This window comes from Felis catus, chromosome E3 (genome assembly GCF_018350175.1).
Source record: "Felis catus isolate Fca126 chromosome E3, F.catus_Fca126_mat1.0, whole genome shotgun sequence".
NCBI lineage: Eukaryota > Metazoa > Chordata > Mammalia > Carnivora > Felidae > Felis > Felis catus.
Window position 1 is genome coordinate 5555008 of NC_058383.1, and position 115988 is coordinate 5670995.

At 50.8% G+C, this 115988-nt stretch overlaps 3 protein-coding genes across 7 annotated transcripts; 2 read left to right on the forward strand and 1 right to left on the reverse strand.

The window, feature by feature from the left end:
- Positions 1 to 1139: 1139 nt before the first annotated feature.
- Positions 1140 to 82964, forward strand: LMTK2 (lemur tyrosine kinase 2). 2 transcript variants are annotated; one of them, XM_006941919.5, is made up of 14 exons: positions 1140 to 1533; positions 22511 to 22635; positions 25946 to 26090; positions 34597 to 34670; positions 38715 to 38833; positions 39015 to 39102; positions 51001 to 51134; positions 62326 to 62410; positions 63684 to 63805; positions 68881 to 69030; positions 70986 to 73968; positions 77491 to 77629; positions 77883 to 78125; positions 79123 to 82964. In XM_006941919.5, the coding sequence occupies exons 1-14, from the start codon at positions 1452 to 1454 to the stop codon at positions 79149 to 79151; spliced, it is 4518 nt and encodes a 1505-aa protein (XP_006941981.2). In that variant the 5' UTR covers positions 1140 to 1451; the 3' UTR covers positions 79152 to 82964. The 2 variants fall into 2 exon arrangements, with proteins under 2 accessions (XP_006941981.2, XP_006941980.2); XM_006941918.5 differs by having other exon boundaries at positions 1141 to 1539.
- Positions 82965 to 84295: 1331 nt separating this feature from the next.
- Positions 84296 to 88129, forward strand: BHLHA15 (basic helix-loop-helix family member a15). Its single transcript, XM_023246320.2, has 2 exons — positions 84296 to 84375; positions 85052 to 88129. Exon 2 carries the CDS (start codon positions 85105 to 85107, stop codon positions 85666 to 85668), a length of 564 nt encoding a protein of 187 aa, XP_023102088.1. The 5' UTR covers positions 84296 to 84375; positions 85052 to 85104; the 3' UTR covers positions 85669 to 88129.
- On the reverse strand, positions 88124 to 113667 carry TECPR1 (tectonin beta-propeller repeat containing 1). Of its 4 annotated transcripts, none has more exons than XM_003998453.6 (25): positions 113542 to 113667; positions 109166 to 109413; positions 108482 to 108664; positions 108103 to 108225; positions 107008 to 107133; positions 104986 to 105160; positions 104778 to 104878; positions 103301 to 103402; positions 101623 to 101768; positions 99045 to 99535; positions 98534 to 98679; positions 98080 to 98235; positions 97401 to 97550; positions 97127 to 97284; positions 96171 to 96292; positions 95077 to 95179; positions 94002 to 94098; positions 93843 to 93922; positions 92867 to 92923; positions 92240 to 92420; positions 91801 to 91936; positions 90845 to 90937; positions 90048 to 90154; positions 89791 to 89910; positions 88124 to 89628 (listed from the first exon to the last, which is right to left on the reverse strand). In XM_003998453.6, the coding sequence occupies exons 2-25, from the start codon at positions 109388 to 109390 to the stop codon at positions 89467 to 89469; spliced, it is 3540 nt and encodes a 1179-aa protein (XP_003998502.1). In that variant the 5' UTR covers positions 109391 to 109413; positions 113542 to 113667; the 3' UTR covers positions 88124 to 89466. The 4 variants fall into 4 exon arrangements, with proteins under 4 accessions (XP_003998502.1, XP_006941982.1, XP_019675980.1 ...); XM_006941920.5 differs by having other exon boundaries at positions 109166 to 109493; positions 113542 to 113665; XM_019820421.3 differs by having other exon boundaries at positions 109166 to 109490; positions 113542 to 113652.
- Positions 113668 to 115988: the final 2321 nt, after the last annotated feature.

Here is a 115988-nt window from a genome sequence, read left to right on the forward strand (position 1 = left end):
AGCTCTGTGTTTACCTAGGTGTTTATTGGCTTGCTTTAATCATTGAACAAATATTCCCTGGGGCATCGCCTGTAGGTCCAATGCTGGGCTAGCACCGCAAAAGCTGACATTTAGGATGGACATTTGAGGAGTTTGGAGAACTGGGCTCCCCTGCTGGCAGTCCACAGAGCTCCATCTGATAAGATTCAAATAAGTCCCTCTCATGCACAAACCGGTGCGAGTGCCAGAAAGGCCTGGCCTTTTCCCAACCTTCAGGTCTCTCACTACTATGTTACTTCTGCCTGGAAGGTGCTTTCTCTACCCTTTCTGCAGGACTATGGTCTCTCCTCCCCTGTTGGCTGGACCTTGTCTCTTGGTGGGAAGAGGCCGGCCCCTGGGAGTGCCCAGCACCAGGACAGGGCGCCGTTCCATAGGACACAACTACTCAGGGCCAGGCCCTGTGCCAGCCCCCGGGGGGGGGGGGACTCCCATTGACACAGGCGCAGTGCCTGTCCTCAGGGAGCTTACAGTCACAGGAACAATAAAATATGGCAGCTGGGATAGCAGTCTGTCCAGGGCCAGGGCGAGGCACTAGGAGATGCTAGTCATTTCTCCCGGGGCTGGGAGGGGTTTTCTTAGATGACGTCATCCTTTAGGTGACTCTTGACAGATGACAGAGAGTGTGCCAGGTGGCCAAGAGAGGACAGGAAGGGCACTCTTGGTAAAGGGAACATCTTGAGCTCAGGAGCTGAGTCAGTGAGTGTGAAGGGAGAGCCATCCTATTCTTGTTGGACTGAAATAAAAGCCCAAGTATTCTTGATGGCTGCTAAGATGTATAGGTCAACCTAAGGAGAGAAGAGCCTAAAACGGCTATGCCAAGTAAAAAAGGCAGAAGACAAAACAGGCCTAGTTTTGCTCGTTTTAAAATACTGAAAAAAAATCAGATGGATTCTGAATGCTTTTTATTGTCTTCTTTATACTTCCCTGTATTTTAAAATTTAAAATAATTGTCGGCATTACCTGCTGCCCACGCACTCCTCGGTCTGCAGGGGGCGCACCGGCGGCCACCCTCCCTCTTTCAGGGTGGTGGGCGGGGCCTCTGGGGCCGGTGTGGAACGGACGATTGGCTGGCTGGGCTGTTTGTCACGGCATCCCGCCCCCACCCTACGTCACATGACGCAGCCCATCATGGCGGCAGGAGCGCGGCTGCCCTGGCCCGCGGCTCCGCAGGGCTGCTGCCGTTGCTGCTGTTGAGAGGCGGCGGCGGCGGCACAGACGGGCGGGCGGCAAGGATGGTGTTTCTGTGGCCGGGGCGGCGGGTGCGGACTAGGAGCCGGGCTGAGTTTTGGCCGAAGCGACGTGTGCTCAGGAGCAGCTGGCGCGGGTGCCGCTGAGGCAGGCAGGACCGACTGACGGACGGACCGACGGAAGGAGACCCGAAAGCCGGCCCCGGGGGCCGTGCAGTGGGCGAGATGCCGGGGCCGCCGGCGTTGCTGCTACTGCCGCTGCTCCTGGCCGCCGGCAGTGCCGGGGCCGCGCCACTTCCGCAAACAGGTGCAGGTGAGCGGGCCCGCTGCGGGGACGCGGCTGCGGGAACCCAGGCTGCGGGGCCGCTGCGACGGCGGTGGCAGGGGAGGAGGCGGCGGGCCCCGTCCGGCGACGCCGAGGAATCGGAGGGCCTGCCAGGGCGGGAGGCCCGGGGAAGCAAGCGATTAGGGAGGTTTCTGCCGCAGGGGCGTGGGGTGGGGGAGCGGGCAGCCTCTCCAGGGCCGAAGCGGGGGCGAGGCGATGCGGTTGGGCCCGGGGAGGGCGGCGAGCCGGGCGGCAGCGATCGACCCCTCCCGGCGTAGGCTGCGGTACCTGCTCTGAACCTGTTGCCCGGAGGTCCTCAGCCTACATCCCTTTCTGGCAGTTCTGCTTCCCTTTCAGATGTCACCTGCCTTCTGTGCGTTTCTCACATCTTATATTAAGAACCGTTTCTTAGCCCTAATTTTACTTGAATGCAAATGACTTAATGAACTGTGCGGAGTTTCATTCGCTCCCTGCAACTTGTTCTGAAGTTGTAAATTGATTTTAGACGCTGTGCTTTTTTTCGGATTGAATCTCAAGGAATGAAAAGGAAACAACTCTGTAAATATTTCTATTTTAGGAAGCCAGTGATTAGAGTAGCAGTCTTTGAATAACTATTGACAGAATGGCCCAAGGGTGATTGAAGTTTCTATTTTAGCTACGTCAGTGTGTGGTTTTCTTTTCTTTTTCTTTTTTTCCTCCCCATTTTCTCGACATCCTCTTCAGTTTTGGTTTATTTTCCCAGATAAAACTTTACCCGAGGAAAGCATCCCAAGTTGAGTCATTTTTTTTTTAAAGAAAAAAAAAATCTGGGTTAAGATCTAGTGCTTGTCTTTGAAGTAAGGAGAGACTGAAATTTCATAGATTCATGAAATTTTGGAATTGAAAGAGTCCTTAAAGAAAATTTAGCCTGATATCTTTGTTTCGCAGTTGGAGATACTGAGGCCCTGGGGGGGTCAAATGACCTACCCAAGGTGACACAGCTAAATTGTAGGCGGAGCCACATCTAAAACCCATGTCTGAGATTTCCCTAGTTGTGTGATTTTTCCACTTCCCCACCTTAGGTCTTGTAAGTGTTTCGGAATACTCTTGAGGTTAAGAGTTATTTTAATACGATGTTAACGGGGTACACAATGTGGAAGTTCCCTTCCCCAGTAAAGACAAACACATCCACTATGCAAGTTATAAATAATGTTTCCAGAGCTACACCAAGTTGTCATTGAGTGCCCTTTAGTTGGGTATTAACTGTTATCAGTGTACCACGTAATGTATCGCTAAATTTTTGCCACTGCCTTAGATCAAATATTTGTTAGGTGAATTCTGTTTTCTGATCTGATAGACAAGAAAAGTGAGTGTTATGAGAAGTGTATGCAGCCCAGGTATGAGTCACAGAAAGTGACAAAGTTGTAAAAGACAATACAGAAGAACGTGGATGGTGATATTGAAACTGATGGTGAAATTGAAAATTAGCACCAGAGTAGGATAGTGTGTAAAGAGTATTTATGTGAAAGGGATTCAAGAAGTTTCCAGATGACTTTGCACTTAAATTTTTATATATTTTGAAAAACAGACTCTATGTGGGAACCTATGGGAATGTGTCTCCTTATAAACCTCTTTTAAAAAAAAATTTTTTTTTAAACGTTTATTAATTGAGAGACAGAGAAAGACAGAGCATAAGCATGGGAGGGGCAAAGAGAGAGGGAGACACAGAATCCGAAGCAAGCTCCAGGCTCCGAGCTGTCAGCACAGAGCCCGATGCAGGACTCAAACCCACAAACCACCAGATCATGACCTGAGCTGAAGTCGATGCTTAACCAACTGAGCCACCCAGGTGCCCCTCCTTATAAACCTCTTAACATGATTTTTATTCCGTTCTTTCACTTTCACCTCCATTTTTATGGAGGTACAGATCAGAATATTGGAGGTTTTGGGGGGAGCATTATAAAACAAGACAATCAGGAAAAGTCATCCATAAATAGAAATACCAAATTTTGGCATGAATAAAGCATAAAGAAATATGTGGTGACTTACAGCAGCTTTTGCAGGTTTTCCCTTCGTATTCTGTTGCTCAGAAGGAATACAATTAGACATGTGGCATATGAGTGACAGGTGCCTGGGGTTAAATTCTGTGGAAGAGGTGCTCAGTCACACATAGATTTGTGGGTTTGTGTTTCCATCCAAAAGAGATTATTAATCCTGGTAATGGAGCTGGATTCTTGATGAAGCTGTGTGTGACCAAGAAGAATAAAGAAACCTTTGAGCTGATCCTGATTAAGTGAGCTCACTGGTTAAGAGAGAGGAGCCCGTCTTGAACATATATGTGAGCTAAAAGAGCAGTTAAATGTTGGAAGCGTTGTAACCCTCAGGCCTCTGATTCTGTGGGGACTGCGCTCCACACAGAAGTAGGGCTGGCCATTTCCAAATCCAGGATACATACCTCGCATGTAGTCTTTTGCCTCCTCGGCTTTGTTCTTTCCACTTAAATTCCAAACTGCTTGATAGTGCCTTGGAGAAAGCGTGGCTTATCAAAAATAGGTTGGAAAAAATACTTGAATGTTTTCCTTTGCCAGCCCATTTGCATGGGGGGGAAAGAAATGAGGCAGTTAACTAAAATTCAGCCAAAATGCATCCAAAATTCATTTCTAGGTTTCGGAAGTTGAAAAGGGTATTTACCCATTCAGTCATAATTAAGCTTTGTAAATACGTGGATTGCCTTTGCCTACCAGGCAAGAAGGCTCTTTCTTTCTTTTTTTAAATATATTTAAAAAATTTTTTAATTATTTTTTTTTTATTTTTGAGAAGCAGAGAGAGAGACAGAGAGACAGAGCACAAGTGGGGGAGGGGCAGAGAGAGAGGGAGACACAGAATCCGAAGCAGGCTCCAGGCTCAGAGCTGTCAGCACAGAGCCCGACGTGGGGCTCGAACTCACGAACCGTGTGATCATGACCTGAGCCGAAGTTGGACACTCAACCGACTGAGCCACCCAGGCACCCCTCTTTCTTTCTTTCTTTCTTTCTTTCTTTCTTTCTTTCTTTCTTTTTCTTTCTTTCTTTCTTTCTTTCTTTCTTTCTTTCTTTCTTTCTTTCTTTCTTTCAGTTGGTTGATGTACAGTGTTATATTAGTTTCAGGTGTACAAGAAAAGCATTTTTTGCTTGAACTTTATTTTGGGCCTGTCTTTATTGCTCTGGGAGTCGCTCCTGCCCTCTTTGGGAGCCTTTTCCTGAGAATGTGTATTTCTGCAAGGGCCCTTGCTGGCTGTGTAGACGGAGATCGTGTCCGTCCTCACTGGAAAGCTTACATAAAGGGAGAAAGTCCACTGTTTTCACACACCGTTAAACGACCAGACTAAGGTTACAGTTGAGAAATTCTTTTCTCCGTTCCTAGTGATGAGGTCATTCTTGTCTTAGAAAACACTTATGTACCTTTTGTGAGATTCTCAGTCACATCATAGAAAGAGATAGTATATTTGTATGCATTCCCCTAAGTCCCCTGTTTGTTATTAATACCAGCATAGTGGTTAGACCGGGAAGCCCACTTCTGTTGTCCTGTGGCATTTTAGGTCACAGAGTACAGAGGAAGCTGTTAGCAGTTCCAGATAAAGGAGCTCACGCAAGTCTGTGAAGCCAGTGGGACTCAGCTACTTATTAAACAGCAGCTTGTGAAACCGGGGCTCTCATTCTAGATTAAACAAACAGCCTTGGATCTTGAGAAAGATTCTGCAGTAAAGGAAGTGCTTTCTAAAGTGAATTCTAAGTGTGAGTTTTTGTGTTTATTTCAATGGCACCTGAGAAATAAAAATTAATTTCAACAGGCTTTTCGTGCTGATTATCTCAGGATTTATGGCTGTGAGGCTCGAGATTTCATTTAGGTTGGGAGTGTTGGTATTTGCTCTCAGTTGGTGGTATTTTTGGGGTAACTAAGGATGTTCATTTGCACAGTAATAGGAAGTCTGTCCAACAATTTTGTAGCTGATGAGCATTGAAGTTATCAAATCTCTACAGTTTTGCTGATATCAATGTGCTGACTGTTCATGCAATTGTCTTGAAATTTAGAGAGTCGTTGGGTCTGCTGTGTCAGATAACAGCTGTACATGTAATAAAAAAGATTTGTAACATAAATGAAATGTAATGTAAGGGGTGGCCAGGGTTCTGAAGCAAACAAGTGAGTCCTCAAAAAAGTCCTTATAGATGGACGTATAAAAAGAATCCAACCTTTCAGTCCTGTTGAGAGTGTAAGTCGTGAACCAGTCACAGGAGGAGTGGGTGTTGCGGACAGAACTTGGACTTTGGAGTTAGTCTGGATGGGAGGCCTTCCTTTGCTGCTTCAATAGCATTGAGACCTTGGGCCAGTTACTTGACCTCTCCAAGCTTCTCAAAACTCAACTCAAAAAAAAACTGATGAGGGGCACCTGGGTGCCTCAGTTGGTTGAGCGTCCGACTCTTGATTTTGGCTCAGGTCATGATTGATCCCAGAGTCATGGGATTGAGCCCTGCATCAGGCTTTGCACTGAGTGTGGAGCCTGCTTGAGATTTTTTTCTCTCTCTTTCCATTTCCCTCTGCCCCTTTCCCCAAGTCACGCGTGCGCGCTCTCTGTAAAATAAAATTAAGGGGTGCCTGGGTGGCTCAGTTGGTTAAGCGCCTGACTCCTGATTTCGGCTCAGGTCATGGTCTCATGGTTTGTGAGATTGAGCCCTGTGTTGGGCTCTGTGCTGACAGTGCGGAGCCTGCTTGGGATTCTCTCTCTCTCTCTCTCTCTCTCTCTCTCTCTCTCTCTCTCTCTCTCTCTCCCTCCCCCCCCAAATAAATAAATAAACATTTTTTAAAAATTAAAAAATAAAGGGGCGCCTGGGTGGCGCAGTCGGTTAAGTGTCCGACTTCAGCCAGGTCACGATCTCGCGGTCTGTGAGTTCGAGCCCCGCGTCGGGCTCTGGGCTGATGGCTCAGAGCCTGGAGCCTGTTTCTGATTCTGTGTCTCCCTCTCTCTCTGCCCCTCCCCCGTTCATGCTCTGTCTCTCTCTGTCCCAAAAATAAATAAACGTTGAAAAAAAAAATTAAAAAAATTAAAAAATAAAGGGATGATGATATTTACCTAAAGGGTTTGGGGAGGGTGAGGTCGCATCATGCTGGTGCGCCATGTCGGCCACGTTAGGCGTCTTCATTGCTTCAGATTTCCTTGTAAAATTGGTGGGTTACCGTGGCATCAGCTAATGGTGAGTGGTACGGTTCCAAGAAGGAACTCACAGTGGTAGCTGCTTATGGCATGCCCAGAATTTACTGAATTTAAAAACCTTTGTTACTTAAAATAATTTGCTGTGTGATGGGTGAGGAAGAGATCCTTTACAGAGAAGTCTGACTTATTTAAGATGATCTGGATTAGCCCACTTTTATGTAATAAACCCGTTTTTAAATGTCAAGATAATTAAAGCTCTTGCACGTGAACAGTTTCTGGTTTTAATGTACTTAAAGGAACTGCAGGCAGTGGAGGTTGAGTTGGTCCCAAACAAAATGTATACTCCCACAAAGCGTCCCTGAAGACAGCCCGTGAAGCTGGGCTGTGGTAGAACCACCACAGGGCTGGGACCTTCCCTTAGAAAATGTCATTTGGAGAGATGACTGTGACTGAGTTGCTTCCTCTCTGTCTTTTAAAATCATGTATTTTTGTAGCCTTTTTTTTTTAAGCTTATGTATTTCAAGAGAGAGATAAGACGAGAGAGAGAGAGAGAGAGAGAAGAGAGAGAGAGAGAGAGAGAGAGAGAGAGAGAGAGAGAGAGAGAGAGAGAATCCCAAGCAGGCTCTGCACAGTCAGCATGATTTGAGGCTTGAACTCACAAACCGGGAGATCACAACCTGAGCTGAAGTCAGGTGCTTACCTGACTGAGCCATCCAGGCACCCTGTATTTTTGTAGCCTTCTAGCTGTGTTTTACTCTTCTTAAAAAAGTTTATTTTATTTTTTTAAAGTTTATTAAAGGAATCCGCACCTAACGTGGGGCTCAAGCCCATGACCCTGAGACCCAGAGCTTCACACTCCCTCAACTGAGCCAGCCAAGGTGCCCCTTAAAAGGTTTATTTATTACTCAGGGACGAGGAAGGAAAGATTAGAGGAAAAGTTGTACAAACACTCCTGGTCTAAAACAGATTGCTACATCTAGGGTCTTTTTTAGATTAGATTCTCAACTTTTCTGTAAATCTTCATATGAAGACGCTGTAAGAGAAAGCTGAGGAAATATGGTAAAATCAGTGTGTCACAGCAAAATATTGGAGTGAAGTATTTTTAAATTGTTAACAAGTGACTAATTTGGAACCATGCCTCGGCATTACAGTTATTTGCCACAAAGAACAGGCCTATCAGAAAAATAACCTCAGTATTTTTTTAAAAAGGTGTTTTTTCCCCCAATGGTTAGTATAAGGCAGAGATTCCAAATTTCATTTGACTTTATTGTGATTCAAATGGGAGAAATTAGAATTGTTAACACCAAATGCGCCAGGTGCCCAAAACCACAACATGGGGAGTGCCTCACCTCTCAAGGTCTCCCTGGGCTCATCCTCATCCAGACCAGTGCTCTGTCTGCAGTCCCCCCGACTGCAAAGAGTGACTTTGTACACTTCCACCCTCCTGGGGCTTGGGGCATGGTGGTGACACCTTTTGCTTTTGACAATTTGGCGGATTTTGCATTTTACTGTGTAGTATATGTTTGTGGAAAAGGCTTAAATTACCATCGATTTCAGGTATGCTGAAACCCTGTGCTGTGGTGTGGCTAGGGTAGCCCCTGGCCTGCAGCATCTGACCCCAGTTTGGGAGGCATCCGTCAGGCAAGGTCATGCGCCTGGAGGGGCATCGGCGGTCCCTGCCTGCCCCCACGCTCTGGCTTTCGTAGCACTTTAAGAGCTAAGTTAGTCTGCAAGTTTGCAGTTTGCAAGTTATTCTGTGCAGATTCCTCTCTCCCAGCTCACCATATATATTCTGTCTGCGGTAGGCTGGCTCTTCCTAGCACCTCTGTGTGCTGTCGTCTTTTTCTTTCAGTTCTTTTCACCTCTTGGCAGCCCCAGCGCCCTACCAAGACCTCGCCCAGACCCCAGAGCTTTCTTCCACCAGTGACCTCCCACTAGAAGTGTTTACTTGTGGGACGTGATGTTCCATGGGATGCGGGACGGAAACTTTGGAGCTTCAGCCTTTAGTTTTCGTTTCATGCCTTAAAAATGTTGGCTTACGTGACTTTTAAAGGTACAGAGTATATTGGTACACTAACACGTTTTGTGGTTTGTGAATCAATGCACACGAAGTGGAAGGAATGTGAAGAAACTTCACCGACGGGCTCTGTGATCGGAAAAGGTTTGGGTTGCCTGTGCCGGTCTCCCGTTTGCGTTTAGCAGCTGCCACCTGTTTCTTCAAGTCCCGTCTCTTTACCAGGACCGCAAGGACTGTGTCCTGCATCCTCGGTGTTTCTAGTATCTGCATGATCACAGGCCGTGGACACTCAAAGGTTGTGTGTGAGGTTGGTGAAGGCGGCGCTGGGGAACGAAGCTTGCAGACCAGTACTCCAGAGAGTGTGGGAGCCAGAAGGAGAGCATGTCCGCCTAGAGCCTCTCACGCTCCCGCAAACTTTGCTCTTCATCCGGCCACAGCCCACAGCCCGTTGCCTGGAACGAGGCCATTTATAGTGGCCTTATTTTTAATAATAAACCTTATCTTTTAGAACAATTTTATTTTTTTAGTATATTTTAAGACTTTTTTAAATTTATTTTTGAGAGAGCGCAAGTGGGGGAGGCACAGAGAGAGAGGGAGAAAGGGTCCCAGGGGGCTCTGTGCTGACAGCAGCAAGCCTGATGTGGGGCTCGAACTCCCGAGCCACGGGATCATGATCTCAGCCGAAGTTGGATGCTCAACACACTGAGCCACCCAGGCGCCCCTAGAACAATTTTAGGTTTACAGAAAAGTTGCAAAGATAGTACAAAGAGTTCCTGCATAGGCAGGGTTTTCCCTCTTGGTAACGTCTTACGTCAGTGTGGTACACTTGTCACAGCTAAGGAGCCACTACTAATAATTCATTAGTATCAACTGAAGTCCATACTTTGCTCATGTTTCTGTAGCGTTTCCCTGATGTCCCTTTTCGGTTCGGGATACCACATTCCATTTAATGTCCTGTCTCCTCGGGCTTCTTTGGTATGTTCCCCTGTTTCAGTGATCTTGACAGTTCTTGAGGAGTTTGATGTTTTTCTCGTTGGTTAGACTGGGGTCAGCTGTTTTTGGGAGGAAGACCACAGAGATAAAGTGCCGTTCTAATCACGTCCTGTCAAGGGTACATGCTTTCAGCATGACCGGTCACTTCACCACCTGACTGTGATCACCTGTTGTCAACTTTCTCCACTTTGAAGTTCCTTTTTCTTCCAGTCTCCACATGAGCAGGGGAGAGGCTGGGGCCGGGGAAGAGAGAATCCCAAATAGGCTCTGCGCTATCAGCATGGAGCCTGATGTGGGGCTCAGTCCCATGAACCTCGAGATCACAACCCGAGCCAAAATCAAGAGTTGGACGCTCAACCCGCCGAGCCGATCACTTATTTGATAGAAATCTGTTGGCTTGGGTGACTAGTAAGACTCAAGGAAGGAAGAACAATTTAAATTTTAAAAATTAATGTCAACACCCGAATTCTGAAGAGACTTCTGCTCCTGACCACAGCACACGAATATTGTTCTGAAGAAGCTTCCTGTGAAAAGTAGGTATGCGATAACCACAAAGGAATTTAAACACTGCAGGGCAGAACACAGTCACAGCTCTAAATGGCTTTTTTTTTTTTTTTTTAAATTTCAGTCCCTCTCTGGAAGTCAGTATAAATAATAGCCTCTTTACATTTTATAAATATCTTGTATAAATAATGAGTAAAAACTGCGAGCTGGAAGCCTGACAGTCAGATGCCAGTGTTGTGAGCCGAGAGCCTCGTGGTGTAAACATGCCAGCCCTGGACTGCCCAGGGTTCCTCCCGCCCGAGCTCAGATTAGCAAGGAAATGAAGCGAGAGCAGGCGTAACGCAGGGACATTCCTGATTCCCCAGGTGAGACGTGCACACGGCAGTGTGAGCGCCCCGGATTCATGACCTATTCAGTAACTCACAGGGCCGTTTCTTTCCAGGATAATGTCATGTCATTAACGTCTTGCTTTCAAAAAGTTTATTTTTCTAAGCTGGCTTATTTTAGAATAGCCTGGGATTTGTAGCCTATTTCATATCTTCCCACAAGTACTTTTTTTTAAGCCCGTTGATATATTTTTGTATGTTTGCTGTGGATGTATTGGCATGTACAGAATAGTCTTATGATGAGCTAAAGAAAGTACACTGTTTAATCTCTGAAACTGCTACATTGTAATGATTGTATAATGGGTGCAGTTTGATTAAGAACATACTAGGCTCACATACTAGTACGGATAATTCAGGACTTGTTTTTGGCAACATGTATATGCCTTGGATGGGAGAAAAGAATTCAGTTACAGACATCTACCATAGTGATTTTTTTTTTTTTAAGTTTATTTATTTTGAGAGAGAGCAGGGTAGGGCAGAGGGAGAGAGAGAATCCCAAGCAGGCTCCATGCTCAGCCTGGAGCCCAACATGGGGCTCGATCTCATGAACTGTGAGATAGTGACCTGAGCTGAAATCAAGAGCCGGATGCTTAACCGACTGGGCCGCCCAGGCGCCCCCGCCATAGTGATTTTTGGGAGGGAAGCTGCTGTTATCCCATAGTGAAAACACTATTCTTTAATTTTTTAAAGTCTCATGGTTTTTTTCCTTCTTGAGGCCCATGTTTAAAGTCCATCCCGAAAACGGCCTTTTCTCTTGCTTGCTCTAGTGCATGGGAGACTTGGGTTTGACATGATAACATTGCAACCTTTAATTATAGGAAGTAAATCTCTAAGGCATCTTGGACTTAGAAGGTAGAGGAGGATGAGTTGTGCAATCATTTTGCACATTTACAATTGCTACTTTAACCAGTGAGCAATTGTAAAAGTTTGTAGTTTCAGCTTTTTATTGCAAAACCAGTCTTGTGGTCTATTGGTTGCCTCTCAGATAAGCCACTAAGTTTGAAGTATTTTTCATGTTGCAGTTTCTTCCCCAAATCCCCGGTAAATTCAGCCTGTGTTCCTTTCACAAGGAAAAAAAAAAATGCCTCTTCCTGGTTCCACCTGGCAGTGTGCCTATGTAGGATGGTTCTGTGTCAGCAGCAACGGTTACTTTCCAAGGATGCAGCCTGCCCGTCACAGCGCAGAACCCCACTTGACTCTGACTTCAGACTATTATTAAAACGCAACACCAGGACACTGATTGCTAGTGAGACACTGAAAAACAACAAACTTAACCAAAATAGTCCCCCGGGACTGCTGCATCAGAAGCCTGCTGCCTGGGTACGGTCCCGAAACCTGTAATTGAACTTCATTTTCTTTAAGAAAAGTACAGTTAACTTTAATAAAAGATCTGATTTCCAGTATTAACCATACAGGCACTTGGTAGACTCATACAATTTTAGAATGATCAATCCTCATACAGAGAATTTTAAAGCTGACCAGCCACTTTACAGGTGAAGGCGCTGAGGCTCAGGGCTATTCGTGTGGTGACTTCAGTCCCAGCAGCCACTCAGTGACAGACCTAATCCTGATGAGGGACCCTACCCGCCAGACCACCCTGTTCACCAAGTGCTCTGCTTTGTACCCTTGGAACACTGCTTTGTGTGGTGTGCACGCAGAGACTATTTCCGATCGTTTCTCCTCTGGATGTCCGTTTCTGTTCGCTGTCTGAAAATGCGGAGATGAAACTTAACCATAGTTGTCATATAGAAGATCCTTGAACTACTGAAGATAATTCCTTATTGAAAATTAGGAAACTCAAGTTCTGACTTGTATATAATGAGGCTCAGTATCCACATTCATATTTAACTTTTTAAAAAACAATTTGTAAGAATAACAATTTAGTTTCCACCTATGAAATGAAGTTGTACTGTTTAATTAAAGGTGATAAAAATATTTTTGGCTTAAAAAGATTTTTGTTTAAAAAATTTTTTTTAACGTTTATTTATTTTTGAGACAGAGAATGAATGGGGAGGGTCAGAGAGAGTGGGAGACACAGAATCCAAACCAGGCTCCAGGCTCTGAGCTGTCAGCACAGACCCCGATGTGGGGCTCGAACTCATGGACCATGAGATCATGACCTGAGCCGAAGTCGGACGCTTAACCGACTGAGCCACCCGGGTGCCCCTAAGTTTATTTAAATTCATTCTCCCTCTGTCCCTCTCCCCCACTTGTGGTCTCTAAATACATACATACATACAGAAGGAAAGAGAGAAAGTAAGAGAAAGAAAGACACATTGCCTAAGTAAGAATACAATTCAATCATATTAGCAAGAATTTCACTGAGACCATAGATAGGAAGCTAGAAAGTTTCTGAGACCATAGACTCTATATCAGAGTCCTATAGGAAAACTTAAAGAAAAAGGTAGACGTGTTTTTCTAGGGTGTTTAGGGTTCTCTCCTGTCCGTAGATTTCTATCGTGCAGAAATTGTATTGGCTGAGTGCTGTGAATCCAGTATTGCCATTGACTACCTGTGCATTTCTACAGATTTCAGAGGGAAGGCCTATGGAAAGACACAATGTTCTTTCCCCTGGATATTAGTGGTACGCTGAAGTGACCACTTATGGGGGAAGAAGCCCTGGGCAGCTGGCCTTGAGTTTCTACTTGTGGAACCAGATGCTGCCTGTTCCTGAGCTGCCTTCCTGGACTGCAGAAAGATCCTGATTCAGTGCTGTTACAGACATCTGAGCACTGTGGATTGCTCCACGACCAAACTGTGCCATCAACTTAGTTAAGATTGTAGTTCATAAAATATCATCCCTGCCATTTTTTCCCTGGGGATAGGAGCACTGTCGTCTGACAGAGTTCTGTAAACCTGACATTGCTTTGGCCGGGCTGTTACCATGTTAGATTAGCTCTTCTGTGGTAGTCTCCGTCCTAGTTAGTGTTTTTAAAATTGGAATGGAATTGGGGCACCTGGGTGGCTCAGTCGGTTGGGCGACCGACTTCGGCTCAGGTCACGATCTCGCGGTCCGTGAGTTCGAGCCCCGCGTCGGGCTCTGTGCTGACAGCTCAGAGCCTGGAGCCTGTTTCAGATTCTGTGTCTTCCTCTCTCTCTGACCTTCCCCCATTCATGCTCTGTCTCTCTCTGTCTCTAAAATGAATAAACGTTAAAAAAAAAAATTAAAAAAAAAATTGGAATGGAATGAATCTTTGATAACCATCTGATGGAATAGGCAAAGAGAAACAGCAATGTCACATAAAATGATCATGTTCACAGGTATTCAGTCAGCACTTAAATTATGTAACCTTTCTGCAAGTACGAGAGAACGGTTGGGTTGGCTGACCTTGAAAATCATCTTCGAACAAAAAGAACACTTCACTGTCTGTGATTAGGACACAGCACGATATGTTTTTCTAGGCTGTTGATATTCTGGCTTCAGGGTCTTTGTGGAATTTCTGATTCATCAACTAGATCAATGCAGTCTTTACTGTTCTGTGTGATTGAGTGTATTTAGCGCTATGCTTTGTTTTCTCCTTTTAGTATTAGATTACATTAGGGAGGTTCTAGATTATTTAATGTTATTATAAATAGACGTAGTGTTATACTAGGAGGCAAGGAAAATATTTAGTGACTCAAGATTCTGTGCAAGGAAACCTTTATGATAGATGGGTTTGTCATTTTGAGGTGTTAAGCAGAAATACGTGATCTGCGGTGATCGTCTGAATTTTTCCCCCCAAGTGGTATGATGATGATTCGTTTTCCTAGGTCTCCAGGATGTGAAGCTACTTGTCAGAATACTGGAAAAGGTCCATTTATTGGTCCTACCCTTACAGAAAAAAGGGGGAAAAAAAAAAAGCCAAAACTATATGTTTAGAAGTGGACTTTGTGTCAGGACCAGTTTGGAAGATGGCTGGTCCTTAGCTTCCCTGAGTTGTACTGAGCTCCCTGTGTCTAGTCAGCCCAGTGGCCAGCGGTTTTCATTGTTAAGTAGCCGCTAAAATCTCTCCTGTGAATTTCCAGAGGCCAGAGGGTAGAGAAAAGAGAAAACAGCACAGTGACATACACATGTGGCACTTGCTTCCCGGTCCTGGGACCCAGGGAGGAAGGCAGCATGTGCTGCCCAAGATGGGTCCCCTGCCAGTGGGGATGCTGTTCCTAAATTAGTAAACGTACAGTGTTATGGGCCACGTTGAGCCCTGGTTCAAACCCAGCCCACCTCCAGTCCCTCGGAAGGTGATGGTGTTTGGAGGTAAAGTCTTTAAAGAAGTGAATAGGTTAAAACGAGGCCATTAGCTCCTTAGTTGCTAATCCAGGACAACTGGTGTCCTCATAAGAGGAGGAAATTTGAACACAGGCAGAGGTACCAAGGGTGCACAAACAGACCACGTGAAGGCACAGAGAAGGCAGCTGTCATCTGCAGGCCAAGGAGAAGGGCCTCAAAAGAGACCAACCCTGCCACATCTTGATCTTCGACTTGCAGCCTCCAGAACCGTGAGACCGTGGATTTCTGTTGTTTAAATCGCCGGGGGTGCGGTGGCTTGTAATGGTGGCCTGGGCACATGAATACACAGTGTTGAGACTAAAGCAAATTTTTTAAAAATATTTTTATTTATTTTTGAAGGGGAGAGAGAGAGAGAGAGAGAGAGAGCGCGCGCGCGAGAGCATGAGCGGGGGAGGGGCAGAGAGAGAGGGAGACACAGAATCCAAAGCAGGCTCCAGGCTCAGAGCTGTCAGCACAGAGCCCGACGTGGGGCTCGAACTCACGGACTGTGAGATTGTGACCTGAGCCAAAGTCTGACGCTCAACTGACTGACCCACCCAGGCGCCCCAAAAGCAAATTTAGTGTCCTATCTTAGAAGGCATCTGTCAGGATTCCTTTTTTTTTTTTTTTTTTTCCTTTTCCTCCTTCTCTCACCAGTTTGGGAGTGGAGCCCTGCTCATGCACTGGGCTCCCCCCCCCCACCCCCCCCACCGCCAGGCCAGCACCTCCCGGGGGCTCCTGTGGAGGGAGGAGAGGGCACCTTTCAATTCCTGTCTTGCTGGCAGAGTGACTCTGCTCGGACAGCTTCCAGCAAAATGAACTGTGTGGAGGGCACAGGTGTGAATAAATACTCGTTATCACAGGAGAATGTAAGTAGGGGGAAATCCACTTTTTGAGAAAACTTACTCCTTAAAGAAAATAGTTATATACTCCTAAACATGAGTTGCAAAACGGGTAAATAAAGCATGTGGGAGTTCTCTTTGACCTGGGCAGTAAGTGGTAAACTATTAATAGTGGGAAGGGTCAGAACCACCCCAACACGGTGTCGGTGTCAGTTGGAGTGTGACTAGTAATGGGAGGAAAATCTTTGCCAGATAAGAGCATAAAATTATCGAAGGAATGCTGCTTTTATAATCTTCCTTGTTTGACCCTGAAAGCATGTTTCTTCTGGTAACCAGTAGATGAATTGTGGATTTCTCTCTCCGTCTTCCCTCCTTTTCTCCGGCCCCTCAGTTGCCATCTTGCTGACTCCACCCCCTCCCCCTTCTGACTGAGTGCCAGGCTCTCTGTCCTGGGCCCTGGAGTCCTTGCTGGAGTGTCCAGTCCTGGTCACTGACCCCGTTTAGCTTGCAGTCTCGCGGGGAGGACGTTTGGGCATTTAAAATACACAGTGTGATAAACCCTGCGGTGGACCGAACAGCGTGCTGGGGGGTCCAGAGGCGGGCACTCTAACCCGTGGGGCCTTGGGGCGGTTTCCAAGTTGAGATCTGAGTGGTGATGATGAACCAGTGGAGGGAGGCTGTCCGTGCTGTCAGTGCGGGAGCTTCCTGGTCCGGGAGAATGTGAATTTGCAGACTCCAAAGGGGCAGAGGGCCTGCCTGGAAGGACTGGGAGAGGCTCATGGCAGATGAAACAAGGTGCAGGGAGGGAGTTAGAGGTGATGAGAGCCCAGTGTGGAGGGCAGGTGGTCGCCGACCATGAGTGATATTGGGGTCTGTTAAGGAGTTTGGACGGCAGGCTAAAGAAAACTGGGAAAACCCAGTACAAAATTCAAGAATGTAAAGGGATATAAGGGCGCCTCCTCGTCCCCCAGCCACCCGGTTTCCTTCCCTGTTGGTGACCACTGTTCCCCAGGGGTAGCATTGTGTACACACTGTTCTGAGCTGTTGGTTTTTGTTTTTTTCTTGTTTTCATTCAAACGTGCATCATAGAATTGGTTTTGAATTGTATTCCCCCCTCCCCACCCCGACTCAAATTCATATGTTGACATCCTAACCCCCGTTACCTCAGTGTGACCCTGTTTGGGGATCGGGCTTTTACAGAGGTAATCGAGTTAAAATTAGGTTATTAGGCCCTAATCCCACATGACCGCGTCTTTATAAAGAGGGAAATTTGGACACGGGGACGGATCCAGAGGGAAGACCATGGGAGGAGATGCAGGGGGAAGACGGCCGTCTCCCAGAAGGCAGGAGAGTGGCCGGAGCGCATCCTTCCACACAGCCCACAGGAGGGACCAGACCTGCTGGCACCTTGATGTTGCACTTGTAGCCTCCAGGATTGGTTAAGCCCCCTAGTTTGTGATACTTTGTTATAGCAGCTCTAGCAAGCTGATACACAGGAGTACAGATTGCGCGCTGTTGTATCTAGTTCGCCCCTCTGCTTAAACTTCATATTTTAGTGGATGTGAAGAAATTGCTTCATAAATGGAAGACTTCAGACATACAGATCTGTGCAAGACTAGACAGACGTTGCCATACTGACTTCCCCAGGGCTTTCACTCAGGCTCCTGGCTGTCTTTTCCATGCCACCCCCATCGCTTTCATTCCCCTCGTGCTGTTCCTGTTTGGAAGCAAGTTCCGGACATCTTTAACTAGGTCACTATCTGTAAAAGGTAAGGACTCCTTTTAAAAACATAATCACATTATTATTATCACTCCTAGGAGAAATGAGTCATACTTCCTTAATATGGTCAATTACCAGTGTTCACATTTCCAGTTGTCTCAAGTGTCATGATTTTTTTGAGTGTGAATCATGATTCAGATGTCACCCATACAGTGCGGTTGGTTGCTACGTCTTTTCAAATCTCTTTCGGTCTCTTCGCCGTCTCTCTCAACACAGTTCTTCCTCTTTAGCGTTTCTTGTACCCTTGCTTCGCTGATTAAATTCTGGTGGTGGTATTGTGTGTATATTCCATGATTCTCTTTATTTCCTATAAATTGGTATTTAGGTCTAGAGGGTTGGTCGGATATAGGCTGGTATTTTCCCATCAGAAGGCACATAATATCTGGTTGTTGTCTCTCTTTGCATTTAGCTATTAGTGTAAAATGTCACATTCATGAAATATTCTTTTTTTTTTTCTTTAACAACTATTTAAAAATGTAAACACCATTCTTACATAGCCTCAGAGTGGGGAGTGGTGGCCAAAGGAACCAGTCCTGGGATTAGAGGGTTTGAATTTACCTCTGGATAAGCAAACTAGTAAATAACGAGGAAATTTTTCTCTGTAAAAGTGTGTCAGCTAGTGCCTGAAGAAGGCATAACAAAATTAAAATATCAGCATTTTCAGTCCCTAATGGATTTGCACGTATCATCACTTGTTTTTATCCGTGGACCTTAAACATTTTTTTATTTAATCCAAAAATGGATTCACAAGTAACTCTTCCGTTAATTACATGTGTGTTCAAGTTCTGATCGAGGTTCTGGGCAGGGATTTATAATAGTTGAATTAATAATCATGTAATCCTCCTTATTTACCTCGTAGTCATTGCCGAGAAATTGCATTCTCCAAATTACCTGTCTATAAATAAAACAGATAATGTGTACCCACTTCTTAGAGTTTCTCAGGTTTTCTGCTTTATTAAATCAAGGACCAGATATCTATTAAAATGGTCTAAAAACTGTACAAGGATAACTCACAGAACGTGCTTTAGAGATGCCAATTATTTTTTTAATCAGTGTCTTGGGGAAGCATACTACTCCAAACCTCTAATTATCCTTGTTCTCGGTTTGTGATTGGGAAAGCAGCCTAAAAGTGGGGAGACACTCCTGTGGTTATCGATTTGCTGTATAGTAGGATATCGGTTTGCTTTATGCATTTCTGAACGCTGCAGGCCCGGACTATTGAAGGAAAGCCATCTTTCTTCGTAGTTTCCTAACACAGCAGTTGCAATCAGGAACCTTCCGGGGCTCAGTTTGTAGTTTGAACCGCTGGGGCTCGGGGATTTTAGTCGTAGTTCCCCACAACCAGAATTTACTTCCTCTCTGTGGTTTGTGCAAACCCACCTCACCTTCCAGCCTGTCACAGGTTGGTTTGATTTCTTCATTTTATGGAAGTGTTTCCTTCGTTGGTATGTAGAGGTTTTTTTTGTTTTGTTTTTTTTTTGTTGTTGTTTTGTTTTTTTTTTAGCACAATTCTTTGGACTAATTAAAAATTCAGTAAATAAAGTACTTTTTATTTATTTATTTATTTATTTTTCAACGTTTTTTATTTATTTTGGGGACAGAGAGAGACAGAGCATGAATGGGGGAGGGGCAGAGAGAGAGGGAGACACAGAATCGGAAACAGGCTCCAGGCTCTGAGCCATCAGCCCAGAGCCCGACGCGGGGCTCGAACTCACGGACCGCGAGATCGTGACCTGGCTGAAGTCGGACGCTTAACCGACTGCGCCACCCAGGCGCCCCAATAAAGTACTTTTTAAAAGTGGTACAGCTGCAAACATTTCCTCTTGAGCAGTAATTTGTAGAGGCCTTTCCGTGGCTCTGGTGGACACTGCGGTTGAATAGACCTCACGTAAATGGGAGAAATCTGAGTACTGGGGAGCAGACACCCCTGCAGTGTCTTAGCAGAAATAAGTACGTTATCGTTATCGAGGTAGGGCAAAACTCGTAACTAGCTATTTTTAGCAGGAGTCTGGCTTTTCATGCCTACCTGGTGACTCACAGAAGACAGTTTTGTGAATCAGATAATTGAGCTGGCCTTCAGGCAGTTCTGATCAAATTGTACAATAAATAGACGGTTTGTGATCGTAAAAAATTGTGGGTGAAAAAAGAGGAAAAAACTAATATCCACTTGGGGAGTTTGGAGGAGAGTCCCAGAAGTATGAACTTTTAATCAGCAACGATGGACTTTGGTTCACAGTGCTTAGGTTAGGCTGTTTTCAAGAATTAAAAGTCAGCCTCCTTGAGGCAAAACAATGTGGTAGCCAGGCAAGCAAGGGGGACTTATTCTCAGCACCCCTGAGCCGAGTGTGGCCCTGCCGCTTTCCCACTGAGGGTTTGGCCTTGTCATTGTCCTCGTGTACGATGTGGAACTGATGGAATTCCCTCAGAGATGTTGTGACGATTGAGTGGAATTGTGTTATATGTCATCAAATCTCAGATAACGTTGGGTTATGACACACCCTTATTTTTATGCCATTAAGAAGCAAGAAATGCCAGTGTAAACCAGCTTGCTTTCCTGTGCAAGATGCCCCATGTTAAGATGTGGTTGGACAAAAACTGCATCTTAAAAAAAAAAAATCAATAAGATGCAGTGTATATGAAAGTGCTTTGCTGTATAAGCCTCAGGAGTCATATTTAATCGCTACTATATGAGTCAGGGGAGTGCAACAAGGTTGTAAGAATAAATACCAGTGGGAAGCCGAGGCCCGGCGGGATGAGAGAGCAGGTAGCTGCCAGGAGAGAGAGGAAGTCGCCTCCTTCCAGGTCGCCGTTCACAGAGAGCCGGCTCTCGGGGTCCGCCCCGCCCTTAGCTGTCCACACGCGCACAGGTGTCTGCTTAGGGAGTTCTTGCCCTCCGTGACACTGGACTTCGAGAGGAATCTCCAATTTACTTTCCGTGTCTGAAGTGTGGATTTTCCTCTTTTAGATTTTTATTGGTTTAGAACTTGCAGATCCTTAGCAACCTTTGGTTAACTGTTATTTTTAAGTGCAGACTTGAGCAAGGCTTCAGCCAGCCTGAGCCCCACGTGGAACAATGTGGGTTTCAGCCTTGTCCCTTCACAGAGGGACCTCTTGTCATGGGCAAGGCATTGGGTGCTGTTTGCAGTTGATTTCAGACTCCTCTGCTCTTCGCCGAGGTCATTTTTGTATTCAAGAACGTGTTTTGCTCACATAGGAGTTTGGGTTAGTTTTTGTTTTCTTCAGGTGCTCCAGGTTCACTTCAGGAAAATGGTGACATTGTTCCTTAACTTGTGTCCCTGCTTTCCCCTCGGTGCACTGGGACATTGAACTTACGTGTTGTATGTCAGTTATAGCTCCAAAAAGTGGGCGGAGCGGGGGTAGTTTATTTCTTATTCAAACACCACTGGGCAAAAGAAGAGCTTCAGAATAGCTCTGGTTGAATAGGATGTTTTCCAGATAATTCTTGGCTGAAAGTAAAGTTGCATTTTGTTTTGTTTTGAAAAACACTCCTTTAAAGATGTAAAAGTCATTCTACGCTGGATTCCCCCCCCCCCCCCCATGCAAAAAACAGGCCCCAGGCTGTAGTTTGCAGACCTCTGCTCTAGTAGAAAGCTCTTATTATGACCAAGGCTCCTTGGAGAAGTGGCTGATTCTAAAGCTGGAGAGTAGGGAAAATAGAAGAAAAGCCTGGAGCTTTCCATGAGGAGGTGTTGGAGAAAAGATGGGGCATGTCCAGAAGACCCAGTAGTCAACTTGAAAAAGCTGCCAGGGGCCAAAGCTGCGATGTTTCAAGCTATAAAATAATGTTAATGATGGATTATAACCCGAAGAATAGAAAACAAATATCTGTGAGTCCGTAACTAAATAAAGGACCAGACAAATAATTAAGGGAGAAGAGACAGATCTTCCTTATGGAAGAATCCCACGTAGTAAATGTAGAAGAAATGAGGGCCATAGACGATCACCCATTAGAACATTGTAGTGGTGATTGCTGCAGGTTAAGACGCAATGGCAAATGTGAAAATGAGTGTGTAAAACTTCAGGGAGACACGGGATATTTGCACAGCCTCAAAGTGTCTCCCAAATATTAATTACCTTAGTAGTGGTGACATATGTCTGTAGATTCTATAGTGTTCCTCCCTTCAAGGAGCACAGCTTAAATCCTCTTCTCTGTGAGTGTGCCGTGGGCTTTGTGGTCCACTTTTAAGGAATATGTAAAGGGGGAAAGTGGTAACTTCTCAGTGGTGACACCTGGCAGAAGCCACCTGGGCCAAGTGGCTTGATGAGGGTTCATGTCACTGGGAGTAAGTTGTGCCGGTGCTGTGTGCTCGTGACGTGATGTGACGAGAAGGGCGGTTTGCCCTGTGATATTCTAGATTCTTCCCACGTATCCGTGACCTCAGTCTAGTCAGTCAGGCAGAAGGGATCAGGCCACCCGGACTGAGGAACATTGTACAAAATGCTGACCGACGCTCTTCCCTGGTGTCCAGGCTATGACACCCGGGGGAAGACTGAGGAACCACGGAGGGGGTGAGATGAGTAAGCACAGCCCTGGGAGCCTGGGCTGGAGCCTAGAAAAAAAGAGGAAACGGCAGAAGCTGTGAAACCCGCCGTGAAACCCGGATGAAGCTGAAAGTTCAGTTAGTAGTATGGCCCCAGGTTACCGGCTTCGCTTTGGTGACTGCTGTGGGGCACAAGGTGTTGATGTCCGAGGAAGCTGGGTGAAGGGTGTGTGGTGGGGCTCAGAGGGTCTCTGCAGCTCTTCCGTAAATCTAAGGTTATTTCCATATTCAGTTTTTTTTTTTTTTTTTTTAAACCCTGACTCCTTATCCTGGATTGATCATCCGCCTTATCTTGAGCATCTAGGCATTATTTTATTAACTCTTGGTCCCATTTATATTGGGTGGAAAATATGTAAAGTAAAGTTGATTTGCAAAGTAAAGTTGCCAAGTAAAGTAAAGTTTGCAAAGTAAAGTTGATCTTGGAATGTCCGTCTTGTTAATATTAGTTATTTCTCTTTCCAGGGGAGGCACCTGCTGCAGAAGTTTCCTCCTCTTTTGTGATCCTGTCTGTGTGCAGTTTAATGATATTAATAGTGTTAATTGCAAACTGTGTATCCTGCTGTAAGGACCCGGAAATAGACTTCAAGGTGAGCACAGATGGTGGGGACATTTAAAAATCATCCTCTGATACCTCGATCATTGGAGTCCCTTGGGAGCAGGGCTGGCCAATTTTTTCTGTAAGGGCTGTATAGTAAATATATCCTGCCATTGTAAATAGTAAATACTGTGGACCATACGGCCTCTGTCAAGGCTCCTCCGCTCTCAGCTCTGCCATTGTAGCGCTACATTGATACAGATATGAAAGGTGAAACCAAACGGTTGTGGCTGTGTGCCAGTAAAACTTCATTTACAAAAATAAGTGGTTTGGATTTGGTCCAGCAGCTGTAGTTTGCTGACCCTGCTTTAGAGCATCATTGACAATAACCACTTGCCTGTTTAATTTTTGCTAGGTGAGGAATAAAGTATGATTGAATTCACTAGCTATAAAGCCTATAAGGAAGAGCAGGCTGATTTTTTTTTTCCCCCTGAACTTTAGCATGCTGGTGAGTTTGTGGTGGTTAAGATTATTGAGGCCAAAGGACGCCCCAGTGTGTTTTGTGTATGAGAAACCGCATCTTTCATTTTACCTGAACCCTCGAGTTCTTTGAGGGGAAGAAAGAAGAATCCTACCTATTAGAAATTCTGGTGGGGGGTGTGTGTGTGTGGCGGGGGGTGGGGAGACACTATAGAAGGGCTGGTGTTGTAGCTGCAGATGGGTGGAATCTGCCAGAAACCAGCTGGGATATCCTGCTCTGGAACTTACCACGTGCCTGCTGGTGTCCATTAGGGCCCGGGGAATACTTGATAAAGAGGAGGACTTGAGAAACAAAAGGAATGCATGAGAGAAAATGATCTTTCTGTGGAGCCCTGCTGGTTGTCCTGGAACTGTCCCCAGGGGCCCTGAGGGCCACTGGTTCAAATTGGGGGCGGAGGGGGGGGGCTGTCTTCTAGCTAAAACCTTCCTGCTAGTGGACACATCAGCCTTATTTCTAGAGCCTCACCCCTGTTTCTGTGTTTTCTTTACCTTGAGTCTGGTGGCAGCCCCGAGAGAGGAGGAGACGTGTTATCCTTTTGGCTTGATGCTAACATTAGACACCGGGAAGGCTGCAGGAAAAGACTAGCACGGGCCATTTTTCTTAGAAGATTCTACCCCAAACGTGTGGGCTTAAGTAGTCCACAGCTTTAGCCCCCAGGTCCTGGAATCACTCTAGACACCTCCGTGGGAACTTGCCGACTACCACATGGTTGGGGGAGGGGGTGCACAGTGGTGGGCAGAGAACCTGTCCCTTGACCATCATTCTTGCCGAGGGACTGTGTACAGACGCCTTGTCTTTTGGGGACAAAGATAAAGTCTGATCAGTGTTGCTGAAACTAAAATCCAGTCACTCTCATGTGTCACAATGCCTCATTCTTGCCTTAGATTTTTCTGACCCAACTGGGTCTCGGTATTGACCCAGGGAGTTCATTATGATGTAGATTCTGCAAAGCAGTGTCTTTATCCGCTTCCCCAGGTGGTTCTGGTACAGGCGGCCCTGGACCACAGTGTGTACAGGATCCTCTCCAGCTGTGTAAGCCACGACTGAAGACAAGTGTCCACGCCTTTAGATTTAGAACTGCAGCGTTAGAGACCTTCGACCCTTGGAAGTCACGCTACAGACCAGGAGGCTACTGCCTGATAAAGGAAGCGACTTCCTGAGTGCATCTGGGCAGCTGCTGGCATAACTAGAAAAGCGACCCAGTCTTCTCACCAGCCCCATTTTTGTTATTATGCTGTTTTACCTCTCTGCGTCTCTAGAATCATCGGCTGCCTAATGGTCTATCATGCTGCTGCCAGACTTTTGAGTGGCATTGTTTTTAAGTAGAGGCGATGGATAAAAAGTCTTTTTTAATGAGAGAAGCTTTAGGAATGTCCAGAGGGGAAATTGAGCAAAGCTCTTCCATTGAGAGGTGCCTCAGAGATTGAAGTGTCAGCACCTCGCTGGTCCTACACCCTCCCGTTAAAAACAGCAGTAACGTCCTAATGCATTTGACAGCATAGGTGACATATGTGAGAATAGTGTCCTCCCACACGCGTGTGAGATCATACATGTCCCATCAGACAGATCGACCCTTATAACTTCCCGGGGCTTAGTGGGGGTAGCAAGGGGAGGTGGCAGAAAAAGAAAAGGAAAAGAAGGATATTCTCTAGAGGAAAGGACAACGGTCTTGTTCGCAGATTATTCTCAGCTTCTGTTACGGTGCTTGGTGGGGTGATATTCATTAATTATCTGAGTGAGTGAATGACCTTGATTGTCATCTGTATGAACGTGGAATTAACATGGACACCAGGGTGGACTGAGCTCACTGGAACGATAACAGCAAGAGTCAGGACAGCTCTCTGCTGACTGAGTCACTGAGAAGATTTTCACACCTGCATGGGCGCAGCCTCGGTTTTAAAGTTGCCATCTTCAGAAAACCAGACGTTCTTAGTGTGTCGAAGGTACTTATGTGCTACACAGTGTCATACTGACCGTCGTTCACGTCCTGATGGTTTTTCTACACAGCTTAGTAACTTTCCCATCGTTACTCTTTGCAGAGAAACAGGACTTCCTCGAAAATACCGTTTTTGGGTCTTTAACTGTCCCTATTTTGATTGAAATCATAGCAGAATACAATTCTAATGCAATTAGAAATGAGCATGTAGTTTTATAATAAAACGAATCTGTTTTGATTCCGTGTGCAAAGGGATCTGTGAAAATGAATAATAAAGAAAAAAGAACAGCCTAAGCTCTGGTAACTTGAAAGCAAAATTTCAGACCAGAAGAGTGTTTCCACTTGAAGTTCCGTGGTCATTTTAGACAATTTTGCATTTAGCTTCAAGCTTTCAGTTGAAAAAGTTTAATACAAAGTATGTATAACTTATTAAACCTTACTTATTCTGCTGTTTGGTGTTGGAGAGCACGATTACATATGCTTTTTACTCAAGTAGGTGCAAATTGGGGGGAAAAAACCCAAGGCGGCATGTTTCAAATGAGTGAGTGAGTCAGTGTTCTCATGTCAGATGTTAGCATATGCATTTTTTTTTTTTAATTTTTTTTTTCAACGTTTTATTTATTTTTGGGACAGAGAGAGACAGAGCATGAACGGGGGAGGGGCAGAGAGAGAGGGAGACACAGAATCGGAAACAGGCTCCAGGCTCCGAGCTGTCAGCACAGAACCCGACGCGGGGCTCGAACTCACGGACCGCGAGATCGTGACCTGGCTGAAGTCGGACGCTTCACCGACTGCGCCACCCAGGCGCCCCTAGCATATGCATTCTTAATATTTGTTCTCACGTTGGTTTATATAAGATATAACATTGATCGTCTCTTATTTTAGGAATTTGAAGATAATTTTGATGATGAGATAGATTTCACACCACCAGCAGAAGACACTCCGTCTGTCCAGTCCCCAGCGGAAGTTTTCACACTTTCAGTACCAAATATCTCACTACCAGCTCCGTCGCGGCTCCAGCCTTCCGTAGGTAAGGCCTTGCATCCGGCGTCATGTTCTCCAGCTACTTGGGTCGCCTGTCTCGTCTGCTTGCTTCTTTCTTTTTCTGCCCTCTGGGGAAGCCGAATTGTATGTAGTGGTCGGGCCCACTGCATGCCTGCACAAGCTGAGTCCTTTCCTTCTGGACCCTAGATCTGGTGTAGGAATGAACTGGTCGCCTCCGATCACTGAAGTGGAACTCTCCCACGGAGCTCCTGGCCTTCCCTTGGGGCGAGAGGCTTCTCTGCTAGTTCTGGACGCAGCTGGCCTTGCTGAGTAGAATGCTGCCGTCTTTCCGGGGATGTCCCGTGTTTGGGGAGGAGGGGTTTATTTGGATATGCTAATTGGATTGATTTTTCATCCTAAGATAGCGGTTTGGTTAGAGATCGATTGGCTTCTTGTTCTAGAACAGAAATACTAGCAATTCAAGAGTCAGGGATTTCTGAGACCCCTCGGGAGAGGCTCTTCTCTCTGTGAGGGGCCGTTCCTGCCCCTCGTGGTGCTGCGCCCAGTGGTGTGGGCGTGGGGCCGGGCGCACCCCGCAGTGGATTGTGCTGCTGGAGGCGTGCGTGACTGAAGGGAAAAGTCAGGTGAAACATGACACAGCTGGTGCATTTCATGTGAAACACTTGTAAAGTTGGTAAAATTTTAGTATTGGTGGTTTTTGCAACACTAAACAGCTAACATGTAGTATCTACCTTCAATTTTTGTAAATAGTAATACCCTTGCTTTGACCAAAATAGTGAAATTTAAAAGTAAAATAGTAAAATTTATTATTTTTTTTTTAATTTTTTTTTCAACGTTTATTTATTTATTTGGGACAGAGAGAGACAGAGCATGAACGGGGGAGGGGCAGAGAGGGAGGGAGACACAGAATCGGAAACAGGCTCCAGGCTCTGAGCCATCAGCCCAGAGCCCGACGCAGGGCTCGAACTCACGGACCGCGAGATTGTGACCTGGCTGAAGTCGGACGCTTAACCGACTGCGCCACCCAGGCGCCCCAAAATAGTAAAATTTAAAAGGATGGGGATATCCTAGGGATAACCTAAGTAACCTAAGGGCACGTATCCGTAAATGGAAAGATTTTCTCCTATCTTTGCTTACTCGATAATAGGCTTTCCTTTACACTTAAGGGAAGCCCTGAGAGAATTCTCTAGGGCCTCTACCATCCTGGAGTCTTAACACCCATGAATCGATTTCAAGTAATAGAATCTTAACTCAGATCAGTGTACATAGAAAGGGGATTCTTCGGACACTTGGAACCAGGCGATGGGGAAGGGTAGGGGTGAGGCTGACCGTGGAGACAACTGGCGCTGGGAACTTGGACGCCTTTCATTTCTCTCCTCTGTGTGTGTCGGCTTAGATCCCACACACCGGCTTCTTTCGCTAGCTCGGAGCGTGGCTGCTGCCACTGCCGGGTTCGTGTCCTTGTAGCTTTACTACCAGAAGAAAGGAGCTACCCTCTCCTCGGAAAACCCTCCGGAGAGGCATCCCGGTTGGGTTCCCCCAAGTCTGATGATGATGACCCCTCACTGTGGGCAAGAAGGCGCGGCAGAGAAGAGCCTCATGACTTCTGTCCGAGGCATAGTGGGGATGGACCAGAGCCCTGTAGCGAACACAGCGGAAATGGTAGTGACCCGTACAGCCATCCCCATTATGTTCATACGCCTTTCTAGTTTCTGAAGCCCTCTATTCTAAATTTCTTCTTTTTTTTTTTTTTTTTTAAGTTTATTTATTTTGAGAGAGCGAGAGAGACTGTGCAGACGGGGGAGGGGCAGAGAGAGACGGAGACCTAGAATCCCAAGCAGGCTCCACACTGTCAGCAGGAGCCTGATGTGGGGCTCGAACTCATGAACCGCGAGATCATGACCTGAGCCGAAATTAAGAGTTGACTGTTTTAATTGACTGAGTCGCCCAGGCGCCCCTAAATTCCTTCTTAATAGGAAGAAATTACTTTTGATTTCTCTGCATAGAGACTATTCTGCGTAGAATAGTCACGGAATATTTTTATGATCTTGGGATATAAGAGGCCTAGCCAAGCTTGGCACTAAATGCAGAAACCATAAAGGAAAATATTGACAAATTTGATGCATAAAATGGAATATTCTGTATGGTAAAAGACACCATAAACAAATTTGACAAAGTAGCCAGAATATTTGTAAGCTACAAAAAATGTCTAGAAAAACCCTATTATATATTAATATATATTAAGATTACAAACAAACGTATAAGACGACTAACAGTTCAATAGGCAAAAATAAGTCAAGGATGTAAAAGAAGAAGTTCATGAAAAGAAATTTAAGTGGCCAATAAAAAAGGAACTTCACTATTAATTAAAGAAATACAAACTTAAAGTAGGATGATAACAGATTGGGGCGCCTGGGTGGCTCAGTTGGTTAAGCGTCCGACTCTGCCTCAGGTCATGATCTCTCATTTCGTGGGTTCCAGCCCGGCGTCAGGAGGCTCTGTGCCAACAGCTTGGAGCCTGGAGCCTGCTTCGGATTCTGTGTCTCCCTGCCTTTCTGCCCCTCCCCTGCTCCTGTTCGTGTGTTCTCTCTCTCTCTCTCTCTCTCTCTGTCTCAAATAAATAAACATTAAAAAAAAAAAAAGATAACAGTTCAACAAAGAGAAGAAAGGACACTGGGTGGTGACAGGGGAGGGATATGTGTGGGAAACAGGCACTTGGACACTCACTGCTAGCCGGACTGTAAATTGATAGAGACGTTCTTTCCGTAGGGTAGTCTGACAGTATGTATCCAAGTGTAGAATGTGTTTACACTTGATCCCGCAGTTCCACTCTTAGTAGCTTTTTGAGGTCAGTAGGCAAGTAAGTATCTGCAAAGGAGTTTATTGCAGCATTGTTTGGCAGTGTAAGAGTGGAAACATTAAATGTTGGTATGGAACTCATTAAATGATGGTAAGTCCATACGATGGGGTATTATGTAGTCCTATAAAAGGATGAAAGGTACTGGTGATGTATTAAGTGAAAAAAGTACACCGCATATTCAAAAGTAAGTCTATTAGAAACTCTACCCTTTTTCCTTTTAAAATTTATTTTATTTTTTGAATAGATAATATAGTGATACATTTGGTTCAAAAACCAAAATGTAAAAAGGTATATATAGTGAAAAGCCTCTAATCTTTGAACCTGACCTCAGCTTCTACCCCCAACTTCTGTACATAACCATTCTTCTTGGTTTCTTATACCTCTTTCCGGACTTTCTTGATGTAAATATTCCCATTTACCTGCTGCCCCTCCCCCCCCCCCCACTTTTTTTTTTATTCATAGGTGGCATCATAAAATATGCTTCTTGCTTTTTTTCCACTTAGATAAACCTTAGAGATATTTCCATTTGCATAAAAAGAGCTTATTTATTCCTGCTTACAAGTTTATACTATTGAGGGGTGCCTGGGAGGCTCAGTCCGTTAAGTGCCTGACTTCAGTTCAGGTCATTGATCTCATGGTTTGTGAGTTTGAGCCCCGCAACAGGTTCTTTGCTGTCAGCACAGAGCCCCCTTCGGTTTCTCTCTCCTCCTCTCTCTCTGCCCTTCCCCTGCTCGTTCTCTCTCTCTCAAAATAAATAAACTTAAAAAAAAGTCTGTACTATTGAAATTGTATGGACCATACAATAAATTGTACGGACAGTTTATTTAACCAGTCTCCTAGTGATGGATATTTCGGTTGTTTCTAATCTTACGCCATTAAAAACAAAGGTTTCACCTATGTTGGTCTGCACACTGATGTTGGGCTAGTGTATTTGTAGAATAAATTTTCAAAAGTGGCCGAAGAGTGCATGTGTTTGTAATTTTGAGGGCTGTTGCCAGCTCCCCCTCCACAAGGAGTTGTGCTCATTTATGTTCCTGCTTGTGGGTTTCACTTGGTCTATGCTGTTGCCGAAGCTCAGGTGGTATCAGTTCAAGTTAGATTGTTGTAAATTTAGGGTGAGAACTGTAATCTCCCTGGTAACCACTAAGAAAATAACTAGTAAATATGGAAACAGAAAATAAAAAAATCAAAATGTATACCAAAAATTAAATATACACAAAAAAGAATTTTCTGATGTTTCCTGATTTTAATATAGCCAAATTTAACAGCCTTTTAAGCTGGAAATTTTGCAGTCTCTTTCTTTTTTTAACTTCTAAATTTTTTTTTTTTTTTTTTTTGAGTTAGAGCTTTTTATGTCTTAAGAAATCTTTTTCCATGCTGTGGTCAAAACGATACTTAACCACTTTTTTTTCTACAATGTTTTAAGGTTTTGCTTTGACAGTTAATTTAAATCCATAGCCCATCCTGAATTGATTTTTGGGTATGGTGTTAGGGAATCCATGAGGCGGTTTGTTTGTTTGTTTGTTTGTTTGTTTGTTTGTTTGTTTTTACAGATGACTGTGTTTTTCTCAGCTTCATTCCCTGAGTGGCTGTCCCGGCTCTCCCGTTCCTCCCTGCTTTTTAGTTCCATATGTGTATGGGTCTGTTGTGGGCTTTCTGTTCTATTTCACTAATGTGTCAACTCCTTGTTCTAGTACCACACTGTTGTAATTATAATAGCTTCATAATAAATGATGTGATTTGCACATTTTGCTCCCTGTAGGTTTTTCACTCTTTCAATAGTGTCCTTTGATGCACAGAAGGTTTTAATTTTGATGAAGTCCAGTTGATCTTTTTTTTTCTTTTGTTGCTTGTGCTTTTAGTGTCATCCTTAAGAAATCTTTGTCAAACTCAAGATCATGAAGATTTACACCAGTGTTATTTTCTATGACTTCCATAGTTTTAGCTTTGGAATTTGCATTGATATTTGCATATGGTGTGAGGTGAGTGAGGGTCCAGGTTCATTCTTTTGCAGGCGGACAGCTAGTTGCCCCAGCAGTAATTTTTGAAGAGACTTTTCTTCCCCCATTGAACTGTCTTGGGACCTTGTTGAAAGTCAGTTTATCACATTTGTGTGGGTTTATCTGGGGACTCTTGATTAATCCCATCGGTCTATGGTCTAGTCTAGCCTTATGTCTAGCCTTATGTAGGTACCACACTGCTTTGATTATTGTAGCTTTGCGGTGAGTTTTGGAATGGAGAAGTTGGTGAGTCTTCCAACTTTATTTTTGTTTTTCGGGATTGTTTTGGCTATTCAGAGTCCCTTGCAATTCCATATGAATTTTAGGATCAGTTCTTCCATTTCTGCAAAACAGACCATTGGGATTTGTATGTGCATGTGCGTACCATTTCGATTCCCTTCTCATTCCCTTTTCTTTATATTTTGTAGATATTTTCTTGGGGATTACAGTTATCCTAAATGTATAACAATTGTATTTCATCTGATACCAGCTTAACTTCGATACCATATAAAAACTCTGCAACGCAGTCCTGTCATTTTATGTTACCACAAATTACGTCTGCATACATTGTGTGTCCGCTAACATAGATTTATAATTTTTTATGTGTTCATCTTTTAAATCATGTAGGAAATATAAAGAGGATATATACACGAAAAATACAATAATGCTGGCTTTTATATTTACCAGTGATATTTATTTGTTCTTATGTCTTCCAGTTACACTTAGCGTCTTTTTGTTTTAGCCTGAAGGACTCCCTTTAACCTTCTTGTTAGGTATAGTGGCAGCAGTCTCCCTAAACTTGTGTTTATCTGGAGATGTCTCAATTTCTCCTTCATTTTTTTTTTTTAATTTTTTTTTCAACATTTATTTATTTTTGGGACAGAGAGAGACAGAGCATGAACGGGGGAGGGGCAGAGAGAGGGAGACACAGAATCGGAAACAGGCTCCAGGCTCCGAGCCATCAGCCCAGAGCCTGACACGGGGCTTGAACTCACGGACCGTGAGATCGTGACCTGGCTGAAGTCGGACGCTTAACCGACTGCGCCACCCAGGCGCCCCTCTCCTTCATTTTGAAAGACCACTTTTCCAGGTGTAGAACTCTTGGTTAATGGTTTTTCTCCTTTGGCTCTTTATATGCGACGTCCCGCTGCCTTCTGGCCTCCATGGTTTCTGATGAGAAATCCGTTGTTAATCGTATTGAAGATCATTTGTATGTGATGAGTTGGTCCCTTTTGCTGCTTTCAAGGTTCTCCATCTTTGCATTTCACAGTTTGATTATGATGCATCTCAGTGTGGGTTTCCTTGAGTTTGTCTTAGTTGGACTTTGTTGAACTTGTTGGATGTGTAGATTCATGCCTTTTATCAGATTGGGACATTTTTAACCACCGCATCTTCAAATATCCTTTCTGACCCCTTTCCCCTCTTTTCCTGGGACTCTCATTATGTGTGTGGATTGGTCCACTTGGTGGTGTCCCATAAATCCCCTTAGCCTTTGTTCATCGATATTTTTTTTCATTCTTTTTTCTTTCCACCTCTCAGCCTGGATAGTTTTATTTGAACTCTCTCTAAGTTCACTGATTCTTCTGTCTGCTAACATCTGTCGTGGAACCCCTCTAGTGAATTTTTTTGTTTCAGTTATTACACTTTTCAGCTCCAGATTTGTATTTGGCTCCTTTTACTAATTTGTATCTCTGTTGATCTTCACTTACCAGAACATCGTTCTCCTGGTTTCCTTTAGTTCTTTGTCCATGATTTCCTTTAGCTCTTTGAGCATGTTTAAGACAATTGATTTAAAGTCTTGTCTAGTAAGGCCACCATCTGTTTTCTCAGGGGCACTTTCTTTTACATTTCCTTTGTACGTGTGGGTGGGCTATACTTTGTTTCTTTGCATGTTTTGTACTTTTCTTGTTGAAAATTGGACATGTTGAATGATATGAATGTGCACAGAAGAAGAAAGAAAAGAAAGGAAAAAAGTATCCTGTGGGTCTTTGCCGATTAGCTCTGCGTTGGGACACTCCTTACCCAGGCCACTTATAGCTCTGCTGGAGTCCTCACCTCCTGCCTTTGCAGGGCAGAGAGCCTAGCCAGAGGTGAAAGTTATATTCTTGTCAAGTCTTTTGTGGGCGTGCCCTTCCCTGACCGTGAAGGTGGCTCTCAAGCTTTCTTCGTATGTTGCAGTAGCTTTTCAGAGACCTCCCCCTCCCACCCCCGGCAAATCTCACTCCCCAGCTTTTCTGCTAAAGCTTTCAGTGTGTCTGTTGTTTGCCGCAGTTGTTACTTACTTACTTACTTACTTACTTACTTACTTACTTATTTATTTATTTATTTATTTATTTATTTGCCCCAGGTGGAAGTGTCTTGTCCACTTGGCTTTCACTGTTTTTGAGGAACACTCCATCCTGATAGAGTTCTGAGTTTGTGAAACCAAGGGAAGCCGCTTGAGGCAGTCCTTGAGGGAAACCTCTGGTGAAAAGAAACACAGTGCCTGGGGAATGATAAGGGCCACTGTGCTCTCACTGGAACGTGTGTTGTCATTAAGACCGCTGTTGGGTGGGGTTCTGATAAATTAAAAGACACAAAGAAATTCTGCCCTGTTTCAGTGGCCTTTCTCCTGGTTTGATGTGGTTGCTATAAATCTTTGTCTTCCAGAATTCTGATAAAGTTGACATTTATGTTTTTTTTTTCTTCTATTTAATTTTTTAATTTCCATCCAAGTTAGTTAGCATATAGTGCAACAATGATCTCAGGAGTAGATTCCTTAATGCCCCTTCCCCATTTAGCCCATCCCCCCTCCCACAACCCCTCCAGTAACTCTCAGTTTGTTCTCCATATTTATGAGTCTCTTCTGTTTTGTCCCCCTCCCCCCGTTTTTATATTATTTTTGTTTCCCTTCCCTTATGTTCATCCGTTTTGTCTCTTCAAGTCCTCATATGAGTGAAGTCATACGATTTTTGTCTTTCTCTGACTGATTTCACTTAGCATAATATCCTCTAGTTCCATGCACGGACACTGACGGTTTTTGACAAGAGACTCATTTCTACCCTGGAACTAAGGACTAAGTAAAAGCCAGTGGAATGGTGATCAGTAGTTAGAGTAGAGTAGGTTAGATCAGAAAACACAGTGTCTGGGTGTGTGGGTGGCTCCATCGGTTAAGCATCCACTCTTGATTGCAGCTGAGGTCACGATCTTGTGGTTCGTGAGTTCAAGGCCCACGTTGGGCTCTGCACTGACAGTGTGGAGCCTGCTTGGGATTCTCCCTCTCTCTGCCCCTCCTCTGCTCACGTGGATGTTCTCTCTCTCTCCCTCTTTCAAACAAACAAAAAAACAGTGCAAAGCATTTAAGAATCAGTAGGAAACTCATTCAAAAAAATATTGTCAGTCTTAAAACTTGAAACCATTTTGGCAGTATTGGTTTGAAAGTGATCATATATATATATATATATATATATATATATATATATATACATATACATATACATATACATATACATATACGTATACGTATACATATACATATATATATGTTTGAATTTATATCTACCTTTATTTTCTACCTTTGTGCTGACAAGCTATAACTTTATGTTCATGTTTATACTTTAGATTTTGTATCTAATATTTATTGTATGTCAGTTAAATGTCCATATTTAGTTTTTATGTTCTTTTTCCTACAGAAGGTTTGAAGTCCCAAGTTGCCCGCCACAGTCTGAACTATATACAGGAAATTGGAAATGGCTGGTTTGGAAAGGTAAGATGTTCACATTTACTTTTTTTCCTTCCTAGTGCTAGTGTTTAGAATTTGAAGCTAATTAAGAATTGTTGTGTGTGACATTCCACATTCTCTTTGGATGCTGTGGTACGGATTGATTTTCCTCATTATGCCTGACCCCCCCCCCCCCCAGAAAGAGGGGTTTCGGCGTTTCCAGGTGGATACGTTTTTCCAAGAAGGCCTTTTATTTATATAGCAGATGCTTTTCTAATTGTTGGTGCAAGAACAGTAAGCAGGGAAAAGAGACTGGAATTTTGGAAGCTTTTTATCCTCCTCAAGTTAAATTATTATTTTATCTATTTATCTATTTATTATTTATTTTTATATTTTTATTATTCTTTTCATTCTTCTCCCCTTCTCCCTCCCTCCCTCCCTCCCTCCCTTGTGATACTGAAACCACTTTAGAATTCTTGATGCATCGTAGCATTGTAATGAAAACCACGACAAAGAACTGTTCTCTCTTTCTCCTGGCCTGTCAAGGGACGAATGGTAACAGTGCCTTGTCGATCCTTTTACCACGGGGTGTTCAGAAGGAATCATTTTATTACAACAGCTAGTTCCGTGATGTAGCTAGCAGTCATTCTCGGTAAAAGGTTCCTAACTGAGCAGCGATTGCATCATAAGCAGGGTGGTCAAGACAAGATGTATGTGCTCGGTGGTCAGCCGTGTTATGCACCTTGCTTTCCATTCAGAGTCGTTTGTCAGTCCTGTATCTTTGATGTCATGCAGCCTTTATTAGTCACTGAATCTTCTAAGCCATACAGCAAAACCTGTTACGTATCACATTGTTCTCAACGTGGAGGGTATAGCGTGGGGGACGATGGGTGAAGTCCTGACCTGCGTGGAGTCTACGAATGTAGCAGCAAACGAGAGAACCCCTTGCCCCGACAAAGGCTAAATCTCTAGCTGCGGAGAGAGTGTGTGTGTGGGAAGATCAGACAGTAAACATTCAGGGGGAGGAGACGGGCCCAGAGGGGTGTGGGGGAGCCAGGTGACGGGAGACAACATATGCATCCAGAGACTTTTACTCAGAGTGAGGTGGGAGAGGACTCGGGCGTCTGAGCCCCGAGGGATGCAGTCTGGCTTCCCTTCACAAGGACCAGGTGGGCAATTATGTTGTGGAAGGCCAAGGGGAAAGCTGGGAGATTGCTTAGAAGGCTACTGCAGTCATACGGGCGAGGTGCAGGCAGGCTTGGATGATAGCACAGAGTGGTGACAAGTGGTGCGAGTCGAGATGGAGTTTGCGATAAGAGCGTGCGGGACTGGGGACGGGTCAGATGTGGAGTCCGGAAGAGGGGGGTCAAGGATGGCTGCTGTGGCCCGGTTGGTGGGAAGCAGAGAATTACTGTCAAGCGAAACGGAAAGATTAAGGAGAAGCAGGCGTGGAGGAGGAGGAGGAGGAGGTCGGGAGTTCGCTTTTGGGTAGGTTAGGTGTGCTATGGCTCGTGGGCATCCAGATGGAGAGAGGAGTAGGCAGTTGGAAATACACACCTAGAGTTCAAGGGCGAGGGTCCAGGCCAAAGATAGACATTTGGGAGAACTCAGTGTATAGCTGGAAGTCAAAGGTAAGAGGCCAGATGGAATCACCGAGACCCTGAATGTGGAGGGGAAGTGGAGGCAGGGGGACTGAGCCCCGAGGGTCTGGTTGGGAGGGGTCAGCGCAGTCAGGGAGAGCTGGTGACGGAGACTGAGGCAATTGGCCACTGAGAAGGAGGGGGCGCAGGATAGCGGGGTGTTCTAAGGGTCGGCGAAGAAGGAGACCCAAGAAGATAAATGGTAGTGACTGCTGCTGGCAGACTAAGAGAAGACTGGGAAAAGTGGGACTCGGCCACATGAGGTCCGTGGTATTGTCAAAAGAGGCTGTTCGGGGGTCACGTCCTCACATGTAGGCGCAAGGGAGAAAGTGGAGACGGCTCGTGTAGACGACCCCGTTGAGGAGTTTTACCGTAAAGGGAGCAGAGACGTGGAGTACGAGCCGTTCGGGGCCGTCCCAGGGCCAAGGGAAGGTTGTTTTGGTTTGCTTTGCTTTTTATAGGCTGTGTAGCTATTTTAGCCGCTTTATGCAGTAGGGGAGGAAGTGATAGTGCAGGAGAGAGCAAGGGGGGATGCTGTCAGAGTTCTCTTGAAACGGGAATAAAAGCAGCGTGTGGGTACAGGTGCTGGTATAAAATGGGGAAGTCCACTTCTGGTTACTTTATTCAATGAACAGAGGCCAGTTTGAAAGGGAGGAGTCAAAAGACACGTTGAATCTTCTAAGCCATACAGGAGGAGAGGGTGTGAAAGAGTCCTCCTGGGAAATCCATCCGGTAGGGAACACAGCGGGAGGATGGGAATGCTGAGGACCCTCACAGATTTGAAACGAGGCCGGTCGCCGTGGTCGTGTGCGCGTGTTTTGTCTACATTCGGTGTTACTGTAGGCAGGTAGTTGAGTGTTAGCGCCACCGGGGTTTGGCTGAGCTCCTAGGCCTCAGCAAGAGTGGTGAAGGGGGTGGCGGTAGTGGAGGATCATGGGCCCTAAGCTGCCAGGGAGGGGAGGGGGCCCTGTGGTAGGGCAGGTGGTAGAGGGCTGCTGTCGTGAATGGATCTGGAGGCCAGGTTGTGCGCTTCTTGGGTTAGACGGTTGAAGTGAGCTGGAAATCAGAGGACTGGTAGAGAAGGAGAAGTTAAAATTCAAGGTTAGGGGGGCATCTGGGTGGCTTAGTCAATTGTGTCTGCCTTCAGCTCAGGTCATGATCTCACGGATCATGAGTTCAAGCCCCATGTTGGGCTCTGTGCTTACAGCATGGAGCCTGCTTTGGATCCTATGTCCCTCTCCCTCTCTGCCCCTCCCTCACTTGTGTTCGTTCTCTCGCTGTCCCTCTCTCTTTCTCTTTCTCTGTCTCTGTCTCTCTCTCAAAAATAAAAACATTTAAAATTCAGGGTTTGGGACATGATCCAACTATTAGCTAGGTCTAGACCTGTGGGAGTTTTTTGCCAAGATTGGGTCATAGAAAAGAGTATTGGAAGTGAGGTAGAAAACCTAAGAGGTCAAGATGTTGACTGAATTGTCCCTGCTGACATTGAAGACCAAGGATGATGGCAGCGGTGGTAGAGAGAGTGAGATTATACTGATCTTTTCTGGAATTGATATCTGATCAGTGTTAGGCTTATGGTAGATGTGCAGGCTAGTTATTTGAAACCAGGAATATGACTTGGTTAATTATCAGAATTTCTTGTCTGTTTCTTTTTCTGCCCTTACATTCTTTAATAAACACAATACATGCTGTTCACTTATTCTCAATTTCCAGGGCATTAAAGTTAACCTACTCGATAAAATATTAAAAACTATTTTAAAAAGAAGGCTTTTAGTTTTGGCCATTCTTGAATTAAATGAAAACTTTCACTTCATCGTCATTTACATCTTAAATATTGTATTTTTGGAACACCTCTGTATTGCCCAATGTTGTATTTGGTATTTTGCTCGTCGTGTGCTCGTTTGCTCGTTTTCATTCATTTTGTATTCTGTTGCTTTCGGTGGCATATTTTTTCCTTGTGTTTTAACTGAGGTTTCGGTATAAGATAAAGGTCTGGAATAATTGCGATGCCGTAGATTTTTAAAGTCACAATGCTGTGATAATATGTTTGTACGCTGCTGTTTGTCCCTTTACTTTCTCTTATGTGAAGGAGACAAAATAACAAAACCCAGCTGAAGTGTTTTGAGAAACATTTGAGTTCTGTTTGAACTGAACTTGTAAATAACTCTTCTGTGATGTCACCGGTAATATTTGTGAAAGTATAGTACATTTTTAAAATAAATAGAAAAGAAACACGGATACATCGATGAATGCTGTCCATATCCAGTAAACAGTTTAAAACAAGGAAAACATTTTCATTTCACAAGCTTTTTCTGAGGTAGTATTTTCATGATAGAGGACCTTCCGATTGTTCCTTAATTTATTTTCCTGGATTCCATTTCCTGATGAATGAGACCTGCTTCTTTACCATTTCGATGGAAGTGAGATGAAAACCTGTTCTTTGTTTTAGGTCCTCCTTGGAGAGATTTACACAGGCACTAGTGTAGCGAGAGTAATAGTGAAGGAGTTAAAAGCGAGCGCGAGCCCAAAGGAACAAGATACTTTTTTGAAAAATGGCGAGCCTTACTAGTAAGTACCTTAAGATGTGTTTTGTAAACATAGTCCGGGGTCTGTTGAGGACCAGGTGTTTAAAATGACTTTGCAATGTATCGTATTTAAATTGTGATGAATGTTAAAATTTAGATTACTGTCTGAACAGGTGTGCTCGTGTGCTCCCTGATGAATGACACGTGACTTTTCTTTTCCCCAGTGTTCTTCAGCATCCAAATATTCTTCAGTGTGTTGGACAATGTGTAGAAGCAATTCCCTATCTCCTGGTGTTTGAGTTCTGTGACCTGGTAAGTTTTTAGTGGAAATTCAAGGTCAAGCGTTCAAAACGTGACACCCAAGTGTTTTTGACAGATAGAAATGCCGGATGAGGGACTGCTTTCACTTCTGTCCCCCGTTTTAAAAACTTTACAATGTGCTAAGTCATTACCTTTTGAAAACAGTCCTGACGGACACTTACGTCAGTGTTGTTTTTACACTCCATCCCTATGCTGAGCTGTTCACATGCATTTCATCTAATCATATTTGTCCACACTTTCTATATGATTAAAGTAAGGCTCACGGAGATTGAGAAAATGTTATTCATCAAGGATATGCCAGAGCCAGAGTTTGGATCTCCAGCATCCCCTTCCCGAGAGCTTGAGGTCTTGACCTCAGCTAGGCAGTTTGAAACACTTTTCCCCAGTGAGGTAATCATCGTACCTGTAGAGTACCCGTGACCTGCCAGGCTTTTAAAATAGTGAATGTATGTGCCGTTTAGATTTTTAAATAGATGATTTTTTTAACCCAAAATTAATAGCCTCACTTCTTCGCATGGCAGCATTACTGAGATTTATAAGTTGGAAAAACTGTGTTTGTGCAGTTTGTGCATAAAAGCCGCACAAACACGGTTTTTATGAATACTAATTTTTATGTGAAAAGTTCCTGTAAACATGTTTTTTTAAAAAACTGGGTTTTGATTGATTTCTTTGCATCGCCTCAGTTTTCAGAACGTGAAAACATTAAGATCGGGCACGGAAAGGTGGGAGTACATCGAGATAAACCCCCAGTTCGTTCAGACAGTATTTTCAGCCGGCAAAATTAAAACGGGCAGTAACCATTGTGGATTTTTGTTCTAATTCCAAAGTGTGATTTGAATATTCCTCTTGTTGGCAGTGGTAGTTAATTACAAAGAAAAATTAATAAACTTGATATATTAGCTTTCATTGGATTATATCAGAGTAGCCCCCAGTCTCAGCGACTGCTGAGAGCAGAGTGGTTCTCACTGATCTTGTACGTCAGCTCTGTTCCAGGCTGTGTTCAGCTTCACTCTAGGATCGGTGTATTTTATATTCTCTGTAGGTGCTGGGAGGGGGAGGATGTATATTCTGGTACATTCTGTGCAAGTGTATCTGTATAGGTCTTCTGGGTCAAGCATATGAGGTGGTTCAAATCTCCTGCATCCTTCTGATTTGGGGGGACATTGATAGAGGAGTCTGAGTCTGTTTTCTATCGGTTATTAAGAGGCACAGTAGAATCTGCTCTGATTACAGATTTTCCTTATAATTCTAGTTGTATTTGCTTTGAATGTTGTGTCAAGGATACAAATTTAGAATTGATGCAATGTCTTGTAATTTTAAGCTTTCATTATTATGAAGGGACTCTTCATAAGATTAAAAGCATTACTGAGGATTAAGTCTGTGCTTTACTGATATTAATATAGTTATCCCAGCCTTTTTTGGTTAGAATTTGCCTGGTTTGTCTAAGTCCTTTGGTTTACATCACCTGAAAATAGCTTATCGTTAAAATTTTGTTAATCTGTCAGTCTTGATCACTTACCATGGAACATGTGGTCCGTTTATGTTTATTGCATTTATGAGATAGTTGGAATTTTTATGTACCTATTTTGTATTATTTTTCCTACCTACTTGTTTCAATTTTTCTGTTTTGCTTTTCTGCTAACCTTCTTCTGGATTCTTGGTGGGTTTTTTTGGGGGGGTGGGGGTGGTGGTTGGTTCAGTTTTTCGCACCTACTAGTTTGGATTTTAGATACTGTTCTTAGTTTTTGGTACGATGACACTGGAAGTTACAATATGCATATGTAATTTGACTAAGTCTAAAATTAATATTTTAACCCTCCCCCAAAGAAGCTGGGACCTCATAGAGCTTTCCCTCCAGGTGAGGAAAACTGAAATCCCATTTGCTTTTTTGTCCCAAGGCCACATTTTCTCCGAACATCAAAGGTGCTTCTTTGTTGAACACCTGCTATTGGAAGACGAATTCCCACATGGATCCATGGATCCGGAGGGAGAGTTCGGTCACTGTCCTCTAGGCCTCCTTGGTAGTGAGAGCAGACATGTGATCGTGGTTATTTAGCCCGATAAACCTTTGAATGGAGGCATGAGAACTAAGAAGATGAAGTACTCGATGACATTCCTGATTATTTTATTGCATTTACGTTTTGTTTTATCTCAACGTTATCAGTCATAATGTTTATGACCCTCGGTTATTACAACATGAGAACTGCTCCTTTTAGTCTGGCTCAGGCTAACTGATGTGACGGGTGATTCTTGTGCGGACAGCGTTTGAGAAGCTCTATGGTCTAGTGTCTCTGTGTGAGGAGACAAGTCTGCAGTCAGAGTTGTAGTTTTCTGAGACACTCTATGGTGGTTCTTTTGGGTCCCTAAGCTCTTGGTATTTTTTCTTTTTTTTTTTTTTTATTTATTTTTTATTTTTTATTTATTTTTCAACGTTTATTTATTTTTGGGACAGAGAGAGACAGAGCATGAACGGGGGAGGGGCAGAGAGAGAGGGAGACACAGAATCGGAAACCGGCTCCAGGCTCTGAGCCATCAGCCCAGAGCCCGACGCGGGGCTCGAACTCACGGACCGCGAGATCGTGACCTGGCTGAAGTCGGACGCTTAACCGACTGCGCCACCCAGGCGCCCCGGTATTTTTTCTAAATAGCAATCAAAACACTCTTCCTGATCAAACACAACAAAAATGTGGCAGGGAGCATATCTACTTGAAATACCACAATTCTCGTAATTATAAAACTATCTCAGGGCGCCTGGGTGGCTCAGTCGATTAAGTGTCTGTCCCTTGGTTTCTGGCCCAGGTCATGATCTCGCGGATTGTGGGTTCGAGCCCCCCGTCAGGCTCTGTGCTGACAGTGTGGAGCCTGCTTGGGGTTTTCTCTCTCTCCCTCTCTGCCCCGTCTATTCCTGGAAGTTTTATTAGACATTATTGTTTTTCCTGGAATGGTAAAAGCTTCTGGATGCTCACCTTTTGTTGTCTTCTAAACGGTTCAGGCGATGGGTTTAGTTTTAGTGCTATTCTAATTCATTTTTTCACCAAGCTGCTTGTTCTTTTTGGGAGTAGTAGCTTAACCTACTTTATAAAGAAACTGAAACATTACAAAGCACACAAACAGCTCCTTTACAATTACTATAAAAAAGTCAGAGTTGACAAGATTCAAGAGTATTCTTTGTATCTTTGTCATTATACATTTTTTAAAATGTTTATTTTTGAGAGAAAGAGAGAGCGTGAGTGAGCATGAGCAGGGGAGGGAAAGAGAGAGAGAGGAGACACAGAATCTGAAGCAGGCTCCAGGCTCCAAGCTGTCAGCACAGAGCCTGACGCGGGGCTCAAACCCATGAACTGTGAGATCATGGCCTGAGCCAAAGTCGGACGCTGAATCGACTGAGCCACCCAGGTGCCCCTTATGTAAATATAATAAATACATGCTTTTTGTTAACATTCTTTTTGTATGGTTTTTACCCAGGACATTTAGGTCTCACATTTAAATGCATATTCTCCACGTACTTATTAGACTGAGTATGTAGAGAATATTAACTTACCTAAAGTTGTACTGGTTTCCGTATTTTGGGGTGAGGATTATGCATATAGCCCTCCACAATTAACAAATAAAACTTTTTTTTTTTTAATTGTGTACACCCATTCAACAAATACGACTCCTTGAAACATTTTATGTGAACCTCCTAAGTCGTCATGGGAGAATGTTCACTCCTGTAGCTAGATGTTTGGAAAGAGCTCCTCACCCCCACCAACAGCTTTCATTGGTGGTGCAGAGCTAATAGCTATTTTTAATTTAAGTGCACTGCCCAGCGGTACATTGATCAACAACAAAGCCTTAAAAGCAATCATTGTTTCTCAAAAAATTACAAGAGTTACCATACGACCCAGCAGTTTCACTTGGAGGGACATATATCCAAAATCATGGAAAGCAGCATCTCAAAGAGATGTTCACACGCCCCTGTTTATAGCGGCATGATTCGCAGTAGCCAAAAGGTAGAAGCAGTTCCAGAGTCCATTGGTGGATGAGTAAGTAAACAAAATCGAGTCTATACCGTGGAGTATTACTGAGTCTTAAAAAGGAAGGAAATGCTAACACCTCCAACATGGATGAACCTTGAGGGCATGATCAGTGAGATAAGCCAAACCACTGGAGGAGGATCCTGCGTGGCCCCACCTATGAAGCATCTACAGCAGTCAGACTCACAGGGACCGAGAGTGGGATGGTGGTTGCCGGGGACTGAGTTGGGAGAGATGGGGAGTGTGCTTAATGGGGACACAGTCTCAGGTTGGGAAGATGAAGAGTTCTGGAGAAGGACGGTGGTGACGGTGGCACCGCAGCGTGAATGCTCTTAATGCCCCTGAACTGTGCACTTACCAGAGGTTAACATGGTAGTGTTACGTTACCAGTTTTTACCACACACGTGCAAATCGATGACTACTTACTGTTATCTAAGGTGCCATCCCAGCTGGTCCCTGTGCTAGCAGGATGCTAGGAAGTGCTCTGAGTGCCCAGTCTCCTGTCCCAGTAGAGGCTGTTGACCCAGGGAACCCTCCACCCTGCCTAGCGGCGAGGGTCGCGTTTGTGTCATTGGACAGTTTCGGGCTCATCACCTCTGGGCCCTGCTAAGCTTCAGAGGGAGCGGGGTCACCAGCTCTGAAGTCCGCCTGCCCAGGCTCAGTGTGTGCAGTGGCTCCGTGGCAGGAATGGTCAGGTAGCATCATCCCGGTGAACCAGAGAGGGCACCCACCTGCGGGGATGTCCCCCCGACACACCAAAGCCTCGCTTCAGTACTGAGCCCTGCTCCCGGCCTGGATGCCCCACAGCCCTCCCAGAAATAGGCCATCCAGAGCAGAGGGGCGTCACCTGAAGCAAAACCGCCCACTGGCAAGGATCCAGAGGACAGAGGGTAATAGCTTGGGCTTGGTCATAAGCAGCTGCGGCCACAGTGAAAGGAGCCACTATCTTCGCATGTTCTTAGTAGGTCAAGAGCTATTGAATGAACATTGGCCTTTCAGTCGTCATCGGGCGGTGATCATACGCAACGATAACATCTTTTAAATAGAAAGGAGAGGATATTTTTGCACTTAAGTCATTCTGGTGATGTGGAATTACCGGTCTGTTGTTGAAAAAGCACTTTATCTTAGACTTTTTATGAAAGAAAACGAAGAGAGAGCAGGTCTGGTAGCTGGACTGTAGCCACCAGTTTGGAACGCTCATGGTGCCGTGCTCAGGGAAGGAGCGATGATTGCGGGGTGCCGTCTCCGGCTTTCTGCCGTGGAAGGTGCACACCGCTCGCTCGTGAGTGTCCAGGCATGGAGATTGCTTTTGGATAGGGACCGCTCACTCAACAGAAGCGTACCAGGCACCAGCTGGGTACGAGGAGCTGTGCCCGGCGCCCTGGGGAACACAGGCGGGTCACCCGGGTCCCTGTGTTTCCTACCTGGAGAGCCAGGCTGGCCCGCCTTCGGGTGCTCATCCTGCCACTCGTGTGTCACTCTGGAAAGTTACCTGACCTCTTTAAGTCCCAGTTTAGGCCTCTGTAAAATGGGGATAATGCCACCTACCCTGCCACCTACCCTGACCGTTAATAAGCTGGTAAAGTAAGTTTTGGAGCACATGGTAAGTACTCAAGACATAGGAGCTCTTTCTATTCATATTTAGTTACTTAAATGGATCGCAGTTAGTGATTGAGTAAAGGTCTGAGTAGTGTGTATTGGAGTATGGCAGTTCTGGGCACCTGGCTGGCTCAGTCGGGAGAGCATGCAACTCCTGATCTCAGGGCCATGAGTTCAAACCCCACATTGGGTGTAGAGATTACTTTTACAAAAAAAAAAAAAAAAAAAGGAGAAGTATAGCAGTTCTAACTGGGATCATTGGAGAAGGCTGACTTTGGAGAAGGAGTTTGCTCAGCACGCAAGAGCAGTTGGATAGACCTCCTAGCGGGAACAGCCCCTCAGTCGTTGTCCCCCTCGGGAGCCGGGGGGGGGGGGGGGAAGGGGGGACACGCACGTCCTGGTGAGAGAGGCAGGCTGACCTCTGCTGGAAAAGATGAGCTGAAAGGGTGAAAAGCAGAGACAGGCCACTCTGGAGCCCAGACCGAGGGCCGAGGTGGCAGAGAGAGGAGTGCAGGTTACACGTTGCTCTGTCTTAATCTTTCTGAAGATTCATCCGTTTCTTTGACTCTTGTCACCTGACTCCGAAGCAAGAGACAGTATTTTCTTTGCGAGGGAGCGTTCTTTTTGGCTTTCTGATCGCCGATAAAGCAGAGGACGAGTTTCTGAAAGGAATTAGCAGTAGCCACATGAGAATGGGAAAGAAGTCCGTTTGGGGTTCTCGATGCGCTGCATGTTCCTCTGTGGGGCTTGCTTTAGTCCGCCTCTTGTCAGGAGTCAGGGCCGCTTAGAATCATGGGCTCTCAGAGCCGAAGGAACCTTGGCCATGCCCACCAAGAGGCCTAAGGAAGGGATAGCTCTAGCCGTTCTGTGCCGGACCTTGTGCTGGGGACGGGGTATCCGTTACTCACTTCGTGGGTGTTGAGAGTCCTTGTGAGGTGGGTTGGCAGGAGCTCCATTTTACAGATAGGGAAACCGAGGCTGAGGGAGATGAAGGTGCTCATTGAAGCGCCAAACCCAGGCTTCAGCACCAGGCTTTCTGTTCTTCTTTATTTGGTTAATTGGCTTGCCTCAGGTCACATGATTACCAGTGGCAAAGTAGGGATTTTAATTTATGGCTTAACGTTATTCTGTGTGTTTCTATACCACGTGGTTTAACGGCTGTACATGTTTTTTCCACCAGAGGGGAACCTGCACTTTAGAACTGTCCTTTCGTACAGAAGATGCCTAGTTAATGGGCTTAGTCTAATGTCTTAGTTACAAATGTGTTCATCAAGTAAGCCCATGCACGGGGAGCCTTCTAGGTGCTGGGCAGACAAAGATGAATGACATGTCCCTGCTCCCACAGAGCTCATGAAGAAGAGAGGGTGTGGGGTAACAGTGGAACAGAGGCGTGTGTGACAGGGCCCCTGGCCAGAGGCAGCAGAGAGGACGACGATGCAGCATGATCAGGCTTGACAGCGAGGGTGTCCCCGGGCCCTGCTGGTGGCCTTTCCCTTCCTCACGCCTGGCTGCCGCCCTGGGCTTTGGTGAAAGTAGGCCTTGCCCGGGACTTGGCGATGGGTTGGACGTCTAGAGACAGAGCGGACTCGAGGACGAGGCCTTCGGTTTTGGTCTCACCCACCGGGAGGATGGCGATGCCATTTCCCGAGACGGAGCAGGTTGTCCGAGGTCTGCATCAGACCAGCTCGACTCGAGGTGCCTCGGAAGGCATCCAGGAGAGGGCGTCAAGTCAGCAGTTGGGAAGATGAGTCTGGGGCTTGGGAGGAAAGCCTCAGGAGGGCTTTGAGCCTGAGAAGTGCATTAGAGATGATTTTTAAAGCCTTGGGGTGGGTAGAGTCGCCCGAGAATGAGTGTCCGCAGTGGCAGGATGGATGGAGCCCTGGGCTGTGCCAACACTTGCTGATGAGCAAGGGGAGGAGGGGCCAGCACAGGGGCCTGGAAAAGTCATGCCAGTGAGCTAGGAGGAGACCGGGAGGCGGGGGGGAGGGGGGAGGGATGGCTCTACCCTGGCAGTGCTGGTGAGGGGCGGGGGGGGGGGGCGGGCGGGCAGCAGCGGTGGAGCGTGGGGGAGGCGTGGGGACGTGGGGACGGGGTCATGAGGGAGTGGGATCCCGGGAGGTGGGCCAGCCGGTGCAGGCCAGGCTTCAGAGTGCACGTGTGCGAAGGGGGAAGGGGAGAAGGGGGAATGGGACGGCCGGGGCAGGAGGAGTGTGGAGGCAGAGGGAGGCTCGTTTGGTTCCTGGTTGGACCGACCTGAGGGGTGTCTGAGCGTGTGAGCACAGGGGTGAGTAATCCGTAACAACGGCACTTGGTGCGTCAGGGGATGGACGCTGGCACGTGAGGGCTCGGGGCCGAGGAAGCAGCCTCCGGCGGGCGGGGACACGGCCGGACGGGTACTGGGGCGTTGGCTTCATGTGGACATTTCCTTCTGTCAGCGGGGGCCGAGTATGTGGCTGTTTATGCCGGTCTTGTACCCTTTCATTCCAGTTTCGTTTAAAAATCATAAATTCTCCCCCACAGTCCTCCTGTTAAAAGTATAAGAGACTGTAATTTTCCACTCCTAGAACTCCTCGCTGGTTGCGTTTTCACATTGTGATGAAATGAATTCATCGTTCCCGGTGCCCCGAAGAAAGCTGCGTATGCCCTCCTGGTGGCCCGGGCTGGAATTTAAGAGGACACTAGTGCGCCTCTGTCTGAAGGTCTGCGGGCCGCTCGGTGCGGTGCGTGAAGTCCTTCCCGGCCCCGGCTCCGCGCAGTCCTGAGTGCGGCGCTTTGCTGCCACCTAGTGTCACACGTCCTTCTTTTCCAGGCTTTCTGGGAGGGTTTGGGGGAGGATCTGAGAAATTTTTAAGACTTGGATAAAGGGAACGATTTTAATTCAGAATATATTGCTGTTCTTGGTGGGTTTTTCTTTAAATAAGGGACCAAAGTAATAATCCCTGTCTGCTCACCAAGTACCACGCAAACATAAATAAAGTAAACCTGGCGCCTCAATACGGTTTTGTCTGTTTTGGATAGAATGAATCCAGTTTTGGTATTTATTTAATAGAAACATTTTTACCGTAATTAAAGATTTTACGCTGATTTTTCTTCTCAATGGTGGCACCAGGAGAGCCGACGGTCTTTCTAGAACATAGAACCAACCCTGGGTCCTGCACAAACCACCGCGAGTCCCATCGGGCTCCTCCGTAATCATTGGTGTCAGCTCCTCACCCAGCTTAGAGGTGTGTTTGCCAGCGTTTTGCTAACTGCTGACTTTGTCCCCCGGGCTGGGGGTTGGGGGCTGGGGGTTGGGGTCGGGAGAGGCCAAGCTGGAAACATTAGGGGTGGTAACATTCTTAAGCAAAATCCCCTTGTGCTTGTTATGCATCTTCTGGTGAGATTTGGGGAGTGAATTACTGCGGAGAGAAGACACCTTGAGCACAGTGGATGGTGATGAATATCCAGCTGCCGCTTGAACAACATGGGTTTGAGCCGGGCGGGTCCCACACGTAGAGTTTTCCCGACAAATACAGGCCAGTGCTGTAAATATATTTTCTCTTCCTTATCATTTTCTCCACACTTTCTTTTTTCTGGCCTACTTTATTATAAGCACATAGTCTATAATATATGCCACATAAAAATATGTGTTAAGCAACTCTTTGTTATCAGTAAGGCTTCTGGTCAACCACATGGTTGCTAGTGGTTGAGTTTTTGGAAAGTCTGAAGTTCTGTGTGGATTTTCCACCGCTCGGGGGTCGGTGCCCCAACCCCGTCATTGTTCAGGGCTGAACTGCACTTTAGATAACCTTGAAAAATAACTCCACCCACTCTGCCATTCTCCCTTCGTGGCCAGAGTCACTTGTGAAGTGTTCACTGTTTGCCAGCAGCTTCTGTTTGTTTTGAGAATTGGCCAGATACAGCACAGCATAATGCTACTTTTGTGTGAGGGTGGTTTTTTCTTAGATGGATATTGCAGGAAAGGGGTTGGACAAATGGATTTAAGTTGCCATTTCACTGGTAATGTAAATAAAAAGCTGTTCATTTTCATATTTAGTTTCCATGTGGGCCACCTTATGAAAATCTCATTAGCCTGTAGGCCTGGAGCTTTTTGCTGGTCTTAGTCTGGATTAATGTATTTGTCATGAGACTCTGTCTTTATTCCCACCCACTCCAACACCGGGTAGAGCCTAGCCTGGGGGAAGGTGGGGTGGGGGTGGGAAGGGGCATGTATTTTTATTTTTGAGAGAGAGCATGCACAAATGGAGGAGGGACAGAGAGAGAGGGAGACAGAATCTGAAGCAGGCTCCATGCTGTCAGTGCAAAGCCCGACGCGGGCCTCAAACGAGATCATGACCTCAGCCGAAGTCGAATCCTTAACCCATCTAGTCTCCCAGGCTCTCTGGGACATGTGTTATTCAAAGGCAAGAAGGGTCTCTTCCTCTCCTAGAGCGGCTTGTGATTCCAGCATCACGTCTGGGAGGAAATAAGAGGTAGGACATACGGGTCCTGAGGGCACGAAACTGCTTCCCTGGCAGAGCAGTCCCATTAAGTTTGGGGGGATCCGACAAATGCATGTGGCTGACATGAAGTTATTTTACATTCATTCTTATAAAGTAAATTGATTTGATCTGCAACCCTAAGTGGATTTTCTTGACAGGTTGGTAAAACTAAACAGTAGAGCTACAGCCCCACCGTTTATTGGCTGTGGCCTCGTGGAGATTTCTTAACCTCCTTGAGCCTCAGTTCCACAGCCAGGAAATGTTTCAAATTGCAGGAATTATTCGAGGCAGCAGGTGTAGACACTCCCAGCACAGTGCTTGGCACACTGCTCAGAAGTTCCGATGGCAGTAATTATTAATTTCAACATTATCATTCACATAAAAACCACTGAGACCGGGAACGAAAGCCTTTAGATGTTGCAGCGGGCCTAGAATTTACATTGCGGTGTGCAGTTAAAGGTAGGCAAACGTTTGTCATGGAATATTGTGTTCTAAGGTTTTATTCTGGGTAGAATTGGATAAATTTGCTCTTTCCTGACAGTTGCAAGAAATGCATTCTGTTCTTTAGTTGGTTACCTTCCTCAGGAGTCGTTACTTGACCCAGGTATAATGACAATCGAAAGCTATTGGCTTGCTTTCTAAATTTTGTTAACTGTTTATATAAAGCTTTAGTTGGGAATTAAGTCCGATCAATAAATATTTACTCGTGATGATAAGGAGAATGTGGAAGATTTTATTTCCTTAAACGTGTATTCCCCAAAACATACAGTCCTAAATTTAAGTCCTGAAAGAGGGATGCCTGCCTGGGGGCTCAGTCTGTTAAGTGTCTGATTTTGGCTCAGGTCATGATCTGGCAGTTTGTGAGTTCGAGCCCCACGTCAGGCTCTGTGCTGACACCTCAGAGCCTGGAGCCTGTTTCAGATTCTCTGTGCGTCTCTCTGCCCCTCCCTTGGTCATACTCTTGTCTCTCTCTGTCTGTCTCTCTCAAAAATAAACATTAAAAATTTTTTTTTAATAATAAAGTCCTGAAAAAGAGGCAGAGTAACACGGGGCAGTCCGGCAGGGATACCTGGAGGGCCTGGCGTTGCGGTTGGATGTGCCTCAGGAGGCGTCCGGTGTGAGTTTGTTCATTTTCCTGTCCACGCTGCCAGACTCTGAATAGGCTTAGTAACTTTATGCATTTTTCTGGAGGGAACATTTTCCGGAATGTTCTTTCTCCGAGCGGTCTCGGGGCCACACCGGGCCCTGGGGGAGCTGGCAGAGACTTGGCCAGCACTCAGAATGCTTTCCCCCCCTCCGCCAGCCGGTCTTCTTTCGTTCTCTCCCTCTCCGTCGCTCTCGAGTGCTCTGGCAGTAGCCTTCATGACCTGTTGTCTGGCCGTGTGTGTCGTAGAATCCTTATAGGCAGTGCACATGTGGCACCATTTATTCTACTCTCCGTATCGTCTCAGTTACGTGGAAATTTCTGTACCTCTGCACATAGTTTAGGTTGTGCATCACTGAGAAATTATCTAAGTTTTACTGTTTGGTTTTACGTGTGTTCATCTAAACTGATAGTTTATTTAAAGATAAACTAACGTTTGGTTAGAACGATCCTAAAAGATGATAGTGTTTTCTATACTTTTAAAATATTTGGGTGGAATTACTCTTTGTAACTTGGAACTTGCTCTTTAGTAAGGTCCAATCTTAGTGAGTTCTAATAAATAATAGTGGACACGGGCAGAGGCATGTGTGTGGTCGCCAGCGTGTTCGCCTCGTCCCCTCTGGAAACTGACCTGCGCTGCCTTTTGCAGGGTGACCTAAAAGCTTACCTGCGCAACGAGCAAGAGCACGTGAGGGGGGACTCGCAGACCATGCTGCTGCAGCGGATGGCCTGCGAGATCGCGGCGGGCCTGGCCGCCATGCACAAGCTGCACTTCCTGCACAGGTGGGTCCGTCCGTCGGCGCCCCGCTCACCGCCCGGGCTGCGCCGTCCGCGTGACGGTTCCGGAGAGTACTTGGAGGGTGTGTAAGCAGAAGCTGTCCGGGACGCCCCGGGTCAGAGCGAGGGTAGAGCTGGGCTTCGGTCAGACCGGAACCGGGGAACAGGATGTCTGCATACAGCCTGAGGTCCGGAGACCATTTCCAGAATTTCAGAGAATGTAAAAAATTGCACATTGCTCAGCCGGGGGCAGACGGCGTCCGTCTCCCCGCTGACGTCTCTCTGTGCTCCCCTGTCACGTCAGCTTCAGGCTGTGGTCCTGATTGTGCGATTTCAGGGTGGGTCCCGCTGCCCATCCCTGGGGGGGGAGGGGAGGGTCTGCTAGGCCAGCATCGTCTGTTTGTAGAGGGTCACAACAGGGGTGCCAGTGCTCTGAGAGGCCTGCCCTCCCACCTCAGCCCCCCGCCCCGGGCTGGGTTATAGGTGGTCAGGGGGTGTGCGTGAGCAGCAGTCAGTATAATGTATCTGTGCCGAAACCTTCCTGGTCCCACTTGAATAGCCGCAGCTCTTTGGAGCGCATTGTGTTTGGCTCAGACCATTGATGTAATTTTTGTAATTAATGTTTTGTAAAAAAGCGCTTTGAGTCCTATCGGAGATGATGGTTCTGTGAACCCAAAAGGAGATTGCTGCTTATTCTTCTCTAGCCTTCTGAGCTCTGATTTACGTTTAAAATATGTTTGAGGGGCACCTGAGTGGCCCAGTTGGTTGAGTGTCCAGCTCTTTTTTTCTTCTTTTAACTTTTTTTGAAAAGTGTTTACGTATTTATGAAAGAGAGACAGAGCATAACAGGGGAGGGGCAAAAAGAAAGACACAGAATCCGAAGCAGGCTCCAGGCTCTGAGCTGTCAGCACAGAGCCCCATGTGGGGCTCGAGCTCATGAACGGTGAGATCATGACCTGAGCCGAAGTTGGTCGCGTAACCGACTGAGCCACCCAGGCACCCCTGGTGTCCGACTCTTGATTGCGGCTCAGGTCACGATCTCGAGGTTCGTGAGTTCAAGTCCCACATTGGGCTCCACGCTGATAGTGTGGAGCCTGCTTGGGATTCTCTGTCCCTCTCTCTTTCTCTCTCTGCCTTTCCCTGGCTCGCTCTCAAAATAAATAAACTTTGAATATATAAATAAAAAATAAAAATATGTTTGAAATTATTTCTCAGGTCTCCAGGGAAACCAGCTTCTCTTTAGTTTAGTTTTTTTTTTTTTTTTACATTTTATTTATTTTTGAGAGAGAGAGAGACAGAGCACGAATCGGGGAGAGTCAGGGAGAGAGAGGGAGACATAGAATCCGAAGCAGGCTCCAGTCTCTGAGCTGTCAGCACAGACCCTGATGTGGGGCTCGAACTCACAAACCGTGAGATCATGACTTGAGCCGACGTCGGACGCTTAACCAACTGAGCCACCCAGGCGCCGCTCTTCAGTTGACTTTAATTAGATAATGTAACACTTAACAATCCAAAGCCCTGAAAAGGCACACCTGTGTGTTTTGACGTTAAGGTCTATGAGGTATTCTATTTTTTAAGAGGTAGGTTTCATAGGAATATATTTATAGTATGATGCCATTTTTTTTTTAAATAAGAAAACACCTGCTTGTATGTTTAGAGCTGTGTATGCGTGCGTGCGTGAGAACAGACATGGAAAAGTACCCTGTCACATTCTCAACATTATTCAGGGTAGGAAAGAAAGAAAATTATTAACATTTTTCTCATACATCTATATCTTATTTGGCATGCATAGTGGGTGAATCATTCTGATAAAGGGCTTTATAAAAGACCCCAGAGATTATGGGTTTCTTCAAGCCCAAGGCAGAATCCCTTATACAAAACTTCGAAATGTAAATGGTCTATTTGCTTCATGACAGAGAAATCTTATATTTCGTATCTTTAATATCTTATAGCAGGTTAATACCCAGCATATTTGTATTGTTAATCTTTTGTAAGTCACAGCAGATTAATCCCTAAAAGCTGGTTTAGGAATTTTTAGATTTTGGAAGATGGAGCGTTTGGAGAGAGTATCATGTCAGAGTCAGCAGCACAAAGGTCTCAGAGGCAGCTAGAAATGGCATTAAAGTCCAAGTACGTTCCTACTGCTGTATATTAAAAATTGGCAAAGACCTCAAAACATTGGCAACCCATGAGTTGAGGTTTTTTTTTAATGTTTATTTATTTTGAGAGAACATGCACACGTATGAGAAGGGGAAGGCAAAGAGAAGGAGAGAGAATCCCAAACAGGCTCCACACTCTGCATGGAGCTCAACTTGGGCCTCATCTCACAACTGTGAGCTCGTGACCTGAGCCGAAATCCAGAGTTGGATGCTTAACCCACTGGGCCACCCAGGTGCCCCTTCCTGTGATACCCTATAGGTTGAAGTCCTACTTGATTTAGGCTTTTGTGAACTTCAGAACAAATACAGGTGACGAATTAAATCACATTTATGTTTGGATGTCATCCAGGCACAAAAACTCAAGGTGAAGAATATTTAAATTGTTAGCACCCCCCTCTCTCTCTCTCTCTCTCTCTCTCTCTCTCTCTCTTTTTAAGTAGCCATATTTTAATTAATTTATTTATTATTATGTTTTTGGTGGTAGCAAACTGTATAGCATATTTTTAAATTGGAATTCAGAATATTCATTGGCTGACTTAAAGTCAGGTTTCTGTGTTGGTTGAAAATAGAATAGCCCACATGTCCAACTAAAAGCTGTCAGCTATGTTTGGAAACTGATCTAGTAAAGCATCCGCAATTAAATTTTATTTTTGCTTATTGTTTAAGAGGAGACTTATGCCTGGGTCTTAGGTAGCCTCCATCTCCGAAGCTTACATGTGACATCCGTGAAGGCCATGTCAACAGCAGAAGCTGCCAGCGGGTTACGTTCCACACCATTCCGCCACTCTGGCCGAGAGCCTGGGACTTCCCGTCCCCTGCCCGTCAGGCTTCCTGAGCCGCTCCAGTGAGATGCCACAGGTCACCACCATGAGCTAAGTGCACAGAGGTTCTAGTGAGTAGCCTGGGCCTCATGGTGCCTCAGGTAGCTGAGGGATGGAGTACCTGGATCGTTCGTGAGCCTCCTTAGGATTTTCCTGGTTTATTTATATTTTTTGAAGTTTATTTATTTATTTATTTATTTTGAGAGAGAGAGAGAGAGAGAGAGAGAGAGAGCGAGAATCTCAAACAGGGATAGTGCTGATAGGGCAATGGGGTTCAAACTCCCGAGTGTGAGATCACGACCTGAGCCGAAACCAAGAGTCGGACGCTTAACTGACTGAGCCCCCCAGACACCCCAGGATTTTCCCTGTTTTAAAGTTAAGGTTACCTTCTGCTGAGAAACACGGAGGTTCTCCGGCTCTCAGAGTGTGGGTATCCAGGGTTGCAGGAGCATGATAGATAAACACTAGGGTTAGGTTCTGTTTTACATTAGTTTTTCTTAAATTGTACTGTGGGTGTTCACACTGGTAAAGATTAGAAAGTCTGGTTACTAATCGGCTTGTGCTCTACAGCTGGCATGAGCAGATCTTTCAGCTGGTGTGTTATTAGGAGATTTCATTAATTTGTGTGCATGTAAATCTTCAAATTTTATCTTTTCAAATTCCTTCTAATGTTTCGTATTCTAAAGATTAGTCTTTAAGGAAAAAAATTTCGTGTGGCAATAAATATGATTGCTGTAATTCTTTTGATTATTTTATTTTACTTTTGAAGATCTAACTGGCTTTATTAAATTATTCATGAATTGGGCAGCCCCCATCCAGCAAGTCAAGGGGGGGCTCTCCCTAATTGATAATCTTCTATCAAAGCCACCTGTAGCGTCTGGCCCTTAGTGGTGTTAAATGAAAAGAAGACACGATTGTACTGTCACTTTGCTTTTATGATGCAAATCTAAGGATTTTCCTTATACAGGCTGTGGAATCTGGCTTGAGCTACAAGTCTGCAGACACTTGACCAGTAATGAGGGCCCCAGGCACAGGGCCTCACCTCTTCTAGCCTCGTGTTCTTCACTCGTAAGATCCTGGTCATAGAGCAGAGCTGGGGTTCAAAACCAGAGCTGGGGGCTCCGAGGCCCACACTCTGAGCCAGTGAACTACCCTAAGCACTCACTAGGCACCCTTTTTTACTGGTGGCATGATACTGTATATCGAGAGACAGCAAGATACTAGTTTCTTTAAAAAACAAAATCAATGAGAATTTACTGTAGCTTGCTTATAGATACACTAAAGTATACCTGGATGTGAGGCCAGAAAACCCATCCCATTTTTACCAGTGCCACAAAATTATTTGTTATCATTCATTATAAATTACTTGGGAATAATTTATGTGAGAAAGACACAGGACTGCGTGGAGACAGCTATGCAGTCTTACTGAAGGACGTAAAATACGCGAGCAGATGGAGAGATGTGCCCCATTTTATGGTGGGAAGGCAGGCAGCACAAAGATGTCCGTTAACTCAAAATTGAGAAGTAAGCTTCACAAACAATGCCAGTAAGAATCCTCACACGATTTTGGAGGGGGAGTGAAATTATCTTCAGCTTTATATGGAAAAATAAACGTCTAGAAGAGCCAGTGAAGTATGAAAAAGGGGTGAATTGGGGCAGCAAGGGAGGCTTGCTTTACGAGGTATCAGAACTCAAAGTCAGCTACTGAGATAGAGATCAGGACGGTTTTGATGGAGAAACAGGTAAGTGGCCAGTGGCCAGTATGAGGAGCAAGTTCATGTATGGCAAAGTGATGTTCCTGTCACTGGGGAAAAGGTGGCTTCCCTATCCAATGTGGGCATAGTTCGTTACCCATCGGTGAAAGTACTGGACCTCTGCACCACCCTGTATATAAAAATAAAGACGTAAGAAATAAAGGTGATTCCGGCAAAATTCCAGAAGGCTGTGTGTATGCGTTACCGAGGGATGAGCAAGACCTCCTGTCTGGGAAGGTCTTCCTTTCCTGAGGTAGGAAGCCTGGGAGTTGTAAAATAAAGGATAGATACTACATCAGAGGCTGACTGTTCTCTGCAAATGAAATATTTTGTGTGGCAACAGACACCGCGACAAAGTCCGTGGACGACACACCTGCGAAGATGTAGCTGCCAACGCAAGGAGCGGCCCGGGGGGCGAACGTTCACGATACACAGCGGGCCTCAGAATTGGCGAGAGAACATCGACCCCTAGAAAGACGGGCAGAGACAGGGCCGGGCCAGCGGACGGGAGGATGATCACATTCAGTAGCTAGGGACACGCAGGTCAAAGTCACAGAACCTCAGAACTAAAGGAGCCCCTGCGTCTGTTGCTGGTAGGGATGTGGGGGGAGTTTCCTGAATTTCGTGTAAATCATTACAAATTTTGAAGAGCTTTCAGGGCGGGAGCTGTATAATTAGAAATCCACGTTCCCTTTACCCCCTGCTAGACTCACTTCCCTAGGACATGGAAGCCCTGGAACTTAAGGACATGGATGAGAACGATCCGTTACTGCACCGTGTCGTCTGAAGGGGCGGCAAAACAAAACAAAAAAAAACCACAACAAAGCAAGCTTCATTGTGGGGAGTGAGAACCCATCTCAGTCCGTCCGGCACTGTGGAAGTACCACGCGGCTACCGGAGGGACAGCTGCTGTGCTGGTGACTCCGAGGGCTTTCCGCATTGTGTGATGTTGTTGAGTAAAAAAATGAAAAAAAGCGAGGATGTAGAGAGGCGGGCGTAATGTCGCATAGAGCAAATGCCTTCTTGTGTGTATACTGTGTGTATGGGAAAAGTACAAAAAGATTATAGCTACCAGTCTGTTGAAACATGTTACCTGGAGGGTGGAGCTGGGGGAGGAACATTTTTTAACATTTATTTATTTTTAAGAGTGCGGGAGAGGGCCAGAGAGAGAGAGAGGGGGAGACACAGAATCTGAAGCAGGCTCCAGGCTCTGAGCTGGCAGCACAGAGCCTGATGCGGGGCTCGAACTCACAAACGGTGAGATCAGACCTGAGCCGAAGTTGGATGCTTAACCGACCAAGCCACCCAAGTGCCCCCCCTCCAAAAAAATTTTTTTAATTAAAAAAAATTAAAAAACTGTGCTTCAGGAAGCCTTAGAAAAAGCCTAGTATTCCAATAACCCAGTTAATGCAAAATGCAGGTATGCTGTGCAGAGAGGATTAGGGAGGACAGAGCTGGAGGTGGGGGCCGGCCACGCCAGGGAAGCGATGCGCACCGCAGGAGGAGCGTGTGCGAGAAGCAGAGGGAAGGTGAAAGTGGGTGTCTTCGAGGGGAGGGCCACTTTGCCTTGGGACCCTAGGTGTCAGTTTAAAACCATCGGTGCTAAGTAATGTATTGGATGTTGCATTTTTCTAGATGGTCCTGGGCCTTTTGGGAAAGTCAGTGTTCTGGGACCCATGGTGTAGTGCTGTGTTCTTAAGCCCGCTGGTTTGTCACTTGCTAAAACGTGCACACCTGAAACACGCCGGCCTTCTCTGACCCTGATCCGATGTGGCCTTTTAGCCCCGGCTTGGATTCTGAGAGTTGTGTGATGGGGAGTACCGGCCCCACCGCAGGCCTACTGCGTTTTCACTCACCTTCTCCGTGATCCCGACGCACGCCGAGTGTGATGCGGTTGTGTCCGGAAGGCAGTTCGTTGGCAGCTTGGCCCCGCCCTGGTTTGGACATCTTCAGGACGGGCCCAGAGGATCCCCTGCCTTATGTCAGAGTCCCCTCTTTCTTAAGGACTTTGAGGGGCGTCACCAGGGTGTTGAGGGCAGTCGCTCCACGCTGACCGTCTAGCTGGCTCTGGGGAGTGTCCTCTGTCAGCCCCTCGTTCTCTTCCAGGGCACCGCAGCTCAGGAGGTGGCCGCAGACAAGACTCAGAGGGGCCCTCGCGTGCTCTCTCCACTTACCCCTCCTCTCCTTACACCTTGCCCTACAGTTCAGCCTCCCCGGCAGCCTCTGCTTCCGCCGTCCAAGGAGGCTGTTGCTCTCTGGGCTCTGCATCTGTGCCATGCTTTGCAAAGGACCCTCAACGGAAAGCTGGAGCGCATGTGGAGCTCACCTCTGGTATTTGGTTTCTCTTCAGGGTCGGAGCCCTGGGCTGTCCGCTGTGCGGTACCTGAAAACCGCTTCCTTATGTATTTTGTGCAGTCTGGTCATTGTTTCCAGTGAGGAGATGAGCCATAACCAGGGGTGGAGACCCTTAGCAGCCTGACCATCCACCTCAGTGTCAGCTGTGGCCCAGCCCTGGGGAGAGCGGAGAACTGAAGGCTTGGTATGATCCCCGGGCCTCAAAGCCCAGGCCGTCGGTGGTGGACAGCATCCTGGCCAAACCTTTTCCTCAGGGCCCACCCAGCGCTTCACGGTGCAGGTGTTCTGTGTACACGCAGAGCCTGGCGGGTGCCTGGCATGCAGCGGGCGCTCACTAAATGCAGCGTGGTTTAGCTAGCAAGGACTTACCTAGTAAACAGGAGCAAAAGCGGTCAAGACCGTGTCCTGGGTGCCGTTTCAGAACCCGTTTGCTTTCGTCTTGTGCTCGCACCTTTCTGAGCCACATCCTGCAGTTTCTTCAGAACCACGGAATGATTATTTTAACACTTTCACGGCTGCCAGAGGCAGAGCGCTGTGAGCAAAGCAGGGGGTTGGGGCTCAAGTTGTTAATTCAGCGCTTGTCAGAAGATACGCCCCGACCTTTAATACTTCCGACCCTGTCGCTTCTGTGAAGGGATAATCTTTTTCCTGAAGTGCTTTGTCAAGATGACTTAAGATAATGTACGTCACGCCCTAGGAGAATATTCAGTGCGAAGTTTCAGTAACTTTGCTTCCCGTCTGTTGCTCTTTTTGTCAGGAGTTGGGCCGTCTCAGGAGAGTGTGGGTAACATAAATAGAGCCATTTTGAAAGTGGCTCCGGCCCCGCCGAGCTGTTTCCAGTCGAGCAGTCCTTCTGGAGATGGGTTAACACTAGCTCTGGTGTGAGCTGAGAGCAAGCAGCGATGCTTCCTGGTGAACCCGGGTGGGGAACTCCTCAGATCTGTGGGTTCCCGCCTCCCGTGTCGGCCTGCTCCACTCACACAGCGGAGGCGACGGCCGTGGGGACTGAGCCAGACAGAGCCTGTCGGGGCCGGATCGTCTGGCACCCTCACCACCAGACCTGTTTTTCAACTCGAAGGAGAATACGCTGCGTATGTTTGTATTCCCCGACCCAAAGCAGCCATTGACGTCAAGAATTACCTGTGCCGTTAAGTTACAGCTTTGTGTTTTTCTGGTCTTTTGCTTTGCGTACTGTTGGGCTTCAGAGAAAGTTTGTAGCGATTTTGCGTCAAATTAGAGACCTTTCGTATATAGCTTTATTTTACCCCTGCGAAAGCTTGTGAGTGTGCGTCCCTGTTTGTTCCTGCGGAAACCGAGGCTCTGATGTGTTAGGTGACCTGCCCCGGGTCGCCTTTGTCTGCCGCTTTTCCCTCTGGGACGTGTGTGGCTCTGGGTCTGTGTGGGGTGGAGGCAGGGGGCAGGTGTGCAAGCCCCCCCAGCCGCACCCCCGTTTTTGGCCTCATCGCTTCGGTTTCCAGGCGACGAGGAGCGTTTCCCTGAGAACACCGGCCGGGTCGTATTCGAGTGTTAGGATGCCTTTTACAGTGAGAGCCGCGGCCTTTCGCTTCTGTAACTTTTCGTCTTTTCTGTAGCCCTCGCGTCCGATGTGTGTCAGGACCTGCACTGAGCAGGCGTGAGGAGCGGGGACGCGGAGCGGCCCAGGAGCCGCTCGGACGGATGGCCCGCGGGGAAGGCGCCGAGGCCTCTGCAGGTGCCCCCGCCAGCGTCAGGCGGCCCGCGCGGGCCTTGGTGGAATGAGGCACCCAGCTTTTAACTCCGGCCCGAGGAGGGGGACGTGGGGAAGGTTAAGAAGGATCTGTCAACGGAGACTGCGGAAATGCCCGTCAGGGGTGCTCGACACCGAACCTCTGCTGGCGGAACCCGCGGCCCTGTCCTGTTGCGGCTGCCGGTCCCGCGCACGGTGCTACCTGCCTGGAAGTGTGTCCGCTTCCCTGCTCTCAAATGGTGTATTGATTCTTCCTCCCTCCTGCCTCCTTCGTTCCAAACAAGGAGACTAATTTTCTTCTTAAGATTGGAAGTTTTGGGGCACCTGGGTGGCTCGGTTGGATGCCCAACTTCAGCTCAGGTCGTGATCTCTCGATCTTTGTGAGTTCAAGCCCCATGTCAGGTTCTCTGCTGTCAGCTCATAGCCCACTTCAGACCCTCAGTCTCCCTCTCTCTGTGCCCCTCCCTCCCTCTCTCTCTCTCTCTCTCTCTCTCTCTCTCTCTCTCTCTCTCAAAAACAAATGAACGTTGAAAAACAAGATGGGAAGTTTCTTGTAGCACCTGGGTAGCTCAGTCGGTTAAATGTCCACCTTTTGATTTTGGCTCAGGTCATGATCTCACAGTTCATGGGATCAAGCCCTGCGTCAGATTGTGTGCTGACAACACAGAGCCCACTTGGGATTCTCTATCTCCTCTCTCTCTCTGCCCCTCACCCACGCATGTGCGCGCGCTCTCTCACCTTCAAAATAAATAAATACTGGGGCGCCTGGGTGGCGCAGTCGGTTAAGCGTCCGACTTCAGCCAGGTCACGATCTCGCGGTCCGGGAGTTCGAGCCCCGCGTCAGGCTCTGGGCTGATGTCTCAGAGCCTGGAGCCTGTTTCTGATTTTGTGTCTCCCTCTCTCTCTGCCCCTCCCCCGTTCATGCTCTGTCTCTCTCTGTCCAAAAAATAAATAAAAACGTTGAAAAAAAAATTAAAAAAAAAAAAATAAATACTAAAAAAAAAGATTGGGAGTGTCTCCTTTGCTCCCAGACACCACAGGCCCGAAAGCTTCTGAATGGACACTGAAAATTACCACTAGCAAACATAGCGTAGAGAAGAGTTGAACATAACCCGTTGGAAGTCTCAGTCCGCACCTGTTCGTCGAGGACCAGCCGTACGCATGAAACAGCCCTCTGCTTGCTGGCCTGACGTGTTGTTGCTGGCAGTTACTGGTGGGGACGGCCTCTCGCTGGCTCTGCCACCCTAGGGGAGTTCCTTTGCTCCTAGGCCTGCTTCCTCATCTGTAAATAAGGAGCATGATAGCATCCGCCTCCAAGGTTCGTCGTGAAGAGTGTATGTGTTAATACGTGGCTGGAGCTCAGAGAAGTGCCCGTGTAGAGTGAGTGCTTTGCAAATAACAGCCACTGATGTGTGCCTCAATCAGTGCTGCCGTCACCAGCCTCCTTAGCGTCCTGTTCCCCATGTGGAAGCTTTGAAGATAAGAATGGAATCACTATAGGATTGTCTCCTACGATCAGAGGAAGACAGACATGTGGAGTTTTGGACCACAGAAAGCCAGTTTTTATGATTTGAAACTAAATTCAGTATGCTTTTCTGTCTTGACTTAGTGGACTTTTTAATTCCTGTGCCGAATGACGATTAAAAAGATAAAAAAGATTAAAAGATGATCAAGGGCTTATACCAAAATCCGAAGTGTTGACTCTGTTGTCTGTATGGAAAGTTCCTTCTGAAAAAGCAGTTTTTACTTTTCACTGGGTATGTTTTTGAGAATTAACATGTTGTTAAATCAACGATACAAACGAACTGTTTTAAGCAAGTCCTGAAAATGTGTTCTTTACCTACCTGTGGAGAGGTGAGGTTTGCAAGAAGTAATTTGGAAAGGGCCTCCTTAGAATGCTCACATGTCTTTGAGAAAAAAAAGTTAAAAAGCAAACATTTTTAATAATGTAGATTAACTTTAGGTGCTTGAGGCTGTAACTTTATTCATATATACTCCTAATAAACAGACTACCGCTAGACTGTTACTCAAGTAATACAAGTTACTGTAAAAAACTATTCAGACAACTTAGTATTTTAGAATTCTTGGTCACTCTTAAAACATTGGGAAATGAGCCGTTGATCTGGTATTGACACAGCACAAGGTAAAGACGTGGTCAGCGTTTAACCTTAGCAGTTGTTTGTAAAACCATCTGATCGTCACCAGGGACTTAAGTAACAAAGAACGTGACATATAATCCCTTTCCCGTTAAAAAAGAATCTAAAACGTTATGGAGCCAGGGAGCCCAGCACACCACTCTGCTTTGTAGCAAATCTGAGGTCACATTGTGCTGTTTGCGGGTTCCCGTTGTCCTCATGCTCACATCCCTCTTTCTGTTTTCAGTGATTTAGCCCTGCGGAATTGTTTCCTTACCTCGGATCTAAATGTGAAAGTGGGAGATTATGGGATAGGACTCAGCAGGTACAAGGTAAGCCAAGGTTTAAAGATTCTCTCCTGAAGCTGATTTGATTTCATAGTCCCGAGGTGGTCATATCACAAATGCCACCTTGTTCGCCAAAGGAGGGTAAGATCTTGGCCACGTTGCCTTTCTGGAGAGCGGTTTGTTCATTTTAACGGTAGTGTTGGCTTCTGACGAGCAGTTTGTCGAGATGAGTGGCTCTGTGCTGAGGTTTTGTGACCGCTTTCCAAAGGCTTTGCGTAAAAAGACTTTTACACTGTGTAATTGATGTAATTTGATGGTGCAGAATAAATTTTAGCATGAACCAATGGGCAATGATTCATGACCACCTGTATCAAAAAATAATACCATGCATGTCATATCAATATTTCTCCAGTAGAGTTTTGGCCCAAATTGAGTAAGCTTAGAAGTTTAGATTTTTAAACTCTGCCATAACTATATCCCCAAAGAAGATAAGAGGTAGTTGAGGTTTTCACTTGTTTTTGTGTAGCCCAACTGCATGAGGTAGTGTGACGTGGGGCACAGAATGTGACTGACCTGGCTCCACGCCAGCAGCAGGGACACGAGGGTCGTGTCTGTTCTGTCTTACGGGGTTCTTGTGAGGACCCCGGGGTCATATTTTCATAGTATTTTGTAACTGAAGTACATTATGCAAATATAAGTTGGTTATTTGTCTACACGGTACCTCTAGTGTCTTGAGCCCTTGCTGTCTACCAGGCACCTGAAGTAATCGCGGGCATTATCTCATTTAATCCTCACCATAAAGGGAGGTGGGAATTGTATGATCCCCATTGAACAGATGAAGAAAAAGGCTTATTAGCGTATTTGTTGGCTGCCCAGGGTCAGATAGCCAGCAGGTGAACGGTTGAGCCTGGACTCACAACCCAGTCTGTGTCATTCTCAAGTCTGTGCTTTTATTCAGTAACGTAGGCACTGCTGTCCTACTTGGGGCATAAGGCCCAGCATGTTTTAAAAGATGTTTTGCTCAGAGTCTGTGTTCTGTGCATCCGACGTGGCGTACCTTCCTTTTCCAGGAAGGAAGGTTCATGGCTGGGCGAGCGTTCATGGCTCAGAAAGCAGCTCATGGAGCCCAGGAGGCTTCAGAGAAAAACCTCACCCACCTCCTGCCCAGAAAATCTCTCTTGACGCCCACTTCTTTGTCTGATGTGTCTTTTGGGTTGAGTATTTGTTTTCTGAGAATGACCTGGTATTAAATCATTGACTTCGCTAAAAAAAAAAACATAATAGAATTAAAAATTCTGTATGTTTTCTAATAAAACAGGAGGATTATATTGAAGCAGATGATAAAAAAATTTTCCCTCTGCGATGGACTGCTCCAGAACTAGTAACCAGCTTTCAAGACAGACTACTAACTGCGGATCAAACGAAATATAGTAATATCTGGTACGTCCTGATTTGCCATTCTGTCCGACTTTTGTGTAGCCAAGACTTACCTTCTTTCTCCTTGAGTGCTTAAGGAGAAGTAGTTGAATAAGATGTAGGAACACGGGAGTGCCCGATGGTGTGAAAAAGACAGTTTATTGACATCCTAGCAATTATCACAACTGTGATATCATTAACTTTTCTCTTACCTGTTCAACAGTAATAAGGTCCATACATGTAGGAACCGGGTCTGTTTTCTGTGTCGACTGTAGGGCCTACAGTATAATGGACGTTTTAAATATTGACTGCAGTGAACGAAAAAAACAGAAGTTTGGACCATTATGTAATACTGTGATTTGTAGGAGATCAGTTTAATGGAAGTTGAAAAAGAAATGCGTTTACGTCCTTGACTAACAGTTTCTGTTACAGCTTTCTTAATTTGTGTACGCATTTTTTTGTACTATTATCCTGCCTTTTCTATTTTCTTTTCCTCTTCCTGCCTTCATCTGGATTGATTTTTTTTTTAACTTCTTTTTCCTGTTAGTTTGGGAGCTGTATACTCTAGTCCTGTACTTTTATTAAAAGTTACCCTAGAAGTTATAACGTGTATTCCACTTACTGTAGTCTAATATATCAGTTCATGTCTTGGCCCTCTCTCTCTGAACATTGCAAGGCCCTCAGGATACTTTAACAGACTTTAACTTGGTTTGATTATACACCTCCCCCCACACACGTGTATGCACACGCACGCACACAATACGTAATTGCTGGGTTTTTTTTTTTTTTTTCTTTTACCCTCACAAGACATTGTTCTTATTATTATTTTTTTGTTTTTTTGGTTTTTGGATTTTGGGTTTTTTTTGTTTTGTTTTGTTTTGTTTTTTAGCGGTTTTTTGTTTAGGTTGATCCACGTAATCAAATCCCTTTGCTCTAAGTTCTCTTTTCTTTTCTTTTTTGCTTTTAAATCTCAGACATTCCATCTGGGATCATTCGCCCTTTGTCTGAAGTACGTCCTTCAGAATTTCCCGTAGTGAGGGCCCGCTTGCTGGTAACAGACCCTCGGGTTTTTGTGCGTCTGAACATACCTTTATTTTGTCCTCGTTTTTGAAATATATTTTTACTTGATGACAGTTACTTTCTCTCAGCATATTGAAGAGATCATTCTACTGTCTTCTGGCTTCCATTGTTGCTATTGAGAAGTCAGCTGTAAGTCTCCCTAAGCCCTTTGAAGGTAATGTGACTTCTGTTGTCTGGCTGCTGTTAAACTCTTCTCTCTGTCTTCTGTTTTTGTAGTTTCACTCTGATGTGTATGGGTGTGGATTTCTTATGTTTTTCTGCTTGGAATTTATTTGGCTTTTTCAAATCTGTAGTTTGATGGTGTTCTCAGCCCTTACCCTTCAAGTACTGCCTCTGCTCCATTTCTGTCCTTTGGGAAGTCTAATTAGATGTGTGTTTTTTGCCTTCCTGCTCGGCCTTCTGTCTCTTAATCTCTTCCTTTTTACACTCTGCCTCTCTGACTCTCTGTGCCATACTCTAGATAATTTTCGAGACCTGTGTTCCAGCCACTAATTCTGTCTCTCTTTAAAACTCTCTCTTCAGGTGTGTCTGTTCTTCTGTTAAATCTGTCTACTAAGTTCTATGGTTCAGCTATTGACTTTTCAGTTGGAGGAAGTCGACTGGATTTTTTAAAACCTGTCCCAGTGTTCTTAACAATTGGGTTGTGATCTGTGTCAGGTGATTCCAGTATCTGAAGTCTTTGTGGATTTGATCTTGCTGGTTCTTGATGCTGCCTCGTTTCCTTGGGGTGAGGATCTCGGAAACCGAGAATTGAGGAGCATTCCTCCCGAGAGGATCTACACTTACTTACGTGTGTCGGATACCGGGGTTGTCCTGCCGTGTAAGGGGACTGTGCTTTAGATATTCAGCTTGAGGGTTTTTTTGACCACTCAGGTGATGTGAATTTGGGCTGCAGATCCAATCAAGGGGCAGCTCTGTGGTTACAGCTTGTTAGGGGCCAACCCCCCTTACACACACACACACACACACACACACACACACACACACACACACACATACACACAGTCTCTCTCTCTCTCTCTCTCTCCCACACACACACACACACACACACACACACAGTCTCTCTCTCTCTCTCTCTCTCTCTCTCACACACACACACACACAGTCTCTCTCTCTGTCTCTCTGTCTCTCTGTCTCTCTCTCTGTCTCTCTCTCTCTCTCACACACACACACACACACACACACACACACACACACACACACGCAAACACTCAGAGCCCCTCAGTGCCAAGTCAGCTTGCCTTTCAGGCTCCTGGAGGGGGTGGGGGCAGGCTTATTTTTATGGTGAGGAGGTCTCTCTGTGATTCCCCTTACTTTGGACAGGCCCAGGGCTTTGGCCTGTTCACCACCCCCACCATCCCCATTGAGCTTTGTAAACCAAGACCACAAAAGCCCAATTCTGTGATTCAGCAAATGCACCAGCTCAAAGGTGGTTCCATTGTTTTTGAAATGTTTGTTTATTTTTGAGAGAGACAGAGACAGAGACAGAGCACGAGCAAGGGAGGAACAGAGAGAGAGGGAGACACAGAATCCGAAGCAGGCTCCAGGCTCCGAGCTGTCAGCACCGAGTCCAATGCAGGGCTCAAACTCACGAACCGTGAGATCATGACCTGAGCCGAAGTCAGACAGTTAACAGACTGAGCCACCCAAGTGCCCCTCTATTTTTTTTTCAAGTTTATTTATTTATTTTGGTGGGGGGAGGGACAGCGAGAGAGGGAGAGAATACCAAGTGCTGACAGCTTGGAGCCTGGCGTGTGGGGCTCAATCCCACAAACCATGAGATCATGACCTGAGCCAGAATCAAGGGTCAGGCGCTCAACTGACTGATCCACCCAGCGGCCCCTCAGAGGTGGTTTTAGTATTCTCCTTAGCTCTTCAAGTTCTAGGGTTTTTCCTGGTAATTCTATGCTATCTTATCTCATCTGTGATGCCTTTAAAAAGATAATTTTAATGTTTTGTCCAAATTTTTACTATTCCTAGCAGGGTGTTTAACCTGAGAGCTTAGCCTGTGCTCCTGGACACAGAGCCCATCCCTGGTTTCTGACACCGTGACAAGTCTAGCGGTAGGGCGGGCAGCATTGCCGACGTCAGCCTGCGGCAGGGGCCGCGCTGCCCTGTGCCAGGGGGGACGGGAGGGACCTCTCTCAGAGAGTTTTGCTGGAAGAGTGGGTAAGACCCCCCAGGACATTTTTCTGCCCAGAAGGAGGAGGCCAGTGGTATTTGAGGAGGCAAGGGCCAGTTCAAGGTAAAGAATTCCGCAGCTAGGGGTGAGGGGCCGTGACTGACGGCGGCTGTCCTGCAGGAGACTGCACAGCGTAGCACAGAGAGCCCCGGGGCAGGGACGGACCTTGATGAGGGGACACGGCTCTTCTCTGTGGCCTGTGTGAGGAGATGAGAAAGGGAGACCGAAGACGTTAGAGGTGGGGAGTCGAGAAAGCCCACGCTTCATGCTTCCTGAACAACAGGGTGAGCCGGGGGCCGGCGAGGGCTTTGGTTTGGGAACGGGCCTTCTCGGGAGAGGGAGTTTTAGAGCAGGCATTTGGAGAGTTGCGACGGGTAGGGTCATGTGCCCAAGCTCACACCAGCTGTGGCAGCGAATTTCTTATTTTCCTCACTTAGATTGTAGACTCCCTAAAGTCATCGATAGCGTCTTAAACTTGTTTTGTATCCAGAACGACCCTCTGCCTCTGGCAGGTCTGTGCCGGCGAGAAGGTGTGTTCTCCTTCTTGAGTTGAGTTGGGAGATTTGGGTCTATTTTGTTTCCTCTTGACAGAAGGGATCTCTCAACTTAGATTCTGAATGTGCTTTCTTTCACTGATTTGTGAAGTTAACGTAAATTAACTCATAAGTTACGTTGTACTGTACAGTATCAGATAATAAACGTATTTATTTAATGCGGTTTATTATTCAAACAAACACCTGGAGGCCTCGATCCCAGGTCACGTAAACCATCCACACCCAAACCTGGCTGGATGTCAGAATCACTAGGGAACTTTTTTTTTTTTTTTTTAAGTTTATTTTTTTATTTTGAGAGAAAGAGAAATCGTGAGTGGGGGAAAGGACAGAGAGAGAGGGAGAGAGAGAGAAAGAGAGAGGATCCCAAGCAGGCTCTGCACTGTCAGTGCCGAGCCCGATGTGGGGCTCGAACTGACGAACCACGAGATCGTGACCTGAGCCGGTCAGACACTTAACTGCTTAACCGACCGAGCCACCCAGGCGCCCCTTTAAATGCAGTTTCCTAGGCCACACCTACATTATCACGTGAGAGTCCTTGGGGTGGGGGGTTCCCAGATGACACAGATAGTCAGCCAGGCTTGGGAGCCATTGCAGTGGCCAGGAGATGCCGTAAGACCCGGGTGGAGACACAGAGACTGCTTAGAGGAGGTGGAGAGTAAGTGTCCCTCTGGCTGAGCCGCAGAGGCTGTGTCCGTGGCGACAGAGGACTTGGTGTGAGGGAGGGGGATGGGTCCCAGGAGGGGGCATTCCCTTCTGCCTGTGGTAACAGCCGTGGGCCTGGAGGCACAGAGAGGCTCCGGCAGGTGGCCTCTTCTGGCCCACGGGTAGCTGGCGGGATGACGGGAAGAAGCCCCTCCGAAACAGCAGCCAAACCCAACTGTTTACGACTGTCGCGAGCGGGATTTCTTTGTCTGCCTCAGGATGTTCCTCTCGTATCTCACCATTTTACTGAACTCTTACATCGTTCTAAAGATGTGCCAAAAAATTTCTTGAGTTTCAAAGTGGACAGTTACACTAGCTGTTATCTATAATTATGCCCGTTCCTTGTTTAAGTTTTTCTTTCTGCGTTGGCCAAAGCTTCTAGAGTACTCTGTAGCAAATATGAGGAGGCATACTTGACCTCATTGTATTGAAGGTGACTTTTTTAAAAAATCACGTTAAAGAGCTATCTTTAATAAACTTTTCAGTACACACTTTATTCTTAAAGTCACTAATAAAAATGTGGGTGTTAAAAATTCGACATCTAAAGGGAGGAGGAAATGACTGTTTCCTTTTTTCCACAGGTCCCTAGGTGTGACACTTTGGGAGCTCTTTGATAATGCTGCTCAGCCTTATTCCAACCTCTCCAACTTAGATGTTCTCAATCAGGTCATTCGAGAGAGAGACACAAAACTCCCTAAGCCCCAGCTGGAGCAGCCTTATTCTGACAGATGGTGGGTAACTCTACTTTACTTTTTTGTTGTTTTCAGAAGATAAGGAAATCCTCTGTCTGTGGGTGTTAGTAGTATACTCCCCATTTTGATTGATTGATTGATTGATTATCTTAGAGGGGGTGGGGAGCACCAGTGGAGGAAGGGGCACAGGGGACGGGAGGGACAGAGAATATGAATCTTAAGCAGGCTCTCATCGAGGAGCCTGACACAGGGCCGGATCCCACGACCTTGGGATCGTGACCTGAGCCAAAAGAAAGAGTCGGACTCTCAACCTACTGACCCACCCAGGCGCCCCAGTATATTTATTCCCTGTTTTTAAACGATAAATGTTGTTAAAAGCCAAGATTTGTGTATCATTCACAACTGATTTTAATTTTTTTTTTTTAATGATTATTTATTTTTGAGAGAGACAGAGACAGAATGTGAGTGGGTTAGGGGCAGAGAGAGAGGAGGCACGGAATCCGAAGCAGGCTCCAGGCTCCGAGCTGTCAGCACAGAGCCCGACGTGGGGCTTGAACTCACAAGCTGTGAGATCATGACCTGAGCCAAAGTCGTTGGACGCTCAACCAACTGACTGAGCCACCCAGGCGCCCGCAAATAGCTTCATTTTAAAACAATTCCACAATAGGAAACTCCCTAATGTTGACTTTTCTAATTGGTCCAGACTTCACATTTCTTATTGCACAGAATACATAAACTCCTACCTGTTGTACACTTTTTCCAAAACTAACATTACATTTTTAAAATATATGTTAATTCTAAAATCAGTTGTGGGGCGCCTGGGTGGCTCAGTCGGTTGAGCGTCCAACTTCAGCTCAGGTCATGATCTCACACGTGAGTTTGAGCCCCACGTCAGGCTCTGTGCTGCCAGCTCAGAGCCTGGAGCCTGGTTTGGATTCTGTGTCTCCCTCTCTCTCTGCCTCTCCCCCGTTCATGCTCTGTCTCTCTCAAAAATAAATAAACTTAAAAAAAAAAAATGAGGCTATTTTTGTAAGTGATCCCTAATATGTGAGAAAAGAGCATAGGAAGGGTAATATTTAAATTGGCGGCAGAAGCTAATTTGCATAGTGCATATTGACATTTGCAAAACAAATTTACTTCTTACGAGTCTCCAGACCAGTTCTTACTCCGTTTCCATTCAGGATCACGTTCACCTCTTTCTAAGCCTCTGTCTACACCACTGCCTGCCCAGTAGGCACTGCCCGTGAAGCAAGGCAACCCCATGCACTGAGGCAGTGCTCAGCTCCCACAGCGCTCGAACTGTCTCACCTGGAATAACGTGACACATACTGCCTACAGTTAACACTTTGAAGTTGCCTTTGTCTTCCCTTTTGTTCGTGGCTATGTCGTGGGAGGTTGGCTCTATTCAGCCAACCCTTCGAAGACCCAGCTCCCCCTTGCTCTCTTCTTTGGACTTCATTTTCTACTGTTTCCCTCCGCTTTCGGCCCCTTTTATGATCTAAGGAGACCATGTGCTACGTAAGATTGTGGTGTTACTTTTCAGTAGGGGGAGGAGTTAGAGATTAGTCACTACCGCATTTGTCTCTGAGAATTCTTGCAAAATAAAACGAGTAAATCTAAAAAACGTGAGACAAGTGCATTCTTTACTACGTAGACAACCTGTGGCGATTTTTTAAAGAGGAGATCATGTTAAAACTGTTTCTAAATTCAGGGGATAAGTCACTGGGTAGACACCAGAAGGAAAATGACAAACACTGATACCGGGACATGTCCCGGGAACACACAAAATTAGTAGGCCCAGCGTTTATGTTTCTTCATTTCCTCTTGCGCCACAATGTATTTCACCGTGAACCGAGATCCTTCATGTGGCTGACAGTGATTATAGCATAGAAACTTTTGAGGTGCGAATTGGCTTGGGAGTCCTCGTGAAGTCCTTTCTTGTTTTAAAGCGGTTTTACCATCATTCCATTAATCACCTCTGAATCGTTGCCCAGGTATGAAGTTTTGCAGTTCTGCTGGCTGTCCCCGGACAAGAGACCAGCGGCTGAGGACGTGCACAGGTTGCTCACCTACCTGCGGATGCAAAGCCAAAGGGACTCAGAAGTCGACTTTGAGCAGCAGTGGAATGCTCTTAAACCTAATACAAACAGCAGAGACACTTCAAGTAATGCCGCATTCCCAATCCTCGACCACTTCGCCAGGGACCGGCTGGGTCGTGAGGTGGAGGAAGTCCTCACCGTGACCGAGACCAGCCAGGGCCTGAGCTTTGAGTATGTCTGGGAGGCAGCCAAGCACGACCACTTTGACGAGCGCGGTCGGGGCCCCCCAGACGAAGCCTTGTCCTACACGAGCATCTTCTTTCCAGTTGAAGTTTTTGAGAGTTCACTTTCAGATCCCGGGCCGGGGAAACAAGATGACAGTGGCCAGGATGTGCCCCGTGGGGCCCCCGGAGTGGTCCCTGTGTTTGATGCCCACAACCTTTCTGTTGGAAGCGACTATTACATCCAGTTGGAAGAAAAAGGCGGCAGCAACTTGGAGCTTGATTACCCACCCACACTGCTCACAACTGAAATGGATAACCCGGAAAGGATACACGAGGAGGCGCCCCAACTCCTGACACTCCGGAACCTTGAATTAGAGGAGTCCAGTACAGATGAGGATTTCTTCCAAAGCGGTGCAGACCCCAAAGATTCCAGCGTACCCGAGGATGTACAGGTCCCCAGGGGCCCTGAGAGCCCTTTCAACAGTATATTTAGTGATCTTGACAAATCAGAGGATCTGCCCAGTCACCAAAAGATATTTGACTTGATGGAACTAAATGGAGTTCAAACCGACTTGAAGCCGACCGCTTTCGGTTCAAGTCCGGACGACTCCAGAGAGTCCGTTGTAACGTGCCACTTTGAGAAAGATAAGCCCCGTAAGCTTTTTGACGGCGAGCCTCTTTGCTTATCAGAAACCCTCATGCACCAAGATAATTTTGATCCACTGAACGTTCAAGAGCTGTCAGCAAACTTTTTGTTTCTTCAAGAGAAAAACCTACTAAAAGACTCACTGTCTGACAAAGAACATCTAAATGATCTTCAAACAGAACTTAAAAACGCTGGCTTCACCGAAACGATATTAGAAACTCCACATAGGAACTCTTTAGGTACTGAAGTGAAGTTTGCCGAGAACAAACCAGGCTTTCCTTTGCTGCAGGAAAGCCTCAGCGCCAAGGGTCAGGATGCAGGTGTCATGTTCAAGGACAGCACTTTGAACACCTCATTACAGGCTTCCCCAGAAGCGCGGGTACCTCCTACCTCGCTGGAGACAGAAGGAACATCTCCCCGCTTACCTCCAGAGACATCCCCGAAGCAGGGAGAACCCACATGCTCGAATGTCCGTAGCCACGAAGACGGTCTCTGCCAAGAAACGAATCCGGACCCTGTGACCATCGCGGTAGAAACTCCCGCAGCGGCTACCAGAGCACCCGGTGTTGGTGACCGGTCCCAGGACCTGACCCGCCAAAGCGAAGAGGCCTTGACACCGACCAAAAGTGACCCGGTTCTTACTGATGACATTTTTGCCAGTGAGGTGAGTATAGGAAGCAGTGTTCCAGAATTGAGACAGAACTTCCCAAATCAGCCGCTCTCAGAAGACCGACACGCTGACCGTGCGCTGGAGAAAAGCTCGGAAGGTGAGGACGCTCTGAGTGAGCTGCATTGTAAAGCGGCTGCCAAGGAGGGGGCCCTGGTGTCCGCCCTGTCCTCAGACTCGACCAGTCAAGACAGCCTCCTAGAAGACAGCTTGTCAACACCCATTCCGACTTCGGAACAGTCCGTGGAGACCCCGGACTCTCTGGATTCGGTGGATGTCCGTGACGTTTTATTGGGATCCTTAGGCTCTCACACTCCTCAGAAACTCGTGCCCCCCGATAAGCCTGCAGACAGTGGCTACGAGACGGAGAACCTGGAGTCCCCTGAATGGACCCTGCACCCCGCCCCCGACGGCGCCTCGGCCGCGGAGGCGGCCACGGCAGGCGACGGCAGCCGTGGCACCCTGCCCCCCAACCCGGTCATCGTCATCTCAGACGCAGCCGACGGCCACAGGGGTACGGAAGTGGCCTCGCAGACTTTCGCGCCTGGCTCTCAGAGCTCGTACCGAGACTCCGCCTACTTCTCAGATAATGACTCTGAGCCCGACAAGAAGTCCGAGGGCGTCCCGGGACCCTCGGCCTCGGCCTTGGTGGTGGTAACGGACCAGCCGCCGCCTGAGCCGGTCGTGCCGGAGCAGAGTCCTGGCGCCCAGGACAGTTGCCTGGAAACCAGCCACGGCCAGCCAGACCGAAGCCGTCTCCCCGCTTCGCACAGTTCCGGTCACCCGGCGTCCAGAGACACTTCGGAACCGGCACCACCTGACGTTTCCGAACAGATGCCGCCTCCCGAAGACGAGGCCGGCAGTCCCTTGAGTTTGGGGAACTCCGAGCTGAGCAGCAGCGATGACTTCGAGGCACCAGAGGAGCGCCCCTGCACGCTCGCTTCCACCGGAACCAACACCAATGAGCTCCTTGCCTTTGCGAGTTCCACCCTGTGCCCCGGCAGCACGGCGGACGTGACGGCGGAGAAGTCGTCGTGCGGCCACTCCGAGGGCCCCAAGCTGAAGGAGCCGGACGTCGAAGGGAAGTACTTGGGGAAACTTGGAGTGTCGGGCATGTTGGACCTCTCCGAGGACGGCATGGATGCCGACGAGGAGGACGAAAACAGCGACGACTCGGACGAAGACCTGCGGGCGTTTCACCTGCACAGCCTGAGCTCCGAGTCGGAGGACGAGACCGAGCACCCGGTGCCCGTGATCCTCAGCAACGAGGACGGGAGGCATCTGCGCAGCCTGTTGAAACCTGCGGCCTCTGTCGCCATCGACCAGCTGCCGGACGACTGGAAGAAAGAAAAGAAGGCGGTGACGTTTTTTGATGATGTCACGGTCTATCTGTTTGACCAGGTATCTGTTAACCTCCACACGTTGTCGTCTCGGGGAATTCCAGAACGTGTTAGGAAATCGAGTGCGCTTTGTTTTCCTGATGGCCGCTTTGAGGCCGCAGAGTGTGTTAGGATTCCCCAAAGACGGGAATTGGGGGTTGGTTACGGTTCCCAAGAATATGCAGAGGTGTAGGTGGGACAGGGAAGTCCTGTCGAGTTAAGGGAAGGAGACGCGGATGCTCTTTCTGGGTCCGCCGGCAGAGGCCTGCTGAAGTCGGCTGCGCTTTACACACCGCATTTCCGTAACCCAGCAGTTGGCAGTGGTGGTCAGCACGCAGGTGCAAGCCGGAACAGTCTGTGGCTCACAGGTGGCCCCGGAGTTGCCGGCCACCGGCGGTCCCTGTGGATCGGGACCAGGGAGCGGCAGCGGCAGAGGCAGCATCCGTGGCCCTCCAGGCCTCCCGTGCCTGCTGGGCCCTGCTCCACGAGCTCAGACTTCAGCCTCTTTAACAATGAAGGGTTGAAGGTTTTCTTGTGTCTGTCACTGATTTCTAGTCTGATTCTGTTACGGTCAGAGAGCGTGTCTGATATGGTTTCAGTTCCTTTAAACTTAAAAAGGTTTGTTTCGGAGCCAGGCTACGGTCTGTCTTGGTGAACGTTCCACGTGTACTTGAAAGAACGTGCCTGAATGTCCGTTGGATCTGGATGGTGGGCGGTGTTCAGTTCTTCTGCACTGGTGCTGAGGTGCTGATTTTTCTGCGTGCTGGTAGTTCCGTCTGTGGCCGGATAGAAGAGAGAGAGGTGTTGAAGTCTCCGACTGCAATTCTGGATTTGTCTCTCTCGGTTTGTTAGTCTGTGCTTCCTCTGTTTTGCGGCTCTGTTGTTAGCCGCATGCACGTTTAAGACCATTAGATCTTGTTGTTGAGATGACCTTTTACCGTGACAGAATGTCCTTCTTTATTCCCTTGTCTGATATTCATGTAACCGCTCCAGCTTTCTTTTGATCAGCATTTGCATGAGCTCTCTTTCTTCAACCTTCTACTTTCAGTCTACGTGTATCATTATGTTTGACGTTAGTTTCTTGTGAGTAGCAAATCAGTTTTTAAATCTCTTCTGAAAAATCCTGTCTTCTAATTGATGGTTTTAGGCCACTTACATTTAATAAAATTAGTCTTGTTTGGATTTTGGCATACCATTTTCTTCGTTTCTGTTTGTTTTTACTTGGTCGTTCTTCCCATCTTTGTGGTAATTTAGGCCTTTTTTAATATTACCTTTTAATTTATCATTGCATTTTTTTCACTACGTATCTTAGGTTTTGTCATGGTTTGGGGGATTAAAATATGCATACTTGTCACGATCTACTTAGAATCAGTACTGTACCATTTCCAGTGGAAAGCAGAAAACTTACTACTGCTGTCTGGAATATTATTCCACGCGCTTACTCTGAAAGCCCCGTCAGACGGTGCTCTGCGTGATCAGTGTTTCCAGCAATCAAACATGTTTTAAGAAACTCAGGAGGGGCGCCTGGGTGGCTTGGTCGGTTAAGCGTCCGACTTCGGCTCAGGTCATGATCTCATGGTCCGTGAGTTCGAGCCCCGTGTTGGGCTCTGTGCTGACAGCTCAGAGCCTGCAGCCTGCTTCGGATTCTGTGTCTCCCTCTCTCTCTCTGCCCCTCCCCTGTTCATGCTCTGTCTCTCTCTGTCTCAAAAATAAATAAATGTTAAAAAAAAAAAATTAAAAAAAAAAACTCAGGAAGTGACAAATTGGGTTCTGTTTATCCACGCGGGCTCTACTGTTTCTCTCTTTTCATTTTTGATGTTCCAGGATCCTTCTGGTATCATTTCCCTTCCGTTTGAAGAAGTTTGGCTTTTTTTTTTTTTTTAATCAAATCTCCTGACAACAAATTACCTTAGTTTCCCTCACTCCTTAAAGATATTTTCTCTGAATCCACAGTTCAGAGTTGACAGCTCTCTTCTCTCAGTATTATTATGTCTGTTTGCTGTCAGGACTTTTTTCTTTGCAAAATTTATTTTTCCTCTTAGCAGTTTGATCGTGAGTGTGGATTTCTTTGTGTTTACCCCGTTTCAAATTTGCTGAGCATCTTGAATCTGTAGTTTTTTGTCTTCCACCAAATTCAAGAAGTTTTCAGCCATTATGTCCCCAAATGCTTTCTTTCACCGCACTCCGGGTCCCCTCCTCTGGTGCTCCGGGATCAGACTTTTGTGTGTCTGTGGCCTGTTGGCTTTTTCTCCCGTGTCTGTTTTCATCATTGTTCAGACTGAATCGTTTCTGTTGATCTCCTTCAAATTCAGTCATTCTTTGTCATCTTGTTACTGAGTCTGTCCAGTGGATTTTTTTAAGTTCTAGCTACTGTATTTTTCTGTTTTGAAATTTGCACTTCGTTATTATTTTTATCATCTGTTCTTTTGCCAAGACTATTCTGGGTTGGCATTCATTTCAAGAACGTTTGCTCTTGCTCGTAGGAACATTTTCACAATAGTCTTTAAGGTAATCCCAGCATCTGTGTCATCATGGCATTGGCAGCCGTGAACTGAGGTTTTCCTGATTCTTTGTATGCAGAGTGATTTTTTGACTGATTCTTTAGTGTGTTTATGATTCTGTCCTTGTTTAGATTCTAAGGAGAATGCTGATATTTTTGTCCTAGAAGGCATTGACCCACTGGGGTTCAGGTCTCAAGTTCCAGCCACCCTTCTGTGGGCTGGGGGTCCCCGTTTAAAGCTTTTGCTATACTGTTCAAACCTGTCCTGTGCACGTTCCCCCCACTGGCCAGGGTGGGTCTTGGCCAGTGGTCTGGCCTGCGGTTCAGTTCTCAAAGCTTCGGTGCTGTCGACATTCAGGTCTACCACGCGCGGCTCGGAGGTAAGGCAGGTTCTCACAGACTTGATAGGGTTGCTTTTCTGAGCTCCTCCCTGTCCGTGGTGTCCCTGGTACTTTCCGATGTCTTGAACCCCACTTTTCGGTTGCTGCAGCTGAACATCTGGGGCTTTCGTTAGTGCACGACACTGCACGCTGGATGCGGCTGTGTGGACAGAGGGGAAGACGAGCAGCAGGACTTCTGTCTCAGGATCCCAGCTCCCCCAGGGGGAGAGTGAGTTCCCCCCCCGCCCTCAGAATTCTAGGTGCCTGCCACCCCAGGATTGCTTGGGGCTGGGGAGCAAGAGATGGAGGGGGGCCATCTGGAAGCCCCCTGCCCAGCGTCAGAAGACCTCCCTCCTGCTTCAGAACCAGAACCAGAACCAGAACCAAGGGGCTTCTGGGGCTCTCTGTGTCCACTCCGGTACGCGCCGTTGAGGAGTTCTTCCCCGGCCTGCCTGCCACTGCTTGCTTTCCGGAGGCCTCCGGCAGCCGCTTCACGCTTGCCGCCCGGGTCCCGGAGCGGCTTCGGTGGGTGAACCGGGGCTGTGTTCCGTCGCACCTTCCCCGGGCCCAAGCCCACCCTGTTTGAGGAGGAGCGTTTCGCGGCCGATCAGTGAGGCTCCCGCGAGCCGGCCTCTGCTGACGGGAATTTCTCTTTGGCTTTCAGGAGACCCCGACCAAAGAGCTGGGGCACTGCGGAGGAGATGCCCACGGCCCCGAGTTGAGCGGCCGCGGCCCGGCACCGCCTTCGGGTTCTCCCTACCTGAGCAGGTGCATAAATTCCGAAAGCTCGACCGACGAAGAAGGTATTTCCCTTCGTTCGTGGGTTTAAAAAGAAACTAAAAGGTAGTGGGCTGTGAGTGAGGGAGGCTTTTGTGGAGGGTGACGTCACGTACTGCTGTAAAGGACATTGTCAGGACCCCGGGGAGCAGCTCTGCCCCGTCGGGCCGAGTCGGTGTTGCTTGGTCTACAGGCACACTTGTGTGCCTGCCCTCGGCCCTCTGCTCTTTCTAACAGAATCAGAGAAGGAAAACTGGGGTGTATTTTTTTCCCCTTTAGGTGGAGGCTTTGAATGGGATGATGACTTCTCCCCGGACCCTTTTATGGCGAAGACAACAAGTAACCTTCTCAGTTCCAAGCCTTCCCTTCAGACGTCCAAGTACTTCTCGCCGCCTCCGCCGCCCCGGAGTGCAGAGCAGAGCTGGCCTCACACGCCGCCATATTCCCGGTTCTCCATCTCGCCTGCCAACATCGCCAGCTTTTCTCTCACTCACCTTACTGACTCGGACATGGAGCAAGGAGGTGAGAGGAGGGCTGTGTGTCCAGCAGGGCTGGGCGGGCGTCGGCCTGCGAGACCTTCTCCGCGGGACTTGAATGCTTGCTAATTTGGGGCTTTCCTGGTGTTTGCAGAGTAGATTAAAAAAAAAAAAATCCCTCAGAAAGCTCTCACAGTTCGAGAGCGCGCTCTCGGGGCCACAGCCCCCACCCGCAGGCCTCTGTCACTCCACAAGCTGAGTGCCACTGGACGTGTCCCCTCGCTGCCCCGGTTGGGCCGGGTGGCCCAGGGTGACGGCCTGGCTGCAGGTCCCCAAACTTGCCCAGGGTGTCTGCCACCTTCTTTTCTTCTCTTTCCCCTTTTGGCCACAACGCCGCCTTCCCTCCTCCTTCCCCAGAGGGAAGCCATTCTTCAGAAAGCTTACTCTGTTCAGAACACTTGGCCCAAGATTTTGGGATTGAGCCCAGATGTGCTCTGGTTCTCCCCCGGGAGTATTGACTTTACCATTAAGCCTCGGTCTTGTGCGATAGCAGGGGCCTGGGTGGGAGGTCACGGGCAGGGCCCATTTGCAGTGGTGTTATCTGGACATACGGATCCTTTTTTCCCCGTAACTAGATTGGGAGATGAATGTCAACAGGTGCATTTTTTTCGATTTGAAGTTAGAAGTTCGGATAACAGCCACGAACCATGAAGAGCTTGTGTTCGTGTTTGGGCTCTGTTTAATTGTGCCGGTTAGATCACGCCCATTCCCTAGCGCTCTGTCAGAGATCAGAGCGGTTTTCTCCTGCCCTGAGCGTTGACACCGAGCTGCGTGTGAGCGGAGCAGGTGTGTGTGCTAGAGTGTGCGAGGGTCTGGCAGGTGCCGCTGTCACAGGAAGAAAACACGCGGCTGGACAGGTGGTGGGTGGCCGCGCTCCCGGCTTCAGTTCCTGTTTCTGTAGCACAGGTCAGATGCCGTCCGGACTGTTTGCATCCAGGACGATCACGGCATAAACCCACCTTTGCTCGTTCTCTCCTAAACAGGAAGCAGCGAAGATGGAGAAAAGGATTAGGTGGATCCCGAGGCGCTCTCGGGTCCCAGGCTGCTCCCCCCGCCGGGCAGCATTCCTGCGCCGCAGCCCAGCAGTGACCTCCCCTCGACGGCGTCCGGCCCAGGAGAGAGACTGGGGAGGCCCAGAGGGAGCCGCGCTGGCCCCGTGCCCACAGCGGGAAGCCTGGCTGGGGGGGGGCCCTGCGGCCGCTCTCACCCACCAGAAGCGCTCGCGCCCCGGTCATCCTTGGGGAGCGCCGACCCTGCTCCGGTGTGTGGGAACTGTAGGTTCTGGGCCGTTTCCGGTTTCCCGGTGGTGGTGGGGGGGGGGTGTTCTCCACGTCCACACCTGCGCACCCCTTCTGTGCACGGGGGCCCGGAGGAGCACGATGGGAACGGGCACCAGTGAGCCATATTTATTATTTTTAAAGAAATCACTAATTGCTTTCTGTAATTGCACTGTGGATAAATGTTCTAAGAGTACCTGATATTGTACAGAATCTTAAATTATTCAAGGAAAATAAGGCAGGTCAAGCTGGTGCTATCCACTAGTTTGATTTTTTTCTCTGTTTTATAGTTTGTTTGCTCTGCATGGTACCTGTAAAGCTTAAATATTTTGAGTGTTCTGCTGTCTAGAGTTGTTGGAATTGTACATATGGTACTTTTTTGTAAATGATAAATGATTCCGAATGTTAGTGTTTTTTTTGTTCTTATAGGAAATATTTTTGATGAGTCCAAAAAGACTGCTTTGTTTTGTTGATCGAATGAAACACACGTTTGTCTCTTTCTATAACGCAGGTTCCTTGTAGCAAGTGAGGCTTCCCTGAGGAGGTGAGGGGTTTGCAGCCCTCCTCGTGGTTCTCCCACCGCCCCCCACCCCCGGCTCCCCAGTTTTGTAAACCCTTTCGGTAACACTCGACGGGCGGTTCACCCCAGGGCTCAGCTGCGGGTTAAGGGCTGGGTCTCCTGCCCCCCTCCCTGGGGAGCTGAGTGCCCGCCCCCCGTGTGCGCTCTGCTGTGGCCCCTGCGCCTCCCCTCAAAGCCGGTTCTTCTCCTTATTGTGTGGAACCGCGGGCTGCTGCCCTGGCTTCCGTGTCCTCGTAGACGGTCCAGAGCTCTGAGCAAGAGCTGTCCCTGCAGGGCTCGTTGCCGAGGACAGTTTGAGTTCATTGCATTTGTACACGTCAGGTGGTGAGCTTCTAAGTAACCCATAGAGTTGGGTTTCCCCTCAAGAACCACCCCGCTTAGGGCCAGGCTCGGCCGGTCTCTGTCACCAAGGAGGTAACGCTACATCCTGCAGCCGGGAGGAGGGACGAGGGACAGTGGCGGAGCCCGCGCAGCCAGCCCGTCCTCCCGGTTGGGACCCTGGGCGGCCCCGGATGGCCATCACACCCGGGCGTGGCCCTGGGACTCCTCTGCACTGACCCTTCCCTTCCACATTAAGCACCTCGTTCTTGCCCTCGCCTGGGAAGGGACCGAGTGTATCCAGCGCAGCCCCCCAGCGTTGGCAGGAATCGGGTGTTCGGGATAAAAAGCTGGCCTCGCTCTGCGGTCCGTGAGTCCCGCTTTGACACCAGGAAGTTTCCAGGGGCTAGAGAGCCGCGTGCTGAGGGAGGCTTGGCGTGCTCGCCACGAAACCGTGTGTATCGGGGGGTCTGACTTCGGGGCTGTGGTCCCCACACGCTGGCCCGTCACCCCGAATGTTTTCCGGTGCTGATTCGCTTGCCTGACTCCAGCGTGACACAGGTCCACTGGGCTGTGTGACAGAAGTCCCAGCAGCTCTGGTCCCGGGGTGAGATGCACTTGTGGGTACTGGCTGGAGTTTACGAAGTAAATTATGACCTTGATTATCAATTCTGGCTCACTCCGCTAACTTTGCATACCTAGCAATAACTTTCCCGAGCAAGAACTCAGAATGGAGAGAGAGCCCCCTTTACCCTCCGGGCGGTGTGAGCGGGGAGTGCGGCCAGGAGAGCTGGGCCTGTGATACGCAGACGGGAAACCATCACAGGGCATTAGAAGGTGATTTTGCCAAATTGTCATAACTCTGAATTTCTTGCTATGGAGACTTCCTGAGATTCCTGAGTTTTTACATCTAACTACCAGTCTTTGTGGAGAGAGAAATGAGAGGTGATGATTATACAAGTTTTTTCAAACTCTAAGGAGTTCAGATTTAATGACCGAAATCAAGCAGATCCATAGAATATATAGTCTTCTTATACAATCAGCCCGGGATAAATTTATAGATATTTGGGGGCTGTATCTTTTTCACTATGATTAAGGAGATTTTAACAACCTAATTCCCGTTTTAATTTAATTTAGGTCTATATTGCTGTCATGATTAGTTGCCAAAAGAAAGCATTTTATACACTGAGTTGGGGGGGTGGGTCTGAGTAGTAAATCTTACTGTGGTGGTTGGTGCATGGCGGGGAAGATTTTATATTTATAATACACATGTGAGTTAACATGTTCTTTTGAAATCTCAAGCAATACACAGGAAACTAATGATGTAGATTAAAAATTTCAGCCCATCTTTGAAGCATCAGCATGTGCTTTGTTGTTCAATTCCCGTTTTTGTTTCTGTTTTTGTTTTTTTGTGTTTTTAACTATGTTGGTTACCAGTAGTGGGTTTTCAGACCAAACTGGTCCTGAGAAGTTATGCAATGAAATAAATCAGTGGAATCCTCTAGATAATATGTTTGAGGTTTATAATGCCTGGTCCACAATGGCATTTCCTGGCCTCTTTTGGAGTCTATCAGGTTTTGGTTAGTGTTACTCTGGTGGAGTTTACATATTTCAAATCCCAGAATAAAAAGAATCTCACCTTCATTTCCTTCCTAGCTAAATGTTCATTTGTGTTAATCCAATGATCCCATCATAAGCCAGAAAAAGAAATGTAAAAAAAAAAAGTGCTCCCCATATCCTTCTGGAACTTGGACTGTGTGTGTGTGGGTAAGAAGCCATTTCTCTTCACCGTGAAGGAGCTCCACGAAGCTGAATTGAAAACAGCATCCGTTCTATTTTTAAACGTACAGGTGATTGTTTCTATAGAAATGGGTTTTATCTTAGAAAAGTCTTTGTATGTCTTGCTGCCGTAAAAACACCTTTCAGAACCTCTCCCTTGTATTAGTTTTTCTGTAGGGTACTTGGAGGGCTAGTGACTTAACTGCATGTCTGTCCAGAGGGCCCGAGGCCCGAGGGAGGCAGCCCCCGGCTTTGCCCTACCCAGCCCTCCATCATCTGAAAACTCCGGGAGTGAACCCAAGTGTCGGGCTCCGAATGTTGGGCTCCAGTGACGGGGGCTTCAGAATAGTAGCCTTATGAGAAGGAGCCTTAAAATAAGATTGGGCAACGGAGTTACTTCACATTTCAGTCTCCTGCACAACATTCCTAATAGTAACGGGGTTGGCTCAAGTGTTGGCTGTTAACAAAGAAACTTCTCTCCGGTACCTAAGTTCTGAAACGTGTGGACAGTATTGAATTACCAACAACCTGTTACCGGAACGGCTTGAAAACATGTTTGAGTTGCTCAGGCTCACGCAGGCGCACGCAGACCTTCCTGAGGGGCCGGTGTGTGTATCCACTGTTGAATTCCGGCCGCGTATGAGGACCCCCTTGGGGCAGTCCACCCACGCGGCTTCCCTGTCGGGCTTTAACACAGTTGTAAGAGGTTCACGGCAATATAACCGCTAATGAACTTTCAGTTTAAATTGTGTACATTTTTAAATTGTAAGATTTTTACTGTATATTGATGCATAGTGTGATTCAATAAATTGCTTGTAATTTAAAAACTATTTAATATTCAAAATAAATATAGTTATATATTTATAAACTCTGTTGCTGCGTTTGTTTCGTGTTTTTATCCGCTCTGCAAGGCCCAGGGTGTGTGACCAGGCACCGCCCGCCCTGCCGCAGGCCCTGGGACACGCAGTGCCCCGGTCTCCAGAGATAGCGTGCCCTTTTGCGTGAGAACATGAAGATTCGTGTGCTCACTGGAAAACTGAACTTTGATGCAGTGACTGTGCTGCCTCAAGGTGTATCTGTAATTCCAAGCCTTTGTCCTTCTTGATGAATTTCAGAAGCCTTTTAATTTCTGAGATACAGCCTCTAATGAACTGTAAAAGTCAAGAGGCTAATCAGTTCAACGCCAGCCTTTTCTATGTCCCGCGGTGGACCTCCGCCTCCTCCATCACCCCGTCCTTGCTCCGCCCCCCTCGCCAGCTGCCCAGAGCGGAGGGACAGCCTCCTACCAAGCAGGCCTGGCCCCAACCCCAGTCACACCAACTCCCTTGAAACCCCCAGGGAGTAGATGGAGACCCACGAGCATCCCTCTGGGCACCTCCGACAAGTGCGAGATGTGGGCGCCCACCGACCCCTAACCCCCGAACCTGCTGGTCACAAGGGGTGGGAAGCCAGGCCCAGACGCCGTCTCCCTGCACTCCAGGTGCGCCTCATCAGCCCAGAAGAACCCCTGAAGCCAGAGGCTGATTTTAACACCTTTTAGTGCTTCTGTAAAAGGGGAGGAAACTGAGGCAGGCAGGCAGGCGTTTTAGTAGAGCAGGTGGGTGGAAGCCGGGTTTAAGCCCAAGCTGACCACCTCTCGCCCCCTGGAGACCTCCTAAAACCGATGACCGACCAGGGTATTTCCCCCGTGACCTGCAAGCAGCTGTGGGGCCGGAGCGGGTCCTCCGCGGGGCAGGGCTCCGCCCCGGCCCCGGAACCTGCGCCGTGCGGGCCTGAGCCCTGCGGAGTGGTGGGGGAGCTCACGAAGCCCCCGGGTGCTGCAGGGGCCGCTGAAACACGGGCCACTACCTGTCTGAGAAATCAGTATTATTGCATAACGGCTTTCCGCCAGTTCTTCTGGCTTTGGCTTCTGTTCTGAGCCTTCGCCCCAAGGCCAGGTGCGGCGGCCAGGCACCGTCCCGAAAATTCCCCTCAGCGCCGGCGTGCTCTCAGAGGCCTCAGTCTCCCCCTCCGCCGAATGGGCTCTGGGCCCGGGCTCCCAGCTGCTGCCGGGAGGCTGCAGGGGCGGGGGGGCAGTGGGGGCGGCGTCCGGCCCCCGCCGCCCCAGCCCGCAGGTGCGCCGACGCCCCCTGCCGCCGGCAGAGACCCGCGCACCCCGGCCCCGCCCCGGCCCCGCCCCGCGGGCTCATTTACATGCGGCCGCGGCCCCGCCCGGGGCGGCTAAAGCGACGTGTCCTTGTCCCCCGTGGGCAGCCCTAGCGCGTGCAGCCGCGGATCTCCAGGTAACTAGGGGTGGGGGGTCCCGGCGGGACTGAGGGGAGAGGACCCAGGGGCGGGACCGGGTGGGGGTGGGGACGGGAATCCTGGGTTGGGGGGGGGCATCCACGCGGTGGAACTGGGGGCTGTGGCAGGCTCTGACGACTGTCGACCTCTGACCGCAGACAGCTGCCTCATGTCCACAGCGGTTCTGGCCCCAGTGTCTTCCCTGCATGTGTGACATCCGGCGGTCAGTGTGGTGGCTGGAGTGGGTGCCTGTCCATGAGGGCAGACGCAGCAGCCACAGGCAGACGACCAGCCAGAGTCCTGCCACATCTCCTGATCCACCTGCTCTGAGAAAAGTGTTAAGGGCCACCCAAACTCTGGAGGCATTCAGGGGGCAGTGAGGCTCCGGGGGCCAGAGAAAGGTCCAGGGATCAGTGCATGTGGAGTTGGGGGGGCGGGGGCGGGACACCAAAGTCTGAGGGGTCGCCATGAGGTCAAACAGGAATGGGGGAGGCGTTGGCTCAGGGCTCCATGGGTGAATGGGAAGAACCCTGGGGTCACGGTGCCCCAAGTGGTCAGCTGCCATTGGGCAGTGAGGGGGCTGCCCAGGACGGCTGCCCTGAGTGTTCACTGGGCGTCCTAAGCGCCCACCAGCCTGCCGTGTGACCACAGGGTGGCCTGTGTTCTGGATTTCAGCTCCAAGGGCCTGCCTTAGAACCGCCACCCCCTGGGACAAGCAGCCTGGAGCCATGAAGACCAAGAACCGGCCCCCCAGGCGCCGGGTGCCAGCGCAGGACCCAGAGGCCGCCGCAGGGGAACGGACCCCTGACGGGCCCCAGCAGGGTTCGGGGCTGGAGCTGGCCAAGGGTCTGCGGAGCAGGACAGTGCGGGCACAGGGGGCGCGGGCCGAGGGTGGGCGCAGGCGGCCGGGGGCCTCGGGGCCTGGTGGCCGGCGGGAGAACAGCGTCCAGCGGCGGCTGGAGAGCAATGAGCGAGAGCGGCAGCGTATGCACAAGCTGAACAACGCCTTCCAGGCGCTGCGAGAGGTCATCCCGCACGTTCGAGCCGACAAGAAGCTCTCCAAGATCGAGACGCTCACTCTGGCCAAGAACTACATCAAGTCGCTGACCTCCACCATCCTGACCATGTCCAGCGGCCGCCTCCCGGGCCTGGACGGCCCGGGCCCCAAGCTCTACCAGCATTATCAGCAGCAGGCGGCGGCTGGGGGTGCACTGGGCGCCACCGAGCCCCAGCCCGAAGGCCACCTGCAGAGGTACTCCACGCAGATCCACAGCTTCCGGGAGGGCTCCTAGCGCCTGGCCTGGGGTCCGCGGCCTGGCCCGGCCCTGCTGCCTCTGTGCCGAGAGCCCCAGATTGGTGGGGACACCCCACGTGGATGTGGCCCCAGCGGCTCCATTTTCCCCGAACGCTCAGCTGCCTCCCTGGGGCATGGCCTGGTCCCCAGGGGACAAGACCAGTTGAGTGGCCTGCTTGAGGCCCTGGCTCTGGGCAGCAGGAGGCCCGAACCTTGACCTAAGTCCCAGGACCTGCTTTTCAATTGACCAGGCTGCAGTTGACAGGCCTTTGTAACTAAATTCTCTCCAGTCCCAACTCCTTCCTGAGACAAAGAGGGGGGGAGGGAGGGAGATTCCAGGAAAAGGTCCATGTGGGTAAGTTTCCACAGTTCCTGCTGAGGCCCCAGGCCCAGGAACAGTCCTCCTCCAACCTGCAATGTGGCCTCTTCGTTCAGGGTAAACTGAGGCACAGAGCAAGGAAAGGCCACGGACACGGAGTGTGGCTAAGCCGAGATGATTGAAGCGTGTAGTTCAGCGTGTGTCAGATAGAAACTCTCAAAACCCCACAAATCCTAATCCGATTACCTCAAATTAATTCTAAAGGGACCTTGGCAGGAAGAAGGGCTGGGATCTTTTCCTTCCTCCTCCTGGGTGGGGCTCCTGACTGTGGAGGGTCAGGCCCCAGGGGCTGCAGCCCAGCTCTCAGGGGCTTACAGACAGGTCTGGGAGAACGGCCCGGCTCTCCCTCCCTCGGCGTTTGCTGCTCGTGGTCGCATTTGTCACTGCTGTGGTCGTGTCACTGGCAGAGGGCGGTTGACAAAACTGCAGGGTGTTCTCGGGTCCTGGCTGGAGTTGGGGGCCTGCAGGGCTTTCTGGGGGAGGGATCCTGGGGTGGCAGGAGCTCCCCTCCCCCGCCTAGTGCTGCTCCTTAAAGGCGGGCCTGGGCAGTTTGGCAGGTCCCCCCCCCCCACTCCCCACAGTCCCAGGCCAAGCTTCCTTCTGTGACACTTCTGGCCCCGACAGGCTTTGGCGTCTCTCCTCCCTCATCCCTGTGCCCATGGCCAATATGGGGAGGGGACGAGCAACCTTGGCTGCCACGGGCAGGAACCCCAGTGACAAAGACTGTGGTGAAGGTAGAGCTGGCCTGGCATAGGAGGCCAGACCTCGCAGCCAGAGCTGTCCCAGAGGCCCTCAGGGGGCCGAGCCGCATGGGGGCAGGGCCACCTCACCCCTCCCCACCTCACCCCAGCCCTGGGGGTCCTGGCCCCAGCTGCTTAATCCCCTCCCTGGCTTGGTGTCAGCATCAAGGACAGCAGGCAGCAGCCCTCAGAACAGCCGTTTGGGGCTTTGGTCCTGACTTTCCAGATCAGGCCCCATGCCAGGCCCCCTGGGAGGCCTGGTCCAATGCCAGCCCCACCGCCCCAGCCATCCCGCAGCACCGTCAGGTGAGGACCCCCGGTACTCTTGGCCTGCCCCTCAGAGGTGGCTGCTCTGGAAGGTCAGTGGTCAGGACACCCCACCGACTGGAGCCGAGGTTGAGGACCACTTCGAGATCGGGACAGACGGGCCCCACACTCCCTGTGGGTGGCCTGCAAACCTTGTGGTTCTTATTCCGGCAGAGCCGAGGCCAGAGTAGGGGCTCCATGCACCCCTGAACTTGCTGAATGAACCAACAGACTGAGCCGAAAGCACAGGGAGGGGTGCCCTGTGGACACTCCGTCCGGGGGACTATGTCCGATGACCAAGGGTGCTGGAGGGGCCCTGTGTGGGTCACCCCCTAGCAGATGACAGCCTTCAGGGCTCCATCTGTCCCAAACTGGCACCTGCATCCCCTCTGCTTCCCAGGGGGTGACCTGGGCCCAGATGTCTAGTCCTTCTTCCCCTGTGGCCACGTCACAAAGGACCCTTAAAGGTTCCACAGTTGCATTTGGGGGTGTTAAATATGGCGGGCAGGTGGAGGAAGGTTCTGGGGATAGGCTAGTGAGGCCTGCTGCTGAGTCTGCTCCCTTGACCTTGTCTGGGACCCCAAGCCCAGTGAGACCCTTCTGCCCGGGGAGGGCGCCCAAAGCCAGCAACCCACTGGCCCCGAGCCCTGCCAGCTGGCCTGCACCCAGGCCTCGCATCCGCCTGCAGAACAGACCTGCATGAGCTCTGGAGGCTGAGATCCCCGCAGACGAGCTGAGAAACCAGAACTGTGACTTCTCTGTGTGGGAAACCCTGCCTGGAACTGAGTGGCCGGTGCCCCGCTGTGATTGTGGTGAAAATGTTCCTTAAATGACCCAAATTTGCTTTGATTTCTCCTAATGGTCCCCTTCAAAGTACTAATGAAACCAATGCTGTGTCCTAAAACAAAAAACAAAAGAAAGATTTCACCCCCCCCCCCCCCCCAGACTGCTAACTTTCGCCCCAGGCCGGATGGGGGAGAGGGGACTGCATTTTGATCACAACGTAGCAATAAAAAAAATAGCATGTGTTTACACTCTGGTGTGAGTTTTTATTGAATAAAGAGCATCCAAGGAATCAGGATGGTTCGGTGGGGCGAGCAGGTAGACAGTGGGCACTCAGCAGGACGCGGTCGCCCTGGGGCAAGGGCAAGGTGAAAGCGGCTGCAGACAGCGGAGGGCAGGTCGGCAGATCGCTGCTTGCTGCCGTAGAAGAAATCCACCAGGCCCATCCGCAGACAACCAGATGGTGACGTGTAAACAGACAGGACCACGTCCCCCAGCCCACGCTCACACCTCCTGGTCCCACATGCAGAATTCACCGCAACGCAGAGACCATCAGCTCCCTCCAGGGCCCCCGCGGGGGAGGGGACCTCAGCCGAGACCTCTTCCAAGTCAGCCTTTGGGTGACAACGCCCTGCGTGGCCAAATGGGATCCGATGCACAGCTGGCCCCTCCTGATGGAATCCCAGGGAAGGCTGGCGTCGGTTCTGTTCCCAAACCAGCAGAGGTGGGCTTGGGCTTCTAACGGCCTCCAGGCAAAGTGTCCGGTTGCAGGAGGCAAACTTGAGGCTTCGCCAGTGGGGTCATAATTGAATAAAAAGCAGCAGAAAAGCTGGTTTTCATTCAAGGAGCTTTCCTACCGGCCTGGCCGGGAAGACTCTTGCCCGGGGGTGTCGGGTTCGGGGCTGCGGCCTGCACACCCCATGTCCCTGCGGCCCCTACACAGTGTGATCAGACACAAAGGGGGCCGCCCCCAAAGCCAGCAGGGGAAAGGCTGGCTGAGGGCAGATGCCCACAGTTCTCTGCACGTGGACAGCTTCCCCCGTGCACGCCAAGGCGCCTGTGCCCACCCGGGAAAAAGATGCCCCTCCCCAGCCTTCACTCGCAAGCTGTCAACTCTTGCTGAACTTTTGAACTTAAACCGTGAGTCCGGCTTTGAGAAAAGACGACAGAATGGGGCAAAGTAGCCGCAAGACCCATAAGCCATTTTCTTGGGGCGAGGGGCAGTGCCCCTGTGCTGTCTGGGGACACCCAGGGCCTCATGGGTTCAGCTTCCCTGGAAGGCTCCAGGCTCTAGGTTCCCTTTCTGGAAAGACAGGAGGCAGAGGGGGAGAGGGACAGGCCGGAGAGGCAGGGATGAAGGGGCCCCCACCCCACTCCATGGCCCTCCTCGCAGACAGGGACACCGAGGGAGCGTCCATAAAGCTTCACATTTCTGGGCTGGTTCAGCCAGCGCCTCCGAGGTGGCTGTGACCTCGGGCCAGCTTCCCTCAAGGATCCACATCCAAGAACGGCTCAGACAGGAAGGCTCACATCATCCTTGATCCTTCACACCTGCATGAAGCCTCCTTCCAGGTGAGAGGAGACAACCTCAGCAGCGGACCAGGCTGGGGGCCTCCTGCGGGACGCCGGCCACCCCTGAGGGTGCACCGGGGAGGCCCCGCTCCCCACTGCATTCGGCAGCTCTCTCCTGGGACCTGCCCCTGAGGGCTCTGGTGGCATTGGCTCGGACGGAGATGTGATCCCAGCCCCCCTGGAAGGAGAGAGCCTCGTCACCCGTGCTGCCGGGGGCCCAGGGGAGAGCCCAGGAGATCAAGGACCCCGGAGGGGCTGTGTCCGGGGCCTCCCACCAGCCCCGGCGCCAGGTTCCAGCGCACACGGTGTGACCACGCAGCCCCAGGCCAGCCTTGCTCACCCCAATGCCGTAGTCCCAGCCTTGCCCCTTGGGCTCTCGAGGCTGTACCCCTGTGCGATGACATACGGTCCCCCGGCTCAGGCTATGGCTCCCCTGGACCTTGTTGGCGATAACCCAGACCTGGAACGCAGACCCGTTGAAGCCCGGCCCCCAGCTCCGGTGGGACTGTGGGGATGGCAACAGGGAGAGCAGAGCAAGGACCCGGAGCACCCCAAACCCGCCCTGGGCCTCGCCACCCCCACCCCAGGCACCCAGACCTGGTCCAGGGGCCCCACGGACACTTGGCGCACGTTGTTGGACACATGCTCCCAGCTGGAGCCCTGCGGGTAGCTGGGCGTCACCCCCTGGCGATACCACAGGTTTCCTGGGGAGAGAAGGGCCCAGAACGTTGGAATGGGGCCGGAGACGGAGGGGGCCGGACCACACTTCCGGGGGCTCCTGCGTCCCCAGAGAGAAAGCAGCTCAGGCCGGAGCCGGCTCTGCCCTCTCCACGCTGCCCTCCACCTGAGCCGCATGATCGTCCCGCTGTGCCGGGCTGGCACCGTCGCGCTCTCTCTACGCATGAGAAACTGAGGACAAGGAATTCTTTAAACAAATACAGAGAACAGGGCCTGGGCACAAAGCCCTGGTTCCAGTCCTGACTCTGCCCTCTCTTCACCTTGCTTTGCGACAACAGCCGCAGAGCAGAAAAGGGAACTGGCGAGATCCCTGTCCGAGGTGGCACAGGTAGGTGACCTCCGCCGGCCCCGAGCTGCCCGCGGGACTCCCGCGTGGCAGGCCCGAGTGGTACCCTCTAGGAGACGCTCCCAGCAGCCACGCGGCATTGCCTGGCCTCGGCCCCACGCCCTCTGCTAAGGCCCAGGCAGCCCTGACCAGCCTGCGTGGCTCGTGAGACGGACTCATTCGGAGGCTGATCTCAGGCTGATGGCCCCTCGTGGTGGCTTAGCGAGGTCTTATGTCAGGGACCGGGGCTGGTGAGGGTCTCATCCCACTGCGGTAGCTCAGGGAACCCCTAATCTCCCCTGGTGGTCACTGAGGATCAGAAACAACTTGCCGTTTTCATCCAAGGCATACACTGACGTCTGCCCCACGGACACCTGCTTCAGTCTCTGCTTGGGGGGGGACGGGATGTGGTACCAGCAGTCACCTGCAGCGAGCGCGAGGTCGGACTCAGGATGTAGCTGGGAGACTCCGATCCTGCCCACGAGCTCGTAGACCGTGTGACCCCACCCCCTGCGGCTCACAGGGTCAAGGCAGGTGTGGCTGGCCTCCGTCCCCAGGCCAGCCAGGTCACACATGTGTGACGGGCCTGGCGTGAGCTGAGGGCCAATAGAGCGAGCCCCCCAGCGTCCCACTCCGCCCGGGGCCCTCGGAGCCTGTGGCGGCTTCCAGACCGTGGGGTCCAAGGGGCCCATCTCAGAGTAGGGACACCAAGGAGCCCAGCCTGGCACGTGGTGGCCGGCCTGTCCCGGGGCCACCACGCACAACCACCACACAGGCCCCCTGTCCTCGTGTGGATGGCGGCAACGTGCAGGCTGCCACCCCTCTGTAGGACCGCCTCGGGGCCAGCCTCCTCCATGCCAGACACTGTCTAGACAGCCAGCCAAGAGCAAGCCAGCCTGGCCTGCGCTCCCAGAGGGTCCCCTGGGTAGTTCCCTGTGCAGGGGGATGCAGGGCTGTCCTGAAGGGCAGGATGCGTGAAGGGCCCACAACCAGCAATGGCCGGGGAAGGGGGCTGAGGCTGGTGAAGGGCAGCTGTGAGGGACTGTCCCACTCCCTGGGCGAGAGTCCCCATCTGTCCTGGGAGGAGGGGGCATGGCCTCTGGTGACAGTCCTGGCTTGGCCCCCGCACCTGGTCCCCAGGCAGCACTCAGTTGAACTGAACGTTAGGGGACCCATCTTCCTTCCCCCAGAATCGCAAGCACGTGCGGCCTCACCCCGACCAAACCCTGGCCGCCTCTCGTCCCCACGCACAACCGGTGGGGATCATTCTAGGGGGACAGCACTCACCGGCCGGCTGGGCAGGGGACACGGAGCCCCGGTAGAAGGCGGAGCCATCCCTGGCCACGGCCCACACCTGGTGGCAGGCCCCGATGGAGACAGAAGTGAAAGGCTGGTCAGTGCCCACGTGCAGCCAGGAGGAGCCCTGGAGATGGGAGCCAGAGGGGACACTGAGGGCTGCCCGGGCCTAACCTCTGCCCCTCCCCCTGCCCAAGGTCCCAGGTGAACTGGCAGCTCCTCAGGCCAACCTCAGCCTCAGCTCCCACTGCCCAGGGAACCTAGTGACCCCTAGGGCCACATCCTGGGGCCGCCGGTCCCCGGGACTGTCCTGGGCAGGCCCCTGGAGGCCTGAGCCCAGCCGGACTTTGGTCCAGAGTTCTATTTTGCGAAGAATCCGCCAGAACCCCCAGAAGGGCCCAAGGGCTGGCAGGTGAGGCAGGGTGCTCACCGCGGGGTTGAGCTCAGACACACCCAGACGACACAGCACATCCCCCTTGTCACTGATGGCCCAGAGGGCGATGCTGTGCCCACTTCTGTTGGCGCCTGGGCTCTCCGGGATGATGGACACATCCGCAAGGGCAAGAGGGCCCACCTCCAGCCAAGGCCCACTGGTCACCAGCTTGCACTTTCTGCAGTGGGAGACGTCAGAGCCCTCGGTCTGATGCTGCAGGAAGCTCCCCTTCTGCCCACCCGGCCTCTGGGGCCCCTGAGGGGAGGGCCGCGACCACCCCCAGGGCCCACATGGGCACCCCTTTCCGCTGGGCAGGAATGAGGGGCCTGGAGAGGCCCCGCCCCACCCTGCCCTGCCCCCAGCCAGGCCTCCCATCCCCGACCTGCCTGTCCTGCTGGGAGCAGAATCTGCCAGTGACATTTCTCTTGTTTGTTCTTGAAAACAAACTCTTCAGAAACCAGAGAGCAGTTGGGAGCCCAAGGGCATTTCCTGGGCTGACATTTACTTTGATTCTGTTTCCCTCCCACCCTCTCTCTCCCTGGCGGCGGCTTTTCTTCCAAGGGGACTGGTGAGGGGGGGACCTGTAGGCGGGGACGAAGCCACGCCTCCCAGTTACCACTTTACCTAGCCCAGCACCTTCTCCTCACAAAATCCTTCATGGTTTTGTACCCGTGGTACGAGCTGCAAGAGGAAGAAGCCCAAATCAAGACCACGTTGTGCAAGTTTCCAGAAAGTGACAATACCGCACACACACACACACACACACACACACACACACGTTCTTTTTCCGCCCGTTAAAGGGCGGAGCCTGTGAGCCACGGCGTGAGCTCAACAGGCAGCAGGTATCACAGGACAGGAGGCTGATCCGTGACGCCTCCAGCTCGGCTGGGGTCTCTGGGGTTCAGGTCTCTCTGGGGTCAAGGTCCACGGGCCAGGATGTGGCAGCTGCCGGACCAGGGGGCTCTGAGTCCTCCTCACCACTGGGCCCACCAGAGCCCTTCTGGGGAACAGACGAGCTGAGGCCAAGAGGAGGGTCAGTCCAGGAGGCTCAGATGTGGCTGGAGGGGATGCCTGCGGGTTCGCCTGCCCCTGATGCCTGCCTGGTCGGCCCCGAGCCTGGTCCTGCTCAGAAGCCCTGGCTTGGGCTCCCACTGCTCCGCCTTCCACTTGGATGTGACTTATGCACTGCAAAGGGCCTGCCGCCCACCAGTGCCACGTACCCACTGGCCACCAGGCCCCCCCCCCCCACGCCCCCGCTTTGCAAACTTGTCATCCACATCTCCCTTTGCCTCTCACGACCGCACTGGCCTCACTCCACCCTTTGTTCAAGCTGCCCCTTCACCTGATACCTTCCTCCTGCCGCCCCCACCCATCACCGGGTCCCTGGCTGGCCCTCCCGGAACAGATGAGCTGGGGGCTTAGGGAGCCAGGACGGCCCTCCCTGAGTCTATCTGCTGAACCAAGTGACCGGCCCCAAACCCTGCTGGCAGCTGAGGGGGGCATCCAGGGGTCTGCTCCTCGGCCACGCCCTGGGGCTTGTGGGGGCCGGAGTGACCCAGGACAGCAGGGCAGGGGTGCTGCGTGGCAGAGAGACGCTTACGCAGGGAAGTCACTGGCATACTGCCAGCCCTCCTGGTCGGTGCCCCCAGGAACGCTGAAGTCCACAGCCCAGTCAGAAACCTGCGGGGAGAGGCGGGTCAGCACAGGCGGCCCCCGGCCCCGGCCCCGGCCCCGGCCCCGGCCCCGGCCCGGAGCTCACCCAGCTCCACTGCAGGGACGGGGGCTTCGTGCTGGCCTTGGTGCGTTCCTGCAGCCCCGAGGCGTCGCTCCACATGTACCGGTCGGTGGGCAGACCCCTGTGTGGACAACAGGCGTGGTGGGGTCACATGAAGAGGAGAGAACGGCCAGCACCAGCTGGTGGCAGACAAGACGGGAGCTCCTGGGACATCTGCGTCGGAAGGGGTGAGGGGCAAAAACAGGGCTGCCCCAGGGCAGGATCTGCCCGAGGGCTGCGGTGCACTGTGGTCTGGGAGCCCACGTCTTCCCCCAAGAGATGTCACAGCCCCAGTACCTGTGAGCGAGAGGTGATCAAGTTGGCATAAGGTCACTAGGGTGGGCCCTAAACCAACATGACAGTGTCCTTACTGAGTTCAAACTTCCCGAATTGGGAAGGCGATGTGAACACAGCAGGGACATTACCACAAACCGAGGGATGCCCGTGGCTCCAGGCTGGGAGGCTGGGAGCAGATCTTCCCTTGAGGCCCCCGGGATTAAGTGGCCCTGCCCGCACCTTGATTCCAGACCGACCCGCCAGCCTCCAGAACTGGGGGAGAGTCAACGTCCACTGTTTAAACTGCCCAGCGTGTCGTGCTTGGTGACGGCAGCTGAGCCGACCCAGACAGAGTGACAAGGGCACACGGTGGTGTCAGGCAGCTGGCCGTGAGGCTCAGGGGGCGGGAGCCGTGGCCCTCAGTGCGCACGGTGCCGCCCCGTCCCGCTTCCTAAGGACCGAGGAGGAAGGGGGGACGCTACCCACAGCCCATGCGGGGGTTTCCAGGACGTATTTGGGCCACGGGTATCAACTGCCTTAGAAAAAGCACACGCCCCGGTTTGCTGGGGTGGACAGAGAAACTCCCAAGTATTTACACACAAGGAAATCCCTCGAGCCGCTTGTACAACACCGTGATCTACCTGTCCTTGATCTACCTGTCACGCGCGATCTACCTGTCCGAGGCTGAGCGGAGGGTAGATGTTGAGCTGGGTCGCCCTTGGGTATCGATCGGTGGGGCCATCACCATCTTTACGTTCCCGCCGAGACTGTGGCTGAGGCTTACCTGCTGGAGTAGCCGGTGACGGGGTTCCAGCGCTGGTTCTCGTAGATGTAGACGCATTTCACGTCTGACTGTGTGTAGATGTTGCTGGTGCTGCTGGCCAGGCCTGGGGGGAGAGGAGGCTGACGGATGGGGACTCAGGCTTCCGTCAGAAGCACTGAAAGGGGCAGAGGAAGGGCGGGGAGGGCCAGCAGAGAGGGGCTCACCGGGCTGCGGAGCGGATGTCCCAGGGGCTGGCCTGGGTTTCTCTCCCCATGATTATTCTGGGCTGTACACCCTCCAGGAGAACAACGTGAGGCACACTCAACCTCCCGCCCATGCCACCTTCTAGCTCTGGTCTTGGTCCCCCCCTTCTCTCCCTGTCTTTCCACTTAACCAGGCACCAGGCAGGTGGGGGGCCCCACCAGCTCCTTCTTTACTAATACTAAGACTCACATAACGTCTGTGAACCCCAATTTCCTCATGTGTAAAAATGGGGACAAACGTTAATTTCTGCCTCACAAATCAGGGTGCTGTTAAGCCTGGGAATGTGAAACTCCTGTGGTCTCAGGGGACCACAGCTGCTTCTACGGGACTGGCCACCCCTCACTGCAGGGCATGCGGGCTGTGGCATGGAATTTTCCACCTGAGGGTTTGCTTCCCGCCTCATCTCCCAGAACCAGACACAAGGCCCTTGCTTCCCAGAACTGGGATGGGGGCGGGCAATAGGAGTTCAGCAAGCTCTCATGCCCTAAGGCACGACTCACCCATCCAGGGGCTAGAATTCTGAGACCCAGGCCCCAGGGCTGCCCCCAGTGTACCCTGAGGCCTCGTCTGTGAAATGAGGGGTGAAGGCAGCTGCCTTTCTAGAACCTTCAAGGACCCCGGCTCAACTGTGGGTGCAGGACCGAGGCAAGGTCTGGTCTTCAGCTCTCACACCTCATGGGTTGGCCACGGGACCATCCTTTGTGGAAGCTGGTGGCCGTGGTGAAGGTCACCCGTCAGCCAGCTGCCAGCGGAGAGTCAACACCGGGACAGTGGCTCCGGTGTGGGGTGGGGAAGCCAGATGGGCGGGGAGGGGACGGGCCGGGAAGGCCCGGGGAGCTGGGCACCCTCACCTTGGAAGCAGCTGCCGCCGCCCGTGTAGACCCAGGCCGTGTGGTCGTAGCCGATGCCCCACACCACACCCTGGCCGTTGGCTTCCACCACCCGTAGGTGACCTCCCATCTGACGCCAGAACCTGGGAGCGAGGGGAGAGGGCAGGGAGAAGCGTGTCCCGGTGGCCTTGGCAGCCTCCTCCCCCTGCAGCCGTTTGCTCGGTCGCCTGCCTCGAATATCCCGTTTTTATTCATCTTCAATCCCCAAGTGGTGGACTTCCTGAGGGACGATGGCACCTGCCTGGTTTCCATTCGGTAGTGATCAGAGCTAACTCAGCCCCAGAGTCAGCAGGGCGGGGACCAAGCCAGCAGCCCTCATGTGACATGCCCCCTGGGGGCCTGGGACGGACATCTCATGGCAGAAAGCAGGGTCATCTCATCAGGATGAGCCACGACACGGGCCAGCACACTGAGGTGACCTCCCGGGTGGGCAAAGTACAGGCTGCTACCTGGGTCACCCTCCTGTGGGTCCATGTCCTGCTACTGTCACTGGAGGCAGTGTGACTTGTTCCTCCGGGTGCAACACACAGGGCCTCCAAGAACGGAGGACCAAAGGTGGACAGACTCGTCCACTCTCCCCTCTCGAGCAGGGCCTCCTGGCCTCACCTACATTGGGCTCGGGGCCACCTAGAGGGGGCCCTAGGTCAGTGCGGGGAGCTAGGTACCCCCTGCTTCCCCACCTCAAATTCCGGGTGCCCCAGAACGGTGCCACCACCGCCCCCCCGTGGACGACCTGGTTCCGTCTCCTGGTTTTGAATGCCACCTACACCTGCCTGAGCCCTGCCAAGTTTCCAGTCCCCCTCGGGGTCCTCGAACAGGCCCAGGAAGACTCGAGACCTGGGAGCCAGACTGCGGTTCCCGCCCTGTTGGGCGGTGGGCGGTGGGAGGCGAGGCCAGGGCGCGGCTGACTGACTCACATCTGGTCGCAGGGCAGCACGTGCTCGGGGGCCTCCAGGTTCGGGCTGGGCTCGCTCACGAAGATGTCCCCCTTGCAGGTGATGGACCAGATGGCCTGTGGGGAGGGGCGGCCGTGGACCCTCCGGCTCTCACAGCAGGACAGGTTAAGCAGGGCAAGCTGGTGTGGGGAGACGGTGGGTCACTGTCGGGAGGGGGGCGGCCGGCAGGCCGAGGCCGGGCTTCCCCGAGACCGCTGCCCGCTGAGCCCGGACCATCGTCCGTGTAACCACTCACCCAGTCGTTCATGTCCTGCTCGGTGGCGGCGGCCAGACGCACAGGCCACCTCTGCCGGGTCCTCTCGGGGGTGTAAAGGGCGAAGGAGTGCTTGGTCTCGTTGAGCACGGGGACCAGCACGGTCACCTCATTGAGGAACACATGGATGTACTGTTCACAGAGGGTGGAGGGCGGGGCTGTCACCAGGGCACGGTGGCCCCGTGGGGCTGGGGGCACAGCGGACCTTCGGGCGGAGCCCCTGCCGCGGCGGACGGACCGGGGTGGTCTGGGTCACGGGTCACCCCTGATTCCACAGAGCCAGTCCCAGAGGCCCCCAGGGCCTGTGGGGTTTTAGCGGTGGGCTCTGGGACCAAGCAAGTTCTGCACGGAGGCCTAGTTCACGAGCAACCACATTAGTTACATTCTCCGTGTCCACAGGACCACCCTCGGCCCTGGCTGACTGGGTTCAAACCCCAGTCCTCGGAGGGCTGAGCGGCTCCACCTCTGAGACTGATTTCTCCTCTGAAATGCCAGGGGCTGCCGGCGGCTCAGTGAGGCTGCAGCAGGGGGGGCCTCCACCCCTGCCCCCCACTGCCGGGGCTGCTGTCACCACGGGCTGGACACACCCCCCCCTGCCGAGCACCTGGGGGGCCTGGGTCCTGGTCCCCGGTGTGCCCTTCTCACGGGACCCCCCACGCACCTTCTTCTCCTCGTGGACCACATAGTAGATGAAAAGGATGCTGTCCCGAGCCCCGTCGAGCCCCGTGAACTGCTCCAGGGCCACGCGGACGTCCACCCACTTGTGAGGCTTCCAGTCACACCACCACTGCAGGGCCCCCGTCTTCACCCACACCGACTGCGGCATGGGCCCCCAGCGCATGGGACAGAGTCACAAGCGGGCCCCGCGTGCACTCAGCTCCCCGACCTCCCGCAGTGACGGAGATGGTGCTCTCGTACCCCCGACAGGTGCTGAGCCCATAAGCCAGGGTCGTCTATGCACAACCTCCTCGTTCTCAAACAGCCTGTGGCGGGGGGGGGGGGGGGCAGTGGCAGCGGGCACTGTTACCTCACGCTCTAGACGGGGAAGCTGAGGCTCGGGAAGGTGCTGTGCCTCACCCAGTGTCACAAAGCTTGTCGACTGCCCACCTGCTCACCTGCTCCACCGCCTGCTCGTAGTGCCGGAAGTTCTCCAGCTCCCGCTTGGTCCTTTCCGTGAGCTGCTGGAAGATCTGCTTCCGCCAGGCAGCGGTCTGGGCCGGCGTGATGGACAGGGACAGCGTCTGCATCGAGGGGGACAGGCCTGCAGGCCAGCGGAGCCTCAGAGCCAGGGCTTCTGTTTTTGTTTTTAACCAGCCTTTTCTGGCTGGAGAGCTATGAGCTCTGTAAAATGCCCCACAAGGGCGTGTGGGGGGGCTCGGTCGCTTGGGCGTCCCACCCTTGATTTCAGCTCAGGTCATGATCCCAGGGTTGTGGGACCGAGCCCCGCCTGTAAAAGGCCACCACTGCCAGGGCAGGGAGAGGGGAAGGGGCGCCCTGCCCCGCTGGTCTCCGAAAGCTGCTGACAGGCCGGCTGGACCAGAGGGGGCGTCCAGGCAGGACATCGGGTCGGCTCCCCCAGCACGGAACACCCTCTGGGGCGCTCGGCCCCCGGACACCTGTGCTCACCCGACTGGACGGTGAACCACTTGAGCACAGTGTGGGCCTCCACGGCGCAGTCTCCTCCTGACACCCAGGCCCAGAGGGGGTGGTCATCGGCCCCGTAGGGCTCCTCCAAGCCCAGCGGGAGGAGCCCCAGCGAGGAGAGGCCAGTGGTCTCTGGAAAGCCAGCAGCCGAGCGGCCGGGTGCTCTCCTGGGCTCCTTCAGGTCAATATTGGTCCAGGGCAGTTCGGCCAGGGTGGAGGCCGGGCCAGGGCAAGGCTCAAGCCCCGGGGTCTGAATGGCAGGGCCAGCGGCCTCCTCCTCGCCGGGCTCTGTGGCCCTGCCGGTGCCTGAGCCCGGGGCCAAGCTGTCCCTGGGCTTCCCGGGACTGTCTCCAGACTCTGCAGGGCCAGGCCGGTCTGGACCTGGTCTCTCGGCTTCTGAGGAGGCGTCCGTGTCGCTCGGTGCACAGGACTCACCACTGCCCCTCACCTCGTCGCCGAAGAAGCAGCCGGCACTGGGAACAAAAAGGGCAGACCCGTGACCCCTTCGAGGGAGGAACACGCGCTGCCGTGGGCAGGCCTGGCTCGTCCGCCGTGACCCCGGGCGAGCCACAGCCACGCCGCCACGCGCCACACACGAACAGCTACCTCCCACGGAACTGGAGCAGCCAGGTCACATCCCAGGTCGATCAAATCATTGGCAGTCCTATTACTTTCTCACTGTGGCAAAGGACCTGTGACAGAAAACTGACCGTCTCAAATGATGCGGCATGCAATCCACGTGCAATGTCGTGCGACCACGACTACCTAGTGCCAGAACTCTGTCGTCACCCCCACACAGAAAGCCCGTACCCATTAAGGAGCCGCACTCCATACTCCTCTTTCCCTGCCCAAACCTCCAGGTTTAGGTAGAAACGGTATCATACAACACGCGATCTTTTGCGACTGGCCTCTCTCGCTTAGCACGATGATGTCACTGCTCACCCGCGTCGCGGCACCAATCAGTACCACATCCCTTTTACTGCTGAAAAATATCCTGCTGTAGGGATAGGCCACATCTTATTCCTTTATTCGTGGATGGACTTTGGAGTTGTTTTCACCTTTCTTCTGTCGCGAATAACGCTTCTATAAACATTCACATCCGAATTTTTGTTTGAACCGTTTCCAGTTCTTCTGGGTGTATGTCGAGGAGGGTGAGTGCTGGGCCACACGGGAATTCTAGCTTTAACTTCTTGAGCAACTGCCAGACTATTTTCCAGGCAGCCACACCATTCTCTCCACATCTTGTCAACACCTGTTACCCCTTTCTTTTTTGACTGTAGCCCTCCCGGTGGGTGGGAAGGGGCATCTCACTTTGGGTTCTGATTTGCATTTCCCTGGTGACAAATGACGCCGGGCATCTTTTTCTGTGTGCTTTGGAGAAACACCTATTCGGGTCCCTTGCCCTTTTTAAACTGAGTTGTCTTGTGGTTAGTTCTAAGAGTTCTTTATATATTCTAGATGCTAGGTTCTTGTCAAACGTATGATTTGCAAATATTTCCTCCCACTCTGTGGATGGTCTCTTCCCTTTCCTGGTAGTATCCTTTGATGCACAAAGGGTTTTCATTTTCATGAAATTCTGGTTGATCTATTTTTTTTTTTTCCTTTGGGTTCTGTGGTTTCTGGTCACATTAAAGAAGCCATTGCCAGACCCTAGGTTGGGCGTCTGTAGTTTTGAAAGCTTCTCAGCTGATTCCAATATTTAAGAGCTACCAGCTGAGAGCCTAAACCCTCAGGTAAATGAGGAAGGCGCAGCCCGGCCGGTCTCCCGGCCCTCTCAGCAGAGTGAGGACGGCCATGCTGGGGGAGCAAAGGGGTGTGGACCAGGGTCTGGGCAGGGCCCACGCTGCAGACAGGAATGTGGCCAGCTGTGGAGCACTGTACCAAGGGTTCCCGTGCCATAGGACCAGGCAGGTAAGCACTGCGGGCAATCGTGTTACGGAGCCCAGGCGTCCCCAGCTGAGCTGCTAAGTCATCTGCCGGCACTGAACGCCAGAGGCCAGAGCTGGGACTCATCCCCTCTCTACCCCCGTGGCCCTCAAAACTGTAGCAGCGGCAAGCCTGGGACCTTGTGTCTAACGCAAAATCTACTGAAACAGAAGCCCGGGGGCTGGGGCCTGGCCATCTGGGTGGGAACAAGGCCTCCAGGCATTTCTGGTGCCCGCCCAAGTTTGAGAGCCCTGCTGTAGACTGGAGAGAGCCCCAGTCTTCTTCCCTGTGGTCCTCTGACGGAGGGGTCTTTGCCTGCACCCCACGAAGAAGTCGTTTCTGTCCGAGACCTTGAGACTTTGGAACCAGTGGATCAGCCCTGTTCAGGGCCGACCCCTGGCTCCAACATGGACAACCTCACCCACCTGCCACCTCCCGCAAGCCTGCTCCCATGCGCCACCCTCGGGCTGAGCAGGGGCACTGGGAGCAGGAAGGAGGAGACCTCACAGGCCTTGGCTCTTGTGGGCCGAACCTGGTTCTTCCCTGCCTGGGACAAGGCCCAGCACCCCACTGAGAGGCCACCGACGGCCCTTCCCCACCCGACCTCTCCATGCCCTGCTGCCCTTGGGATCACCTGAGGAGACTTGATGAGCTACCAGAGTGTGACCGGTCACACTCTCGGCTGGCGACGATGGCCTTCCATGTTTTCCCACTGAGCTCGCTCTGGGTGACACCCTGACGGAAGTATATGGCCCGGTCCTCACAGCCAATGCCCCACACCTGGCAGAGAGAGGGACTGCTGGGTGGGAGGCCAGCACAGACCCTTTCTGGGGTGTGAGGGGAGGGCAAGGAGTAGGGGACAGCACCCTAAGGCTGGAGGACATGTCTGCAAATGCAGGCAGGAGCCCCCGGCCTTATGCGCGGTCGGGTGCGCATGTGCACATGAGTGTTAGGGCCCGGAGGACGATGGGGTGGATGTGGGGTGTGTGCACAAGTCAGACACAGGGAGCAGAGGCCAGAGAGGACTGGGGAGGGCATGGCACCAAGCTCAGGAGAAGCAGGGACCCTGTCCTGGCTCCCCAACCTCAGGCAGACCCTGGGCTTTGGGGCAACAGAGTCCAGGTGAGGTGCTGATGCCACTGGGTGCTGTGCCGGCACACAGCGTCCACCCAGGCCCCCGGCTTCTGAGTAGCCCCTGGTGGGAGGACAGCTGTTCCCCAAGTGCGCCCAGAGAAGGGTCTGGGTCTTTTTAAAGATGCCAAATAGGAGCGCCCGGGTGACTCAGTGGGTCAAGTGTCTGACTCCTGACTTCCGCTCACGTCACGATCTCATGGTTTCGTGAATTTGAGCCCCGCGTCAGGCTCCGTGTGGACAGTGTGGAACCTGCTTGGAATTCTCTCTCTCTGCCCCTCCCCCGCTCAGGCTGTCTCTCTCAAAATAAATAAACTGAAAAAAAATTAAAGATGCAAAACAACCTCCTTGACTCTGACCTCCTTTTCAATGAGAAAGGAAGCTGGGCAGGCATCCTCCTGCTCTCCACCGGCAGGCACGAAGGAGGGCGTGTCGAGCGGCTGGGGGGCCCGGGGAGCAGCCCGTTTGGGGCCCCGGCCTGCAGGGGTGCCTACGGGAGTGTCTACGGGGCTGCATCTGCCCAGGGTGGTCCCAGTGGCCTTGCTGGGAGGGCTGCGGTGTCTCCAGGCTGGCCTCCGTCCTCAGCCCCCACGTGCACTAGCTGGAGCCTGTCTGGCCCCTGGCCGCTGTGTGCCCAGCTGACTGGGGTGGGGGTGAGGACAGCGAGGGGGCCCAGGGGAGGCCAGCACCCTTGCCCTGGGAAGAGCTTCTAGGGCGGTGCGTTGGGACACAGGGAGTCTGAAAAGCAGCCAAGCCTCCTTCTCTACCAGGAAACACACTCTGCGGAGACGTTTAGGAGATGCCGCACCCATCAACTTGGGAAGATCACTTTCACTCTTCACTTACTGAGTGGATTTTGCCCAAATACTTCTCGGCAAAACCCCTCAAGTCTCCAGGATGTGCTCCCCACGACTGCTCTGCGGAGGGACCTGGGATGAGCAGGGGCTCTGGGACCCTGGGCAGAGCTAGCCCCCCCCCCCCCCCCCCCCCCGTGCCCCTGCAGGCGGGAAGCCTCAGGAGGTGCTGGCACCCCTCCCCCCACCCGTGCAGGCATCACGAGCAGGCCTGGCTGGAAGGGGCAGCAGGAAGCATCAGGAGCCCCTGCTCTGAGACAGACCCCTGCTGTGTACGAACTGCTGACCCTGGCCGTTGGGACCCACAGCTCAGCGTCACACGCACACCTGGTCATTCAGCCCCACGTTCACCATCGTCATTTCTCCGACCATCTCGATCCAGCTGGTGCCACAGGGGTTGTGCGAGTTGATGCCTCTTCGGAACCACACCTAGGAAGGTCAGAACCAAACACACCCCCTTGGAGGGCCGCTGAACAAGATTAGTTTTTAAAGGTTCTGGAAGGACCAATGAATAATTTGGTCCTCCGGTCTCTGGCTCATGGCCACAAATGAGCACAGCACATCACTGAGAGAGATGTCATCTGTGTCCCTCTTCCCCATACCTCCCGCTGCACCTCCTTCTGAGCGTGGCACTGTCCCACAGGGCTGAGGGTCACCTGCCCCCAGCCACACCTGTCCTAGCGGCTTCCTGTCTATTCTCTGGCAGAGGGCATTGCCCCTCCAGGAGACAAGGCTGCCTGAATCTTTCAAGAACCTTCTCTCTACCAGCTCAGCACCTCTTGGCACCAGGCAGGAGCAGCAGGTGCCCACTGTTTCACTGTGCACAGAGCTGGGGGGTGGGACTTCTCCTGGGCGGTGTCTGGTGGGAGGTGGCACGCACCACATCTCGAACGCAGACACCGACCCGTGAGCCTGACTAGAGACATCTCACCCCCGTGGACCGCGGTGTAATCCTCATGCCCGACCCTTGGAAAATACCATTTTGTCTGGTCAAGTTTGCCCCTATGTAATGAACCACACAATTCCTGAGGTGGGATGGGGGGAGGTGACCGGTTAAATGAGAAACCCTAAAATCGCTTTTATGAAAAATTCTAGGATGACTAAAATGTCTCCTTGACCCAAAGAAAGTCTGCACAAATATTTGTCTGAAGACTGAGCAAATTGCGGATATAAATAAGATTTCCCGCTCATTGAATTCATCGTTCTCAGAGGGGCTTAGTAAGTTGCGGTCTCTGGGAAGTGGATGCTTTGGGTGATCTGTACTTTCTCAGGCTGGGGGATGGCCTGAGGCTCAGGGACCTTCTGCATGGACACAGACTCAGACATGTGGGGGTTCTGCCCCCTTGGACAATGCTACCGATGCCTGGGAGGTGGGGTCGGAAACACCACGGAAGCAACCTGAAATCTCATTTCACTGGACTTGTCTCTGATGACGTAAAAACGAGCACTGGATGGGATCAAAAGGATTCAAATGGCAGAAGGTTCCAGAAAATTGGCACTGGACTATGTGAAACGTCACAGCGTACTGAATGATAAATACAGTTGTTCTGCAGCCAGTATGGGGGCATGGGTACATCGTGGAGCTCCCACGGCCTTCAACCCCAGAAAACGCACGCTGCTTGGCTGGATTTGTTCTAAAGGGTTTAGACCACACTAGCAAGAGTAACCACACAGCCCTCAACATTAGGTGAGCCCTCGATTCGATTCCCATATGGGCCAGTGATGCCTTTAAAAGTAAAGGAAGAAAGAAAATAAAGAAATTAAACAGAGCCCTTGGCCCCAGCCCCCAGCAACCCTGTCTTACTTTCCGGTCCTTGGTGATGGCCCAGACCACGCTGACTCCCACGGAGACGTGCATGATCCCATTTTCAGATGTGGGAGGCTCCACTATGGACCAGGAACTTCCTACCCGGCCCCAGAAGAAAGAGCAGGCGGCCCTCATCAGCAAGAGCGCTGGGGAGAAGAGTGGGCGTCCCCTTGCCTCTCCCTGTATGGGGCGTAGGGCTGCCCACCTTTGGGATTGTTCCTGTTGATTCCTTCCCGGACCAAGGCCTGCCCCTCCCAGAGCGTGACCCACAGGAGGTCGTGGGGCCCACAGCTGATCTGTACCGCCTCCCCTGGGGTGTCCATGAGGGACCACGATGAGCCTTCAGGGTTGGGGTGGCTGACATCCTCTCTGTACCACACCTGGGTGGCGGAGAAACCCACGGCAGGGTCAGGCGGGGCCCGGCCAGGGCTCCGGGTCAGGCTTACAGCCCAAGCCTGACTATGCTTGCACGAGTATGTGCGCAGGCCAGGCGTGGAGTCTCTGGGAGCCAGGGGGCCCTGACTGTCCAGACTCGCTCTCCCTGGCCCCACTGCCATCGGAATCCTCATGCCAGATTAGATGGCCCCCAACCGCTGCTAAAAAAAATGCCACCCGGGGTTTCAGCCATCCTGGCTTTGGAACATCTGCTTTCAAGAACCCCTTCCCCATTCACCTAGGGTCCCAGGGAGACCTCTGGCCCCATCCAGCCCCAGGGGTCTTGTGCCCCCTAGTGGTGATGCACTCTCAGTACACTGAATCTAGGGGAAGGGTGGGGGGGTCCCTGGTGGTGAACCGGGAAAACCCCTAAATCCCTTTCATAGGAATGTGTAAAATATCCACTTCTTTTTTCCTTTAACTTGGAGACAACGGGTGTAACAAAATATTTAAGACTGAGCCACCTGTTCATATTGTCCAAACCGTTTGGCTCACTTCATCTGGAAGGGGTTTCACCTTGCCAAGTGGTCCAGGAGGGTGGGGACCCCTCCCAGGCTGTCTCCACACTGGGGACCACGGCCTCCCAACCCTTACGCCTCTCCCTCACAGCCCACCCCTGGGCAGCCTCCATTCTGCTACCTGCTGGTTTGGGGGCCCCTCAGTCTCTCTAGCTTCTCCTGGAGCCCAGGGTCCTAGTCAGACCTTTATGGCCCTCAGGAGTGCAGCAGGGCTGTGGCTGACAGCACGGAGCGACCACAAGCGCTGCTCTCACGCCCCTGTTCTCCCCTCTCTCTGCATCCAGGTGCTCATGGACCCTCAACGGGGGCTCTGTCCCAGCCAGCTCCCTACCACCTTTCAGCACGGCTCAGAAAACAAACAACTGTGGGTTGAGCTATGCCCAGGCCAAACAAGAGTCCAGAGGTAAGTAAGCCTGATAAAAACCTACTGTGATTATTCCAAGGCCAACCAGAAAATCGTGGTGAACTTGTGGTAAAGGGTACGGACTGGACAAAGTCTGCTCTAAAACCACAGCTAAAGTGCTGAGTCACCTGCATGAAGGACCACCTATGTCACTACTGCCAGCGGGAGCTGGCCTTACTCCTTGGTTCATAAACTTCCTGAGAGAAGAATCTCCTCTTCTCTCTAAATATCCAGCCACCCAGCCTCTGACCTCCCCACCTACCCGTCTACCTACTCACCCATCTATCCAACCACCCACGCACCCACCTACCCATCATCCATCCACCTACCCACTCAGCCATCCATACAGCCATCTACTCTCCACACACCCATTTATCCACCTGTCCATTCCCCTCTCCACATAACCACCTGACCCCATTCACGATACTATTGGAGACTGCTGTGCGGGAACCACCCGAAGGGAGTTGGCAGGGAACTCAGAATCTGAGGAGACAACACTGAGGACATCTGAGCTCAGGGTGGGCACTGATCAATGCTCTGGGGGCACAGAGAAGGGATAGGCCAGGGCCAGGCACGGGCTGGGAGGTCAGAAGCTTTGAGGAGGAGGAGGAGGACCAAGTGGGTCCACAGAACCGCAGGATTCACAGGAGGGGTTACTGTGGGGACCCTACTAACATGGCTCCTCGCCTGCTCAGGGCGGTCCCAGCTGTAGGGACAGGCGGTGAGGAGCGGAGAAGGGCTCAGGGGCAACCCCCGCCCCTAGCTTCCACCTTTGGCCCGGAAGGCCAGTTTGTCTCCTGCCTGCTCCTTCTGGTGGCTGGCCTCCCCCAGCCACCTCCCATCCTAGGACACAGGGGGACACGGGCCTTACCTTTCCCTGCAGAGACACGGCCCATACGGACAGGCGGCCCACAGGCTCGTCTGTGATTTCCCACCCCCCCACAGAGAGGTCATTGAAGGGGTCGGGCAGTTGCTCGGGGTCATCCTTCGAAGGGATCTGAAACGAGCAGGCATGTGGCAGAGGCGGTCATGACCCGTGGGCATCCGGGCCAGGAGATGGCAGTGTTCCCCTCCTGGTGGACACCCAAGTGCTCGGCCCCCCTCCAACACTCCCCGCTACCTTCCCCCAGCACGCTGCCCTCTGTTCTCCAGCTCAGCCCGCCCACAACTGCCTGACTCCACAGAGAAGCCAGCAAGCCAGCATCAGGACAGCGAGCTCCCGGCCCTGGGTCCCCTCTGCCCAGGCCTCCTTCTGTCGGCCACTAGGCCTGGGGCTGCTACCCCCGAGGGCCCACTGCTGCTCCAGTGTGGAAGGCAGACGTACAGGCAAGGTCTCGGCTCTGTGCTTTGCAGTGACCTGACTGCCGTGACCCTGTACCCCCACCTAGAAGGGGGCCGATCGCAGAACCTGGCCCTGGGTGTGAGCCATTACCCTGTTCTCTGGGCGGCTGCTCCCAGCACAAGGGGCTGGCAGGCTGGGCTAGTGGCCCCACCTCAAAGCAGGATCCCTCCAGAAAGGTCTGGCGAGGGCCCAAGGCCCTCCTCTCATTCAAGGCCACATAGGACCCCAATCCAGGCCTCACATCCCTGAACTGGGAGATTTCTGGGGTCACGGGAACAACCCAAGAGCCAGAGTGGCTCCTGTGGGGGTTGGGGGAGGAAGAAGGGCACAGACTGTGCCTCAGTCTGGGGCAGGAGAGCCTGGAGACCAGGGTCAGGTCAAGTTCTGTGCTGTCCCGGGCCACAGTCTAGTCCGGCTTCCTCTGTGGCCAACTCCCAGCCAAGAGCGCACTCAGCACCACAGTGTTCTTGGGACAGGAGGTGAGTCAAAGGCCAGGTCCCAGGGTGGCATGGTATGCCCTGCCCAGAGGAGGGGTGGGCGGGGATGAGGGTCCCACGGGACCCTCCCAATCGTGGGACTGCTGTCCAACCCTGCCCCCCGCCCCGGCCACACTCAGGCATCGACCTTGGCCCAGGCGTCCCGGGACTCGTATCTCCTGTACCGGATCCACCTGCGCCGCCGCACACAAGAATTCCACTTCTTGTCTCTCGTGTAGGTGGCGGGGAAGTCGATGGCGTACGTCCACCCCTGAAATACCAAGCAGGGGGTGGCTCTGTCAGGCTCCTGGGGAAGGAAGGAAACAGCTGGGGATGGGGTTGGGGGGAGCGGGGTAGAAGAGAGGGAGGGGGACAGTGGTAGGGCCCCGAGTGCCCAGCCCCTCGTATCCCAAGCAGGAACATGCAGGGCACCAGCTGAGGGTGGACGCTGGGGCACCGGGGACAGCACCGGGGGGCACGGGGTCCTTCCCCACAGGGGAGCCGCGGCAGGAATGGAATTCACCTACCCCTTTCTCGGTGGGTTCCCCTCCAAAATTCTCGTCCACGTACCAGTCCGACTCCCACACCCAGTGCGGCGAGGGCAGCGCCACCCCGTCCAGCGGCCGGTGCTGGAGCCCACTCACGTCACTCCACTGCCAGCGGTCGCTGGGCAGGAGCTTCTCACAGAAGCCGCCCACGGGGTTCCAGCGCTGAGGGCCGGGAAGCAGACACAAGGCCTTAGGCCTGCTGCCGGCCTAGGGTGGCGGGGACCTCTCCGTGACGAGCAGGACCCTGCCAGTAGGGCCCCCCTGCAGAGATCTCCAGGATGGGAAGTGAGCAGGGGGTCTGCCTGGAACTCAGGGATCAGAGCCTCCCACGGCTCATCACCAAGCGCCAGCATGTCAGCAGCTCCCCAAAGGGCAAGCAACCTGCTGTGGGGGACACAGGGCCCCGAGGGGCAGCCGGTAGGGGTCACGGCCCTGTCCCAGGCTCCAGGAAACTACCTGGAGTCCACCTTGTGCAGACCTGGCCAGCCTGCCTTGATAAGGACACAACAGGGGGTCTGGCCCCAAAGGCCCTGGACACCGGACAGCTCTGATGTTAAGCAGAATGAAGGAAACGCATGTGGGGCTTGGCCACGAGCGTGGGGCAGGGCGATCTCCTTCCCGGCAGACCAACCAACCGAGCCGCCCAAACCCACGCGACTCCACCTGGTTCTCATAGGCCTCCTCCCGGCGGCGGATGGGGACGTCGCTGGCGCACACGTACACGTAGACCTGGTTGTCACAGGCGATGCCCCAGCAGCACTGCGTGGCCGCGCTGACGCGCTTGAACTCCAGCTGGCTGTCCTTGCAGGGCTCCCAGTACTGCCCAGCCGTGGAGAGCGTGTGCACCTTCCCGAAGAGATCCACCGCCCACAGCGCCGAGTTGGGCATGGCAGCGGGTAACTGAGGGAGAACTGGTGGCAGGAGGCCAAGGTCAGTGTGGGCGGCCAGTCCTGGCTTCCAGTCTAGGGCCCTTCTTCTTCTTCTTCTTCTTTTTTTTTTTTTTTAATGTTTATTTATTTAGAGAGAGAAAGAGGGAGAGAGAGAATCTTGAGCAGGCTCCGTGCTGTCAGCACAGAGCCCAACACAGGGCTCGAACTCACGAACTGTGAGAGCATGACCTGAGCTGAAATCAAGAGCCTGAAGCTTTAACCAACTGAGCCACCCAGGTGCCCCCAGGGCCCGTATTTGTTCTTTGTTCTTTCTTTCCCTCTAATTATGGGGATTATTTTCAAACATACAAAAAATATACAGAGAAAAAAAAATGTAACATTCAAGTTATCTATCTCCCCAAATTTAACGAGTATTATCATTTGATCATATTTCCTCCACACCTTTCTTGTCTCGAAAAGAATAAGTGAAGGGGCGCCTGGGTTGCCCAGTCGGTTAAGCGTCGGACTTCGGCTCAGGTCATAATCTCATGGCTCGTGGGCTCGAGCCCCGCATCGGGCTCTGTGCTGACAGCTCAGAGCCTGGAGCCTGCTTTGGAGTCTGTGTCTCCCTCTCTCTCTGCCCCTCCCCGCTTGTGCTCTCTTTCTCTCAAAAATAAATAAACATTTAATAATAATAATAATAATAATAATAATAATAATGAATAAGTGAAAAGTTACAGATTTAGTTCAGTCTTACGCCCATGGCTGCCTCCCCAGGAAGCCTCTGCCCCACGGTGGGCAGGTCCCCTCGTTTATGTGGGTCCCACAGTGACAATCCTATGTGGGGGTGGTGAAAGCATCCCCACAGCCACAGTCCTGCGGGAGGCCTACGGCTGTGTGATGGGGATGTGAGGGTCCTGTCTACGACCCCCTGTGTGACCACCCTCTCCTGGCCGAGCCCTCTCCATCTGCCATCCTCCACTCCTGCCGCCTTTTTCTGTCCTCTTTCTGCTCCGTAGGCGGTGGGCAAGGTGACCGGTAAGCTCCGTGGCCACCCCCACGCCTCCAGGACGGACCGTGCTGGTGCTCCCTGGGGCCTGACTCCCGGAGCCTGGCTTCCGGTAGGGAAAGCCTCCGACCAGGGCAGGGCCTCGAGGTCTGGGATGACAGCAGGCCTGGGGAGTGGCAGCGGGAAGCTCGGCCTGACACCACCCCAAGGCCAGGAAGGAGGCAAGAGCTGCTAGGAGACAGCATCCCACCCTCACGGGAGGCTGCTAGGCCGGGCTGTTCCGCTCCTGCCAGCACACCAGAGGCTGTGGGCGCTTCAGACAGCACAACTCGATGGCACAGATGCAAAGCGTCTGAGAACAAGAGCATCTGCTACAGGCAAATAGGCTCTTTTGCAACAAAGCGTGTCTTACGAACACCAAGAAGAAAGTGCGGCCTGAGAAGGAAGAAACCAAGGGATGAGGAAGGAGGGAAGCAGAAGGAACAAGAGGGGCGCCCGGGTGGCTCGGTCGGTTAAGCATCCTACTTGGGCTCAGATCATGATCCTGCGGTTTAAGAGTTCAAGCCCCGTGTCGGGTTGTGTGCTGACAGCTTGGAGCCTGGAGCCTGCTTCGGATTCTGGGTCTCCCTCGTTCTCTCTCTGCCCCTCCCCAGCTCTCTCTCAAAAATAAATAAATATTGAAAAGATAAAAAAATAAAAAAGAGGGAACAGGAGCCAAGCTTTATGAAACATCCCAGAATCCCGACCTTTCTGCCCTGGCACCAAGGCTCAGCCAAACGTATGGGCAGTCATGACACCAGCCTTCTGGAGCCATTTGAAAACTGGTATCTGTGTCCAGGTGGAAGAGCTGCAAGGCACCCCCTCTTCACCCCTGCCCGGCCCAGCCTGAGGGTCCACTATCTGCCTCTGGCATCTACGCTGTGACTAAAAGTGCCCAGAGCCACACCCTGGACCCCGACTGTTGGAATCTGGGTCCTGGCTCCATCACTTTCTGGCACCACCCAGAGTCGACTAACCTCTCCATGCCTCAGTTTCTTAATCTTGTAAAAGGCGGAAGGGAACACCGACCTACTTACAAGGTTGTTGTGAGATTTATGTGAAATCATACAGGTGTAGAGCCTGTGATAGATCATGCTCAGTACTCAGCCAGAACTCAATGGGCATTATTGGCATTGTTTTACTACTCGGCATTTGCGACCACAAACTCCGACTTATCTCCTATCTCGTAGAAAAGAGACAAAATCAAAGCCCTTTCTCTTCAACCTGAGCCTTTAGTCTCTTCATTTCCTTAGCACTTAACAGCGATCTGCACATAGTGGCTGTTCAACCAAAGTTTACGGATTATCACGGCCACCTACATCCGCTAGATTGCCATCTTCCTAGGCTAGGATGGAAATACTGCTTCAGGTAAGCCGAATGCCATCGATTACTTAAGGTTTAAAGTAAGGTCACAATAGGTGGCAAGGTTGGTGATAAAACTAAAGACCAGGAGTAGAAAAGGTGGGTGGAGGGGTGCTTACTGTATAACGCGTTAAACTTGGCTGTGTGTCTGAATATCTTCGTCATAAATTGTTGGGGGGAAAAGTAAGAATTTTGGAGGTGAAGGGAATTTGGTTCTTATGATGTCAGTTTAATATATAGCCACTCTTCAAAGCTATCTCTCAGCTGACGGTCCACATTATAAGAAACCAGTGAAGTCAGGCTACCTGTGGGTTGAGCTCAATGAATAGTGACTTTGACTTGTATTTGATACACTTCCCTTCAGAGAAATGACTAAGCAGTAATTTCCACACAGACATAATTGAACCTTCCGGGCAGCTAACAAAAGACTCTGCTGCAGAGAAAGGACAGGAATGGGGGTTATGTTTGCAGACTCCCTTCAGAGTGGACACCCAGGCACCATCATTTCCCAGCCAAAGATGACAGCGGTGAATATCCTTGGCCAGCCTCACCCCCTTTCTGCTCTTGCCAGGATGCTACCCCAACTCCTCATATACCACTTCCTGGCTGTGAGGTAACCACGTAACCAATCCAGGGACACTGGGTCACTGGGTCAGAGGACTCTTGAAAGGAAAAGCAGGTTTGAGCATTAAGTCTCTTGATTCTGGGATCCTGGGACTCCTTTGTTTTGTAGGGGTAGAGAGAACACTATCCAAGAAAGCAACTTCAGATTCACCAAGAACTTTTGCACAATGAATTCCAGTTGGACCTTCAGTCATTCCACTAAGAAGACCTGCTCACCACCCTCAGAGCCACCTGCCTTTCTGAACAGGTTTATTAATAGATCCCTTCGGAGGCCAAAAGGTCCCCAAGGGAAGGTGGGGGTGGGGGGAGTAGGGCGAGGGTATGGTAGAAGGAGGGACACAAGGGACCAAGAGAGCTCTTGAAGCATCTATGTCCCTGACTCTGCCTTAGGACTCCTTCCTGAAAGGTTTCCTGTTGGGTATTCTATTACATCCGTCACTCCCACCCTCTGTACAAACACAGGGAGTCTGGCTACTGAGGTTGCTTACTGCCAGCCACTTGCAGGGGCTGTTGGGAAGTGACAACAGGGTCCAAAGACGCGGGAGAAAATAGCAGGACATGCACGGTAGTTGAGTCCTTCCTGAAGCAGGGTCCACCGGTCGCACTGGCCAGGAGATGCCCTGAGCCTGCAGTTTCGGGATGAACCCCACCCCATTCCACTACCACCACCAACCCCCCCCCCCCCCGCGATGATCGCGGGCAGGTCAGCCTTGGTTTCATTCGGCTGTATGCACTTAGGCGACAGGTGGGCCCCCTGTCCAGCCACCAGTAGCACAGTCGGAGCGCCCGGCCCTCACCATCTGCCCTTGCTAATCCCACGACAAGCTGATTTGCTCCTACCGCTGCCTACAGGAGGGACAGACGGTCTCTTTGCAGCTCGACCCCCTAAACCCGCAGGCTCCAGGAATCACTCCAGCGCAGAGACTGGGGTGGAAGCGTCAGCGGGTGTTCCGGGGGACGGCGACGGCGCCCGGCACGGTGTGCAGGAAGGCGCACCTGCACAACCTCTCCCACCCTTCGGGTGTCAGGGGCAAACGCAGCCGCGGGGGAGGAGGCGCCGCTGCCCTCCACCGCCTCAACCTGTCCGGAGAGGCCGGGGTGTCCATCCCACCGGCCCGACCCGCCGCCGCACTCACCTGGGCTGGCGCCCGGCGGGCGGGGTGGCGGCGATCACTCCTCCGCTGCCGGGCTTAGCGGGCCGGCCCTCCCCCGGCTGCCGGGAGAGCCGGCGGGCAGGAAGCGGCAGTCAGACCCGCGCCCATTGGCCGGCCTCGCCGTGACGCAAGGCCGGGCGCACGCGATTGGCTGCGGCGCACCGCATCACAGGCCCGCCTGGGGGTCGCGCGCCCACCCACTTCCGGGGTCGCGGTGGAGTAGGTGAGGCGGCTGTCGGGTGCGACGAGGTTTCTGCGCGCTGCTGGGAGCGAACCGCGCAGACCCGCAGACCTCAGTCGCCCCCAGGACCCCCCCTCCCCCACCGCCGCTCCCCGAGACCCCCGGCGCTCCCCAGGACCCGGTCCCTCGCTCTTTAGGACCCAGCCCGTCGTACCTCAGGCTCCGGCCCGCCGCCCCTGAGGACCTGCCTGCAGCCCCCCAGGACCCGGCCCGTCGCTCTTTAGGACCCGGCCGGTGGTACCTCAGACTCCGGCCCGCCTTCCCCAGGACCTGCCCGCCAGCCGCGCGTTCTCAGGACGTCAGGCGAGGAGGGGGCGGTCAGGAGGGGCCTTGGGGCGGGGGGCGGCACCGTGGTGACCCGAGGCGGCCGGAGAGCCGCGTGCCCGCCTGGGCCTGGGGCGTGGAGACCGGTGTCTAGGTGAAACGTCCCCTTGAGCACGCAGACCTGCTCAGGAGAAGTCCGCCAAACATGCGATTTTGTGAGTCCGTGGTGTGGTAGCGGTAACAGGCCACTGCTTTGTTCAGACTCTGCTGTGGCCGGTGACAGAAAAGCCGGCTGCAGGTGTAGCCAACCTAGTAGCGGCTCCGATGTGAGCGCCGGCCGGGCGCCGGGCGCCGGTGGAGGCGGTGCGCGGGGCCCTCCTCTGGGCCGCTCAGCAGCCGGGAGGTATCCCTGCCGTTAGGACAGAGGTGAAAAACAAAACAAAAACAAAAAAGGAGCCGTGACTGATGAAAGGCCAAGCACAGCGGGACATACAGGCTGAAACCACATCCCTTGGACCTAGTTTCCCTCCCCTCTGATTCCTGCTCCTTTCGGAGGATGCACACCAGCTTTCTTCCTGCCGGTGATGGCTGGGGAAGCCCCACGGCCGCCAGCTCTAAAGGCCGAAAAGCCTTTGATTCATGCTGGATGGTTGTGTGGTCTGGCGTGTAACCTTCACCCTTGCTTAGTCTGGAGATGGGGGTTATTATGAACCGTATGGTTTGGTCCCCGTAAAATTCAGACCTTAAAGCCCTCATCCCCGGTGGGATGGTATTTGGGGATGAGGTCTTCGGGGGTGTCATTGGGTCGGGAGCAGGGAGCCCCCCTGAAGAAGATAGCGCCCTTAGAAGAAGAGACACAGAAGAGTTCAGGCCCCTTCCCCTTGTGAGGACACCGTGAGAGGGTGGCACTGCAGGCCGGGAAGCAGGTTGTCACCAGACGCGAGATCTGCTGCTGCCTTGGTCGTGGACTTGCAGCTCCCAGAACTATGAGAAAGAAACGTTTGTTGTTTAAGCCCCTCCCCCCCCGCCCAGTCTGTGGGATCTGTGCGATGGCAGCCGTAGCAGGAGCCTTGGTGAGACACGAGGTACGGCTGGGGGGTTCCAGAGAGGAAAATTAGGGTCCTGTTAGCAGGAGGATGCGTGGCTGCTAGGCAGCTGAAACAGTAGTCTGGGTGTAGGGAGACTTGTGCTCTCTTCTGTCTGACATTTTGGATCCATTTCTCCTATCTGGCCTCAGTTTCCACATTGAGAGGCATTGCGCACTCTATGGGCCTTACAGAGCTCCTGTGCCATGACAGGGCCCAGTACCAGTTTTCCTGAGTTCAGGATCTGACACAGTGGTCCTTCTGGGGACCCATATTGGCCCCTTCCCCCTCCAGCCCTTTCAGTCCTTTGCGGAGCTGTCTTCCCTTATGGCAGGAGCTGCTAATCCTCGTTCCCGCGTCTTCTCGTTTTAACCTTCGTTTCCTGTGACTTCTCTATCCTGACCTTGCCCCTTCTCTCCCGTATCTTGGCTCCATCACTTTACCGTAGGAGTCACTGGACCTCTGAGCCTGTGTCCTTATCTGTAAAATGGGAATGACAGCACCTGTCTGTTTGGGTTGGAGGGAAGATGAAGTGAGAAGGTGCACGTAAAGTGCTTACCGTGGGGTCCGGCACCCAGCGAGCACTCACATGTTATTGGCATTATTGTCGAAGTCTCTGCGTGAGGCACTTGGCCATTTGCATCACGTCTCGCATCTTAGAGTTCCAGAAACACTTTTACAAACCACACTGGGCTCGGCAGCATCCCAGATGATTGATGGAGGGCTCCCTTCAGGATGAGGATGTGACTGTGTCTGTCTCTGATATTTGGGACACCGTGATATGTTTGAGGGAGGGACTTTCTTACTCATATTGGAATTTCCAAGGGCTTAGTGATTGC

What these genes read in the sequence shown, in the direction of transcription:
- LMTK2 (XM_006941918.5), top strand. Translation starts at nt 1,452, where the DNA reads ATGCCGGGGCCGCCGGCGTTGCTGCTACTGCCGCTGCTCCTGGCCGCC. An exon ending in ACCCGGAAATAGACTTCAAG is followed by an intron (nt 22,636 to 25,945) that starts GTGAGCACAGAT and finishes CTCTTATTTTAG; the next exon opens with GAATTTGAAGATAATTTTGA. An exon ending in GAAATGGCTGGTTTGGAAAG is followed by an intron (nt 34,671 to 38,714) that starts GTAAGATGTTCA and finishes TCTTTGTTTTAG; the next exon opens with GTCCTCCTTGGAGAGATTTA.
- BHLHA15 (XM_023246320.2), top strand. Translation starts at nt 85,105, where the DNA reads ATGAAGACCAAGAACCGGCCCCCCAGGCGCCGGGTGCCAGCGCAGGAC.
- TECPR1 (XM_003998453.6), bottom strand. Translation starts at nt 109,390, where the DNA reads ATGCCCAACTCGGCGCTGTGGGCGGTGGATCTCTTCGGGAAGGTGCAC. An exon ending in CAACAGGAACAATCCCAAAG is followed by an intron (nt 104,879 to 104,985) that starts GTGGGCAGCCCT and finishes GGGGCCGGGTAG; the next exon opens with GAAGTTCCTGGTCCATAGTG. An exon ending in AGGAGAAGGTGCTGGGCTAG is followed by an intron (nt 92,421 to 92,866) that starts GTAAAGTGGTAA and finishes CTCCCACTGCAG; the next exon opens with AAAGTGCAAGCTGGTGACCA.